General features: G+C 40.9%; 1 protein-coding gene, 1 long non-coding RNA gene, 15 other non-coding genes and 1 pseudogene across 18 annotated transcripts; 9 read left to right on the forward strand and 9 right to left on the reverse strand.

Annotated features, from left to right (window-relative positions):
• The first annotated feature begins 14,858 nt into the window (after positions 1 to 14,858).
• LOC134305831 (serine/threonine-protein kinase pim-1-like) lies at positions 14,859 to 17,438 on the forward strand. The gene is made up of 8 exons (XM_062990195.1): positions 14,859 to 14,969; positions 15,410 to 15,782; positions 15,880 to 16,056; positions 16,168 to 16,278; positions 16,515 to 16,548; positions 16,848 to 16,945; positions 17,117 to 17,228; positions 17,336 to 17,438. Exons 1-5 carry the CDS (start codon positions 14,859 to 14,861, stop codon positions 16,532 to 16,534), a joined length of 792 nt encoding a protein of 263 aa, XP_062846265.1. The 3' UTR covers positions 16,535 to 16,548; positions 16,848 to 16,945; positions 17,117 to 17,228; positions 17,336 to 17,438.
• A 12,209-nt stretch (positions 17,439 to 29,647) lies between these two features.
• On the forward strand, positions 29,648 to 29,719 carry trnah-gug (transfer RNA histidin (anticodon GUG)). Its single transcript has one exon. It is a non-coding gene; the product is annotated as a tRNA-His (tRNA).
• Positions 29,720 to 44,533: 14,814 nt separating this feature from the next.
• trnaa-agc (transfer RNA alanine (anticodon AGC)) lies at positions 44,534 to 44,606 on the forward strand. Its single transcript has one exon. It is a non-coding gene; the product is annotated as a tRNA-Ala (tRNA).
• A 2,544-nt stretch (positions 44,607 to 47,150) lies between these two features.
• Positions 47,151 to 47,233, reverse strand: trnal-cag (transfer RNA leucine (anticodon CAG)). The gene has a single exon. It is a non-coding gene; the product is annotated as a tRNA-Leu (tRNA).
• A 12,194-nt stretch (positions 47,234 to 59,427) lies between these two features.
• Positions 59,428 to 60,889, forward strand: LOC134305833 (uncharacterized). 2 transcript variants are annotated; one of them, XR_010008850.1, is made up of 6 exons: positions 59,428 to 59,581; positions 59,693 to 59,805; positions 60,045 to 60,078; positions 60,371 to 60,468; positions 60,574 to 60,693; positions 60,801 to 60,889. It is a non-coding gene; the product is annotated as an uncharacterized LOC134305833 (long non-coding RNA). The 2 variants fall into 2 exon arrangements; XR_010008849.1 differs by lacking the exons at positions 59,428 to 59,581; positions 59,693 to 59,805; positions 60,045 to 60,078 and having other exon boundaries at positions 60,101 to 60,468.
• A 1,086-nt stretch (positions 60,890 to 61,975) lies between these two features.
• On the forward strand, positions 61,976 to 66,553 carry LOC134305832 (serine/threonine-protein kinase pim-1-like; annotated as a pseudogene).
• A 5,994-nt stretch (positions 66,554 to 72,547) lies between these two features.
• On the forward strand, positions 72,548 to 72,620 carry trnaa-agc (transfer RNA alanine (anticodon AGC)). The gene has a single exon. It is a non-coding gene; the product is annotated as a tRNA-Ala (tRNA).
• A 3,716-nt stretch (positions 72,621 to 76,336) lies between these two features.
• Positions 76,337 to 76,409, reverse strand: trnak-uuu (transfer RNA lysine (anticodon UUU)). Its single transcript has one exon. It is a non-coding gene; the product is annotated as a tRNA-Lys (tRNA).
• Positions 76,410 to 81,657: 5,248 nt separating this feature from the next.
• On the forward strand, positions 81,658 to 81,730 carry trnaa-ugc (transfer RNA alanine (anticodon UGC)). The gene has a single exon. It is a non-coding gene; the product is annotated as a tRNA-Ala (tRNA).
• A 1,468-nt stretch (positions 81,731 to 83,198) lies between these two features.
• trnak-uuu (transfer RNA lysine (anticodon UUU)) lies at positions 83,199 to 83,271 on the reverse strand. The gene has a single exon. It is a non-coding gene; the product is annotated as a tRNA-Lys (tRNA).
• Positions 83,272 to 94,908: 11,637 nt separating this feature from the next.
• On the reverse strand, positions 94,909 to 94,981 carry trnaa-agc (transfer RNA alanine (anticodon AGC)). Its single transcript has one exon. It is a non-coding gene; the product is annotated as a tRNA-Ala (tRNA).
• A 3,941-nt stretch (positions 94,982 to 98,922) lies between these two features.
• Positions 98,923 to 98,995, forward strand: trnaa-agc (transfer RNA alanine (anticodon AGC)). The gene has a single exon. It is a non-coding gene; the product is annotated as a tRNA-Ala (tRNA).
• A 4,991-nt stretch (positions 98,996 to 103,986) lies between these two features.
• On the forward strand, positions 103,987 to 104,068 carry trnaf-aaa (transfer RNA phenylalanine (anticodon AAA)). Its single transcript has one exon. It is a non-coding gene; the product is annotated as a tRNA-Phe (tRNA).
• Positions 104,069 to 105,682: 1,614 nt separating this feature from the next.
• trnar-acg (transfer RNA arginine (anticodon ACG)) lies at positions 105,683 to 105,755 on the reverse strand. The gene has a single exon. It is a non-coding gene; the product is annotated as a tRNA-Arg (tRNA).
• An 11,196-nt stretch (positions 105,756 to 116,951) lies between these two features.
• On the reverse strand, positions 116,952 to 117,024 carry trnaa-agc (transfer RNA alanine (anticodon AGC)). Its single transcript has one exon. It is a non-coding gene; the product is annotated as a tRNA-Ala (tRNA).
• Positions 117,025 to 125,859: 8,835 nt separating this feature from the next.
• trnah-gug (transfer RNA histidin (anticodon GUG)) lies at positions 125,860 to 125,931 on the reverse strand. Its single transcript has one exon. It is a non-coding gene; the product is annotated as a tRNA-His (tRNA).
• Positions 125,932 to 126,124: 193 nt separating this feature from the next.
• trnar-acg (transfer RNA arginine (anticodon ACG)) lies at positions 126,125 to 126,197 on the reverse strand. The gene has a single exon. It is a non-coding gene; the product is annotated as a tRNA-Arg (tRNA).
• A 5,421-nt stretch (positions 126,198 to 131,618) lies between these two features.
• Positions 131,619 to 131,690, reverse strand: trnah-gug (transfer RNA histidin (anticodon GUG)). Its single transcript has one exon. It is a non-coding gene; the product is annotated as a tRNA-His (tRNA).
• Positions 131,691 to 137,258: the final 5,568 nt, after the last annotated feature.

The following is a 137,258-nucleotide window of genomic DNA, read 5'->3' on the forward strand; positions in this document are numbered from 1 at the left end:
CCCTGGCAGAAAGGCACCAGTTTCTCATGGCACATCACCTTTACATGTGCAGCTTGCCTAAATCCCCCCTGCAGGTAGAAAATGTTTCTACCCTGACTTGGATTGTTTGTGCTTGGCTAAAAGTGCAACTTACAACAGCCTAACATACCGGACTGGAATGATCCTTTCACATGGCTCATTGGCAGGGCTGCCTGAATTTACTGAAATCATCCAGATGATTGTTGTCAAGGATATGCTTCTTTTCATTGTTAGAAAGCTGAGTACCTGGTACAGGGAACATTACAGAGCCTATGAACTGAAAACATGTCCTACAGAGGAGGTGGTACTTCTTGAACCAAACGAGCTGACTGATCCATACCCACTGGCTGACTATAGGGTTGGAGAAATGAGACTGATTACTCTTAAAAGATACATACATGTTTAAGGTCTGTTTTAACAAGACAGTGGAAGGACTTTATATAGTTACAGGTTAGAGATCTGTCAAAAGGGCTGCTGAGAAAAGGATCTCATACAGTGAGTTCACTAAGTATAAAGTATGAATTGACAATTCTAAAAAGTGTTGTAAAACTTTCCTTTATCATCTCATTTCATGTCTTTGAAACACACTGTTTCTCTCAGGGCACCATGGCAAATATCGCACCTGTTAGATTGCTGGTCATCTTAAACGAAGACAACAGCATAAGAATGGAGCTACACAATGGTATTCCACAATCAGTGGATGAGCTCATCGAGGAGATCAAGAGATCTCTAGACCTCTACAGCTGTAATAAAGGATCTTTCAATTATTAAAGTTGTCAAATTACACAGCGATGATGCAACTGTTGTCCTGTACCCAGTTGATCCCACAGTGAGTAGCTCTCCTTTACTTGGATTGGACAATGAAGAAGACTCCTTAAGCTCTGCACACACAGATGACAGAGTTCTTCTTAGCAGCTCTTCTTCAGACATTAAGAAAACAGCAGTGGCCAAAAGTGTTCCCAATCCCATTATTCTCATATGACACAGAATCTCAACTCCAGAGGGGAAATGCTGAGTACATGAAAAGCCAATATAGACTGACACCTAGCTCAAAAATGCTGTCAGACATACTGGAGAAACTGGCTGAAAAAATTTATACACACAAAGCATACCCTACAGATGCGGACTTCAGCGATGTTGCTGAGGCATTGACAAGAAAGCACCCCTGCCTGAGAGAACCAGGGTCTTTTAATGTGAGTTATGGATGGAAACAAAGGCTCAAGGTAAAAATGGCAAACTACAGGACCCTACTTAAGGCCCATGGCACATCAGCTGAGCTCACTGTGAATTCTTTGAAATCCAAGTCTCAAGAGGAGGCCTACCCAGCAAAGTATCTGAAGAGACCTAGACGAGCTGAGGTCAATCATTTTCCATCCTTACCAAGTGGCGAGACTCCAGAAAGCCTTGAACAAGAAAGGGTTTCACTTTTGGCAGAACTGCAGAAAAGAAACAATCGACAAACAGTAAAAGAAAAGATGGCAAAGACGTTTGGATACCGGAGACAAGAAATTGTGCACAAGGAGCCAAGAATTGAAGACATCTTGGAGAGATGGGCTGCACTTTTTCAGACAGAAGAGGTAAACACCTCGAGACTGCAGTGCCAACATACGGGTGCTCACACACACAAACTAACACACGTAAACGTACACACATACACTCACACACTTAACTGTACACATACTTACACTGAAACAAATTACTCACATTATATATGCACACACACTCATACACAAACTTACATTCACATACACTATGTGACGCTAACATCACGCACACACGAGAACCACACACATAAACACACACTCGCACGCATGCATACTCATATACACACACACACATACATACACACACTTAGACTGTGACAAGTAACTACTCGCATACACACACACACACACACACACACACACACACACACACACACACATACATACACACACTTAGACTGTGACATACGGTGGCCGAGAAGTGCAAAACAAATTTACATTTCAGAAAACAAAATTACAAAAAAACAAAAACAAATTTACAACAAAAGCAAAAACAAATTTACAAGTGCTCGGGTACCCAGTGTTTGTAAATTTGTTTTGGCATATGTAAAAGTGTTTCAGCACTTGTAAATTTATTTTCGGCATATGTAATTTTGTTTTCTAAAATGTATATTTGTTTTGCACTTCCCGGCCGCACATTTCTGACGGAAAAGGCAGGGACAATAAACCGGAAGTGCGTGTTGCTTACCTGCTGTCAATCAAACTGTTTCTCAGCGATAAAGTGAACGGAGTTTGTGATGGTGACGATAAACAAGGTTTTGTCTAGTTTGTGGAAATCATTTTATCCAGTTGACCCGCTATTGTTTTTCTTGTGGAAAGTTTTGTGCAGATGTTTAGACGTGGCGTGTGCATCTCTATTTACCGTCCGCTCTTCTAAACATCTAAGGAATTCCCACAAGAACAACAAAAGCGAAATAATGAAAATAATTAACACAAAATGGACAAAACATTGTTTATTAGGGACGGAACATTTGATACCGAGGCTTTAAAACTTGTTTCACTTTTGTAACACTGGACTCAGTGTATCGGAGCTTATATTAAAGCAGCATGTGCGGGACTGATGAAGCTTTGTGCTGAGTTTTATCTCACTCACTATATAAGAGACAATCAAACCAGGGTTACCCACCGTCCTGTAACATACACAATCCTTCTATATCTGGAGACTAAACGCCGCGTTCAGTACTGAACTGATACAGGACGCTTTGTTCTGTATTTTTATCAATGGGAGACTGAGGGAATTATATTAAGTAGTGTTCACTTTTATTCTTAGTAACGGTGTGTGTGTGCTGGTTATAGCAGCAGGGGGGGACCTTACACAGTCATGAGAACAAAGGTTTTATTTATGGTGTTTAAAATTTATTATTTTCATTCTTTATAATAAGTCAGAACCATATTTTAGGCAAAACAACGCACTCCGCCCACTGTGCTACACATACAGTGGTTTATTAAACAGGTTATGTCACGTTACTAAGAATAAAAGTGAACACTACTTAATATAATGAATTAAGCAGCAGTTTCCTTCTGTTTTATACACCACACCGTCTCCCATTGATAAAAATACAGAACAAAGCGTCCTGTATCAGTTCAGTACTGAACGCGGCGTTTAGTCTCCAGATATAGAAGGATTGTGTATGTTACAGGACGGTGGGTAACCCTGGTTTGATTGTCTCTTATATAGTGAGTGAGATCAAACACAGCACAAAGCTTCATCAGTCCCGCACATGCTGCTTTAATATAAGCTCCGATACACTGAGTCCAGTGTTACAAAAGTGAAACAAGCTTTAAAGCCTCGGTATCAAATGTTCCGTCCCTAATAAACAATGTTTTGTCCATTTTGTGTTAATTATTTTCATTATTTCGCTTTTGTTGTTCTTGTGGGAATTCCTTAGATGTTTAGAAGAGCGGACGGTAAATAGAGATGCACACGCCACGTCTAAACATCTGCACAAAACTTTCCACAAGAAAAACAATAGCGGGTCAACTGGATAAAATGATTTCCACAAACTAGACAAAACCTTGTTTATCGTCACCATCACAAACTCCGTTCACTTTATCGCTGAGAAACAGTTTGATTGACAGCAGGTAAGCAACACGCACTTCCGGTTTATTGTCCCTGCCTTTTCCGTCAGAAATGTGCGGCCGGGAAGTGCAAAACAAATATACATTTTAGAAAACAAAATTACATATGCCGAAAATAAATTTACAAGTGCTGAAACACTTTTACATATGCCAAAACAAATTTACAAACACTGGGTACCCGAGCACTTGTAAATTTGTTTTTGCTTTTGTTGTAAATTTGTTTTTGTTTTTTTGTAATTTTGTTTTCTGAAATGTAAATTTGTTTTGCACTTCTCGGCCACCGTAGTGACAAGTAACTACTCGCATACACACACAAACACACACAGGTGCATACATACGCATGCTCACACAGTCAAACTAACACACATTAACACATACACTCACACACTTAACTGTACACATACTTACACTGGAACAAATTACTCACATTATATATGCACACACACACACAGCGTACGACTGTATTGCTTGCATCTTTGCACAATATTGCAATCTGCACAAGTTTGTGCACGTTTAGAAACTTGAAAAGAATACAAATTATTTTACAAAGCTTTGTAATGTTTCTAAAGTGATAATGCCCGTTTCAAACCAATTATTATTATTATTAGTTGTTATTAATTTTATTATTAAATATCTACTTTTTAGATGTAATGAAATTTCTAAAATGAAATAAGACACGTTTCTCATTTTCTGAAATGATTCGGTGATGAGCACGTGACCCATTCTCAGGTTGTTAAAGGCAGAGCCCTTAGTAACCAGCCTCATAAGTGTTTCCGCATCTCTGTTATACAGGCGTGTTTTTCAGCACTCCACAAATTTCTCTTTTAACAGCTCATCTACTGTGCAAAAACTCATAAACCTTGGCAAATTCCTGCCTAAAACCATTGAGGGAATTCTCAGGAAGGTGGCGTGCGCCGCTGGCTTGGTACTTTTGGGTTCAGCCAGCTTGATTTATTACCGGCGTTGGCGAAGAACCAACCCGCCACCTGAGCTCTCTCAGCCGACCACGAATGGTAAACAACACACACCCCCCCCCTCCCCGGTCAGTTAGCTATTAGCCATTAGCTAATAAGCTTTGTGCACTTTGGTTGACTAAAGTCAGTTCTGTACCGGACACTGATAAATAATTGTATTCATTAATTAATGAATAAATGAGTCATTTGCCGTAAAAAGCAACATTATATCCAGACTGTAACATAAACACGATTTTTTTCAAAACACACCCAGTGTCACACACTGTACGATTTCTAAACACGCCCTATTTCAGAACACGCAGTTCTTTTAGATCATACATCATTAATCTACAGACAGTGTATGAATTATCCACTTGCTTTAACAATGTGCACTTACCACAAATAAATTAATACAATAACAATGTGAATTATTTTATTACTTTATTCTATTATAGACTACGAAGAAAGACTGGATGACAGAGGAACCCGTGATTCTGGTAGTGTTTCTTGTATTTTAGATTAGGGATGGGAGAGTATTAGTGAATGAAATGGTTGTGGTTTAATGGGAGGCCCTAAATGGCCATGAATTCAAATCCCAGTCGAGGCCCAGTGATGGATCAGGGTCCCTCTCGTCTCAGATTTTTATTGTGTAGATTGTTTGATGTGTGCTATGAGACTGTTTTGAAAAGAAAGATTTCTGATCTTTGTGCTGTCATTTTACAGCATTCTGGCAATTGTGAACTGCAGAGCACATCCAGAATCATCCGGTTCCTCTCGAGCGAATGTCACCGTTCTCAGTCTGAGGTATTCAAATATGTTGCAGTGATGCAACTGTAACACAAACGTATCATCCAGTTTATGACGACTAATCTATGCTTTTGTGTTTGTTTAATAGTCAGTGCAGCTCAGACGATACTTTGTATGTGTGGTACAAGGGTCAGAGATCCAGCAGTGGTGGTTCACCATTGCTGACACCTGCCGTGTAAATCATCTCGTAAGAGCAGATCATTCACATCCAGCTTCGTTTTAATTAGACGAGGATTTGTGTGCAGTTGTATGTTTTGAGTTTAAATTGAAATGGTCTTTTGCAGAGTTCCCTTACTACACCACCAGTGAGGTTTCTTTCACCGGCATACAGGTGAGAGCTCGTCTATTGTGTCCTTAAACGTTGTGAAAAGTGCACATTTGTCTAAATGTGTCTGATGCAATTTCTTCCTTTCAGAGTATTTCTGGAACGGTGACTGCATTTGTGTCCTGTCGCCGCTCGGAGACCTTCGCTAACGTCTTGCTGGCTGACCGTGTGGTAAATTCATTACGCTGCCCAGATGTGATAACAGTACAGTGCTTCATTTTGTCCAACATCTTGATATTTGTTTTATTCTCAGCAAACCTTCCACGAGGTGACCAGGGACTGCAGGCAGCTGTGGGCTGATGGACAGGACGACGCCGCTCACTGCGTGGAGAACTCCACCTTTTATACACCGGACATGGATTCCGAGACCGACTCTGAGAGCAGCGACGACAGTGCCTTTCATCAGGTGGGGTCATCATCTTCAGGTCATTTTAGTAGTATTTTACACATGGCTGACTAAGTTTCACAGAGAGATTCATTCTAACCTTGTTCTTAGCTGCCACCTCAAAGACTGCGGCATCGCAGACGTCGCCCTGAAGCTGCCTGCACTCCGTGAGGTGTTCTCTGTGAGTACACCCTGAACGTCTCCCGTCTCTCTGATCACCAGACGTTACCACACTTACAGATTTCATTGTGTTCTGACATTGTGCTTCATCTCCTGTTCAGACCCTGTTAACCAGCGTTCACCTCCAGAACTTGTTATTTGTAAGCGGAAAAGAGCTGGTGATGCACCTAGCAGCTCTAAACAAGCGGGTGACTGATTTCACCAGGTTACCTGAAGCAGTTACCTAAAGAAACAAAGCAGTGTGTATTAAGAATGTGATTCTTTTTTGGCCAGGATGTGCTCGAGGTGCAGCTTTCTTACGAGGCTCTGATTCGCTTCCTAAGAGGAGCAGCCAATCAGAGCTCAATCGAGCTGGAGATGTTCGAGGTACAGGTAAAAAAAGGTTTCTCTGTATAGAGGTGCCTAATTCTTCCCAAAGTTCCACAGCTGGATTTATATTGGATTGTTCTAATGTTTTTTAACATTTCTCATTTTAGCTGCACTTGAACCTTCTTGATGTGCTGTACGAACTCGTCCTCTTCGGGTGGTTCACTTACGACTCTGCACCTGAGTTTGTAAGCGACTTATCAGCAGCTTTTCTCCATTCAAGTGGCCATGAAGTAAAAGTTTCTTATTCTTCTTTCCCAAAGATGGATGGAGGATTCCTGGATAAACTGTTTAAGCACATCATAAGTTAGGACCCTGAGATCTGGGAACCTGCAGCTCAGCAGTGCTTCACGGTTCATCAGGTAAGTGTCCAACATTTCATTTCACCCCACATTACACATCGTGAAGGAGAGTTTTTATTCTCGGTGATATCATGTTGGAAATGTGTGTTTTTCGTTAATAGGATCAGCTGACTGAATTCCTCCGAGTGGTTTTCTCGCAGCCACTAGAGCTTTATGAAGATCCTGAAGGCTTGGCTCATGTGACGCTGGACCTCCTAAAGTTGCACGTCAAGCAGATGCTGAAGACCACGAAGAAATACTGAGCAACCCTTTAATCTCTTCCTTTCTTCATTTTTACACATTGATATAATGTTTACATTTAACAGGTCACTTTGTTAGGAACACTCTCTTATCAGGTTCTTGTTGCTCGATTTCTCGAGAGGTAAGTATGCCGTTTCTATCATTTTTATAATGAACAAACACTAACATTATTCGTGCTTCTCTTTTACAGGTTTATCAGAGTATTTAAGAGCTCTTTTGTCAGTATCATTACCACTGATAAATAATAATACTTTTTATGATACTTAGTGTGATTAATATTATATTGTTTATGAATGATAGTATTTCCACAATAGAAATGAATTATTTAGAGATGTGTTTTGGGTTTAAAGCATTTTAGTACGTACGGTACATTTTATTTTTTCTTCTTTTATTGCTACCTTGTATATTGTTTGTTTGCTTATTAGGGTTTTAACGTCATGTTTTACACTTTTGGTTACATTCCTGACAGGAACGGTTGTTACTCATTACACAAGGTTCATTACTTCACACAAGTTCATGTCACACACAGTCTTGGACAACTGAGTGTCTCCAATTCACCTCACTTGCATGTCTTTGGACTGTGGGAGGAAACGGGAGCACCCGGAGGAAACCCACATGGACACGGGGAGAACATGCAAATTCCACACACAGAAAGGACCCGGACCGCCCCACCTGGGGATCGAACCCAGGACGTTCTTGCTGTGAGGAGACAGTGCTACCCACTTAGCCACCGTGCCGCCCACTTGTGTATTGTGTTTTTAATTCCTAGTTAAATAAACTGCCTTTAAATCAATGTTTGTTGTCTCATTTTTATTGACAAAATGTACAGTTACATTTTATATCATATTCTGGTCTGATTCTATGTCTGATTCTACAACCCCAAAATCAGAAAGAGTTGGGACAGTATGGAAAATGCATATAAAATAAAAACACAGAATTCCTCACATTTATTTTGACTTGTATTTCATTGCAGACAGGAAGATCCTGAGATATTTCATGTTTTGTCTTTTCATTTATTAATAAACATTTCAGGCCTGCAACACATTCCACATTTTGTACTGTTGAGAATGTACGGATATAAAAAAATTATCAAAATTACCCTTTAAAATGGACACATTTTGCCAACACCCACCAAATATCAGCCCATCCCACAGTTTGGCGATTGAACCAATCTGCCAAGAAGCCACCAGTGTCTTTGCCAACATTCATAGTGTCTCCACACCATGGAAGTCAACTCACTTCTGTCTCCCCTGGGGTTCTGGTGAAACACGTATAGTTACCTTTGTATGGGGTGTATACAGGTGGGATGGCCTTTCCCCAACACCACTGGGAACATGTAATGCTCACTGGTGGAGTCGCCCTCTGGTGCTGCAGTTCTACTGAATGGGGAAACAACACATTTTAAACCCTCAGGGTCATTAAATCTATTAAACGAGAGAGGCACGGTTCCAAGATGGGGTCTGGCAGAGGAGCATGAGTAGCAATTTCTCAGGTTCGCCTGCTTAGTGGTATATATTATCCAATTTAGTCACTCATTGCGATCCTGTAACCTAGTTTCTATAGCAAAGGTTACTGTTAAAGTAGTTACGCTAAATACCTTAATACTTTTTGGGCCAGATTCAGTAGTAATGGCTGGCACACTGTTACCAAATGATTCGGTGGGCCCCATCTTAGGTGTAGATATTACATTTAATCGGAAAACCCAGATATTGTCAGAGCCTGATTGGTGGCTGAAAATATGATGGCCAGTATAATTCCTGCTAATATGGAAAGCACACACAGAGTAATTCCATTGAGGCAAAACCCAGGGGCCTACAAGCCTGTTCAGTTACGTCACTATGGGGATTAAAAGGCATTTCTAAGGTTCACCTTTATTCAGTGGGATTAACTTCCACCTCTTCACCAGCAGCCTGATCACAATTTTCAGAATTATCCTTGTTTTGGTTTAGGCTGCTGGTGGCCAAATCATTTCTAACCTCCTGGAGTGTCCTGGAGGGTGCAGGTGAGGGTACACAATCGGTTAGGTGGTGCCAATTGCCCCGTTTTTACCTTTTCGGCATGGTTCATGACCTCTATCACTTCCCACGGTCCCATCCACCTAGGCTCTTGATCCTTACCCAATCACCTGCTTTGATGGAACCAAATGGGGTCTCTTCCTCCTTCCCGACCTCTGGCTCACAGTTCCGGACCTGTGTGAACAAAACTCGGGCAAGGTCAGTCAGTACCCCAAGTCGTCAATCCAGTTAAGTTCCGTGCCATTGCATGCTTTTGTAATTTTACGTTTCAGGGTCTGGTTGCTTCTTTCAACCAGGCCCTGGAAAGCAGGATGGATAAGAATGATTAACAAAGTAAAGCCAGAGCCTCACTGTTTATTATTATTATTAGCATTAACATTGATCAGATATCTAGCTACCATTTTTGTTTACATTTGAATTCCACTAAATTTGTTTAATTAATTCAGTGCAGACGTGAAGACGTGTCCATAATTTTTATAAACTCACCTCGGACAAATATTTTCCAGATAACTTCTGTACACCGGCATAGGAGAGATTCATGGTGCTGAGGAAAATGCACGTCTTTAACCCTTTAATGGTCTCAACATGAACTCAACTTATACAACTTTTTATGGATGATTTTTCAGATGCTGACTTCAAGTTAACATATAAGTTAGAAATGGTTTTTTTTTTTCTTTTAGAGTAAGAATACCAATATTTTTTTGTTTAACACATGCCAATAGGGGAGTAGATACGGCCCAAAGAAAGATTATTTAATACAGCTTATTTTTACCCAAATATTTACCCAGATCATTAAAGGCTAAAAATGCCACATGTTTGTTAAACTTTGTTGAGTTTTGCTTCAAATTAATTCTGCCAAACTTCAGTTGTTTTTTGTTATTGGGATATATACAGTATCTATGACTTGAATGTAACACCCAAATAAAAATAAGACATAGAAAATGCAAATAAAATAGATTCAGTGTTTCTTACATTTACAAATAAAATGTAAACTGGAAAATGTAGGGCTAATCATAAGGGCTAAATCAAATAAATATGTAAACAGCTGATTATAATCATGAATTGGCACAAATCATGTTCAGATGGAAGAAAGAAATCAGGTTAATTGTTAAGGTGGTTTACAGGCTTAAAAGAACAATTTTTATATTCAAAATGACCGAATCTGTTTATACTAATAGCATTTACTTTTACTTCTATTTTTAATACTTAAGTACATTAAACAACAGATACTTCTAAAAGGTGCAAAGGTGGGGGCCAGATGCGCTCTGCTCTCTCTCTTCCTCTTTATCTTGAGGTCAGAGCAGTAGGAGAAGCGAGGGTGGGGGTCACCCCTCCCTCCTGCTCTCCGGCTCTGTCCCATCTTATGTTTGGTGTCAGGGATTTTAACTCTTACTGCGATTTCAAGATGCATTAACAGGAGCAATCGCTCAGTCCAATCGAGATTTACAGCTTCCAATTCTCTTTCTCCTGTTTTCTCCCATTCGGTTTTAGCCAGAGCAAGCTGCCCTTGTTCAAAACCGAAACCTGTCCATGAGCTTCCATGGAAGCTTGCTCCGTCAAAGGTGGCATTAAATCACGCACCTGCCCTTCCTCAAATAATTTTCGGAGCTTCAGTATAACTACCATGTAAGCTGGTCCTATCGACCCAGTTGTTCCGTGATTGCTTTAGTTAGCACCACTTCCACAAGTTACTGAACAAAGACACCAATAAAGGGTACAATTATTCTAATTCATTCAAACAAAACAACAAACACAATGAAAAATATAATGTAACACGTTATTATAAGGGATCAATTATACATATCAACGGGAAAATTACAATACTAAATACTAAGACTATCCCACAGACTGACAGCAGACAAAGTAACTTATACTACCGGTCGTCACCAATAGTACAGTGTTCCAGTTCCACTGCCACACGATGATGCTCATAGACAGGCGTCCCAGATGTCTTTACTGTTAATCCTTAAACTACGGGTCAGGTGGAACACACAGCATCACCTAGTACTGATTCATTAAACTACACACACAGCATAACACAGGCCACACAGACCTTCCATGAATAATAATGAAAATATATTGATAAACCAAACAGGTTTAAAATCACACAGATCTTGGCCACACAGGCTCTCCGTAAATAATAAAAATATATTGATAAACCAAACAGGTTTCAAATCACACAGATCTTGGCCACACAGGCTTGCCGTAAATAATCACACAGCATCACCTTTTCTAGTACTATGGGTCAGACGGTATCACACAGCATCATCTGATTCCCACCGGCATAGAACACACAGCATCACCTAGTACTGATACAACACACTAGTTGACCTTCTCACCTGCCTATTCTATGTAAGTAAGAAGAAAATTTTAGCAGACTTACCGCGGTACTTATCATCAAACACTCACACCCTACTCTAATTGTTTTCACCTATTCTAGCAGAAATTCGAAAAAACAGGCTTCTGCTTACCTTTTTCAGTTTGGGAGCCCGGTGTGAGTGTCTGAGAATTACCCCCGCGGTTGTCACGTCCGGGGTCAAAAAAGATTTAGATCACCAACTAACAGTTACTTATTTAATCAATATGATGAGAAGATCAAAAGTGTGTTCCCAGCTGGGGGCTCTCTATCTACAACCACCATTGACACACAAGTGTCAGGGAAAGTTGAGAAGAGCCGCCCCGAATGCCTCCAGGTGGGGGCTTAAATATTCTTAACCACACCCATAGTCCATTTGTCCATTTCTTTGTTTCAGTCCATTTCTTCTCGTCACCTCTTCCATGGGCCCGCTGCCAGTTCCAGAATTGTTGTGTCCTTGTTTACACCATATATGGACTTCCTCTGGTACATTATTTTACACAATGTTATCCGACTCCGCTTATCCTATACTGTACATTCTGACCTAGCAAATCAAGTGCCTCTCAGCTGAGAATGGTTTATCATAACAACTTTACGATTTATCATAACAACTTTCGTGTCATAATAACTTTAATGAACACACACACCCTTGTGAAGAAGTTAAATTGCCACGGTTGATAGTGGCCTTTTAGGGTGATGGTAGCCTTTTAAAACCCCAACATGTGTAAGGTTACAGTAATTATTACTTACAGCACAAATAAAAAAAATTAACACTAAAATCAAAGAGGGACATTTTTAATAAATTAGGTGTGTGTGTGTGTGGGGGGTGTTTAAAATCATTTGAAAAATAAACAAATGGTGAAATTTAAATGTACACCATCACCTGCAGCGCTGCAGCACTGAGACCTTCTGCCTTTGTGACATCATTGTGATGACACTGAGTGTTCTATTAGAGCTCAGTTTAGTTGAACCTTCAGTGTTTGTACATCATTTCTCATGATGGCTGGACAGGAGAGACGTGCTACCGACCGTCCTTCTCTAATGCGACGCTTTTTGAGTAGTCTATGTCTGTGCTGGCCGTTCGGTCGAGTTCGTTCTCAGACGTCTTTTCAGGACGTCTGTGGTGGCGAGACTGAACCGGAGGGCAGTGTGGACGCAGAGAACCAGACAGTTATGGAGGGATACTTGTTCAAGAGGGCCAGTAATGTCTTTAAAACATGGAACAGGTTTGTAGAGAGCTAGAACACACGATGAGCAATCATTTAGGTAGAAATGAATGGCTAATTAAACACCTCTAATCATCATAGCAATCGTTTCCTAAATATTGTACATTTAACTGACTCTGACTGATCAACGGCATGTCAAATCAGAATACACAACGATTCAACACGATGATTTAATATGAAGCTCATTTATATCACTGTATTAGTTACAAGTGAAACCCTGCAGAATTTCAGTACTATGCAGTTGTTTTATTTCTATGATTCCTTTTGTTTCTGTTTCTTTCCTTCAGGCGCTGGTTCCTGATTCAGAACAACCACCTTATGTACAAGAAGAAATCCGGGGTTAGTCACGTGTCCTTTGTCTAAAGTAAAATCAGTAGCAATAGTGGCCTACTGCAAAATCAACATAAAAAGGAGAAACTGTTCCTGAACAATCACTTTTAAAGACTCGTTTGCTAAAGTTTGAGTTGCTTTGCTTGTGCTTTGATTTAAAACTGAAATATTAGAGGTAAAGAAATGTTTGAGAAACCTTTTGTGCCCCCAGCAGAATATCATGGTGGTCATAGCTGATTTACGCCTGTGCACGGCCAAACACTACAAGAGCATTGGACGCCGTTGCTGCTTCCAGGTGGTTTCACCTACAAAGTAAGTCCAGTGTACCATCAGGCCTGAAAATTAATTTGATTTCTTTATTTATGACACTCTGAAGGGCGTGGCTGTGCAACTGTTCTGCTAAAGAAAGATGAGGAATATAAAAAGGAACATTTTACTCTCTTTATAATAGAAATGACATGAAAACCGGAGTGGAATAAGCACTTTGTTGTGCTATAGATTCGTGCCATGTTCAGGGTGTGTGTGTGTGTGTGTTTGTGTGTGTGTGTGTAGGATCTGGGTATTGCAGGCCGATTCAGAGGAGAATAGAGAGGCTTGGATCAGAACCATTCAGAACATGGTTGCTAACACCGATGGTGACAGAACAGACGACTCCATCACTTCCCAATCAGATGAGGTGGTGGATTTGAGCCCAAAACAGGAAGGAACCAGTAGCTCCTCTGAATCACGAGGATCACAACACACAGAGAGAGACTCACTACGTCCACGATCCGCTTCTGGAACCTCAGGTGGGTTTGAAACTCCAGTCTAACAAGAACACTCGATTCCATCAAGTATAAAGCAAACCAGTTTAAAATGGCCAAAATCAACATTTGAATGGATGCAGACACATTCCATTTCCACTCTCCTACTCTTTGTGATTGATAACTGCTCCATTCCAAACCTCGTACCCTTGAGCATCCACTTCTGACCTTGCCTCTGTACAGCTGAGCTGAGTCTTGGTGAAATTGTGCTGGAATCAGCTGCTGTGTTGGATTCCCTCTCTGATGCTTCTCTAGCGAGCAGTGGTAAGTACACACTACAGCAAGTCGACTAGAAAACCATTTTTTTATTCAGAGCTAAATTTACTAGGTGAAAGGTTTTGAGTGAATGAGTGCAGTGATTTAGAAAAGAATCCAGTTGATGTAAAACGCTGATACTAACACAAAACACGTCTTTTAAGTCGAGAGCATTGACGGTACAGTTGGAGGGACCTCACACATCGAAGAAAGCCCGGTGGAACTGAGCACCAGCACTTCCTCCAGCAACTTCATCCACACAGGTCAGCCAGAGCTTTACTGAACCATTCAATTATATTGTGAACTGGTAAGATTTAATGATAAAACATTTGTAACGTATGACTCTGTAAAGCTCTGTACACTTGTTGTACTTCTGATGTGTTAGAGATCATTTACTGACAGCGATTAAATGACATTTGTGTGAACAACAGCTGGTGAGAAGAGCACGACTACAGGAAAGCACTCGGTCCAGAGAGGCAGCGCTCCTTCCAAAGGTCTGTCCAGCCTCACACCTTTCATAGAACAAATATTTTCTAGAGCTTAAATCATGCTGCTCGTGAGTTTTTTTATTGAGTTTTTTACTTTTACTGAGAAGTTTCTATCAGATTAACAACATGTCCTGTTTTACAGAGTGCTTCGATAGCCTGTACGGAGTCGGAAAGCTTCTGGGGAAAGGAGGCTGCGGTTCTGTGTTTGCAGGACTTCGTAAGGCCGATGGAAAACAGGTGAGATATTTACTCGGCTCTGCTCAGAGTGACACGAGAATTGTCGATCATTACAAAGCTGCTTGATTTTAAGATCCACAATGACTACGCATGTCATCAAACTTGTAGTTAAAAAGCGAACGGCCCTTTTGGTTACTGTTGGCCAAAAGTACGTTCCCGTAATATTCGTTCCTGATTTTAATCGTTTTGTTTTGCATGTTTTAATAGGTTGCTATTAAGATTGTGCTGAAGAGTGGCTGTGACAGATTCATCACCATTGTGAGTTACATTTGTTTCACTTGTGAAATATTGCAAAGATGCAACAGCCATTTAAAAAAAAAAACCGTATCTTATAAATGACATGATGCATTAAAATGCAAAATAGCATCGAATGTAACCGCCACTCTGCCTATTGACTATCGATTCCAACCCCATGCTAACCATATCTGCTCAAATGTTAGCCTGGTGAGAAGAACGGTCTCCCTGTAGAGGTGGCATTGATGCTGATGGTGTCCGAGCCACCTCGCTGCGAACACGTCCTGGAGCTCCTGGAATGGTTCGACATGCCCGAGTGCTACGTCTTGATCCTGGAGCGACCCGCACGCTGCATGGACCTCTTCGAATACCGCAGGAACGGCTCACTTCCCGAACGTCTGGCTCAGGTCATCATGTGGCAGGTGGTTCTCGCCACCCGTCACTGCCGTGATCGCGGCGTTCTCCATCGGGATATCAAGGAGCAGAACCTTCTGGTCAGTTTCGACACGTTAGAGGTCAAGCTCATAGACTTTGGCTGTGGGGACTTGCTCAAGTCGACACCCTACAGACGTTTTGCAGGTAATTGTACCTCGGAGGTCAGTAGTTATAAAAAACAGATGACAGCGATCGCATAGGAAAGCCGTGTGTGTGAACCGTTTCTCTCACTTTTATTCAGGCACCATACTATACGCCCCACCTGAATGGATCGAGGAAGGTAAGTATCATGGTTGCGCTGCAACGGTGTGGAGCCTGGGCGTCCTTTTGTTCGTTCTAGTGTGTGGAGAGCTGCCATTCTGGAATGAGAGGGAGATCGCTGCTGGACATCTGATCTTCAAAGCTGGTGTGTCTATGGGTAAGAAAATGCAGAAACATAAGAAGCATGTCTCTTTTAGTTTTTTTTTTTTAAGTGATGTTAAATAGTTTCTATTACAATATTGTAACGACCCGATCACTGCACGCACAGCCTGCCGTCATCTGATAAGACGCTGCCTGGCCAAGGATCCGAATAAGCGACCCAGCCTCGAGATGATCCTGGAGCACAACTGGTTTTCAGAGATCCTTAGGAACTATCCAGGTCAGTCAGAACACATAAGGATAGACCTAAATTGATTTTGCTAAGAGTCTATGTTAGCATATAGGCCAGATCACATGTTGCAATGAATCATCGTTACATTTTGCTAATAACATTTAAAACACTAGGTTAGTAATTGGTGTGTAAAGAACTTTAAACCAAATAAAATTAAACATTTTTATAGCTATAACAACAATTCCTCATGTCAAACTGTTTTTTTCCTTTTCTTTACTCTACAGGCACCTGTATGGGTTTGTAGCAGACAAATCATGGGTGAGCATATTGGAGACTAAGCAATGACTAAATGTGAATGTAAATATGAACAAAACCGTCCACTGTTTGCTTTCATGTAATGTCAAAGTAATCTGAGAGCATGAACACCAGAAAACACAACAGGAGTGATTTGGAGATCAGCATCATTTTGTGGATCAGCTTGACGAGTCAGTCGACTGAATAATACTGAAGTTTTTCAAGCTGCTTTTCATCCGTTTCCCCCCTTAGATAATTATTAGCTTAACATCCCCTTAACACATGATGGAAATCAATCTCACATTATGTTTTCACCACCACAGCACAGGTCTGCTACAAGAACACATCCAGAAATTTTTAGCTGAGGTTCAGATCATCTCCGTTCCTCAGCACCGTGTACATACCACGCCAGATCAGAAAGGTGAGTGCTGGAGAAAGTGGTTTAGGCATTTAGGAGTTCTTCTCAAAATGATCAGCGTCATCTTATTGTAAACATGCTTTCAATCTGGAGATGAAGCTGCTCTTCCTAAAACATGAATTTAAACATCAATGATTGATATGGGTGTGTGTGTTCTGGGTAATTGTCTTATAGAAAGCCCCATCAATGAACAAGTCTAACCTACTGGAAGATGCAACCAGATCAGATTTGGGCATAAGCATCTGGCAGAAGATGAAACGTCTTTGAGTCACCACAACAATCTACGGTGGGTGTCTGGTAACGGATTCTGCAGACTTGTAACACATGTGTATTGTGCCTTGATTCCAGTCGATGGTAATTTAAAGGTCATTACATTGTTTTGTGTCCCTACAGATCAACGACCACGTCTGTCGTCCTGAAAGCACTTTGACCTTCTCTGTGATGGTGTATGAGACAAGAGAGGAAACAAAACCAATAAAATATTGAATAAAACTGTGTTTGTACTGGCATGTGTATTTTCTTTACCTACTTTATGACCTGCACAACACAGGAGAGCACATTTTATGAGTAATTGATGCAGAAATGTAGATGAATCCTAAACAAGTTTGGAATGACCTTTTCCTGCAGCTGTAGTTTTGTACAGCTGAGAACGTATGGATATAAAAAATGATCAAACTGACCCTCTACAGTTGGCACATTTTGCCCAGCAACATTTCAGGAAACCAGACTTCACTCAGTAAATCACTAAAGTACTTTATTTAAACCAGAGGGTCTAATGTCATGTAACAAAAAGCTTTTTCAAAAGTGATTTCGTTCAGTAAAACATGTTACATGACATGTTCTGACATTTCAACAACAAATGTTTAAAACACAACATAAAGGCACTGATCCCATAAACTGTAGCCCAGTGGTCATCAACAGGAACACTTCCATGTTTTTAATAGAAGACTGTGCAACATCACTGTTGTTTAGAACTGGCACTACTTATGTCTGTCCAAAGATCTCTCATGGTTCTGTACAGGCTAAACAACAGAAACAGAAATGAACAAGCAACTCGTCACATAAGTGATAAAATATTATAAACTGAAATCTTTATCAATGAATAATGAAAATAATGAAAAAAAATAATTCAAGTTAAATCAAGCAAAGTAAGGTGTGACTCATTTGAGAGTCGTTGCCAGGTGTGAATTGGGGTTAAACTGACTAGGAGGGACATGCTTTATAGGTGGCTGACCAATTGGTGTGAAGTCCCTGGGATAAAGCAGGTTGTATCTAAAGGTGTTGCTGGGTCTGAAAAAGTCATTTTGATGCTCGTACTGGCTGCACGCTTTCTGTCTGCTCTCCGCTTGCTTTTAGTTTTTAGTTATTTTAGTCATTTTTTATCTTTTATTTCTAAAATATAGAGCTCAATCAGCAGACACCGACAATAGATCGGCTGGAAAGGCACAGAATTACAGAAATCCATTACAGAAATACATTAAACTAGACATTTAGTTAACTGAGTTTTCCACTAGCCGTCAGACTAAACTCGGGCACAGTTATCAGGACTACCATGGCTCCTATCACTACAGCGGGTTCTTCGTGCTGCTCCAACTGCTACAGACTCCTACGGAAAATCGCTGTGCTGGAGACAAAAATGCTCACAATCCTACCTGGAACGGATAGGAGTAATGGTTCCAGATCACTCGAGGGTGAGTCAAAATCTAACACAGAACAACCAGCTAAACTAAGGCTAGACAGCTTAACAGACTTCCCGAAGCTTGACAGAAGTCAATCAAAACGGGAACAGAAACGAGCCATGTGAGAGAATAAGTCGGTGGCACAAACTTGGAGCAAAACCAAAAGCACAAATGCAGCAGGTGGTTGTCTTAATGTCTTCCACGCCAGACTGTTCATCATGGGCTCGGAAAGCTAAAACTATTCCAAAACCGCTCAGAAATCTGATCGAGGTTATCCCCAGTGGTAATGGTAACAAAACAAAACCAGCAAAGCTGACTATAAAAGGGGTCTCAAAGCGGGCTAGCAAAAACACGAGGCTGATTAACCAGAGGCCCTCGCCTGGCTCAGAGACCGCTCCAAAAACTCTGATCGTCGGTGACTCTGCCATCAAGAATATAGGCAGCAGATCAATGCTAACATGCTGTCTCCCGAACATGACTCTCTCAGACTTCCCAACATTCTCTCCCAGCATGAAGCGATCGACCGAATTATTCTGCATGTGGGCAAAAGTGACATTCACAGAGAGGAGTCAGAAATCTTAAAGAACAACTTCACTGAACTGTTTAATACACTTGAGAAGCTGACTGCTCAGAAGTTCATCAGTGGGCCTCTCCCAGCCCGAAGATCTAATATGTTTTCACGGCTACTCAACCTCAACACGTGGCTAAGCAGAACCTGCAGTTTGAAAGGTATGGATTATATTGACAATTTTAATCTATTCTGGGGGTGCAGAGAATTTTTTTACCCAGATGGCACCCACCTAAGCAAGACTGGAGTGAAGGCACTAAAGGACAACCTCCATTTTGCTCTTCACCACCCATCTGCTTCTTGGACTGACTAGACACAATACGTGCATCCTCAACCTCCCTCACCTGCCTTCAACCATGAAGGACCATCAAACATACAATCCCCATCACTGGAGAACACAGCTCAGGCTGAGTTTCTGACTCTTGAAGAAAGCTATTACGACCTTCATCATCAGGTAGTGATACAGCAGTCAACAGCAGAGACATCACAGTCATCCTCCAACTTGTCTCTCTCAACAACATCACCTCCACATATGGATTTCACAGAGAAAATGGAGAAACTGGTGTGTGTTGGGACTAAATTCTCACACTCCATCTCAGCCAGTCCACAGGTTTCACCCAAAAAGCCCAGGGCACCAACCAGTCTAACCTCTTACCTGTACCATGACAACCTCGGGCTGCCCCAGGGGCTCCTGTGGTTCCTTTAAAGCTAGCTCTGCTTAATATTAGATCTCTAGCCAACAAATCATTTTTAGTGAATGACATAATTCTATCCTACAGTTTAGATTTTCTGTTTCTAACTGAAACATGGTTAGCAGAAGGCAGCAGTGCCACTGTTCTTAACGAAACAGCACCAGCAAACTTCAGTTCTATGAATGTGTGTCGAAGTGGTAGGAAAGGTGAAGGAGTAGCTGCCTTATTTAAAGATGTATTCCAGTGCAAAGAGACTGTGCTTGGCAATTTTATGTCTTTTGAATACCTGTTTTATTTTGAAGGGTACTCCCAAAATTTTTTTTTTAACCATTTATAAACCTCCAAGATACTCTGCACATTTTATAGATGAATTTACTGAACTACTGTCAGTTATCTCCACTGAGTACAGCTTTTTCATCATAACTGGGGATTTTAACATCCACTTAGATAATAACAAGGACAATAACACCAAAGAACTTTTTGGACTTTTTGACACGTTTGGTCTATTGCAACATGTGAAAGGGCCTACACATACTCGAGGGCACACTCTGGATCTAGTTATTACTAAAGGTCTTAACATTTCTTCTGTTATGGTCAAGGACTTAGCCCTCTCTGATCATTTTTGTGTCTTCTTTGAAATGCTGATCACCCCAGATGCTCAAACTAGCTCTGTTTCTGTTAAGAAAAGGTGCATAAATGAAAGTACTAGTTCTCAGTTTATGGAGGCCATAGCTATATCACCTTTAACTTTAATTGCAGAGTCAGTTGATGAACTCCTGGATAACTTTAACGTGAAAATATTGACTGTCATGGATGTGGTTGCCCCGGTAAAAGTCATGAAAACGTTGAGCAAACAGAAAGCACCATGGCGTAACACAATGATGGTAATAGCTCTGAAAAGAGAATGCAGGAGAGCTGAACGTAAGTGGAGGAAAACTAAACTTCAAATACACTATGATCTCTATAAGCAAAGCCTTTGTAGTTTTAACTTAAGCGTTAGGCAGGGCTAGACAGCTGCACTTCTCTAAGATCATTAACAGGAACATCAACAACACCCGCACTCTATTCAACGTGGTCGACAAGCTTACAAATCCTCCAAAACAGATTACGCCAGAACTTCTGTCCACAGAGAAATGTAATGAATTTGCTAATTTCTTCTGTGAAAAAATCAAAACTATTAGACTGACCATCAACGCCACTCAGTCAAACGATGAAACCATGCTGCCCCTACAGACACCTAGAAATAACATGACTATTATGTCACAATTTAATACAATAGACCAAAAAACTCTAGAGAAAACAGTTCAGCTGTTCGGTTACCTTATGCCTTTTTTTTTGTCTCTCTAACTCCTTGTGTATGGTTCTCTGAACCCCAGATCCAACAATGCAGGTCTTGTCAAGGTGACAAAGACTTGTCAGAGCGGAAAGAAGTGGCTGATGCTGGCACCAGCCGACACTGAGCCTTGCAGTTTCCCATATGGTTTATCGGTCAGTGTTCCTGGTTTTTACCCAGGAGACCTGGGTTCGACTCCCGGTATGGGAATTGGACTTGAGAGAGTTGGGAGTTGGTGATATAGCTATGGCCTCCATAAACTACAGCCTTGTTGCTGTAGCTCAAGCGCATTGTTCTGTTGGAACTATGACTGCAGTCTATCAGGGGGCAGCCGACGTGAGCCACCAGTGGCAGACTGCTGGTAAGCCGTGATCGTATAGTGGTTAGTACGCCGCATTGTGGCCGCAGCAACCCTGGTTCGGATCTGGATCATGGCACTGTCCTTTTGTATGCCGTGCTTCGAAGGTTTCTATTCTCTCCTCAGTCAAGAGACAGAAATGGGGCTGGAGCTTCAGGAAAGCCACGACCGCATACTCACAGGGGCCAGTAGTTCCCATATGGTCTAGCGGTCAGGATTCATGGTTTTCACCCAGGCGGCCTGGGTTTTACTCCTGCTATGGGAATTGGTCTTTATGATTGGACTGGAGCAAAACTTTGCCTGTTAGTTTCTTGGCACCTTGTTGCTGTGGCTCAAGCAGCTTGTCCTGTTGGAAGTATGACTGCAGTCTATCAGGAAGCAATTGACGTGAGCCACCAGTGGCAGACCGCTGGGAAGCCGTGATCGTATAGTGGTTAGTACTCTGCGTTGTGGCCACAGCAACCCCGGTTCGAATCCGGGTCACGGCACTGTCTTTTTGTATGCCGTGCTTCGAAGGTTTCTATTCTCTCTCTTTTTTTGTCTCTCTAACTCCTTGTGTATGGTTCTCTGTACCCCAGATCCAACAATGCAGGTCTTGTCAAGGTGACAAAGACTTGGCAGAGTGGAATGAAGTGGCTGATGCTGGCGTCAGCCGGTGCTGAGCCTTGCAGTTTCCCATATGGTCTAGCGATCAGGATTCCTAGTTTGATGGCTGCTATTGATATAACTGAAATGATATTATTGTTATCTTTTTTATTTACTTTTTGAAAGTTTTTAAAAAAAAAAAGGTTCACAGTGATCATTACCAGGATAAAACAGGCAGTGAATGAATGAATGTATTTCATAATAAGAAACAATAAAAACATCATACCACCAGGTGGTGGCAGTGTGATTGTGTGGGGATGCTTTGATATTTGAATGACTTCATGGGAGTCTTAATGGACTGAACCAGGAATAATCTGTTGATGCATGCTCAATAATCCAGGTACACAAATCCACAAAGTTGAATCAGTTCATCTGGACACAAGTTTGTTGTAGAGATACGTTTCGCCACTCAATCCGAGTGACTTCTTCAGTCTGAGCTGGTGATTTAACATCAGATGCAGACAGAGCAGGATCACACCTAAGAGCCTGCAACTCAGATCTTCTGTCAAGGGTCACCGAGCTAGCAAGATCATTCAGAAGGCACAGAACCAGCTACTGAATGAACGGGTGAGACAAACTAACTTCACAATCGATGTCTTGAAAACTAGAGAGGAGCAGATCGTACAAAGACTTACATCAGGTCTAGATGAGTCCACTCTCCAACAGGTGATTAACTTCACGCAGAAGGCTCGTCTAGAACAACATGAAAAGTCAAAAACCAGGCAGCGAAAAAAGTTTGACTTGCTTGCTGCAGGACAGAAACACCAACATACCACGGATGGCCGAAAGAGGAATGAAGGGCGAACACACACTGATGATGTGGACAAGCGGGTGAAGAACTTCTCAGACAGACAACTCACACAAGCGGAGAAAGACATTTTGGCTAAGAGGTTGAATTTCGCTGTTACACCGAAGCAAGTCCCACTAGTGGAACTGATCACCGCCACAGAATCAGCAATCCGCAACAACAACATCTCCGATCTGGAAGCGGAACAGTTGCGGATGAAAGTGTCAGCTTGCCTTAGTAATGCAAAGCCACCTACATCCAACATCAGCAGAGACGAGAGGTATGCACTTACTACACATAGTAAGGACAATAACATCATCATACTTCCTGCTGACAAGGGTAGATGTACTGTTCTGTTAAACCAGATAGACTATCATGAGAAAGTGATGTTGTTACTTAGTGACACTAACACTTATGAACTGCTAAAACGAGATCCAGGTAGTAGCTACAAGAAAAAGGTGATAGATTGTCTGAAAGTTTTAGAACAGAACAATGCTATTGACAGGGCTTTGTACTAAAAATTATATCCGGGAGAGGCTACACCTAGTCTGTATGGGTTACCTAAGATACACAAACAGGTTGTGCCTTTACGACCCATTGTTTGTATGATTAACTCTGTGACATAACATTTCTAAGTATCTAGCATCAATTCTCAACCCGTTGGTTGGATTTTGTGGACAAGGTGAAGGGCGTCTTCATGGAGACGGAGGAAACAATGGTCTCGTATGATGTTACATCCCTTTTCACGTGCATTCCGGTTGCTGAGGCAGTGGAGGTGGTCCGTAGGAAACTACAAGTCGACCCCACCCTGAGCAAGAGGACCACCCTTACCACGGACCAGGTGTGCACACTTTTAGAACTGTGTCTTCAGTCCACCTACTTCTCGTACAGAGGACAGTTCTACAAACAGAAACATGGATGTGCTATGGGGTCCCCCGTCTCACCTATTGTTGCAAACCTGTACATGGAGGAAGTGGAAAAGAAGGCACTAAGGTCCTACTCAGGGACACCACCGAGTCATTGGGTCAGATATGTGGACGACACCTGGGTTAAAATAAAATCCGAGGAAGTACCACATTTCACGGACCACATCAACTCGGTGGACAAACACATCAAGTTCACAAGGGAGGATGCAAGCAACAACAGTTTAGCCTTCTTAGACTGTGAAATTGCTATTCAAGATGGGGGATGTTTGAAAGTAGATGTGTATCGCAAACCAACACACACGGACCAGTACTTAAGGTTTGACTCCCATGATCCATTGGAGCACAAACTAGGAGTCATCAGGACGCTGCACCACCGAGCGAACAGCATCCCCACAGACACTACGGCCAAGGATAGAGAGAAATCTCATGTCAAGAAGGCCCTGGGTGAATGTGTTTATCCCAACTGGGCATTCGTAAAAGCGGGAAAAATGCCCAAACACAGCTCCAGTGGATCGAAGGGAGGAGAAGGACAACCGGGGTCTAAGCGCAAACCAGTGGTGATTCCGTATGTGGCGGGAGTATCGGAACAATTGAGACGGATATTCTCCAAACACCGTGTTTCAGTTGCTTCCAAACCCCAGAACACGGTACGCCAGAAATTAGTTCACCCTAAGGACCGGGTTCCTTGACACAAACAGAGTAAAGTAATGTATGCTGTTAGGAACTGTTGTTGCCGGGAACTGTACATCGGGGAAACTAAACAGCCACTGGCTACACGGATGGCCCAACATAGAAGATCAACCTCTTCTGGCCAGGACTCCGCAATTTACACCCACCTGCAAGCCAGCGGCCACTCATTTAATGATGACGATGTGCAGATCCTTGACAAGGAGGAAGGCTGGTTTGAACGGGGAGTCAAAGAGGCCATCTATGTGAAGAGGGAACGACCATCTCTGAACCGGGGAGGGAGCCTGAGAGTACATCTCTCACCATCTTACAACGCCGTAATAGGAGCTATACCTCAATCATAGTGAAAGACACACTTGACCATTGTAATTAATGGTCATTGTGATTTGCATATGGACCTGATCACCGGTTCCATTGTTATGCAATGGGCGGTGATCGGTCGTTATGCAAATCGGCTGCATATAAGGTTGGGGTATTCACCACCAGCTCAGACTGAAGAAGTCACTCGGATTGAGTGGCGAAACGTATCTCTACAACAAACTTGTGTCCAGATGAACTGATTCAACTTTGTGGAACCAGGAATAATGAACCACTGCCTTGATTCTCAGTGCTGAGAATCATCCACTATCTAAATAATACCTGCTCTGTGGTGGTTCTGTGGGGGTCCTGACCATTGAAGAACAGAGTGAGCAGTCTAGAGTCAGTAATTGTAGAACTACAAAGTGCTCCTATATGGTAAGTGGAGCTGATAAAATGGACAGTGAGTGTAGAAACAAGGAGGTGGTTTTAATGTTATGGCTGATTAGTGTAAACTCACACACTGTTGTATGTGCTTGCATGACTGTAGGACGAGTTCTCAGTGCATTACCGTAATATCCATAAAATGTGTCCTTGAGATTTCAGTGCAGAAAAGTTTGTGTAGAGACTGCAGCAGCGGATACTGTGTTTGTTTAGAAATTGTGGTCATACTTTTTTCAACAAGGTAAGTTTATTAAAATAAACGTTTTTTGTATATTAGCTTCTGGATATCTTCGGATACTACGGACGAAACTGTGTTGTACTGCTATGATGATACGACTATGTTCCAAACCCTTTTAGACTCTTCCACCACCGTTAGCGCTTCTTTCAGTTAGTTTAGCGCTTTAAATATATTATCCACAGTATCGCTTACTTTTACAAACCCAATTTCAAGGTTTAGACAGAAGGGAAATTGTCAATGTAAATAGACAGCAGTTTGTAAAAGATGTTATTTATATTCTAGCATACAAACATACATCGCTCCAAAATATGAATGAACGCTTCAACCAGGGTTGCCAGATTTCGCATCTCAAAGTCCGCCAAAATGCATGGAAAACCGCCCAACATACTCAGGAAAAACAGCCGATAATCAGCGCTTAAACAATATTAAACCAGTTAAACATGATCTACTACTGCTGATATCTCACAAATCAGTGATTATAAATGATGAATGGCATTTGAAATAATAAAAAACTAAGACTAAGAAGTCTTAAGAAGTGTTTCTTTAGGGTTTTTTGTGTTCTTGCTAGAACTGTTTCTACTTGAAGAACTATTTAGTATAATTCAAGGTTCTTTGTTAACTCAATTTGATTTTTATGGATTTTTGCCACATATAAATGCACATAACATAAAATTCTCCTCCAGAGATGTTTTTCTTTGTGTGTGTAAGCAGCAACATACTTCACCTAAAACTTGATATAATCGCCTTCAAGAGAGCCGAAACAGAAATAAAAACATTTTATATTAATTGAAGTTTTACAGGACAACGTATGTTAAAGTTTGTAATTGAAGTCACATGTTTGTGAGGATTAAAGCTGGTTGCAGAGCCTGGATAGCTCAGTCGGTTGAACGTCAGACTTTTAATCTGAGAGTCCAGGGTTCAAGTCCCTGTTCGGGCGAGTTGCTTCTTACTGCATTAGGTGAGCGGTAATGTCCCGTACTACATGGTTTATTTAGAATGATGAAGAATTTGTACTTTGTGAGATATTTCTAAGTAAAATAGCATGTACTTGATAAGCTTGAAATAATAGCACACTGCATGCAACATGTTCTCCACAACAACTAGTTATTTTAAACAGACTGTAGTAAATAGAGGACAGTTTAAATCTATATTTATGTGCAGCGTAATAATGCACTGAGTTTTAGATATTAATACCCACATATTTTATGCTGAATTACATGCATTATAATTTCAGTTGTTGCTTCACAGAGCCGCTTTGTTATTGCACTGCACTAAACAGTTGGTATATCCTGCACTATTTTGGCCCCTAATGCAGCATCAACCCTTAAGTCAGTCTGTCAGTGGTACAATCTGGTTCAGTTCGTCCTAAAGGCTGCGATAAACGTGAGTACGTGAACTTAAACACGATGAACACCCACTTTATAATGCAGCATCAATGATCTGTTAGTACATTACAATTTACAAAGGGTAAAGGAGAACTCTTTATAAGGGGAATTAGCTCAAATGGTAGAGTGCTGGCTTCGCGTGCGAGAGGTAGTGGGATTGATGCCCGCATTCTCCAATGCAGAAACCTTATGATCATTTAAAGGCATCACGTAATATAAGACTCGTTTCTCGTTTGCTCACTGAAACGCTGCGTCAAAAATGAGGTCAGTTTTTGCTCTATTTTCATTATCAGTCTTCTCAGTAGGTGGAGGCGACTTTGGCCCTTTCTATATAGGGCATCCGAGTTGCTAGACCAGTCAAGTTTGTTATTGAGGTGAACAAGTATCAAAAGAGATTGGCTAATCTATAGTGAAAGTGCAGAGGCTCTGTATTGCATCCCATGCCTTCTGTTTTCTCACGAGCTGAAAAAGCCATCTAAAAGTTGGTGTTTCGCACTTTGTTGCATTTCAGTGTTTAGCACTTTGTTGAAGTCTGTTTTCTTTTTGCCCGTTTTTAATGAGAAATGACTAGTGAGTCAAGTTTTGTTTATCTTTTTTTATAAATAAAGACTTTTTTTCTTAATATGGAAATCTGAAATGGCATTTTTATTTTATGTAATAAATAGGCTACTTGATAAAAAGCTGTTCTCTTCAGTTATAGCTTTTAATCATTCTGCAAATAAAACAGAATGTGAAGTCTTGTGTGATTAGGCTATTTTAGATTAATGTGTGGTTAGATGACTAGACTGATAGATACTGGGGTAGTGACTGGGTATGGGCACCGCTTTTGCACAGGGCCCAGAATTTGGTGCTACACCCCTGGTCCAGGGTTCAACTCCCTGTTCGGGCGAGTTGTTTATCACTGCATTAGGTAAGCGGTAATGTCCCGTACTACATGGTTTAATTAGAAAGTTGAAGAATTTGTACTTTGGGAGATATTATTAAGTGAAATATCATGTACTTCATAAGCTTGAAATAATAGCACACTGTATGTGTAACATGTTCTCCACACCAACTAGTTGTACGCCCAGCTGTTTCAAACTGACTGTAGTAAATAGAGGACAGTTTAAATCTATATTTATGTGTAGCCTAATAATGCGCTGAGTTTTACATATTAATACCCACATATTTTATGTTGCCTTAAAGACTCACTTAAATCCTGATCTAATTTTTGATGCTGCTTTTCATTAAGCAATGCCGCAACAAGTTTCATATTACCCTTAAATAATCATAATGTTTCTGGAGAATGTGGGCATCGATCCCACTACCTCTCACATGCTAAGCGAGCGCTCTACCATTTGAGCTAACCCCCCTTACAAAGGACCCACCTATCTGTATAATGTACTAACAGAGCGTTGATGCTGCATTATAAAGTGAGGGTGCAATGTGTTTAAACTCACGTACTCTTGTTTATATTATGCGTTGCTTTTAAATGATCTAAGACTCACTTTATTTAAATGTTGATCTTAGCCTTTAGAACGAAAAATGTGAGGTCTTTTATGAAGTGCATTTTCTCTTTGATTTTGTTGGACTTGTGGTGGTGGTGGTTAGGGGAAGGGGGTTGTGATTATATGTAACTTTACTACCTTATGTGCATTTGCGTCTTTGTTCCCATTTTGATGGTTGTGATATTGCTTTAAGCTTAACTTTTCTTTTTCATGTAATTACTGATATTTTACTGGATCTCTGCTGATATCTTGTGGACCATATTGACTAATCAGTGAAAATTAATGTTTCCTTGTATAATAAAACCATTATGTTTATTTAACTTTAATTAGCTTTAATTAGTAAAGAGTTAATAAGATAGTGATGGTGAAACTAAAAAAGTGTCTTTACCATCACAACAAGTTATGTGCTGGTAATGACATGTTGAGGTAATGACAGTTTTTACTTAGGGAAAAAAGTAAACAGCTAGTATACAATGTACTTTACATACATTTAAATAATGTGAACATTTCAATTGTAAAATACTGCTGTATCAATGTAAATAGACGCTGAATAAACATACTTTATGATCAGTATAAATACATGATTAAATTTCTCACATTTTCAGTGATCAAAAGCCTGGGTCCTGGCATCCATGTGGATGTTACTTTGACACATACCACCTACCTCAGCATTGTTGCAGACCATGTTCACCCTTTCATGAAGACTGTATTCCCTGATGGCTGTGTCCTCTAAAGAAGTAGATTTGTATAAAGCATGAGCTGTCAGAAGTGGGATTCGAACCCACGCCTCCAGGGGAGACTGCGACCTGAACGCAGCGCCTCAGACCGCTCGGCCATCCTGACCTGAATGTGCATTACCAAAGCCAATTTTCCTCAATACCCCCACATGGCCAAAGATTTGTACGAACTGCTGAATCTTTTCACATTATTATGTATGTTAGAGGGTTAAAGACATACATTTGTATAAAGCATTAGCAGTCAGAAGTGGGATTTAGATGCCTTTTTTTGTCTCTCTAACTCCTTGTGTATGGAGCACCAACAATGCCTCCAACAATGGAGTTCTTGTCAAAGTGAAAAAGACTTGTCAGAGCGGAAAGAAGTGGCTGATGCTGTTGGAACTATGACTGCAGTCTATCAGGGAGCAGCGGACATGAGCCACCAGTGGCAGACTGCTGGGAAGCCATGATCGTATAGTGGTTAGTACTCTGCGTTGTGGCCGCAGCAACCCCGGTTCGAATCCGGGTCACGGCACTGTCTTTTTGTATGCCGTGCTTCGAAGGTTTCTATTATCTCTCTTTTTTTGTCTCTCTAACTCCTTGTGTATGGTTCTCTGTACCCCAGATCCAACAATGCAGGTCTTGTCAAGGTGACGAAGACTTGGCAGAGCGGAATGAAGTGGCTGATTCTGGCGTCAGCCGGTACTGAGCCTTGCAGTTTCCCATATGGTCTAGCGGTCAGGATTCCTGATTTTTACCCAGGTTTTCGACTTCCTGTATGGGAATTGGCCTTTATGATTGGACTCGAGCAAAACTCTGTGTATTAGTTCCTCGGCGCCTTGTTGCTGTAGCTCAAGCAGCTTGCAGTTCAAATCTTAAGCCATGTGGGGGTGTTGAGGAAAATTGGCATTGTTAACGTGCAAGCAAGTCAGGATGGCCAAGCAGTCGTTCAGCTCGCAGTCTCCCCTGGAGCCGTGGGTTCGAATTCCCCTTCTGACAGCTCATGCTTTATACCTTCAAAATGGGAACAAAGATCAGAGTTAGAGAGGTTTTATTGTCATTTCAGCTACATACAAGTACATATTGAAACGAAACAGCGTTCCTCTAGGATCACGGTGTAACACGGTACAAAAAATGCAAGACAATACAAAAACAGTGTAAATACAACAATAAATACAAAAAATCCTATAATAAATAACTACAAAAGATATTCCTAATCATCCCTAATATAAACAAGTAATTAGAAGACAGGACTAAAGACAAGTGTTAGTACATGATGGTGAATAGATGGTACAATGGTTCATGAGGTAGTGACATGTTGTACATTAGCAGCGTAAAATTGGCAATGCCGATAAGGTGCCTAAAAAGTAAATAAGGTGCAAAAATACAAGTAAGGTGCAGAAATTACTTGTTCAGTTCCAGGAGGTGTGCAAAAAATGCAAGTAACATAGTCAATACAGTTCAGTGTGTGGCAGCAGAAAATTTCCGGAGGAAATTGTTACAGTACTGAGTTGAGGAGTCTGATTGCTTGTGGGATAAAACTGTTACACAGTCTGGTTGTGTTAGTCCGGATGCTGCGGTATCGTCTCCCAGACGGGAGCAGAGTAAAAAGTCCATGTGATGGATGGGTTGGATCGTCCACAATGCTGAGAGCTTTGCGGATGCAGCGGGTGTTAAAAATGTCCGTGAGAGATGGAAGAGCGACCCCGATGATCTTTTCAGCTGTCCTCACTACTCGTTGGAGAGTCCTGCGGTCCGACGCAGTACAATTTCCGAACCAGACAGTGATGCAGCCGCTCAGGATGCTCTCGATTGTTCCTCTGTAGAACGTGGTGAGAATGGGGGGTGGCAGATGAGCTTTCCTCAGTCTTCTCAAAAAGTAGAGACGCTGCTGGGCTTTCTTGGTTATAGAACTGGTGTTGAGGGTCCAGGTGAGATTCTCCTCCAGATGAACACCGAGAAATTTGGTGCTCTTGACGATCTCAACAGATGAGCCGTCGATGTGCAGTGGGGAGTGGTCCCTTAGTGTCTTTCTAAAGTCAATGACCATCTCTTTGGTTTTATCCACGTTCAGAGACAGGTTGTTGACTTGGCACCAGTCCGTTAGATGTTGTATCTCCTCTCTGTATGCTGACTCATCGTTGTTGCTGATGAGTCCCACCACAGTTGTGTCGTCTGCAAACTTAACGATGGAATTCGAGCTGTGCATTGCTGTACAGTCGTGCGTAGGCAGAGTAAACAGCAGTGGACTGAGCACACAGCCTTGGGGAGCGCCGGTGCTCAGTGTGGTGGTGCTGGAGGTGTTCTTACCGATCCGGACGGACTGAGGTCTCTCAGTCAAGAAATCCAGGATCCAGTTGCAGAGAGAGGTGTTCAGGCCCAGCGTGCTCAGCTTTCCAATTAGATGCTGAGGAATGATGGTGTTGAATGCTGAGCTAAAGTCTATGAACAGCATCCTGACGTAAGTGTTCTTTCTGTCCAGGTGTGTAGAAGCCAGGTGAAGTGTAGTGGATATGGCGTCGTCCGTTGAGCGGTTAGGACGGTACGCAAACTGCAGTGGGTCCATGGTGGGAGGCAGTAGTGTCTTAATATGCCTCATGACTAGTTTCTCGAAGCACTTCATGATGATAGGCGTGAGTGCTACGGGACGATAGTCATTGAAGCATGACACAGATTACTTCTTTGGCACGGGTACGATGGTGGTCGTCTTGAGGCACGTTGGAACGATGGCGCTGCTCAGGGAGATGTTGAAGATGTCAGTGAATACATCTGCCAGCTGGTCTGCACATCCTTTGAGCACTCGGCCAGGAATGTTGTCTGGTCCAGAAGCTTTCCGTGGGTTGACTCTGTGCAGAGTTCTCCTCACGTCCGCTGTGGTGAGACGAAGCACCTGGTCATCACAAGGTGGGATCATCTTTCTCGCCAACATGTTGTTCTGCGCCTCGAACCGAGCGTAGAAGTCATTCAGCGCATCTGGAAGGGAGGCATCACTGTCACAGACGGGTGGAGTCGTCCTGTAGTTGGTGATGGCCTGGATGCCCTGCCACAAGCGCCGTGTGTCACCGCTGTTCTGGAAGTGGCTGTGGATGTTCTGGCCGTGTGCGCGCTTTGCTTCTCGGATTGCCCGGGACAGTCTGGCTCTCGCTGTTCTCAGAGCCGGCTGGTCACCTGCTTTAAAAGCGGAGTCTCGGGCCCTCAGCAGTGCACGCACCTCTGGAGTCATCCACGGCTTCTGGTTGGGTCTGGAAGTGATGGTTCTAGTGGTAGTGACGTCCTCAATGCATTTGCTGATGTAGCAGGTCACTGAAGTCGTGTACTCCTCTAGATCAGTGTAATCGCCGTATGTTGCAGCCTCCCTAAACATGTCCCAGTCAGTGCACTCAAAACAGTCCTGAAGAGCAGAGATGGATCCTTCTGGCCAGGTTTTCACCTGTTTCTGTACAGGTCTGGAGCGCCTGATGAGTGCTCTGTATGCTGGAATTAGCATTACAGAGATGTGGTCTGAGTATCCGAGGTGGGGGCGGGGCTCCGCCCGGTACGCACCGGCAATGTTCGTGTAAACATTATCCAGCGTGTTCGCCCCTCTCGTAGCAAAGTCCACATGCTGATGGAATTTAGGGAGAACAGACTTGAGATTTGCATGATTAAAATCCCCAGCGATAATAAACAGTCCGTCTGGATGAATGTTCTGCAGTTCGCTGATGGCTCTGTAAAGTTCGCCCAATGCTTCCTTCGCGTTCGCGCTGGGCGGAAGATACACCGCGACAATAAGCACGCTGGTGAATTCCCGTGGTAAATAAAAAGGTCTGCATCTAACAATAGCAAATTCCACCATCGGAGAACAGTACGCCACAACAAGCACAGAGTCCTTTCACCATTCGGTGTTAATGTAAACACAAACGCCTCCTCCTCGTGTTTTACCGGACTGAGCTGCATTTCTATCGGCGCGATACGATGCTAGCCCGTCTAGCTGAATGGCACTGTCTGGAATGTTGTCGCTAAGCCATGTTTCAGTGAAAATTAAAACACAATAGTCCCTGTACTCACATTGGGTAGTTCGCTGAAGTCTGATACAGTCCAGTTTATTCTCCAGAGAGCATGCATTTGCGAGGAATAACGATGGTAGAGCCGGCCGGCTTGGGTTAGCTTTTAGCCTAGCACGGACCCCGGCTCGCTTTCCACGCTTCTGCTTCCTCGAGCACCGCTTGCGGCGCCCCCTCCCCCGGTCACCTGCTTCAGGTAACACCGAGGACTGCAGGCCTGGTTCGCGAAGTAGGCAGAGTTCATGCAGAGTTCGCTGCAGATCATCTTGCAGGTTGGTTTCTGACTGTTTTCTCAATTGTAGCAGTGTCTGGCGGTTGTAAACTAAGTCAAAAGTGGTTTCCATACGTTTATAAACAAAACTGTCCTAAACAAACTTACAAACTTTTCCTGAAAACAACAAAAAAACACAGTTTTTCGACCCCAGAGCGGCCGCTGCGCCGCCATCTTGGATCAAGATGCAAATGATGCAAATGCACATAAGGTGCACATAAGGTGCACATAAGGTGCACATAATGCACATAAGATGCAAATGCACATAAGGTATTACAGTTACATATAATCACAAACACCCCACCACCACCATTAAAAAGAAAACCCTCCAGCAGCACTGCAACAAGAACAGAACAATCTCCTACAAGTCCAACAAAATCAAAGAGAATGCACTTCATAAAAGATCTCATCCCCGAATATGGCTGCATGTTGGCACTGTTGGCTGACTGAGACTTTTTGAACTTCACTATTTTGGCCCTTACATAAAGCAGCATCAACCCTTAAGTCCGTCTGTCAGTGGTACAAAGACAGTTATGCAGCATTATACAACAGGTAGTTCCGACCTTACAATCTGATTGGTTGAGAAGCGTTCTAACTGTGCTGATATTCGTGATAACAGCACGGGCTTTTCACACAATAACTGTATTACTCCGCTCACGCGTTGCCATAACGACAAGCTTCACGCACACAAGCCACCGGTTGTTTTGTAGGTCTATTAGTGCTCATACTATTATGATAGTCTATTAGATACTCATCTATTAGTGCTCATTAGTGCGCATCCAGAAATTGATACAATGGATGACTTTCAGATTACATTCGACCTGAAGCCTGTTTGGTCAGACTCTGAAGAAGAGTGTGAAAGCAAACGCACATCAAATTCTGTTTCGGTAAACGCTGTTAGGTCGGCTGCAGTGACAGAAGAACAGCTGATTACGCTGGAATTGACGAGAAACGAACAGAATACAATTCGGCAAACAAGATGGGCTACTAAGTGCTTTACAGACTGGCTGTTACAAAATTACATTCAGGTTAATTTGGCGACAATTGAAAAGGCTGAGCTGAACTTAATACTTCGACACTTCTATGGCTCTATCCGTGCCGCAAAAGGTGAGCCCTATAGTATCAGCAGTTATCTCGGACTGCGCACGGGGCTCAACAGGTACCTTAACGAACCTCCACTTAGTCGTTCCTGGTGTTTAAAGAATGACCCTTTTAAGCCTGCAAACAACGTCTTCCTCGGAACAATTAAAACAATCAGACGCGCAGGCAGAGATAAAACGACCCATCATCCATCGATTTCACCCGCAGATGAGAAAATGATCAGGGAATCTAACGCATGTAATCCCAACCATCCAAGAGGACTCCTGAACAAAGTTTGGTTCGATATCCAACTTCATTTTGGGCGGCGAGGTAAGGAGGGCAACAGATCACTTACAAAAGAGTCATTTGTTATCAAAACAGATGAAATCGGCACAAAATACTGCACGCTGTCATTTAATGAAGAAACAAAAAACCACAAAGACGTTATGGAGCGAGACCGTGAAAACTATAGGGGATTCATGTTTGCCAAACCCGTAGACAGCCTATGCCCAGTTGCAACATTAGAAAAATATCTGAGCAAAATGCATGAATGCGCCAGCCTTTTATTTACATCCCAAAAAGTCAGCGTGTGCAGCAGATGCAGTGTGGTACATCGCCAGTCCTCTGGGAGTGAATCAGCTTGCAACTATGCTTCCACGGATATGCAGAGAGGCTGGTACGAGCCGCATGTACACCAACCACTGCTTGCGAGCCACAGCAGTTCAGAGATTGTCCGATGCCGGTCTGGAGTCAAAGGAGATTATGTCTGTTACTGGACACCGGTAAGAAGAAATAAAAGAAATGTGCATGTCCAGTTATCAAATGACCTTAAACTAGCATATGTATTTTAGAACTCTAAATAGATTAACTAATTACAGGTCTGAGGGCTCGTTAAAAAGCTATTGGAGACCCACACTAGCTGACAGAAAAAGGTGGAGTGCAGTCCTCAGTGCAGAACATGACCCAGAAAACACAGTACAGAGGCCACCAGCGAAGCGAAAAAAAAGGCATAAGGTAACCGAGCCAGCCGGACTGTTTGATGCCGATGCACATCCTACAGAGCAGCCTTTTTTTTCTAACTGCACAATGAACGGAAGTGTGCAGATTAACATATACAAATAACACAATAACTCTAATAAATAAATAAATTCTATATTTTAATTAAGCAACAGAACACGAGAGGGAGGGTGTTATAGCGAATAAGCGAAGATGAAAGGAAAATGAGAAAAAGCTAAAAATAAAATTAATTAAGAATTAAAATAGTTATTGCGTTATTTATATATGTTAATCTGCACACTTCCCTTATTTATATTCGATTATTATTTTTATTCCAAACTAGCGTAACTTTGTAATGTTAAACTATATGCCTTTTTTTTTTAGCCTACTGTACTGGTAGGGAATGTTTACCGTTGCATAGCAACTCATTTGCTGTGGAACTACTTTTTGGCGGAAGGTATTGTCAATATTAAAGCATAATTAATATGAAATTCAGGGCTTCGTTGATTTATTTTCTTTCTTTATTTTGTAAAAACTGTTGTATAAAAGCAATAGAACACTCGAGGTCGTGTGCCTTCGGCTCGTGCCTGCGACCAAATCACAGCCGTGATGTTATTCGCGATAACACACGACCTCGAGTGTTCTATTGCTTAATTAACGCTCTGCTCTGTCAGTACATTACAATTTGCAAAGGGTAAAGGAGGTTCATAGTAGGGGGAATTAGCTGAAATGGTAGAGCTAAGCATGTGAGAGGTAGCGGTATCGATGCCCGCATTCTCCAGTGAAGAAACATTATGATCATTTAAGGCATCACGTAATATGAAACTTGTTGCGTCAATGCTCACTGAAACGCAGCATCAAAATTTACAATGTTACAATAACATTTATGCTCTATTTTCACTCAAATCATTTTTTAAGTCAGTCTGTCAGTGGTACAAAGACAGTTATTATTTTTTTCAGTTCGTCCTAAAAGCTGGGATGAACGTTTTAAATAAACTGAGTCTGTGATGGTATAAAAGCACCACATAATATAGAAAAGAGTACGTGAGATTAAACACGTTGCACTCCTACTTAATGCAGCATCAACACTCTGTTAATCCATTAAAATTTACAAAGAGTAAAGGATAGTTTTTGTAATAGAAAACTAAGACTAACTAGGACTAAGATTTGTATGAACCGTTATATCTTTGCACATTATTATGTATGGTAGAGGTAGGGCTGGACGATATGGCTAAAATTTATATCACAATATAACTCCTAATTTCGGTCGATACGATATAATTCCGATATCGATATGAATAACAGAAATGTCAGAAAAACTGCCAAGAACACCAAAATTGGATGGCTGTACCTGCAAACCTCTTTTCTGGTTTCTGGTAAGAAATACAAGCTGAATACACCACTGAATTAGTCCTTCATCTCTTATCAGCTATTTCGTCTGCTTCTTTTTCAACTGTAGACAGTGGCAAAGCCAGACAATTTCCATAGGGGTGGCCAGACTGGACCATTGCTCACACAGGGGTGGCACAGAAACTGTCTGATACCTTATTTTTGTATGTGGCTAGTAGCTGTTGATCTAGTAGTGTTTTGGTCACTCACTCGTTTACCTATACAGGCAGTGAGTACCATGCAGAATTACATTAAGCCTAGCATAATAAGCTTTTTATTTTTTCTCATATTTCCTGTGAAAAACCAAAATATAATCTATAACCTTAACAGAATTTCAAAGATATTCATTTGCAATACTTGATCATTTGATTGCAAAGTTGTGTGTACTGATGAGACTCATTTGAACCCCAGAACAGGCCAGTGTGAATGCATGGAAAACTATTTTTAATTTTCTTTCAAGAATATACATTCTGACCAACACTATTAAGCCAAATCAGCATTGAAAATTAACTTTACTTTTAATAGCCTTCTACAACGCTGGAGCCCAATCTGGCAACAGTGGAACGCGAATATCCCGTTGGTGCCTTTATTCGTAGCGCGGCACAACTAATAAGAAGTAGTAGTAATAACTGGTATTGGTACTCAGTAGTATTAGTACTCAGTAGTACTACTTCTTCTGTAATTGTGTTGGTGGTTGACATTTATGTTGAGTGTGTAACTGCACTGTTTTGATGGAGAACTACTCGCTTGAGGTGCGCTGTTGAATTGCGTCCCTGTGGGAACACCTGCGAGCAGAAATGCTTCCGCAAAAAAGTAACACCGGCAAAGCGCGCTGCCGTAATGCATATCGATCGAATTTGTTTAAAAATCATATCACCGTTATTGAAACATTTTCTATCGCGATATATATCTATATCGAATTATTGTCCAGCACTAGGTAGAGAGTTAATGACATAAATTTGTATCAAGTATGTGCTGTCAGAAGTGGGATTCGAACCCACACCTCCAGGGGAGACTGCGACCTGATCGCAGTGCCTTAGACTGCTCGACCATCCCGACTAGCCAGGATATGATTAATACCACCCTCACCCCACACGGACTAAGATTTGTACAAACTCCTTAATCTGTAACCCATTTGCTGCACTGTACACTTTGTCACTAGGCTGTAAATCATATATCAATAGAAAGGGAGCCCCATATGAGCACTCCAACTGACCAAATAATGTTTTTTGGGTGGACCATTCTTAGCACTGTAACGGCACTAGCGTGTTAGAGTGTGTTTTCTCTGGTATGAGTGTAGTAGGTACAGCCTTCTTGTTGGCTTTTTAACTGGCTGGATTATTTGTTACGAACTCAAACCCGGTTTGTGCTTGTTGTAGGCTATTCAATCGTCCACAAGATTGAATAATATGAATACAGTTAATATTGTATTATATAATAGAATTACTATAAAGCTGAGTCTGAGCTTAAACACTTGCACCCTGACTTTATAATGCAGCATCAACGCTCTGTTAGTACATTAGTAAAGGTGGGGTCTTCGTAAGGGGAATTAACTCAAATTGTAGAGCGCTCGCTTAGCATGCGAGAGGTAGTGGGATCGATGCCCGCATTCTCCAGTGCAGAAACATTATGATCATTTGGCAGCAACTCGGAATCTGAAATGATAAAATTAAGGCGAAATTCGTTGCAGCATTAATCTTTAGGCCAGTCTGTCAGTGTTACAATGTCATTAACGCCCTATTTACTCTTAAACAGTTTTATTTACATACCTTTTTTGTTTTGTTTTGACAGAAACGCATGAACTTATAATGCTACAATATTAAAATGCATCAGAGTTTTATTTTTTAGTTTGATCGCTGCTATTGATATAACTGAAATGATTTTATTGTTATCTTTTTTATTTACTTTTTGAAGTTTTTTTGAAAAAAAGACTCACAGTGATCATTACCAGGATAAAACAGGCAGTGAATGAATGAATGTATTTCATAATAAGAAACAATAAGAACATCCATCATACCACCAGGTGGTGGAAGTTTGATTGTGTGGGGATGCTTTGACATTTGGGTGACTTCATGGGAGTCTTAATCGATTGAACCAGGAATAATGAACCACTGCCTTGATTCTCAGTGCTGAGAATCATCCACTATCTAAACAATACCTGCTCTGTGGTGGTCCTGTGGGGGTCCTGACCATTGAAGAACAGAGTGAGCAGTCTAGAGTCAGTAATTGTAGAACTACAAAGTGCTTCTATATGGTAAGTGGAGCTGATAAAATGGACAGTGAGTGTAGAAACAAGGAGGTGGTTTTAATGTTATGGTTGATTAGTGTAAACTCACACACTGTTGTATGTGCTTGCATGACTTTGACGAGTTTTCAGTGCATTACCGTAATATCCATAAAATGTGTCCTTGAGATTTCAGTGCAGAAAAGTTTGTGTAGAGACTGCAGCAGCGGATACTGTGTTTGTTTAGAAATTGTGGTCATACTTTTTTCAACAAGGTAAGTTTATTAAAATAAACGTTTTTTTGTATATTAGCTTCTGGATATTTTCGGATGCTACGAACAAAACTGTGTTGTACTGCTATGATGATACGACTATGTTCCAAACCCTTTTAGACTCTTCCACCACCGTTAGCGCTTCTCTCAGTTAGTTCAGCTCATTAAATATATTATCCACAGTATCGCTTACTTTTACAAACCCAATTTCAAGGTTTAGACAGAAGGGAAAATGTCAATGTAAATATACAGCAGTTTGTAAAAGATGTTATTTATATTCTAGCATACAAACATACATCGCTCCAAAATATGAATGAACGCTTCAACCAGGGTTGCCAGATTGCACATTTAAAAGTCCGTCAAAATGCATGGAAAACCGCCCAACATACTCACGAAAAACAGCCGATAATCAGCGCTTAAACAATATTAAACCAGTTAAACATGATCTACTACTGCTGATATCTCACAAATCAGTGATTATAAATTATTAATGGCATTTGAAATAATGAATGGCATTTGAAATAATAAAAAACTAAGACTAAGAAGTCTTAAGAAGTGTTTCTTTAGGGTTTTTTGTGTTCTTGCTAGAACTGTTTCTACTTGAAGAACCCTTTAGTATAATTCAAGGTTCTTTGCTGGTCATTCCTAGCATTCGGTGCCATTTGAGTCCCCATGATGTAATATGGTATATTTTGTGTAAAAATAGGCTAATACTTATTTCTATAAGCTTGTCTTACATGATTAACCCCCCTCCACCATGGAAAACAATGAAGTGTTCCCAGGATTATTTAATAAAAAAAAAACCCACTCTGATTTTAGTGCAAGTAGGCTTAACTGCCATGTCCCCAATCATGTTTTCTCAAATTCATTTACAAATATAAGTAATAAAAATCAAACAAATTCTAAATTTTTCATTGTTGTTGTATAGCCTTATTTATAATATCTCTCACCAAATGTTATATTTTGTTATTAATACATTTTTAATATTTAAAGTCTTTAAAATAAGTTGTGTCCCTGAGTCAACTGTCCCCCCTGTTACTGTGATGGAAAATTTGTCTGGACATGCCCCCTTACTCTTCCTCTAGTCACATGACTACCAGGAAGTAGCATACATTTTTGGAGGGAAATCATCCACAAAAAAACAGAGTAGGTATCATACTTTATTCATTCTTTTTTCAATGTTTTAGAAAGGTTTACTGATGCGGTAAAGCATAACATGTCCACTCTGTTATGCTAATTTATAATGGAAAGTTATAAATTTTTGTAATTTTAAAATATGGTTAATAAACAGGTTAAAAATCTTTGTCTGTGGTCGCCATGAACTAGCCTGCTGTATATCACATGAGCAGTAATGCTAACTTTAGCATAAAATGTCCCTCCTTTTACTGTCCACCCTGTTACTGTTTTGCACAGTAACAGGGTGGACACATAGTAATAGGGTGGAAGTAAGATGAAGTATTGGTATTTATTATTAATTTAATATGAATTTATTTGTTATATATGTTGAAAAAGATTAGTTAAATGGGATGCATATATTTGTCAGGGAATGGCACCATTGTCTGCTGCAGAAAAGCAGAGGCGCTACAGGGCACATCGTGATGCAGACCCTGAAAAAAGGCAGAGATACCTTAGTAAAGAGAAGGAGAGGTGGAGAAAGGACAGAGATGTATAACGAGGTCTGTAGTAGCTGGTGAACGTGCCCCGGGTTCCCGGCGAAACAGACCTTACAGAGCTCAGAAAACAAAGGGCTCTTATACTAGACCTTCCCATTAGTGCTGATCACCCGCAGCTGTGGAACGGCCTGTTTAAGCCAGCTCCGCGCAGCTGAGGGTGTTGCACCTTTGGTTGTTTATTTTTGGTCCTTTGTGGTCGCTCGTCCACATTTTGTAGCCTTAGCTGGTAGCCCTGGTGGCGTATGCCATTCGGGTAGGTAAAACCGCAAGGTTTGAGGTAATCGGGATTTTTCTTTCCCTTTCTTAGATTTAGGGTGGTGCAACGTCACGCAGTCCTCTAACTGCTGTCCTTGTGCGCTAGCATTTAGCCTTAGCGGCTTTATTCAGTGCTGCTTAGCGCTGATGGTAATTCTGGCCTCAGTGCCTTTAGTTAAACTGAACAGTGGATTCTCCAACCGCTGGGTGGCGATCCCGCTGAGCAAGCGGTTGTCGCGCTCGAAAGCCCCGGTTCGAATCCGCAGTCTACCCCTGTCTAACTGTGCCCTTTTGTCTCTTTCTTGTTTCAGATCGGTGTGTTTTCAGCTTCGCGAACCTGAGCGCGCCGACTGTTCCTTGTTATGGTTAATCGTGGGTTGGGACCAGCGCTCCTCGGAGTTTCCCTCCTAACCCCTCGCTCCTAAGCGTGTTAGGGGCTCTCACGCTTCCGGTTCCCAGTGTCACTACAGTGCGGTGGTATCGCTGGGACGTCAGGGACAAGATTGTAGACCTGCACAAGACTGAAATGGGCTACAATACCATCAGCAAGAAGCTTGGTGAGAAAGAGACCACTGTTGGTGCGATAATTCGAAAATGGAAGAAATACAAGATCATAGTTAATTGCCCTTGCTCTGGAGCTCCATGCAAGATCTCACCTCGTGGGATAAGAATGATTCTGATAAAGGTGAGGTCAGCCCAGAATTACACGGGAGGAGCTTGTCAATGATTTCAATGGAGCTGGGAGCAGAGAAATGCTGGATATGACCCCAAGAACACCATCCCCACTGGGCATTCTCTGCCTCCAAACACGGCGAGTGGAGTTGATGCCAAAGAGCTCAATTTTGGTCTCATCTGACCATATCACATTCTCCCAAGCTTTCTCTGAATCATTTAGGTGTTCATTGGCAAACTTCAGATGGACCTGTACATGAGCCTTCTTCAGCAAAGGGACTTTGCGGGCACTGCAGGATCTCAATCCATTACGGCGAAGTGTGTTACTAATGGTTTTCTTGGTGACTGTGCTTCCAGCTCCCTTGAGATCATTGACAAGCTCCTCCTGTGTAATTCTGGGCTGACCTCACCTTTATCAGAATCATTCTTACCCCACCAGGTGAGATCTTGCATGGAGCTCCAGAGTGAGGGCGATTGACTGTGATCTTGTATTTCTTCCATTTTCAAATTATCGCGCCAACAGTGGTCTCTTTCTCACCAAGCTTCTTGCTGATGGTCTTGTAGCCCATTCCAGCCTTGTGCAGGTCTACAATCTTGTCCCTGACATCCTTTGATAGCTCTTTGGTCTTGCCCATGGTGGTCGAGAGATTTGAATGGAAGAAACTGATTCTGTGACAGGTGTCTTTTATACAGGGACAGGAATAATTTGTGTGCCTCATGGGCACATAACCGGTCTGTGGGGGTCAGAATTCTTGCTGGTTGGTAGGGGATCAAATACTTATTTCCCTTAATTAAATACAAATTAATTTATAACCTTTATTTAATGTTTTTTTTCTGGATTATTTTTTAGATTCTGTCTCTCACAGTTGAAGTGTACCTACGATAAAAATTACAGACTGTTCAAGTCTTTGTAAGGGGGTAAACGTACAAAATCAGCAGGGGATTAAATACTTATTTTCCCCACTGTATATGAGAGCACTAGACTGAAAAATTTTCCTGATAATTACTTTAGGTGTTCAGTACATTTGATAGTTGAAGGTGGGGGATGAGGGTGGGGGACACAAGTTGCTTCTTTTTAATGAAATTTACTGTTGGTAACTGTATGATGTCCACCCCGTTACGTCCTGTCCACCCTGTTTCTCGTCTGTCCACCCTGTTACCTGTGTTTTTTTTATATTAATTAAATAAAATCAACAATTATTATGCATATCTTTGTGGTTACCTGGAGGGAATGAATCTGTAAAATGAAATAATTTAAAAATGGAGCCAAATTCCATTGAAATTCCTTTTTATGCTAAAAGAAATGTATTCAAATTACATTGTGCCTTTAAAAACAACGTATCTTTTTTTAGATAAAGCTTGTTTATAAAAACGTTCTTTAAAAAAAATTGCAGGATAAATTGAGGGACATTTAAGCTTTTAGAAAATATAAATATTAAAATAACTGCATTTAAAACACTTATTAATAGAGAAGAGAATGTCCTGTAACAGGGGGCACATTTGTCCTACGTCACATGCAAAAAATTTGGTCAAAATTATTAAAGTATAATATCCTGAGCTGGACCAACATATATTTCTTATACTTTAACAAGCCCTCCTTCAGATAAAATGATAAAACCATGAAAGGTTTTGCACTTTTTTATAGAAAGTTACCAACCTGAAATGGCACCGAATAGTAGGAATTACCCTGCTATCTCAATTTGATTTTTATGGATTTTTTTTATTTTGCCACATATAAATACACATAACATAAAATTCTCCTCCTGATATGTTTTTCTTTGTGTGTGTAAGCAGCAACATACTTCACCTAAAACTTTATATAATCGCCTTCAAGAGAGCCGAAACAGAAATAAAAACATTTTATTTTATTTGAAGTTCTACAGGACAACGTATGTTAAAGTTTGTAATTTAAGTCACATTCTTGTGAGGATTAAAACAGGTTCCAGATCCTGGATAGCTCAGTCGGTAGAGCATCAGACTTTTAATCTGAGGGTCCAGGGTTCAAGTCCCTGTTTGGGCGAGTTGCTTCTTACTGCATTAGGTAAGCGGTAATGTCCTGTACTACATGGTTTATTTAGAATGATGAAGAATTTGTACTTTGTGAGATGTTTGTAAGTGAAATAGCATGTACTTGATCAGCTTGAAATAATAGCACACTGTATGTGTAACATGTTCTCCACACCATCTAGTTGTACGTCCAGCTGTTTCAAACAGATTGTAGTACAAAGAGGACAGTTTAAATCTATATGTATGTGCAGCCTAATAATGCACTGAGTTTTAGATATTAATACCCACATATTTTATGTTGAATTACATGCATCATAATTTTAGTTCTTGCTTCACGGAGCCGCTTTGTTATTGCACTGCACTAAACAGTTGGCATATCCTGCACTATTTTGGCCCTTTCATAATGACGCATCAATGCTCTGTTAGTACATTACAATTTACAAAGGTTAAAGGAGGGTCCTTCATCAGGGGAATTAGCTCAAATGGTAGAGCGCTCGCTTAGCATGCGAGAGGTAGCGGGATCGATGCCCGCATTCTCCAGGTTTTAAATTTATGTAGAGAAACAGATGGACTACAGTCAGTAATTGTAGAACTACAAAGTGCTTCTATATGGTAAGTGGAGCTGATAAAATGGACAGTGAGTTTAGAAACAAAGAGGTTTTTTTTATGTTATGTTCTAACCTGTAATAAATTAGGTGGAGGTGGAGGCAAACCGCAAATTAGAAAAACAGTGGCCACATTTCATGTAAATCACGCTGACCTGTTAGAATGAGGTGCGATCTACCAGTATGCACTGTGCGAACAACTGGTAGATCGCGATCGACGTAATGGGCACACCTGATGTATAACAACTGTACTTTTGGTAACCCTTTTGGTGGCCTTCTAAGGAATTGCTCCTGATAACTTTTATTGTTTATTGAAACACAACATTTCCATCACAGATCTGCTTCAAAATTTGTAAGGTCAGTTATCAGATCTTGTATTTCTAAATTAAACTGTAATGAGTGACATTATGAGCTTTAATTAACATATCCTTCTGAGACAGAGCAATTCATTTTTGTCCCCTGTGGGAACATGTGTCCGAGATCTCTAACACAAGCACCATTGATGCAATCCATTTGAGTACTACTGTACTTTATAGAGTACACCCTGGGCTTTTTAGTAATGTCACATTTGTGGGTGTGTGGCAGCTCATGATCTTTCTTGTAATCTTTTCCTAATAATCAAATTGTTTCAAAAGATTTAAAAATGTACAGCAATTTCATTCAATGTCCTTTGCAGTGGACAGCAGGACTTTCTACCCCCTGTTTTTAGCCTATTTCTATACAAGGAAGCAGAAGGCTAAGTAAGACAGAAGATTTTATTACGAATTTATGCAGGAGAGTCAGATTTAAGGGGAGGCATGGTGGCTTGGTGGGTAGCACTGTCACCTCACAGCAAGAAGGTCCTGGGTTCAATCCCCAGGCAGGCCGCTCGCGTCCTTTCTGTGTGGAGTTTGCATGTTCTTCCAGTGTCTGTGTGGGTTTCCTGGGGTTAATTGGAGACACTGAATTGCCCTATGGGTGTGTGTGTGTGTGTCTTCCCTGCAATAAGACACACACAGCAGTGCTTCTGGAGTTTTTAAACACTGTTACTGCTGGACTGAGAATAGTCCACCAACCAAAAACATCCAGCAAACAGCACCCTGTGGGAAGCGTCCTATGACCACTGATGAAGGTCTAGAAGATGACCAACTCAGCAATAGATGAGCGATCGTTTCTGAATTTACATCTACAAGGTGGACCAACTAGGTAGGAGTGTCTAATAGAGTGGACAGTGAGTGGACACTGTATTTAAAAACTCCAGCAGTGCTGCTGTGTCTGATCCACTTATACCAGCACAGCACACACTAACACACCACCACAGTGGTAGCCTAGTGGGTAGAGCTTTGGGCTATTACCCAGAATTGGCGGTTCAAATCCAGGCTCTGCTATGCAGCCACTGTTGGGTCCTTGAGCAAGGCCCCTGTCTGCTCCAGGGGTGCTGTACGATGGTTGACCCTGCACTCTGACCCCAGCTTCCAAACAAGCTGGGATATGCAAAGAAATAATTTCTTTGTACTATGTATATATGACAAATAAAGTATGTCTATATCTTTATATCTACCATGTCACTGCAGTGCTGAGAATCATCCACCACCTAAATAATACCTGCTCTGTGGTGCTCATGTCAATAATTGTAGAACTACAAAGTGCTTCTATATGGTAAGTGGAGCTGATAAAATAGACAGTGAGTGTAGAAACAAGGAGGTGGTTTTAATGTTATGGTTGATTAGTGTAAACTCACACACTGTTGTATGTGCTTGCATTACTGTAGGACGCGTTTTCAGTGCATTACCGTAATATCCGTAAAATGTGTTCTTGCAAAGTTTGTGTAGAGACTGCAGCAGCGGATACTGTGTTTGTTTAGAAATTGTGGTCATACTTTTTTCAACAAGGTAAGTTTATTAAAATAAATGTTTTTTGTATATTAGCTTCTGGATATTTTCGGATGCTACGGACAAAACTGTGTTGTACTGCTATGATGATACGACTATGTTCCAAACCCTTTTAGACTCTTCCACCACCGTTAGCGATTCTCTCAGTTAGTTCAGCTCATTAAATATATTATCCACAGTATCGCTTACTTTTACAAACTTAATTCCAAAAATGTTTAGACAGAAGAGAAAATGTAAATAGACAGCAGTTTGTAAAAGATGTTATTTATATTCTAGCATACAAACATACATCGCTCCAAAATGTGAATAAACGCTTCAGCCAGGGTTGCCAGATTGCGCATTTCAATGTCAGTCAAAATGGATGGAAAACCGCCCAACATACTCACGAAAAACAGCCGATAATCAGCGCTTAAACAATAATAAACCAGTTAAACATGACCTACTACTGCTGATATCTCACAAATCAGTGATTATAAATTATTAATGGCATTTGAAACAATAATAAAAAAAAGACTAACTAGGACTAAGATTTGTACGAACTTTTGTATCTTTTCACATTATTATGTATGGTAGAGGGTTAAAGATGTAAATTTGTATAAAGCAGGAATTGTCAGAAGTGGGATTCGAACCCACGCCTCCAGGGGAGACTGCGACCTGAACGCAGCGCCTTAGACCGCTCGGCCATCCTGACTATCTGGGATGTCAGTGATACCACTTTCGCCCACACCGACTAAGATTTGTGCAAATCTTTTCACATTATTATGTATGGTAGAGGGTTAAAGACGTAAATTTGTATAAAGCATGAGCTATCAGAAGTGGGATTTGAACCCACCCCTCCAGCGAATACTGCATACTGAATACAGTGCCTTAGACTGCTAAACCATTCTGTCAAACTTGGACACTGTTGACACCACTCCCGCACCACACAAACTAATATTTGTACGAACTCCTGAATCTTTTCACATTATTATGTATGATAAATTTACTGACTCTAACCCATCTGCTGCACTGTACACTTTGTCACTAGGCTGTAAATCAAATATTTGAAAGGGAGCCCCATATGAGATCTCCAACTGACCAAATAATGTTTTGTGGGTGGACCATTGTTAGCACTGTAACAGCACTAGCATGTTAGGGTGTGTTTTCTCTGGTATGAGTGTATTAGGTACAACCTTCTTGTTGGGTTTTAAACTGACTGCATTATTTATTAAGAACTCAAACCCTGTTTGTGCTTGTTGTAGGCTATTCAATCGTCCACTAGATGGCATAATATGAATCCAGTTAATATTGCGTTGGAAAGTTTCATTGCATGCTGATCTGTGTGGAATACAACTGATGTACGTATGTAGCACTAAGAAGTGGAACGCCTTTTCAGAAGAGTTGAAGCTGTTATAGCTGCAAAGGGTGGGCCGACATCATATTAAAGCCTTTGGATTAAGAATGGGAGTCACTCAAGTTCATATGCAAGTCAAAGTTCAAATACAAGCTGGAGAAAGGTATCCGATCATCAAAAAAGGAATATTCAGAAAAGCTGAAAAGCCAGATTGCTGCTAACGACCCAACTTCAGTCTGGAGGGGCCTTGAAGAGATCACTAACTACAAGGTGCGAAAGACCCCCCTTCTCCTGAATGACCGTCAACTCACCAACGACCTGAACGAGTTCTACTGCAGATTCGAATACAATAAAGACAATTCTCAGCCTTTCTCAGCTAATTCTTCATCCTCCTCCTCCTCCACCCTGGCTCTCTCACCTCTGTCCCCGGCTCCTTTAACCATCAACGAGCGGGACGTTAACAGACTCTTTAAGAAACAAAAGGTGAGAAAAGCTCCTGGGCCAGACGGAATCTCTCCATCCACCCTTATGCACTGCAGCAATCAACTGGCGCCTACCTTCACTCACATTTTTAACAGATCATTAGAACTTTGCTCTGTTCCTTCATGCTTCAAAACATCGACCATCATACCAGTCCCCAAAAAAATGAACATTTCTGGACTGAATGATTACAGACCTGTAGCCCTGACATCTGTAGTCATGAAGGTCTTCGAACGCTTGATCCTAGCCTACCTAAAGACCATCACAAATTCTTTACTGGATCCCATGCAGTTTGCATACAGAGCAAATAGATCTGTCGATGATGCAGTCAACGTAGCCCTGCACTTCATGCTACAGCATCTCGACAGTCCTGGAACCTACGTTCGAGTTCTGTTTGTGGACTTCAGCTCGGCTTTTAACACCATAGTGCCAGAGCTGCTGCAGGTTAAACTGTCCCAGCTGTCAGTGCCGGATGCCATCTGCCGGTGGATCATGGACTTTCTGACTAATAGGACACAGCAGGTACGGCTAGGAAAACACACTTCAGACCAGCGGAACCTAAGTACTGGTGTACCACAAGGCTGTGTGCTTTCACCCCTTCTCTTCAGTCTTTATACCAATGACTGTGTTTCTAAGGAACCAGCTGTAAAGATCCTTAAGTTTGCTGATGACACCACTGTGGTGGGCCTCATAACCGATGGTGACGAGTCTGCCTACAGAAAGGAAGTCGAGCAGTTGGTCTCCTGGTGCAGCGACAACCACCTGCTGATCAACACACAAAAGACTGTAGAGATGGTGGTGGATTTCAGGCGCAACGCACCCTCCTTACACCCCCTCACAATTAATGGCTCTATGGCCTTAGTGGTGGAGTCACTTAAGTTCCTGGGCACCACCTTATCCAGGGACCTAAAGTGGGAAAAGAACACGCTCTCCATCGCCAAGAGGGCTCAGCAGAGAATGTTCTTCCTGAGACAGCTGAAGAAATTCAACCTGCCCCAGAGTCTGCTGATCCAGTTCTACACAGCAATAATAGAGTCCATCCTCACATCGTCTATCACCATCTGGTTTGGTTCCTCAACATCACACGAACGAGCCAAACTCCAGCGTATAATCAGGACAGCGGAGAGGATCATTGGATGCAGTCTGCCAACGCTTCAGGACATTTACAACAGCAGAGTGCTGAAGCGTGCCGGCAAAATTACAGTAGACCCCTCTCATCCTGGACATCACCTTTTTCAAACTCTTCCATCTGGCAGAAGACTCAGGACAATAAAAACAAACACATCAAGACACACATTTCCCCAGAGCTGTAACACTTTTTAACCAAAGTTGTTCTCTTGGGCAAATGTTGGTAAATACTGGTTAACAGTCCGTGTGCTGTCGGGTCTGTTAAATATGTTCTATGTTACATGTCATACATGTGTAATTGTCTGTACTATTATGTGTATTGTTTGTACTACTATGTGGACTGTTGTGTGTATCATTGAGTTTATCACCAAAGCAAATTCCTCGTATGTGTAACATACCTGGCGAAATAAAGTGATTCTGATTCTGATTCTGATATGCGTGTGAAGGCAGACGAGTGAATACTTTTGGCAATAAAACCTTTTTATATTAATTGAAGTTTTACAGGACAACGTACAGTATGTTAAAGTTTGTAATTTATGTCACATCCTTGTGAGGATTAAAGCAGGTTGCAGGAGTCCGGATAGCTCAGTCGGTAGAGCATCAGGGTCCAGGGTTCAAGTCCCTGTTCGGGCGAGTCATTTATTACTGCGTTGGGTAAGCGGTAATGTCCCGTACTACATGGTTTATTTAGAAAGTTGAAGAATTTGTACTTTGTGAGATATTTCTAAGTGAAATAGCATGTACTTGATCAGCTTGAAATAATAGCACACTACATGTGTAACATGTTCTCCACACCAACTAGTTGTACGCCCAGCTGTTGCAAACAGACTGTAGTAAATAGAGGACAGTTTAAATCTATATTTATGTGCAGCCTAATAATGCGCTGAGTTTTAGATATTAATAGCCACATATTTTATGTTGAATTACATGCTTTATAGTTTCAGTTCTTGCTTCACAGAGCTGCTTTGTTATTGCACTGCACTAAACAGTTGGTTTATCCTGCACTATTTTGTCTACATAATGCAGCATCAACGCTCTGCTCTGTTAGTACATTACAAAGGGTAAAGGTGGTTTCTTCGTCAGGGGAATTAGCTCAAATGGTAGAGCGCTCCCTTAGCATGCGAGAGGTAACGGGAGTGATGCCCGCATTCTCCAGGGCAGAAACATTATGATCATTTAAGGGCATCACGTAATATGAAACTCGTTGCGTCATTGCTCACTGAAACACAGCATCAAAAATCAGGTCAGTCTGTAAGTGTTACAAAGACATTTAGGCTCTGTAATTAATCGTTTTGTTTGATTTTTTACATTGACAAACATTCAAGATTCAAGATTCAAGATTTACTTTATTGTCATTTTACTGTACACCGAAGTGTACAGAAAAAACGAGATTACGTGCATTGGTTCACGTTAAAAACACCACAGGTTTAAAAAATAAGAAATATATATAGAATAGTAATAGAATAGTAAAGTTAAATAATACTACTAATAATAATACTGACATTACGAAAATTGCACATTGTAGTTAAAGTATTGCACATGCAGAAAAATTCACAGTGGTTATACATAATGATAATTATTGCACATTTTGTTATTGCACATTTTGTTACTGCTTGTTAAGATTTAAGGATATTGCACATGTTATATCCATAGATGAAAATATTTATCAGATTTGGGTTAATTTGAGAAGTCTGATGGCAGTTGGGTAGAAACTTCTTCTGAACCGGTCCGTGTTGCAGCGTAGACTACTGTACCTTTTACCCGAGGGCAGAAGGGTGAACAGTCTGTGACAGGGGTGAGTGGAGTCACTAATGATGCTCCTGGCTTTTGACAAGAGGTGCTTTTGAGCCAGATCCTCAATAGGTGGAAGTCTGACCCCTATGGTCTTTTCTGCTGTCCTAACCACTCTCCTGAGGGCCTTTTTTTCTGAGATGTTACAACTCTCATACCAGAGAGAGATGCTGCTGGTTAAAACACTCTCTATTGTGCCTCTGTAGAAAGTGGTGAGGATTGGTGGACTGAGATGGGCCCTCCTCAATCGGCGTAAGAAATGCAATCGCTGGTGAGCCTTTTTGACCAGAGAGGAGGTGTGCAAGGACCAGGTCAGGTTGTCCGTAACGTGAACCCCTAAGAACTTCGTGTTCTGGACAATTTCAACCGGCGTGCCATTGATGTAGGTCGGGGTGTGAATGGGCTGTTTTTTCCTGAAGTCAATCACCATCTCTTTGGTTTTATCAACATTCAGGACCAGGTTGTTATTGCTGCACCATTCCACAAAGAGTCTCACCTCCTTTCTGTATGCAGTCTCGTTGTTGTCCAGAATGAGTCCCACAACTGTTGTGTCATCTGCATACTTTATTATGTGATTTGTGTTGGACTTAGCACAACAGTCATGGGTCATCAGAGTAAACAGTAGAGGGCTCAGCACACATCCTTGTGGAGATCCTGTAGACAGTGAGACCGTGGTTGATGTGTTGTTGCCTACATGCACAAACTGATGTCTGTCTGTGAGAAAATCCAGAATCCAATTGCACAGTGTGGTGTTTAGTCCCAGTGTGACCAGTTTGCTGGACAGATGCTGGGGGATTATTGTGTTAAAAGCCGAACTGAAGTCGACAAACAGCATCCGTACATGTGAGTTCCTTTTCTCCAGGTGCTCCAGGCTTAGATGAAGAGCAGTTGAAATTGCGTCATCAGTAGACCGGCAAGGGCGGTAGGCAAACTGAAAAGGATCAAGTGATGGAGGTAGGACAGATGTTATATGGTTCTTGACTAGTCTTTCAAAACACTTCATTATTATGGGGGTGAGTGCTACTGGTCGAAAGTCATTTAGACTAGTTACTGTGGATTTTTTGGAACTGGGATAATAGCTGAGGTTTTGAAACATGATGGAACAACAGCTTGACTCAGGGAGATGTTAAATATGTCTGTTAGGACAAGAGTCAGTTGATCCGCACATCTCTTGAGCATACCACCAGGTATCTTGTCAGGACCTGCAGCTTTTCGAGGATTTATATTCCTTAGTGTTCGACGGACGTCCGATGGGTCCAGAATTAACACTGGGTCGTCAGGATGCGGTGTGACTTTTACTGCAGGTGTATTGTTAAGAGCTTCGAACCTACTGAAAAAGTTATTGAGGTTGTTTAGAAAGTCAGTGCTGTCATCCCAGGTTTGAGGAGTAGACTTGTAGTCTGTGACAGACTGGATTCCCCGCCACAAGCTCTTTGTGTCTCTGTGGTCCTGAAAGTGTCCTTGAATTCTTTGCCCATGGGCTCTTTTTGCCGTTCTGATAGCCTTGTTCAGATTGGCCCTGGTAGACCTGAGGGCAGTAGTGTTGCCAGATTTAAAAGCTGAGTTTCTTTCTTTCAGCAAAGCCCGAACCTCAGTAGTCATCCATGGTTTTTCGTTTGCCCGGACAGTGATGTTTTTTGTGACACTGACGTCGTCCATGCATTTTTGTATGTAATCTGAGACTACTTCAGCATACTCACTGACATCTGTGATTTGGTCCTTGGTGGCAGCATCTTTAAAAACAGACCAGTCAGTGCAGTCAAAGCAGTCCTGCAAAGCTGTTGTGGCTCCCTCAGGCCAGATCCTCACCTGTCTTGTGGAAGGTTTAGTTCTGGTGAGCATGGGTCTGTATGCGGGTGTTAACATCACAGTTATGTGATCAGAAGAGCCAAGGTGGGGGCGGGGGGATGCTTTGAATGCTCCCTTGATGTTAGTGTACACATGGTCCAATAGATTGTCGCCTCTTGTCCCAAAGTCCACATGTTGGTAAAAGTGAGGGAGAACTTTCCGCATGTTTGCTTGGTTAAAATCTCCAGCAACAATAAATACTGCCTCAGGATAGGTGGTTTGCCAGTCATTCATTAAAACATAGAGGGTGTTTAGGGCTGCCTTTACGTCTGCGTCGGGGGGTATGTAAACAGCGCTGATGACTATGGTGGAAAATTCCCTTGGGAGATAAAAGGGACGGCATTTAACTGACAAAAGTTCAATGTCCGGAGAGCAATAAGAATAGATCCTGTCAGCGTTTCTGCACCATCTTTTATTTATATAAATGCACACTCCACCGCCACGGGTTTTACCACTCAGAGCTCCAGATCTGTCTGCTCGGAAGATGGTTAGCCCCTCCATGCTAATCGCGTCATCCGTAACCGCGTCGTTAAGCCAGGTCTCGGTAAAGATTAAAGCACAACAGTCCCTCACCTCCCGTTTTCTTGTTAAATCCAGTCTGAGGTAGTCCAGTTTATTCTCCAAGGAGCGGACGTTGGCCAGCAATATAGACGGCATCGGTGTTCTGCATGGGTTAGCTCTTAGCCTAGCGCTAGCTCCTCCGCGGGTACCCCGCTTGCGCCTCCGCGTACACCGTCTGCGTCTCCTCCGAAAACGGGCAGCGTTGGTAGGAGTTGTCGGTGTTGTACAGGCCTCTCCAGGTGAGCGTAGCAAGCCGAGCTCTTTTAACGTATCCAAAGTATTTGAATCAACAGGACTCGTTTGTATCGTTTTATGCAGTAACAACAAGCTGTTACGATCATAGATCAGTCTTTCTGCGCGATTTCGGACAATGCCAGATTCCCTAACGGTGTTTTTACCGGTGTTTTTATCGTGAGCCGATGCAGCCGCTGCCGACATGGGCGCCGCCATCTATCAAGTGTGATTGTGTGGGGATGCTTTGACATTTGGGTGACTTCATGGGAGTCTTAATCGATTGAACCAGGAATAATGAACCACTGCCCTGATTCTCAGTGCTGAGAATCATCCACTTACTAAATAATACCTGCTCTGTGGTGGTCCTGACCATTGAAGAACAGAGTGAGCAGTCTAGAGTCAGTAATTGTAGAACTACAAAGTGCTTCTATATGGTAAGTGGAGCTGATAAAATAGACAGTGAGTGTAGAAACAAGGAGGTGGTTTTAATGTTATGGTTGATTAGTGTAAACTCACACACTGCTGTATGTGCTTGCATGACTGTAGGACGAGTTTTCAGTGCATTACCGTAATATCCATAAAATGTGTCCTTGCGATTTCAGTGCAGAAAAGTTTGTGTAGAGACTGCAGCAGCGGATACTGTGTTTGTTTAGAAATTGTGGTCATACTTTTTTCAACAAGGTAAGTTTATTAAAATAAAAGTTTTTTTGTATATTAGCTTCTGGATATTTTCGGATACTACGGACAAAACTGTGTTGTACTGCTATGATGATACGACTTTGTTCCAAACCCTTTTAGACTCTTCCACCACCGTTAGCGCTTCTCTCGGTTAGTTCAGCTCATTAAATATATTATCCACAGTATCGCTTACTTTTACAAATCCAATTTTAAGGTTTAGACAGAAGGGAAAATGTCAATGTAAATATACAGCAGTTTGTAAAAGATGTTATTTATATTCTAGCATACAAACATACATCGCTCCAAAATATGAATGAACGCTTCAGTCAGGGTTCCCAGATTGCGCATTTAAAACTCCGCCAAAATACATGGAAAACCGCCCAACATACTCACGAAAAACAGCCGATAATCAGCGCTTAAACAATATTAAACCAGTTAAACATGATCTACTACTGCTGATATCTCACAAATCAGTGATTGATTATAAATTATGAATGGCATTTGAAATAATGAATGGCATTTGAAATAATAAAAAACTAAGACTAAGAAGTCTTAAGAAGTGTTTATTTAGGTTTTTTGTGTTCTTGCTAGAACTGTTTCTACTTGAAGAACTATTTAGTATAATTCAAGGTTCTTTGCTAACTCAATTAGATTTTTATGGACTTTTTTATTTTGCCACAAATAAATGCACATAACATTTAAGGACTGGAAAACAATCGTGCAATTGATACAGGAAAAAGGTGAAAGAAAGGAATCTGTTTGTAATCTACCTGCTAAATTTTCCTCCAGAGATGTTTTTCTTTGTGTGTGTAAGCAGCAACATACTTCACCTAAAACTTTATATAATCACCTTCAAGAGAGCCGAAACAGAAATAAAACGTTTTATATTAATTCTACACGACAACGTATGTTAAAGTTTGTAATTTAAGTCACATGCTTGTGAGGATTAAAGTTGTTTGCAGAGCTCGGGTAGCTCAGTCGGTAGAGCTTCAGACTTTTAATCTGAGGGTCCAGGGTTCAAGTCCCTGTTTGAATTATCCACAAAGTTGAATCAGTTCATCTGGACACAATTTTGTTGTAGAGATACGTTTCGTCACTCAATCCGAATGACTTCTTCAGTCTGAGCTGGTGTTGAATACCCTAACCTTATATGCAGTATATCCATCTCCTCTCTACCGCTTTCATAACATTGATTGGGGCATTTAAAAAAGTTAAAAAGTGTTTCTTCAGCAGCTGTTTTCTACCATTCATTATTTATTCTTTGACTAAAAATGATTTATGTAAATGTATTTGATACACATGTTGTGTAAGGTTACAGTAATTATCACTAAAAGCACAAATAAAAGAAATAATTAACACAGTAAAATCAAAGAAAGACATTTTTCATAAATTAGGTGTGGGGGGGGGGGGGGGGGGGTGTTAAAATCATTTGAGTAAAATAATGAAAAATAAACAAATGGTGAAATTTAAATGTACACCATCACCTGCAGCGCTGCAGCACTGAGACCTTCTGCCTTTGTGACATCATTGTGATGACACTGAGTGTTCTATGAGAGCTCAGTTTAGTTGAACCTTCAGTGTTTGTACATCATTTCTCATGATGGCTGCTGAACAGGAGAGACGTGCTACCGACCATCCTTCTCTAATGCGACGCTTTTGGCGTAGTCTGTGCTGGCCGTTCGGTCGAGTTCGTTCTCAGACGTCTTTTCAGGACGTCTGTGGTGTCGAGACCGAACCGGAGGGCAGTGTGGACGCAGAGAACCAGACAGTTATGGAGGGATACTTGTTCAAGAGGGCCAGTAATGTCTTTAAAACATGGAACAGGTCTGTAGAGAGCTAGAACACACGATGAGTAATCATTTAGGTAGAAATGAATGGCAAATTAAACCCCTCTAATCATCATAGCAATCGTTTCCTAAATATTGTACATTTTACTGACTCTGACTGATCAACGGCATGTTAAATCAGAATACACGACGATTCAACATGATTTAATATAAAGTTCATTTACAAGTGAAACCCTGCAGAATTTCAGTGCTATGCAGTTGTTTTATTTCTATGATTCCTTTTGTTTCTGTTTCTTTCCTTCAGGCGCTGGTTCCTGATTCAGAACAACCACCTTATGTACAAGAAGAAATCCGGGGTTAGTCACGTGTCCTTTGTCTAAAGTAAAATCAGTAGCAATAGTGGCCTACTGCAAAATCAACATAAAAAGGAGCAACTGTTCCTAAACAATCACTTTTAAGGACTTGTTTGCTAAAGTTTGAGTTGTTTTTGCTGGAACATTAGAGGTAAAGAAATGTTTGAGAAACCTTTTGTGCCCCCAGCAGAATATCATGGTGGTCATAGCTGATTTACGCCTGTGCACGGCCAAACACTACAAGAGCATCGGACGCCGTTGCTGCTTCCAGGTGGTTTCACCTACAAAGTAAGTCCAGTGTATCATCAGGCATGAAAATTCATTTGATTTCTTTATTTATGACACTCTGAAGGGCGTGGACGTGCAACAGTTCTGCTATACAAAGATGAAGAATTAAAAAAGGAAAATTTTACTCTCTTTCTAATAGAAATGACATGAAAACCGGAGTGGAATAAGCACTTTGTTGTGCTGTAGATTCATGCCATGTTTAGGGTGTGTGTATGTGTGTGTGTGTGTGTGTGTGTGTGTAGGATCTGGGTATTGCAGGCCGATTCAGAGGAGAATAGAGAGGCTTGGATCAGAACCATTCAGAACATGGTTGCTAACACCGATGGTGACAGAACAGGCGACTCCATCACTTCCCAATCAAATGAGGTGGTGGATTTGAGCCCAAAACAGGAAGGATCCAGTAGCTCCTCTGAATCACGAGGATCCCAACACACAGAGAGAGACTCGCTACGTCCACCATCCACTTCTGGAACCTCAGGTGAGTTTGAAACTCCAGTCTAACAAGAACACTCGATTCCATCAAGTATAAAGCAAACCAGTTTAAAATGGCCAAAATCAACATTTGAATGGATGCAGACACATTCCATTTCCACTCTCCTACTCTTTATGATTGATAACTGCTCCATTCCAAACCTCGTACCCTTGACCATCCACTTCTGACCTTGCCTCTGTATAGCTGAGCTGAGTCTTGGTGAAATTGTGCTGGAATCGGCTGCTGTGTTGGATTCCCTCTCTGATGCTTCTCTAGCGAGCAGTGGTAAGTACACACTACAGCAAGTCGACTAGAAAACCATTTTTTTATTCAGAGCTAAATTTACTAGGTGAAAGGTTTTGAGTGAATGAGTGCAGTGATTTAGAAAAGAATCCAGTTGATGTAAAACGCTGATACTAACACAAAACACGTCTTTTAAGTCGAGAGCATTTACGGTACAGTTGGAGGGACCTCACACATCGAAGAGAGCCCGGTGGAACTGAGCACCAGCACTTCCTCCAGCAACTTCATCCACACAGGTCAGCCAGAGCTTTACTGAACCATTCAATGATATTGTGAACTGGTAAGATTTAATGATAAAACATTTGTAACGTATGACTCTGTAAAGCTCTGTACACTTGTTGTACATCTGATGTGTTAGAGATCATTTACTGACAGCGATTAAATTACATTTGTGTGAACAACAGCTGGTGAGAAGAGCACGACTACAGGAAAGCACTCGGTCCAGAGAGGCAGCGCTCCTTCCAAAGGTCTGTCCAGCCTCACACCTTTCATAGAACAAATATTTTCTAGAGCTTAAATCATGCTGCTCGTGAGTTTTTTTTATTGAGTTTTTTACTTTTACTGAGGAGTTTCTATCAGATTAACAACACGTCCTGTTTTACAGAGTGCTTCGATAGCCTGTACGGAGTCGGAAAGCTTCTGGGCAAAGGAGGCTGCGGTTCTGTGTTTGCAGGACTTCGTAAGGCCGATGGAAAACAGGTGAGATATTTACTCGGCTCGGCTCAGAGTGACACGAGAATTGTCGATCATTACAAAGCTGCTTTGATCTTAAGATCCACATTGACTACGCATGTCATCAAACTTGTAGTTAAAAAGCGAACGGCCCTTTTGGTTACTGTTGGTCCGTAATATTCGTTCCTGATTTTAATAGTTTTGTTTTGCATGTTTTAATAGGTTGCTATTAAGATTGTGCTGAAGAGTGGCTGTGACAGATTCATCACCATTGTAAGTAACATTTGTTTCACTTGTGAAATATTGCAAAGATGCAACAGCCATATAAAATATAATATAATAATAAATCAATCTTATAAATGACATGATGCATTAAAATGCAAAATAGCATCGAATGTAACCGCCACTCTGCCTATTGACTATCGATTCCAACCCCATGTTAACCATGTCTGCTCAAATATTAGCCTGGTGAGAAGAACGGTCTCCCTGTAGAGGTGGCGTTGATGCTGATGGTGTCTGAGCCACCTCGCTGCGAACACGTCCTGGAGCTCCTGGAATGGTTCGACATGCCCGAGTGCTACGTCTTGATCCTGGAGCAACCCGCCCGCTGCATGGACCTCTTCGAATACCGCAGGAACGGCTCACTTCCCGAACGTCTGGCTCAGGTCATCATGTGGCAGGTGGTTCTCGCCGCCCGTCACTGCCGTGATCGCGGCGTTCTCCATCGGGATATCAAGGAGCAGAACCTTCTGGTCAGTTTCGACACGTTAGAGGTCAAGCTCATAGACTTTGGCTGTGGGGACTTGCTCAAGTCGACACCCTACAGACGTTTTGCAGGTAATTGTACCTCGGAGGTCAGTAGCTATGAAACACAGATGACAGCGATCGCATAGGAAAGCCGTGTGTGTGAACCGTTTCTCGCACTTTTATTCAGGCACCATACTATACGCCCCACCTGAATGGATCGAGGAAGGTAAGTATCATGGTTGTGCTGCAACGGTGTGGAGCCTGGGCGTCCTTTTGTTTGTTTTAGTGTGTGGAGAGCTGCCATTCTGGAATGAGAGGGAGATCGCTGCTGGACACTTGATCTTCAAAGCTGGTGTGTCTAAGGGTAAGAAAATGCAGAAACATAAGAAGCATGTCTCTTATCGTTTTTTTTTTTTAAGTGATGTTAAATAGTTTCTATTACAATATTGTAACGACCCGATCACTGCACGCACAGCCTGCCGTCATCTGATAAGACGCTGCCTGGCCAAGGATCCGAATGAGCGACCCAGCCTCGAGATGATCCTGGAGCACAACTGGTTTTCAGAGATCCTTGGGAACTAAGTCCAGGTCAGTCAGAACACATAAGGATAGACCTAAATGGATTTAGCTAAGAGTCTGTATTAGCATATAGGCCAGATCACATGTTGCAATGAATCATCGTTGCATTTTGCTAATAACATCAAAGACACTAGGTTAGTAATTGGTGTGTAAAGAACTTTTAACCAAATACAATCATAATTTTTTTATAGCTATAACAACAATTCCTCATGTCAAACTGTTTTTTTTCCCTTTTCTTTACTCTACAGGCACCTGTATGGGTTTGTAGCAGACGGATCATGGGTGAGCATATCGGAGACTAAGCAATGACTAAATGTGTATGAACAAAACCGTCCACTGTTTGCTTTCATGTAATGTCAAAGTAATCTGAGAGCATGAACACCAGAAAACACAACAGGAGTGATTTGGAGATCAGCAAAATTTTGTGGATCAGCTTGACGAGTCAGTCGACTGAATAATACTGAAGTTTTTCAAGCTGCTTTTCATCCGTTTCCCCCCCTTAGATAATTATTAGCTTAACATCCCCTTAACACATGATGGAAATCAATCTCACATTATGTTTTCACCACCACAGCACAGGTCTGCTACAAGAACACATCCAGAGGTTTTTAGCTGAGGTTCAGATCACCTCCATTCCTCAGCACCGTGTACATACCACGCCAGATCAGAAAGGTGAGTGCTGGGAGAAAGTGGTTTAGCCAGTTAGGAGTTTAACATAATTTAAACATCAATGATTGATATGGGTGTGTGTGTGTGTTCTGGGTAATTGCCTTATAGAAAGCCCCATCAATGAACAAGTCTAACCTACTGGAAGAAGCAACCAGATCAGATTTGGGCCTAAGCACCTTGATACCTGGCAGAAGATGAAATGACTTTGAGTCACCACAACAATCTACGGTGGGTGTCTGGGAATGGATCCTGCAGACTTTTAACACATGTGTATTGGGCCTTGATTGAAGTTGATGGTAATTTAACGGTCAGTACATTGTTTTGCGTCTTTACAGATCAACGACCACGTCTGTCGTCCAGAAAGCACTTTGACCTTCTCTGTGGTGGTGTATGAGACAAGAGATAATTGAATAAAATATTGAATAAAACTGTGTTTGTACTGGCGTGTGTATTTTCTTTACCCACTTTATGACCTGCACAACACAGGAGAGCACATTTTATAAAGAATTGATGCAGAAATGTAGATGAATCCTAAACAAGTTTGGAATGACCTTTTCCTGCAGCTGTAGTTTTGTACAGCTGAGAACGTATGGATATAAAAAATGATCAAAATGACCCTTTACAATTAGACACATTTTGCCCAGCAACATTCCAGAAAACCAGACTTCACTCACTAAATCACTAAAGTACTTTATTTAAACCAGAGGGTCTAATGTCATGTAACAAAAAGCTTTTTCAAAACTGATTTCGTTCATTAAAACATGTTACATGACATGTTCTGACATTTCAACAACAAATGTTTAAAACACAACATAAAGGCACTGATCCCATAAACTGTAGTCCAGTGGTCATCAACAGGAACACTTCCATGTTTTTAATAGAAGACTGTGCAACTCCCCAGCACATCACTGTTGTTTAGAACTGGCACTACTTATGTCTGTCCAAAGATCTCTCATGGTTCTGTACAGGCTAAACAACAGAAAAAGAAATGAACAAGCAACTCGTCACATAAGTGATAAAATATTATAAACTGAAATCTTTATCAATGAATAATGAAAATATTGAAAAAAAAATAATTCAAGTTAAATCAAGGAAAGTAAGGTGTGACTCATTTGAGAGTCGTTGCCCCACCCTGCCAGGTGTGAATTGGGGTTAAACTGACTACGAGGGACATGCTTTATAGGTGGCTGACCAATTGGTGTGAAGTCCTTGGGATAAAGCAGGTTGTGTCTAAAGGTGTTGCTGGGTCTGAAAAAGTCATTTTGACGCTCGCTCTGGCTGCACGCTTTCTGTCTGCTCTCTGCTTGCTTTTAGTTTTTAGTTATTTTAGTCATTTTTTATCTTTTATTTCTAAAATATAGAGCTCAATCAGCAGACACCGACAATAGATCGGCTGGAAAGGCACAGAATTACAGAAATACAATACAGAAATACATTAAACTAGACATTTAGTTAACGGAGTTTTCCACTAGCCGTCAGACTAAACTCGGGCACAGTTATCAGGACTACCATGGCTCCTATCACTACAGCGGGTTCTTCGTGCTGCTCCAACTGCTACAGACTCCTATGGAAAATTGCTGTGCTGGAGACAAAAATGCTCACAATCCTACCTGGAACGGGTAGGAGAAATGGTTTCAGATCACTCGAGGGTGAGTCAAAATCTAACACAGAACAACCAGCTAAACTAAGGCTAGACAGCTTAACAGACTTCCCGAAGCTTGACAGAAGTCAATCAAAACAGGGGAACAGAAACGAGCCATGTGAGAGAATAAGTCGGTGGCACAAACTTGGAGCAAAACCAAAAGCACAAAAGCAGCAGGTGGCTGTCTTAATGTCTTCCATGCCAGACTGTTCATCATGGGCTCGGAAAGCTAAAACTATTCCAAAAGCTAGCACAATTGCACCCCGTGGGAAAATAGCAGGGTCGCAACAAAAACCGATCCCTTTGCTGAATCGTTTTGAACCGCTCAGAAATCTGATCGAGGTTATCCCCAGTGGTAATGGTAACGAATCAAAACCAGCGAAGCTGACTATAAAAGGGGTCTCAAAGCGGGCTAGCTAAAACACGAGGCTAATTAAGCAGAGGCCCTCGCCTGACGCAGAGAACGCTCCGAAAACTCTGATCGTCTGTGACTCTGCCATCAAGAATATAGGCAGCAGATCAATGCTGTCTCCCGAACGTGCTGTCTCCCGAACGTGACTGTCACGGAATTAAATGAGGAACTTCCCAACATTCTCTCCCAGCATGGAGCGATCGACCGAATTATTCTGCACGTGGGCAGAAGTGACATCCGCAGAGAGGAGTCAGAAATCTTAAAGAACAACTTCACTGAACTGTTTAATACACTTGAGAAGCTGACTGCTCAGAAGTTCATCAGTGGGCCTCTCCCAGCCCGAGGATCTAATATGTTTTCACGGCTACTCAACCTCAACACGTGGCTAAGCAGAACCTGCAGTTTGAAAGGTATGGATTATATTGACAATTTTAATCTATTCTGGGGGCGCAGAGAATTTTTTTACCCAGATGGCACCCACCTAAGAAAGACTGGAGTGAAGGCACTAAAGGACAACCTCCATTTTGCTCTTCGCCACCCATCTGCTTCTTGGACTGACTCGACACAATACGTGCATCCTCAACCTCCCTCACCTGCCTTCAACCAAGAAGGACCATCAAACATACAATCCCCATCACTGGAGAACACAGCTCAGGCTGAGTTTCTGACTCTTGACGAAAGCTACAGTGGGGCCAAAAAGTATTTAGTCAGCCACTGATCGTGCAAGTTCTCCTACTTAGAAAGATGAGAGAGGTCTGTAATTTTCATCATAGCTACACTTCAACTATGAGAGACAAAATGAGAAAAAAAAATCCAGGAAATCACATGGTAGGATTTTTAAATAATTTATTTGTAAATTATGGTGGAAAATAAGTATTTGGTCAATAACAAAAGTTCAACTCAATACCTTGTAACATAACCTTTGTTGGCAATGACAGAGGTCAAACGTTTCCTGTAAGTCTTCACCAGGTTTGCACACACTGTAGCTGGTATTTTGGCCCATTCCTCCATGCAGATCTCCTCTAGAGCAGTGATATTTTGGGGCTGTCGCTGGGCAACACGGACTTTCAACTCCCTCCACAAATTTTCTATGGGGTTGAGGTCTGGAGACTGGCTAGGCCACTCCAGGACCTTGAAATGCTTTTTACGGAGCCACTCCTTCGTTTCCCGAGCGGTGTGTTTGGGATAATTGTCATGCTGGAAGACCCAGCCACGTTCCATCTTCAATGCTCTCACTGATGGAAGGAGGTTTTGGCTTAAAATCTCACAATACATGGCCCCGTTCATTCTTCCCTTAACATGGATCAGTCGTCCTGTCCCCTTTGCAGAAAAACAGCCCCAAAGCATGATGTTTCCACCCCCATGCTTCACAGTAGGTATGGTGTTCTTGGGTTTTTCTTCTTCCTCCAAACACGGCGAGTTGAGTTTTTACCAAAAAGTTCCATTTTGGTTTCATCTGACCACATGATATTCTCCCAATCCTCTTCTGGATCATCCATTTGCTCTCTGGCAAACTTCAGACGGGCCTGGACATGTACTGGCTTAAGCAGGGGGACACGCCTGGCACTGCAGGATTTGAGTCCCTCTCGGCGTAGTGTGTTACTGATGGTAGCCTTTGTTACTTTGGTCCCAGCTCTCTGCAGGTCATTCATCAGGTCCCTCCGTGTAGTTCTGGGATTTTTGCTCACCGTTCTCATGATCATTTTGACCCCACGGGATGAGATCTTGACCCCAAGGGAGATTATCAATGGTCTTGTATGTCTTCCATTTTCTTACAATTGTTCCCACAGTTGATTTATTCACACCAACCTGCTTGCCTATTGTAGATTTACTCTTCCCAGCCTGGTGCAGGTCTACAATTTTCTTCCTGGTGTCCTTCGACAGCTCTTTGGTCTTGGCCATGGTTGAGTTTGGAGTCTGACTGTTTAAGGCTGTGGACAGGTGTCTTTTATACAGATAACGAGCAGTGGTAAGTACACACTACAGCAAGTCGACTAGAAAACTATTTTTTTAGTCAGAGCTAAATTTACTAGGTGAAAGGTTTTGAGTGAATGATTGCAGTGATTTAGAAAATAATCCAGTTCAGGTTTGATTTAGAACAATTTTCTAGGAAAGACTCACTCTGTGATTGTTTGAAAGTCGATGTAAAACGCTGATACTAACACAAAACACGTCTTTTAAGTCGAGAGCGTTGAAGGTACAGTTGGAGGGACCTCACACATCGAAGAGAGCCCGGTGGAACTGAGCACCAGCACTTCCTCCAGCGACTCCATTTACACAGGTCAGCCAGAGCTTTACTGAACCATTCAATGATATTGTGAACTGGTATGATTTCATGATAAAACATTTGTAACGTATGACTCTGTAAAGCTCTGTACACTTGTTGTACATCTGATGTGTTAGAGATCATTTAATAACAGCGATTAAATGACATTTGTGTGAACAACAGCTGGTGAGAAGAGCACGACTACAGGAAAGCACTCGGTCCAGAGAGGCAGCGCTCCTTCCAAAGGTCTGTCCAGCCTCACACCTTTCATAGAACAAATATTTTCTAGAGCTTAAATCATGCTGCTCGTGAGTTTTTTATTGAGTTTTTTACTTTTACTGAAAAGTTTCTATCAGATTAACAACACGTCCTGTTTTACAGAGTGCTTCGATAGCCTGTACGGAGTCGGAAAGCTTCTGGGGAAAGGAGGCTGCGGTTCTGTGTTTGCAGGACTTCGTAAGGCCGATGGAAAACAGGTGAGATATTTACTCGGCTCTGCTCAGAGTGACACGAGAATTGTCGATCATTACAAAGCTGCTTTGATCTTAAGATCCACAATGACTACGCATGTCATCAAACTTGGAGTTAAAAAGCGAACGGCCCTTTTGGTTACTGTTTGCCAAAAGTACGTTCCCTTAATATTCGTTCCTGATTTTAATAGTTTTGTTTTGCATGTTTTAATAGGTTGCTATTAAGATTGTGCTGAAGAGTGGCTGTGACAGATTCATCACCATTGTGAGTTACATTTGTTTCACTTGTGAAATATTGCAAAGATGCAACAGCCATTAAAAAAAAAACCTTATTTTATAAATGACATGATGCATTAAAATGCAAAATAGCATCGAATGTAACCGCCACTCTGCCTATTGACTATCGATTCCAACCCCATGCTAACCATGTCTGCTCAAATGTTAGCCTGGTGAGAAGAACGGTCTCCCTGTAGAGGTGGCGTTGATGCGAGCCACCTCGCTGCGAACACGTCCTGGAGCTCCTGGAATGGTTCGACATGCCCGAGTGCTACGTCTTGATCCTGGAGCGACCCGCCCGCTGCATGGACCTCTTCGAATACCGCAGGAACGGCTCACTTCCCGAACGTCTGGCTCAGGTCATCATGTGGCAGGTGGTTCTCGCCGCCCGTCATTGCCGTGATCGCGGGGTTCTCCATCGGGATATCAAGGAGCAGAACCTTCTGGTCAGTTTCGACACGTTAGAGGTCAAGCTCATAGACTTTGGCTGTGGGGACTTGCTCAAGTCGACCCCCTACAGACGTTTTGCAGGTAATTGTACCTCGGAGGTCAGTAGCTATGAAACACAGATGACAGCGATCGCATAGGAAAGCCGTGTGTGTGAACCGTTTCTCGCACTTTTATTCAGGCACCATACTATACGCCCCACCTGAATGGATCGAGGAAGGTAGGTATCATGGTTGCGCTGCAACGGTGTGGAGCCTGGGCGTCCTTTTGTTTGTTTTAGTGTGTGGAGAGCTGCCATTCTGGAATGAGAGGGAGATCGCTGCTGGACATCTGATCTTCAAAGCTGGTGTGTCTAAGGGTAAGAAAATGCAGAAACATAAGAAGCATGTCTCTTATCGTTTTTTTTTTAAAGTGATGTTAAATAGTTTCTATTACAATATTGTAACGACCCGATCACTGCACGCACAGCCTGCTGTCATCTGATAAGACGCTGCCTGGCCAAGGATCCGAATAAGCGACCCAGCCTCGAGATGATCCTGGAGCACAACTGGTTTTCAGAGATCCTTAGGAACTAAGTCCAGGTCAGTCAGAACACATAAGGATAGACCTAAATGGACCTAAGAGTCTGTGTTAGCATATAGGCCAGATCACATGTTGCAATGAATCATCGTTGCATTTTGCTAATAACATCAAAGACACTAGGTTAGTAATTGGTGTGTAAAGAACTTTTAACCAAATACAATCATAAATTTTTTATAGCTATAACAACAATTCCTCATGTCAAACTGTTTTTTTTCCCTTTTCTTTACTCTACAGGCACCTGTATGGGTTTGTAGCAGACGGATCATGGGTGAGCATATCGGAGACTAAGCAATGACTAAATGTGTATGAACAAAACCGTCCACTGTTTGCTTTCATGTAATGTCAAAGTAATCTGAGAGCATGAACACCAGAAAACACAACAGGAGTGATTTGGAGATCAGAAACATTTTGTGGACATTAAGAATATAGGCAGCAGATCAATGCTAACATGCTGTCTCCCGAATGTGACTGTCTCGGAATTAAATGAGGAACTTCCCAACATTCTCTCCCAGCATGGAGCGATCGACCGAATTATTCTGCACGTGGGCAGAAGTGACATCCGCAGAGAGGAGTCAGAAATCTTAAAGAACAACTTCACTGAACTGTTCAATACACTTGAGAAGCTGACTGCTCAGAAGTTCATCAGTGGACCTCTCCCAGCCCGAGGATCTAATATGTTTTCACGGCTACTCAACCTCAACACGTGGCTAAGCAGAACCTGCAGTTTGAAAGGTATGGATTATATTGACAATTTTAATCTATTCTGGGGGCGCAGAGAATTTTTTTACACAGATGGCACCCACCTAAGCAAGACTGGAGTGAAGGCACTAAAGGACAACCTCCATTTTGCTCTTCGCCACCCATCTGCTTCTTGGACTGACTCGACACAATACGTGCATCCTCAACCTCCCTCACCTGCCTTTAACCATGAAGGACCATCAAACATACAATCCCCATCACTGGAGAACACAGCTCAGGCTGAGTTTCTGACTCTTGACGAAAGCTATTACGACCTTCATCATCAGGCAGTGACACAGCAGTCAACAGCAGAGACATCACAGTCATCCTCCAACTTCTCTCTCTCAACAACATCACCTCCACATATGGATTTCACAGAGAAAATGGAGAAACTGGTGTGTGTTGGGACTAAATTCTCACACTCCATCTCAGCCAGTCCACAGGTTTCACCCAAAAAGCCCAGGGCACCAACCAGTCTAACCTCTTACCTGTACCACGACAACCTTGGGCTGCCTCAGGGGCTCCTGTGGTTCCTTTAAAGCTAGCTCTGCTTAATATTAGATATCTAGCCAACAAATCATTTTTAGTGAATGACATAATTCTATCTTACAGTTTAGATTTTCTGTTTCTAACTGAAACATGGTTAGCAGAAGGCAGCAGTGCCACTGTTCTTAACGAAACAGCACCAGCAAACTTCAGTTCTATGAATGTGTGTCGAAGTGGTAGGAAAGGTGAAGGAGTAGCTGCCTTATTTAAAGATGTATTCCAGTGCAAAGAGACTGTGCTTGGCAATTTTATGTATTTTTTATTTTGAAGGGTACTCCCAAAATTTTATTTTTAACCATTTATAAAACTCCAAGGTACTCTGCACATTTTATAGATGAATTTACTGAACTACTGTCAGTTATCTCCACTGAGTACAGCTTTTTCATCATAACTGGGGATTGTAACATCCACTTAGATACTAACAAGGACAATAACACCAAAGAACTTCTTGGACTTTTTGACACGTTTGGTCTATTGCAACATGAGAAAGGGCCTACACATACTCGAGGGCACACTCTGGATCTAGTTATTACTAAAGGTCTAATCATTTCTTCTGTTATGGTCAATGACTTAGCCCTCTCTGATCATTTTTGTGTCTTCTTTGAAATGCTGATCACTTCAGATGCTCAAACTAGCACTGTTTCTGTTAAGAAAAGGTGCATAAATGAAAGTACTAGTTCTCAGTTTATGGAGGCCATAGCTATATCACCAACTTTAATTGCAGAGTCAGTTGATGAACTCCTGGATAACTTTAACGTGAAAATATTGACTGTCATGGATGTGGTTGCCCCGGTAAAAGTCATGAAAACGTTGAGCAAACAGAAAGCACCATGGCGTAACACAATGATGGTAATAGCTCTGAAAAGAGAATGCAGGAGAGCTGAACGTAAGTGGAGGAAAACTAAACTTCAAATCCACTATGATCTCTATAAGCAAAGCCTTTGTAGTTTTAACTCGGAGTTAGGCAGGGCTAGACAGCTGCACTTCTCTAAGATCATTAACAGGAACATCAACAACACCCGCACTCTATTCAACGTGGTCGACAAGCTTACAAATCCTCCCAGATCACGCCAGAACTTCTGTCCACAGAGAAATGTAATGAATTTGCTCATTTCTTCTGTGAAAAAATAAAAACTATTAGACTGACCATCAACGCCACTCAGTCAAACGATGAAACCATGCCGCCCCTACAGACACCTAGAAATAACATGACTATTATGTCACAATTTAATACAATAGACCAAAAAACTCTGGAGAAAACAGTTCAGCTGTTCGGTTACCTTATGCCTTTTTTTTTGTCTCTCTAACTCCTTACTTACGTTGCACATTCTCTGTACCCCAGGTCCAACAATGCAGGTCTTGTCAAGGTGACAAAGACTTGTCAGAGCGGAAAGAAGTGGCTGATGCTGGCACCAGCCGACACTGAGCCTTGCAGTTTCCCATATGGTCTATCAGTCAGTATTCCTGTTTTTTACCCAGGCGGCCTGGGTTCGACTCCCGGTATGGGAATTGGACTTGAGCAAAACTTTGCCTATTACTTCTTCGGCGCCTTGTTGCTGCAGCTCAAGCACATTGTTCTGTTGGAACTATGACTGCAGTCTATCGGGGGCAGCCAATGTGAGCCACCAGTGGCAGACTGCTGGTAAGCCGTGATCGTATAGTGGTTAGTACTCCGCGTTGTGGCCGCAGCAACCCCGGTTCGGATCTGGATCACGGCACTGTCCTTTTGTATGCCGTGCTTCGAAGGTTTCTATTCTCTCCTCAGTCAAGAGACAGAAATGGGGCTGGAGCTTCAGGAAAGTCACGACCGCATACTCACAACTTACGCAATACTGTTATTTAATCCACACAGACAATTATTGCAACATATCAAATTCTTTATTTAAATCACTGCAAATGCTTAAAAAACTTTCAACAAAAACGTGTACAAGTACAGAATTTCCTTAAAAACATTCTTACTTTAATCCATGCAACTTTCAACATACATTTAAAACAACACATTTAAAATAACACAATGTGCATTAACTTAACATGTACAAAATTCATGTTAATTCATATTACAGAAAAACACTTTTACTGTTAAATTATTCAGTATTGAATGCATAGTACAACAATAAACAATGAATCTAGATAAAGTTACATTAGAAATAACACAAGAGCTTCAGAAATGCAGGGTTACAGAAACACAGTAGTTTTGGTATAAAACTCCACTCAACACTGTCGACTCACATACCCGACTGAACATGAAATGAAGCGTGTTCCTAGGTAGATCCTGGGTAGCAAACGCAGCGAGGTAAACCACTTCTTAACCTGCAACCTGCTTTGTTCTTTCCCCTTAACAATCCATTCAGCATTGTTCACCTGTAATCACAGAAAGATCATCTTTAACACTTCTATGCAATTCAATACAGTATCCTCAAAATAAATCTAATCTTTCTAAAAAATACAATGTTTTGTAAGGATCCTGTGGCGACTGTTAAACGATGTCACAGTTTACAGCGTCGCAGGAGATTAGCTACTATGCTAGCGCTGTCGTGTCATAAATTTCACCTAACCTGACTAACTTAGCTTTTAAACATAAAACTCAGACATTTGTAAAATGGAACGTTTACTTGTTTTACTTTGGAAAAAAGTTGCCGACAACTAATGCTAACGCTCCTATAGTGCACAACAGACCCGATAACCGTGACTAGTGTTAATTTATTGTCCTAACTGTCGTAGACTCTTTACCTTTATTTATTGCTGGTTCCCAGTTTTGGTGTAAAAAATCCTCTTCGAGGGTCAGCACCTCTGCTGCTCCACTGCGGCTCCATCCATCATAGCCAAACTGTTTCTGTGTGCGCGCCTCTCCTAAACTCCTTCCCGCAAAACCTGAGATAATGTGGTGGTTCCGAAGCTGAACCGTTAGGCAAACAATGTCAGTTTAAAACTCTCACAGCTGAAAATTAGGTTGAATCTTGTCAATAAAATTGTTTGGCGCCAAAGGTAATTACAGTAATTTACCTCAATGTAAAAAATACAGTAAATCTCTGTATTCAGTATTTGGCATCAGGCAAAATTGTCATGATGCAGTGGAAAATACTGTTATGTACTGTAAAAACTATTTACAGTATTTTACTGTGTGGTATGTGGTTAATAACTGTAGAAATTACAGAAATGTCTAAGCGAGCGCTCTACCATTTGAGCTAATTCCCCTTACACAAAACTTTCCTTTACCCTTTGTAAATTGTAATGTACTAACAGAGTGTTAATGCTGCATTATAAAGTGAGTGCAACATGTTTAAGCTCACGTACTCTTTTCTATATTATGCGTTGCTTTTCATTAAAATGTTATGTGCATTTATATGTGGCAAAATAAAAAAAATCTATAAAAATCAAATTGAGTTAGCAAAGAACCTTAAATTATCCTAAATGGTTCTTCAAGTAGAAACAGTTCTACCAAGAACACCTAAAAGAACCCTTAAGAAACACTTCTTAGTGCTACATACATCAGTTGTATTCCACACAGGTCAGCATGCGATGAAACTTTGCTCGAAACAGACATCGTTTTACTTTCTAACTGTATTCATATTATGTCATCTAGTGGACAATTGAATAGCCTACAACGAGCACAAACAGGGTTTGAGTTCTTAATGAATAATTATTAATCTTAATAAATAATCCAGTCAGTTAAAAACCCAACAAGAAGGCTGTACCTAATACACTCAGACTAGAGAAAAGAGCACTTAACAATGATCCACCCAAAATCATTATTTGGTCAGTTGGAGATCTCATATGGGGCTCCCTTTCTACTGATTTTTGGTTTACAGCCTAGTGACAAAGTGTACAGTGCAGCAAATGGGTTACAGTCAGTACATTTACAATACATGATAATGTGAAAAGATTAAGCAGTTTATGGGTTCGAATCCCACTTCTGACAGCTCATGATTTAAACAAACCTACTTCTTTAGAGGACACAACCATCAGGGAATACAGTTTTCATCAAAGGGTGTACATGGTCTGCAACAATGCTGAGGTAGGTGGTACGTGTCAAAGTAACATCCACGTGGATGCCAGGACCCAGGCTTTTGATCACTGAAAATCTGAGAAACTGAATCATGTATTCATCCTGATCTTGCTCTGTTTATTGTTGCAGCTCTGCTGGAGGGTTATTTTGTTGGTGTTTGTGGTGGTGGTGGTGGTGGGGTCTTTGTTCCCATTTTGGTTTATTTAGTATATGATGTACTTTACATCCTTTTAAATATGTACTTAAATACTTAAATATCCATTTAAGTATGTTTATTCAGCGTCCATTTACATTGTTACAGCAGTATTTTATGACAAAAATGGAAATGTTCACATTATTTAAATGGATGTAAAGTACATCATATACTAAATAAACCAAAATGGGAACAAAGACCACCACCACCACCACAAACACCAAGAAAATAACCCTCCAGCAGAGCTGCAACAAGAACAGGACAATCTCCTACAGGTCCAACAAAATCAAAGAAAAATGCACTTCAAAAAAGACCTCACATTGTTCGTCCTAAAGGCTAAGATCAACGTTTTAAATAAACTGAGTCTGTGATGGTTTAAAAACAACGCGTAATACAGAAAAGAGTACGTGAGCTTAAACACGTTGCACCCTCACTTTATAATGCAGCATCAACACTCTGTTAGTATATTTCAATTTACAAATCCTAAAGGATGGTTCTGTGTAAGGGGAATTAGCTCAAATGGTAGAGCGCTCGCTTAGCATGCGAGAGGTAGTGGGATCGATGCCCACATTCTCCAATGCCGAAACATTATGATCACTTAAAGGCAACACATAACATGAAAGTCGTTGCTCACTGAAATGCTGCATCAAACATTAGGTCAGTCTGTAAGTTCTACAGTGACAGTTATGCTCTATTTTTACTCAAATCGTTTGGTTTAAAACCTTTTTTGACTTGTTTAAATTGACATTTAAAATGTAGCGCCCCCTAGCAACCCTGGCTGTATTTGGAAAGCGCTCCCTGACTTCTTTTATTTGTTTAAGAAATCTCTTTCTTTGTGGTAATGTAAGGATTTAAAAGGGACACTACTTATCAGAACTTACGGTTATTTTATATTTAAGCTATACTCTTATTTAAACTGAAAAAACTTCAATTACCCTATATATACAGTGGGGTCAAAAAGTATTTAGTCAGCCACTGATTGTGCAGGTTCTCCTACTTAGAAAGATGAGAGAGGTCTGTAATTTTCATTATAGGTACACTTCAACTATGAGAGACAAAATGAGAAAAAAAATCCAGGAAATCACATTGTAGGATTTTTAAAGAATTTATTTGTAAATTATGGTGGAAAATAAGTATTTGGTCAATAACAAAAGTTCAACTCAATACTTTGTAACATAACCTTTGTTGGCAATGACAGAGGTCAAACGTTTCCTGTAAGTCTTCACCAGGTTTGCACACACTGTAGCTGGTATTTTGGCCCATTCCTCCATGCAGATCTCCTCTAGAGCAGTGATGTTTTGGGGCTGTCGCTGGGCAACACGGGCTCCACAAATTTTCTATGGGGTTGAGGTCTGGAGACTGGCTAGGCCACTCCAGGACCTTGAAATGCTTTTTACGGAGCCACTCCTTCGTTGCCCGAGCGGTGTGTTTGGGATCATTGTCATGCTGGAAGACCCAGCCACGTTCCATCTTCAATGCTCTCACTGATGGAAGGAGGTTTTGGCTTAAAATCTCACGATACATGGCCCCGTTCATTCTTCCCTTAACACGGATCAGTCGTCCTGTCCCCTTTGCAGAAAAACAGCCCCAAAGCATGATGTTTCCACCCCCATGCTTCACAGTAGGTATGGTGTTCTTGGGTTCTTCTTCTTCCTCCAAACATGACGAGTTGAGTTTTTACCAAAAAGTTCCATTTTGGTTTCATCTGACCACATGATATTCTCCCAATCCTCTTCTGGATCATCCATATGCTCTCTGGCAAACTTCAGACGGGTCTGGACATGTACTGGCTTAAGCAGGGGGACATGCCTGGCACTGCAGGATTTGAGTCCCTCTCGGCGTAGTGTGTTACTGATGGTAGCCTTTTTACTTTGGTCCCAGCTCTCTGCAGGTCATTCATCAGGTCCCTCCGTGTAGTTCTGGGATTTTTGCTCACCGTTCTCATGATCATTTTGACCCCACGGGATGAGATCTTGACCCCAAGGGAGATTATCAATGGTCTTGTATGTCTTCCATTTTCTTACAATTGCTCCCACAGTTTATTTATTCACACCAACCTGCTTGCCTATTGTAGATTCACTCTTCCCAGCCTGGTGCAGGTCTACAATTTTCTTCCTGGTGTCCTTCGACAGCTCTTTGGTCTTGGCCATGGTTGAGTTTGGAGTCTGACTGTTTGAGGCTGTGGACAGGTGTCTTTTATACAGATAACGAGGTCAAACAGGTGCCATTAATACAGGTAATGAGTGGAGGACAGAAGAGCTTCTTAAAGAAAAAGTTACAGGTCTGTGAGAGCCAGAAATCTTGCTTGTTTGTTATTGACCAAATACTTATTTTCCACCATAATTTACAAATAAATTCTTTAAAAATCCTACAATGTGATTTCCTGGATTTTCTCATTTTGTCAGGCATACAGCATAAACAATGTCACTAATCGACTGCAAGATGTTAATATAAAACTCACTGTCCGTTTGTCTTTACGCATCAAGAGAGATAAATCCTAAACAGGTGTTTTACCCGCTTACATGACACTTGTTTCACATCACGCTATTTTCTCCACTTTTTTCTTCTTTTTCCACCCACTTTCTCCCGCTCTTTTCCCGACCTGTGACAGTTCATGCTGATTGGCTTAAAAATAAATCAAGGGAGGGCTATACATACACTATACTTTAAACAGCATAAAACAACCAGAACATTATTTACAGAACAAATAAGAACAACTTATTTACTAGTTATAAATTAACATAAACAAAATATTAGTAATCTCCAATTTTTAATTGGGCTACACAAACACACAATAACTTATAATTCTCCAATTTTGAAATGTCTCTGAGTTTTATCTAAAACGACTTTTTGTTAAAGCAGCGGTTTTTCATTTGGTGAAACTGCTTCATAAAAGATGAACAGCTGAAACTCACGACATCCCCTTAAGTCAGTCTATCAGTTGTACAAAGACAGTTTTGATTGGGTTTAGTTTGTCCTTAAGGCTGCGATAAACGGAGTCTGTGATGGTTTAAAAGCAAGGCATAATACAGAAAAGAGTATGTGAGCTTAAACACGTTGCACCCTCACTTTATGATGCAGCATCAACGCTCTGTTAGTACATTACAATTTACAAAAGACTAAAGGGGGTTCATCGTAAGGGGAATTAGCTCGAATGGTATCGCACTCGCTTAGCATGCGAGAGGTAACTGGATCGATGCTCGTATTCTCCGAGTTTGCTGGCCAATTAAGAACAGGGATACCATGGTCCTTAAACCAGGTACTGGTAGCTTTGTCACTGTGTGCAGGTGCCAAGTCCTGTTGGAAAATGAAATCTGCATTTCCATAAAGTTGGTCAGCAGCAGGAAGCATGAAGTGCTCTAAAACTTCCTGGTAGACGGCTGCGTTGACCTTGGACCTCAGAAAACACAGTGGACCAACACCAGCAGTGCCTCTCCTCTCTTCCTCCAGACTCTGGGACCTTGATTTCCAAAGGTAATGCAAAATTTACTTTCATCAGAGAACATAAATTTGGACCACTCAGCAGTCCTTTTTGTCTTTAGCCCAGGCGAGACGCTTCTGACGCTGTCTCTTGTTCAAGAGTGGCTTGACACAAGGAATGCAACAGCTGAAACCCATGTCTTGCATACATCTGTGCGTGGTGGTTCTTGAAGTACTGACTCCAGCTGTAGTCCACTCTTTGTGAATCTGCCCCACATTTTTGAATGGGATTTGTTTCACAATCCTCTCCAGGGTGCGGTTATCCCTATTGCTTGTACACTTTTTTCTACCACATATTTTCCTTCCCTTCGCCTCTCTATTACTGTGCTTGGACACAGATCTCTGTGAACAGCCAGCCTCTTTAGCAATGACCTTTTGTGTCTTGCCCTCCTTGTTCAAGGTGTCAATGGTCGTCTTTTGGACAACTGTCAAGTCAGCAGTCTTCCCCATGATTGTGTAGCCTACAGAACTAGACTGAGAGACCATTTAAAGACTATTGCATGTGTTTTGAGTTAATTAGCTGATTAGAGTGTGGCACCAGGTGTCTTCAATATTGTACCTTGTCACAATATTCTAATTTTCTGAGATACTGAATTTGGGGTTTTCATTAGTTGTCAGTTATAATCATCAACATTAAAAGAAATAAACATTTGAAATATATCAGTCTGTGTGTAATGAATGAATATAATATACCAGTTTCACTTTTTGAATGGAATTACTGAAATAAATCAACTTTTTCATGTTATTCTAATTTTATGACCAGCACCAGTAGTACGGGACATTACCGCTTACCCAACACAGTAAGAAATAACTCGCCCGAACAGGGACTTGAACCCTGGACCCTCAGATTAAAAGTCTGATGCTCTACCGACTGAGCTATCCAGGCTGTAAAGAGCTAGACTGTCTCTCTTGAACGCGATTGTATAAAGTTTTAGGTGAAGTATGTTGCTGCTTACACACACAAAGAAAAACATCTCGGGAGGAGAATTTTGCAGGTAGATTACAAACAGATTCCTTTCTTTCACCTTCTTCTTTTTTTCCTGTATCAACTGCACGATTGTTTTACAGTCATTAAAATGTTATGTGCATTTATATGTGGCAAGAGAAAAAAAATCCATAAAAATCAAATTGAGTTAGCAAAGAACCTTAAATTATATTAAATAGTTCAAGTATAAACAGTTCTAGCAAGAACACAAAAAGAACCCTTTCAAAAAACATTATTTGGTCAGTTGGAGATCTCATGATTCGATTGATATATGGTTTACAGCCTAGTGACAAAGTGTACAGTGCAGCAAATGGGTTACAGTCAGTAAATTTACCATACATAATAATGTGAAAAGCAGTTTGTACAATCAGTTCGCCCGTGTGGGGCGAGGGTGATGGCGATGGTACCCAAGCTAGTCAGGATGAGGTCTAAAACGCTGAGTTCAGGTCACGGTGTCCCACTGAAGCGTGGGTTAGAATCCCACTTCTGACTGCTAGTGCTTCATACAAATTTATGTCTTTAACCCTCTAACATACATAATAATGTGAAAAGATTCAGCAGTTCGTACAAATCTTTGGCCATGTGGGGGTGTTGTTGGTAAGTGTCAGGATGGCCAAGCGGTCTAAGGCGCTGTGTTCAGGTCGCAGTCTCCCCTGGAGGCGTGAGTTCGAATCCCACTTCTGACATCTCAAGCTTTATACAAATTTACATCTTTAGAGTCAACAGCCATCAGGGAATACAGTTTTCATTAAAGGGTGTACATGGTCTGCAACAATGCTGAGGTAGGTGGTACGTGTCAAAGTAACATCCACATGGATGCCAGGACCCAGGCTTTTGATCTCTAAAAATGTGACAAATTTTCACTGATTAGTCAATATGGCCCACAAGATATCAGCAGAGATCCAGTAAAATATCAGTAATTACATGAAAAAGAAAGTTAAGCTTAAAGCAATATCACAACATTCAAAATGGGAACAAAAACACAAATGTACATGAGGTAGTAAAGTTACATATAATCACAACCCCCTTCCCCTAACCACCACCACCACAAGTCCAACAAAATCAAAGAGAAAATGCACTTCATAAAAGACCTCACATTGTTCGTTTAAGTGAGTCTTTAAAGCATCATAAAATATGTGGGTATTAATACACATAAATATAGATTTAAACGGTCCTCTATTTACTACAGTCTGTTTGAAACAGCTGGGCATTCAACTAGGGGTGGAGAACATGTTACACATCCAGTGTGCTATTATTTCAAGCTTATCAAGTACATGCTATTTCAATTTGAAATATCTCACAAAGTATGAATTTTTCATCATTCTAAATAAACCATGTAGTACGGGACATTACCGCTTACCTAATGCAGAAACAACTCGCCCGAACAGGGACTTGAACCCTGGACCCTCAGATTAAAAGTCTGATGCTCTACAAGAATGTGACATAAATTACAAACTTTAACATACGTTGTTCTGTAAAACTTCAATTAATATAAAAAGGTTTTTTGCCAAAAGTATTTACTCATCTGCCTTCACACGCATATGAACTTGAGTGACTCCCATTCTTAATCCAAAGGGTTTAATATGATGTCGGCCCACCCTTTGCAGCTATAACAGCTATAACTCTTCTGAGAAGGCGTTCCACAAAAACCGGGTTTGAGTTCTTAGGAAATAATCCAGTAAGTTAAAAACCCAACAAGGAGGCTGTACCTAATACACTCATACCAGAGAAAACACACCCTAACACGCTAGTGCTGTTACAATGCTAAGAATGGTCCACCCAAAAACATTATTTGGTCAGTTGGAGATCTCATATGGGGCTCCCTTTCTATTGATATATGGTTTACAGCCTAGTGACAAAGTGTACAGTGCAGCAAATGGGTTAGAGTCAGTAAATTTATCATACATAATAATGTGAAAAGATTCAGGAGTTTGTACAAATATTAGTTCGTGTGGGGCGGGAGTGGCGTCAACAGTGTCCAAGTTAGACAGAATAGTTTAGCAGTCTAAGGCACAGTATGCAGTCTTCCCTGGAGGGATGGATTCAAATCCCACTTCTGATAGCTCATGCTTTATACAAATTTACATCTTTAACCCTCTACCATACATAATAATGTGAAAAGATTTAGCAGTTTGTACAAATCTTAGTTGGTGTGAGGCGAAAGTGGTATCAATGATAGCCCAGCTAATCAGGATGGCCGAGTGGTCTAAGGCACTGCGTTCAGGTCGCAGTCTTCCCTGGAGGTGTGAGTTCAAATCCCACTTCTGACAGCACATGCTTCATACAAATTTACATCTTTAACCCTCTACCATACATAATAATGTGAAAAAAATGATACAACAGTGTGTACAAATCTTAGTACTAGTTAGTCTTAGTTTTTTATTATTTCAAATGCCATTAATAATTTATAATCACTGATTTGTGAGATATCAGCAGTAGTAGGTCATGTTTAACTGGTTTAATATTGTTTAAGCGCTGATTATCGGCTGTTTTTCGTGAGTATGTTGGGCGGTTTTCCATGCATTTTGACAGACTTTGAAATGCGCAATCTGGCAACTCTGGCTGAAGCGTTCATTCATATTTTGGAGCGATGTATGTTTGTATGCTAGAATATAAATAACATCTTTTACAAACCGCTGTCTATTTACATTGACATTTTCCCTTTTGTCTAAACATTTTTGGAATTGGGTTTGTAAAAGTAAGCGATATTGTGGATAATATATTTAATGAGCTGAACTAACTGAGAGAAGCGCTAACGGTGGTGGAAGAGTCTAAAAGAGTTTGGAACATAGTCGTATCATCATAGCAGTACAACACAGTTTTGTCCGTAGCATCCGAAAATATCCAGAAGCTAATATACAAAAAAAACGTTTATTTTAATAAACTTACCTTGTTAATAAAGTATGACCTCAAAATCAAAACAAACACAGTATCCGCTGCTGCAGTCTCTACACAAACTTTTCTGCACTGAAATCTCAAGGACACATTTTTTGGATATTACGGTAATGCACTGAGAACTCGTCCTACAGTCATGCAAGCACATACAACAGTGTGTGAGTTTACACTAATCAGCCATAACATTAAAACCACCTCCTTGTTTCTACACTCACTGTCTATTTTATCAGCTCCACTTACCATATAGAAGCACTTTGTAGTTCTACAATTATTGACATGACCACCACAGAGCAGGTATTATCTAGGTGATGGATCATTCTCAGCACTGCAGTGACACTGACATGGTGCTTGTGTGTTAGTGTGTGTTGTGCTGGTATGAGTGGATCAGACACAGCAGCGCTGCTGGAGTTTTTAAATACCGTGTCCACTCACTGCCCACTCTATTAGACACTCCTACCTAGTTGGTCCACCTTGTAAATGTAAAGTCAGAAACGTTCGCTCATCTATTGCTGCTGTTTGAGTTGGTCATCTTCTAGACCTTCATCAGTGGTCATAGGACGCTTCCCACTGGGTGCTGATGGCTGGATGTTTTTGGTTGGTGGACTATTCTCAGTCTAGCAGCGCTGCTGTGTCTTATCCAGTAATACCAGCACAACACACACTAACACAGCATCACCTGACTTTCCTGCATAAATTTGTAATAAAATATTTTCTGCCTTACTCAGCCCTCTGCTTCCTTGTATAGAAATAGGCTAAAAACAGGGGGTAGTAAGTCCTGCTGTCCACAACAAAGGACATTGGATAAATGTTTTGTTTAGAAAGGGTTCAAATTGCTGTACATTTCTGTAATCTTTATAAACTGAAGTTACGACTCACATTGAACGAAACTGATCTCTTACTTTGCTTATTTCCATGAAATGTAAAATATGACATGGCAGCCATTTTTAAAAGAAAGTTCATGAGCTGCTTGCCGCACACCCACAAATGTGACATTAATAAAAAGCTCAGGATGTACTCTATAAAATACAGTAGTACTCAAATGGATTGCATAAACGGTGCTTGAGTTAGAGATCTCGGACACATGTCAAGCAAAATTTATTTATATAGCGCTTTTTACAATGAACATTGTCTCAAAGCAACTTTACAGAATCCAGGCCGAAGGGCGAGAGTGGCAAGGAAAAACTCAGGAAGAAACCTTAAGAGGAACCAGACTCAGCAGGGACCCATCCTTCTTGGGTGGCCTGGAGGATACTTTAAATTAAAAGGATTTACACAAATCATACAAACACAAAATTAAATTGAACTGAAAGCTGTAACTAGCAAAAAAAAATAATGTGAGTTCTTCATTGTTCAGTCCAGTCTGTGATAAAGTCTGTTGTAAGTTCTGGACATTTTTGGTGCAAACACGCCAGGTCACTGTCACATCTAGTAGGAGCAGCATTGTTGGCACTGCAGTCTCGACTTTCAGTCTTTAACCTCGAGAGGGTGAACAGGTTTCCGTCAGAGCCACCTCGGATTAATACAACAGAAGATGTTGTTACAATGTGAAATCGTTAAGAGTAAAATATCAGAGAGTTTTACAGGTTTAGACTCCAGCACCCCTAACTATTACAGCATAACTAGGTTTGCTTGTTTAGTTTGAAAAGACCAATCAAAAGCCTGAGTAAATAAACATGTTTTCAATCTAGACTTGAACATAGAGACTGTGTCCGAGTTCTGACAGCGGATCTCCCTAAGTTTGAAGCAGATCTGTGATGGAAATGTTGTGTTTCAATAAGCAATAAAAGTTATCAGGAGCAATTTATTGGAAAGACTCCAAAAGGGGTTACCAAAAGTACAGTTGTTTTACATCAGGGGTGCCCAATACGTCGATCACGATCTACCAGTCGATCTCACAGTGCATACAGGTAGATCGCCCCTCATTTTTTCCCTAAGTAAAAACTGTCATTACCTCAACATGTCATTACCAACACATAACTTGTTGTGATGGTAAAAACACTTAGTGATGGTAATAACAGGTTATTAGTTTCACCATCACTATCTTATTAACTGTTTAATATTTAAAGCTAATTAAAGCTAAATAAGCATAATGGTTTTATTATACAAGGCAGCGCATTAATTTTCACTGATTAGTCAATATGGCCCACAAGATATCAGCAGAGATCCAGTAAAATATCAGTAATTACATGAAAAAGAAAAGTTAAGCTTAAAGCAATATCACAACCTTCAAAATGGGAACAAAGATGTGTCGTAAGGGGAATTAGCTCAAATGGTAGAGCGCTCGCTTTGCATGCGAGAGGTAGCGGGATCGATGCCCGCATTCTCCAGTGCAGATACATTATGATTATTTAAGGGTATCATGTAAAATGAAACTCGTTGCGGCATCGCTTAATGAAACGCAGCATCAAAAATTAGATCAGGATTTAAGTGAGTCTTTAAGGCAACAAAAAATATGTGGGTATTAATATGTAAAACTCAGCGCATTATTAGGCTACACATAAATATAGATTTAAACGGTCCTCTATTTACTACAGTCTGTTTGAAACAGCTGGACGTACAACTAGTCGGTGTGGAGAACATGTTACACATACAGTGTGCTATTATTTCAAGCTGACCAAGTACATGATATTTCACTTAATAACATCTCACAAAGTACAAATTCTTCAACTGTAAATACAGCATGTAGTACAGGACATTACCACTTACTTAATGCAGTAATAAACAACTTCTAGATTAAAAGTCTGCAAGCTGCTTTAATCCTCACAAGGATGTGACTTGAATTACAAACTTTAACATACGTTGTCCTGTAGAACAGTTCCAGCAAGAACACCAAAAAAACCCTTAAGAAACACTTCTTAGTACTACATACATTAGTTGTATTCCACACAGGTCAGCATGCGACATCGTTTTACTTTCTAACTGTATTCATATTATGCCATCTAGTGATCGATTGAATAGCCTACAACCAGCACAAACAGGGTTTGAGTTCTTAACACATAATCCAGTCAGTTAAAAATCCAACAAGAAGGCTGTACCTAATACACTCATACCAGATAAAACACACCCTAACATGCTAGTGCCGTTACAGTGCTAAGAATGGTTCACAAATGGTCCAAAATCATTATTTGGTCAGTTGGAGTGCTCATATGGGGCTCCCTTTCTATTGATATATGGTGTGGTGTCAATGGTACCCAAGCTAGTCAGGATGCGGTCTAAGGTGCTGCGTTCAGGTCACAGTCTCCCCTGGAGCTGTGGGTTCAAATCCCACTTCTGACAGCGCATGCTATATACAAATTTACATCTTTAACCCTCTACCATACATAACAATCTGAAAAGATATAGTTTCAGTGAGCAATGAGGCATTGACTTTCGTATTACATGATGCCATTAAATTATCACAATGTTTGTACACTGGAGAATGCGGGCATAGATCTCGCTACCTCTCGCATGCTAAGCAAGCGCTCTACCATATAAGCTTATTCCCCTTACAAAGGACTCTTTGTAAATTGTAATGTACTAACAGAGTGTTGATGCTGCATTATGTAAGGTCCAAAATAGTGCAGGATATACCAGCTGTTTAATGTAGTGCAATTACTACAGTCTGTTTGAAACAGCTTGGCGTACAACAAGATGGGGTGGAGAACATGTTGCACATACAGTGTGCTATTATTTCAAGCTGATCAAGTACATGCTATTTCACTTAGAAATATCTCACAAAGTACAAATTCTTCAACTTTCTGAATAAACCATGTAGTACGGGAAATTACCTCTTACCTAATGCAGTAAGAAACAACTCGCCCGAACAGGGACTTGAACCCTGGACCCTCAGATTAAAAGTCTGATGCTCTACCGACTGAGCTATTCAGGCTGTAAAGATCTGTGCTGTCTCTCTTGAAGGCGATTGTATAAAGTTTTAGGTGAAGTATGTTGCTGCTTACACACACAAAGAAAAACATCTCAGGAGGAGAATTTAGCAGGTAGATTACAAACAGATTCCTTTCTTTCACCTTTTTCCTTTTTTCCTGTACCAATTGCACGATTGTTTTCCAGTCATTAAAATGTTATGTGCATTTATGTGGCAAGAGAGAAAAAAATCCATAAAACTCAAATTGAGTTAGCAAAGAACCTTAAATTATACTAAAGGGTTCTTCAAGTAGAAACAGTTCTACCAAGAACACAAAAAGAACCCTTAAGAAACACTTCTTAGTGCTACATACATCAGTTGTATTCTAGAGGCAGGGATGGACTGGCCATCGGGAGGGTCGGGAGTTTTCCCGGTGGGCCGCTCTGTATGTGGGCCGCTGAGAGAGTGAAAAATAAATTCTGTTTTAAATATTCCTGAATAATAATCCTGAAGTGTGCATTGGCCCACCACAGTATCCTCGCTGCATGTCCATTGGCCAATCACAGAAATGTCCCTCCCCCAGGATAAACCGTAATCACAACCACCAGTACAAGAACTATGAATGAGTGCGAGATGGAGAAAGGGTCGAAAAAGCGTAAAGGAAGTGCAGAAAAAGCCCGTGATAAAAACAGAAAAAGTGGTTTTAAGGACGATTTTTGTAAAAGTTCTATGATGTCATGTCCAACATAGTGCACTACATAGGGCGGTGGATATAATTTGAGATGGTACCATTAGTCTCTGCTCTTCAGAAAAAGTAAACACTATCTTGTCATCTATAATACAGAAAGGAAAAATGCAGCTGTTCAGGAATTTTTTTAGAGTGATTATGTGCATAGCCCACATGGTTAATTTCCCTTGTCAACATATAAAGTATTTATTTCTTTGCTCATCAGAGCAATGCACTAATTTGGAACAAACGTGAATCACGTGTCATTAAAAGTGCGAAAAAAGCATATTTACCAGTGTTAAAGGTTTAATGAAAGAAAGGTTTAATTTTATTTCTTGCGGTTTAATGAGACAGGATGGGGAAATCCAATAGAACCATTTAAGAAATTGTTAATTTTATGTGTGTGATAGATGGATAGAACTATTAATCCCAAAGAAAAGTGTTGGAAATATATATATTTGTTTGTAGTTATTTTTTTATTATTTTAATTTTTATTATAGTGAGTTATTAACTTTAGTGGTACGATAGATGAAAACTATTAATATCAATCATCTAACATTTGATTAGGGGGTGATATGTGTGGCGCGATGTGCTTGTAGTGGGCTGGTCAAGAAAAAAGTCCAGGGCTGAATTTTGTTCCCTGTCCAGCCCTGTCTAGAGGTCAGCATGTGATGAAACTGTGATAGAAACAGACATCGTTTTACTTTATACCACAGTTAGTTCCGACCTTACAATCTGATTGGTTGAGAAGCGTTCTAACCGTGCTGATATTCGTGATAACAGCACAGCCTTTTCACACCACAACTGTATTACTCCGCTGACACGTTGCCAGTAACGACAAGCTTCATGCACACAAACGCGCACGCAGGCAACACAGACCTTTTTTCCCGATCGCGTTTTAAATCCGATATCTGATATACTGTACTTGTACTCGGTTGGGAAAAAATGGTATCGATGCATCCCTAATCTCAAGTACAAATTCTTCAACTCTCTAAATAAACCATGTAGTACGGGACATTACCGCTTACCTAATGCAGTAAGGAAGAACTCGCCCGAACAGGGACTTGAACTCTTGAACCTCAGATTAAAAGTCTGATGCTCTACCGAATGAGCTATCTGGGCCCTACAATCTGTTCTTTTCCTCACAAGGATGTGAGTTAAATTACAAACTTTAACATACGTTGTCCTGTAAAACTTTAATTAATATAATATGTTTTTATTTCTGTTTCGGCTCTCTTGAACGCGATTGTATAAAGTTTTAGGTGAAGTATGTTGCTGCTTACACACACAAAGAAAAACATCTCTGGAGGAGAATTTTGCAGGTAGATTACAAACAGATTCCTTTCTTCCACCTTTTTACCTTTTTTCCTGTATCAATTGCACGATGGTTTTAAAGTCATTAAAATGTTATGTGGCAAAATAAAAAAATCCATAAAAATCAAATTGAGTTAGCAGAGAACCTTAAATTATACTAAATGGTTCTTCAAGTAGAAACAGTTCTACCAAGAACACCTAAAAGAATCCTTAAGAAACACTTCTTAGTGCTACATACATCAGTTGTATTCCACACAGGTCAGCATGCGATGAAACTTTGCTTGAAACAGACATCGTTTTACTTTCTAACTGTATTCAAATTGTCATCTAGTGGACAATTGAATAGCCTACAACCAGCACAAACAGGGTTTGAGTTCTTAATGAATAATTATTAATCCTAATAAATAATCCAGTCAGTTAAAAACCCAACAAGAAGGCTGTACCTAATACACTCAGACTAGAGAAAACACACCCTAACATGCTAGTGCTGTTACAGTGCTAACAATGGTCCACCCAAAAACATTATTTGGTCAGTTGGAGATCTCATATGAGGCTCCCTTTCTATTGATATATGGTTTACAGCCTAGTGACAAAGTGTACAGTGCAGCAGATGGGTTACAGTCAGTACATTTACAATACATAATGATGTGAAAAGATTAAGCAGTTCATGCAAATATTATTCCATGTGTGGCGAGGTCAGGATGGCCGAGTGGTCTAAGGCGCTGCGTTCAGGTCGCAGTCTCCCCTGGAGGCGAGGGTTCGAATCCCACTTCTGACAGTTCATGATTTATACAAATCTACTTCTTTAGAGGACACAGCCATCAGGGAATACAGTTTTCATCAAAGGGTGTACATGGTCTGCAACAATGCTGAGGTAGGTGGTACGTGTCAAAGTAACATCGCCAGGACCCAGGCTTTTGATCACTGAAAATGTGAGACATTGAATCATGTATTCTTCCTGATCTTGTTCTGTTTATTGTTGCAGCTCTGCTGGAGGGTTATTTTTTTGGTGTTTGTGGTGGTGGTGGTGGTGGTGGGGTCTTTGTTCCCATTTTGGTTTATTTAGTATATGATGTACTTTACATCCATTGAAATATGTACTTAAATACTTAAATATCCATTTAATCCACAAGTATGGATATTCAGCGTCCATTTACATTGTTACAGCAGTATTTTACGACAAAAATTGAAATGTTCACATTATTTAAGTGGATGTAAAGTACATCATATACTAAACAAACCAAAATGGGAACAAAGACCCCACCACCACCACCACCACAAACACCAAGAAAATAACCCTCCAGCAGAGCTGCAACAAGAACAGGACAATCTCCTACAGGTCCAACAAAATCAAAGAAAAAATGCACTTCATAAAAGACCTCACATTGTTCGTCCTAAAGGCTAAGATCAACCTTTTAAATAAACTGAGTCTGTGATGGTTTAAAAACAACGCGTAATACAGAAAACAGTACGTGAGCTTAAACACGTTGCACTCTCACTTTATAATGCAGCATCAACACTCTGTTAGTACATTACAATTTACAAATCCTAAAGGAAGGTTCTGTATAAGGGAAATTAGCTCAAATGGTAGAGCACTCGCTTAGCATGCGAGAGGTAGTGGGATCGATGCCCACAATCTCCAATGCCGAAACATTATGATCATTTAAAGGCAACACATAATATAAAAGTCGTTACTCACTGAAACGCTGCATCAAACATTAGGTCAGTCTGTAAGTTCTACAGTGACAGTGACAGTTATGCTCTATTTTTACTCAAATCGTTTGGTTTAAAGACCTTTTTTGACTTGTTTAAACTGACAAATATAGCGTCCCCTAGCACCCCTGGCTGTATTTGGAAAGCACTCCCTGACTTCTTTTATTTGTTTAAGAAATATCTTTCTTTGTGGTAATGTAAGGATTTAAAAGGGCCACTACTTATCAGTACTTACGATTATTTTATATTTAAGCTATACTCTTATTTAAACCGAAAAAACTACTTCAATTACCCTATATATATGTGGTACTAACCTTGCACAAAAAAACCTGCGACTAACACCATTTACAGTAGCTGTATTAACATTATCTCTGACTCACATACCAAACTTGTATACGTTAATAATAATACTTAAACAAATTAACTATTTACTCATTTACACAATCATTAATATGCATTTCAAACCCCAATATATTTTACAAAAATGTTATAATACAATAAAAAAAGGGTATCCAAAATTACCGTTGCAGGCCTGATCCAACCTAATAGTCCCAATCAGCACAGATCACGAAGTATATTTGGTCGGTTGTGGTGGAGCTGTCCACGTTCTTTGTTTACATGGATGAAACAGAAAAAATCCACCAGTCTTTTTCCTTTTGATCTTGGATGAAACGATCAGAGTTTATCCGATGCTTTTAATCCACTGTAATCGTCACAGTTGCTGAGGAAGCGTACTGCCTTCAATGTCCATGCGCGTAAACTCAAGAGACGAAGTTCACGGCTGATGCAGCATAAACAATGTCACTAATTGACTGCAAGATGTTAATATAAGACTCACTGTCCGTGTGTCTTTACGCATCAAGAGAGATAAATCCTAAACAGGTGTTTTACCCGCTTACATGACACTTGTTTCACATCACGCAATTTTTCAATTTTTTCTTCTTTTCCACCCACTTTCTCCCGCTCTTTTCCCGACCTGTGAAAGTTCATGCTGATTGGCTTAAAAATAAATCAAGGGAGGGCTATACATACACTTTACTTTAAACAGCATAAAACAACCAGAACATTATTTACAGAACAAATAAGAACAACTTATTTACGAGTTAAAAATTAACATAAACAAAAATATTAGTAATCCCCAAATTTTAATTGGGTTACACAAACACACAATAATTTATAATTCTCCAATTTTGGAATGTCTCGGAGTTTTATCTGAAACGACTTTTTGTTAAAGTAGCTGTACGTGACTTTTGAATGGTTTTTCATCTGGTGAAACTGCTTCATAAAAGATGAACAGCTGAAACTCACGACATCCCCTTTAAAATGCTGAAAAATGACATCCCCTTTAAAAAGCACGAATGCTGTTTTTTGACTTCAGCTCAGCATTTAATACTGTAATCCCTTCCAAGTTAGTCACTAAACTTGGAGATCTGGGTATTAACACCTCCCTTTGTCACTGGATTATGGACTTTCTTACCAACAGACCTCAGCATGTTAGGTCAGGCCACACCTACTCCATCACCATCTCACTCAATACAGGCGTACCACAGGGCTGTGTGCTGAGCCCATTCCTCTACTCCCTTTTCACCCACGACTGCAGGCCTGTGCATGGATACAACTCCATCATTAAGTTTGCTGACGACACCACGGTGATTGGACTCATCAGTAACAACGATGAGACAGCCTACAGGGAGGAGGTACAGCATCTGGCCACATGGTGTGAGGACAACAATCTGCTCCTCAACAACAACAAAACTAAAGAGCTCATCGTGGACTTCAGGAGGGAAGGAGGAGGCACGCATGACCCCATCCACATAGACGGAATAGCTGTTGAACGTGTCTCCAGCTTCAAGTTTTTGGGGACCCACATTTCGGAGGACCTGTCCTGGACCACCAACACCTCCAGCTTGGCCAAGAAGGCTCACCAGTGCCTCTTCTTCCTGAGGACACTCAGGAAACACCATCTGTCTTCGGCCATCCTGGTGAACTTTTACCAGTGTGCAATAGAAAGTATCCTGACCAGCAGTATCACAGTCTGGTATGGAAACTGCACTGTTGCAAACCGCAAGGCACTGCAACGAGTGGTGAAAACGGCCCAGCGCATCACAGGGACTTCACTTCCACCCATTGAGGACGTCCAGAGGAAACGCTGTCTGCGTCGAGCTCGCAGCATTCTTAAGGACTCCTCCCACCCTGCACACAGACTATTTGCCCTTCTGCCCTCTGGCAGGCGCTTTAGGAGCCTCCGGACAAGGACTACTAGACTGAGGAACAGCTCCCCCCCCCCCCCCCTCCCCACACACACACTACAAACATGATAATTTTTATCCTTTTTCCGCTTTGTATTTCACTGGTACATACCTCATTTGTACATAAATCTCATAAATACTGTATATATCTGTTTATTATGTTTTTACGTACTCATTCCTTGATCGTGTCCATAGCACCTTAATCACTTTAACCTGCATAGCACCTTAATATTAATATGCACCTTAATATATATAGTTTTCAGCTACATATCTTGTTTATAGTATAGTTTATAGATCCTGTTAATACCACTGCTATTTACCCACTGTAAATAATGTATATCATAAATACTGTTTATTCTGCACTTTCTGCTTATTGCACTTCTGGTTAGATGCTAAACTGCATTTCGTTGCATTGTACTTGTACATGTGTAATGACAATAAAGTTGAGTCTATCAGTGGTACAAAGACAGTTTTGATTGGGTTTCGATCGTCCTAAAGGCTGCGATAAACAGAGTCTGTGATGGTTTAAAAGCAAGGCATAATACAGAAAAGAGTATGTGAGCTTAAACACGTTGCACCCTCACTTTATAATGCAGCATCAACGCTCTGATAGTACATTACAATTTACAAAAGGCTAAAGGGGGTTCATCGTAAGGGGAATTAGCTCGAATGGTAGAGTGCTCGCATAGCATGCGAGAGGTAGCTGGATCGATGCTCGCATTCTCCAATGCAGAAGCATTGCAAACTTTTAAGCACATTTTCCCGTGAGCTAAGTAGGGACTTGTAAATAACATTTAGACTTGTAACGCACTGTAGTTAAAAACATGGTCTTCATACTATTTATTTTGTTCTTCTGTCTGTGTAGGGTTTTTACCATGAAGTAAAATCGAGGGAATCTAAATGCATTTATCCATCCAACAATCCATTCATTAGCTTTTAACTATTCATGCAAACGAATGACTTTTTATATTTATATATTGCTCATTGTAGTACTTGTGTCTGCATGGACTTGAACATCACATGACTAAACATTAGGTAGAACTATAGAGACTTATTTACTGTCTTGCCCAAAAACAAACTGGCATAAAGTATTCGACGAGTACAACACACTGAACAATAAAATATAGATGACATACTATAGGCCAGTGAGGTGGCTGCTGCTTCTGGGTGTGTAGTTTCTAAATGATCAAGTCAGCACAGGCACAAGCACTACAAGTATTTATAATAAAGTTTATGTTTAATATTGTGTATATACTGTATACTTTCCCTCCGCCCAGAAATTCCCAGTAAAAAATGACCCACCACAACCCCGTCCAAGATAAAAATGTTTGATGAAAATTAAATTAAATAAAAGAATATGCTGCACTTACACGCACCTGAGATAAATCTACTTTTGGTTTAAAATAGACTGTGCTGGTGTTATGTTGGGTTAGTCTGTAACTGAGCAACAGTGTATGCTACAATGACAACTATAACAATGGTTATCACTGCACACTAAGCTATTCAGTTTTTTGTGATTGTCATTTTAAGATAATACTGAATCAGTCATCAATAAGGTCAGTCAGAACACAGAAAGAACTCATTATGTAAGGGCCAAAATAGTGCAGGATATACCTACTGTTTAGTGCAGTAACAAAACGGCTTTGTAAGGCAAGAACTGAACAAAAAAAAAAAAGCATTTAATTTGACATAAAATATGTGGGTATTAATATGTACAACTCAGTGCATTATTAGGCTGCACATAATTATAGTTTCAAACGGTCCTCTTTTTACTACAGTGTGTTTGAAACGGCTGGGGGTACAATTTGTTGCTGTTGCTGTTTACACACACAAAGAAAAACATCTCAGGAGGAGAATTTTGCAGGTAGATTACAAACAGATTCCTTTCTTTCACCTTTTTCCATTTTTTTTTATATCAACTGCACGATTGTTTTCCAGTCCTTAAATGTTATGTGCATTTATATGTGGCAAGAGAAAAACAAAACCAAAAAAATCAAATTGAGTTAGCAAAGAACCTTGAATTATACTAAAGGGTTCTTCAAGTAGAAACAGTTCTACCAAGAACACAAAAAGAACCCTTTCAAAAAAACATGATTTGGTCAGTTGGAGATCTCATATGGGGCTCCCTTTCGATTGACATATGGTTTACAGCCTAGTGACAAAGTGTACAGTGCAGCAAATGGGTTACAGTCAGTAAATTTATCATACATAATAATGTGAAAAGATTAAGCAGTTTGTACAAATCTTAGTCCGTGTAGGGTGAGGGTGGTGTTGATAATAACTCAGGTAGTTAGGATGGCCGAGCGGTCTAAGGCACTACGATCAGGTCGCAGTCTCCCCTGGAGGCGTGGGTTTAAATACCACTTCTGACAGCTCATGCTTAATACAAATTTACATCTTTAACCCAATAAGATACATAACAAACTGAAAATATATAGTTTCAGTGAGCAATGACGCATTGACTTTGGTATTACGTGATGCCATTAAATGATCACAATGTTTGTACACTGGAGAATGTGGGAATTAATCCCGCTACCTCTCGCATGCTAAGCAAACGCGATACCATTTGAGCTAATTCCCCTTACAAAGGACGCTTTGTAAATTGTAATGTACTAACAGAGTGTTGATGCTGCATTATGTAAGGTCCAAAATAGTGCAGGATACACCAACTGTTTAATGTAGTGCAATTACTACAATTTGTTTGAAACAGCTGGGCATACAACTAGTTGGTGTGGAGAACATGTTACACATGCAGTGTGCTATTATTTCAAGCTGATCAAGTACATGCTATTTCACTTAGAAACATCTCACAAAGTACAAATTCTTTAACTTTCTAAATAAACCATGTAGTACGGGACATTACTGCTCTACCGACTGAGCTATTCGGGCTCTGCAACCTGCTTTAATCCCACAAGGATGTAACATAAATTACAAACTTTAACATACGTTGTCCTGTAAAACTTTCAAGAATTTTAACAATTAATATAAAAAGGTTTTATTGCCAAAAGTATTCACTCGTCTGCCTTCACACGCATATGAACTTGAGTTCACCCTAACACGCTAGTGACGTTACAGTGCTAAGAATGGTCCACCCAAAAAACATGATTTGGTCAGTTGGAGTGCTTATATGGGGCTTTCTTTCCATTGATATATGATTTACAGCCTAGTGACAAAGTGTAGAGTGCAGCAGATGGGTTACAGTCAGTAAATTTACCATACATAAAAATGTGAAAAGATTCAGGAGTTTGTACAAATAGTAGTCCGTGTGGGGTGAGGGTGGTATCCGGGGTACTCCAGATAGTCAGGATGGCCGAGCGGTCTAAGGTGCTGCGTTCAGGTCGCAGTCTCTCCTGGAGGCGTGGGTTCGAATCCCACTTCTGACAGCTCATGCTTTATACAAATTTACATCTTTAACCCTCTACCATACATAATAATGTGAAAAGATATAACAGTTAGTACAAATCTTAGTACTAGTTAGTCTTAGTTTTTTATTATTTCAAATGCCATTAATAATTTATAATCACTGATTTGTGAGATATCAGCAGTAGTAGATCATGTTTAACTGGTTTAATATTGTTTAAGCGCTGATTATCGGCTGTTTTTCGTGAGTATGTTTGGGCGGTTTTCCATGCATTTTGGCGGACTTTGAGATGCGCAATCTGGCAACTCTGACTGAAGCGTTCATTCATATTTTGGAGCGATGTATGTTTGTATGCTAGAATATAAATAACATCTTTTACAAACTGCTGTCTATTTACATTGACATTTTCTCTTCTGTCTAAACATTTTTGGAATTGGGTTTGTAAAGATAAGGGATACAGTAGATAATATATTTAATGAGCTGAACTAACTGAGAGAAGCGCTAACGGTGTTGGAAGAGTCTAAAAGGGTTTGGAACATAGTCGTATCATCATAGCAGTACAACACAGTTTTGTCCGTAGCATCCGAAAATATCCAGAAGCTAATATACAAAAAACGTTTATTTTAATAAACTTACCTTGTTGAAAAAAGTATGACCTCAATTTCTAAACAAACACAGTATCCGCTGCTGCAGTCTCTACACAAACTTTTCTGCACTGAAATCGCAAGAACACATTTTATGGATATTACGGTAATGCACTGAAAACTCGTCCTACAGTCATGCAAGCACATACAACAGTGTGTGAGTTTACACTAATCAGCCATAACATTAAAACCACCTCCTTGTTTCTACACTCACTGTCTATTTTATCAGCTCCATTTACCATATAGAAGCACTTTGTAGTTCTACAATTATTGACATGACCACTACAGAGCAGGTATTATTTAGGTGGTGGATCATTCTCAGCACTGCAGTGACACTGACATGGTGTTGGTGTGTTAGTGTGTGTTGTGCTGGTATGAGTGGATCAGACACAGCAGCGCTGCTGGAGTTTTTAAATACCGTGCCCACTCACTGTCCACTCTATTAGACACTCCTACCTAGTTGGTCCACCTTGTAGAGATAGTCAGAGACGATCGTTCATCTATTGCTGCTGTTTGAGTTGGTCATCTTCTAGACCTTCATCAGTGGTCATAGGACACTGCCCACAGGGTGCTGTTGGCTGGATGTTTTTGGTTGGTGGACTGTTCTCAGTCCAGCAGTGACAGTGAGGTGTTTAAAAACCTGCAGCGCTGCTATGTCTTATCCACTCATACCAGCACAACACACTAAGACACCACCACCATGTCAGTGTCACTGCAGTGCTGAGAATGATCCACCACCCAAATAATAGCTGCTCTGTAGTGGTCCTGGGAGAGTCCTGACCATTAAAGAACAGCATAAAAGGGGGATAAAAAAGCATGTAGAGAAACAGGTGGATTACAGTCAGTAATTGTAGAACTACAAAGTGCTTCTATATGGTGGAGCTGATAAAATGGACAGTGAGTGTAGAAACAAGGAGGTGGTTTTAATGTTATGGCTGATCGGTGTATACTCACCATGTATGCGTGGCTTTCCTCCGGGTATGAAAACGTGCCAGTAGGTGTAATTGCTGCTCTAAATTGCACCTGTATGTGTGAGTGAGTGGATAAATTAGTGTGTGATGCTTTGCGGTGGTTTGACGCGCCCTGTCCAGGGTGTATTTTTGTCTTGAGCCCCGTGTTCGTGACACTGGACCCACGCTTGCCCTGTAATGCTGAATATCAATACAGGCAAATGAAGCGCATTTAAAAAAGCTTTAAAGCATTCTTGAAAAATGATGAGGCCAACCTTTTTAAAAAGTAGATCCCGATGACCTGTTGACTGAAATAGTAGATCCCAAGCCACATAAGTGTGGGCACCAGTTTTCCATTGGCTACGTTTTAACAAGACGTACCAAGAATGGCCTGTAGATGGCGCCCTGTAGTCGTTTTTAAAAGCAAGCTATGGCCAATTATGCCACCGAACTTAAATATGTACAATACTTTATATTGTATCAATTGTAACAGTATCAAATAATAAAACATTATAAAAAATTATAAGTTTATGCGTTTCTGTCAAAACAAAACAAAAAAGGTATGTAAACAAAACTGTTTGAGCGTAAATAGGGCGTTACTGACATTGTAACACGGACAGACTAGCCTTATGGTTAATGCTGCAACGAATTTTACCCTAATTTCATCTTTTCAGATTGCAAAATGATCATAATGTTTGTGTACTGGAGAATGTGGGCATCGATCCCACAACCTCTCGCATGCTAAGCGAGCACTCTACCATTGGAGCTAATTCCCCTTACACAAAACTTTCCTTTACCCTTTGTAAATTGTAATGTACTAACAGAGTGTTAATGCTGCATTATAAAGTGAGAGTGCAACATGTTTAAGCTCACGTACTCTTTTCTATATTATGCGTTGCTTTTCATTAAAATGTTATGTGCATTTATATATATAAAATAAAAAAATCCATAAAAATCAAATTGAGTTAGCAAAGAACCTTAAATTATACTAAATGGTTCTTCAAGTAGAAACAGTTCTACCAAGAACACCTAAAAGAACCCTTAAGAAACACTTCTTAGTGCTACATACATCAGTTGTATTCCACACAGGTCAGCATGCGATGAAACTTTGCTCGAAACAGACATCGTTTTACTTTCTAACTGTATTCATATTATGTCATCTAGTGGACAATTGAATAGCCTACAACGAGCACAAACAGGGTTTGAGTTCTTAATGAATAATTATTAATCTTAATAAATAATCCAGTCAGTTAAAAACCCAACAAGAAGGCTGTACCTAATACACTCATAGTAGAGAAAACACACCCTAACATGCTAGTGCCGTTACAGTGCTAAGAATGATCCACCCAAAAACATTATTTGGTCAGTTGGAGATCTCATATGGGGCTCCCTTTCTATTGATTTTTGGTTTACAGCCTAGTGACAAAGTGTACAGTGCAGCAGATGGGTTACAGTCAGTACATTTACAATACATGATAATGTGAAAAGATTAAGCAGTTTATGGGTTCGAATCCCACTTCTGACAGCTCATGATTTAAACAAATCTACTTCTTTAGAGGACACAGCCATCAGGGAATACAGTTTTCATCAAAGGGTGAACATGGTCTGCAACAATGCTGAGGTAGGTGGTACGTGTCAAAGTAACATCCACATGGATGCCAGGACCCAGGCTTTTGATCACTGAGAAACTGAATCATGTATTCATCCTGATCTTGCTCTGTTTATTGTTGCAGCTCTGCTGGAGGGTTATTTTTTTGGTGTTTGTGGTGGTGGTGGTGGTGGGGTCTTTGTTCCCATTTTGGTTTATTTGATGTACTTTACATCCATTTAAATATGTACTTAAATACTTAAATATCCATTTAAGTATGTTTATTCAGCGTCCATTTACATTGTTACAGCAGTATTTTACGACAAAAATGGAAATGTTCACATTAATGAAATTAGGGCTGCACGATATTTCGTTTCAGCATCGTCATCGCGATGTGTGCATGCGCGATAGTCACATCGCAGGACGTGCGATGTTTCTTAATGCAAATGATATCAAATACGTCATGCTACAACTTTTTTGCTGCTTGACACAAAACAAAAATTCACACCGTTCTCATTTTCAATGACGGCTCACACCCGCCTTGTGTACTGAGCAGCAGCCAGTCAGAGGACTCATAAGATCCGGGTTCATTGAGATTTCGGACTCGTGATTCCTGATTCAGTACAAAGATTCGAATCATTAACCCGGTTGATTCAGGAACCGCCCAGCTCTAGTATTGAACAGTCTAAGCTGCAGCATTTCTCTCCCATTGATAAAAATACGGAACAAAGCGCATCCCGTATCAGTTCAATACGGAACGCGACATTCAGTTTTCAAATACGGAACGATTCCGTATTTTACGGGACGGTTGGCAACCCTAGCGCTAACATGTCAATATAACATCTCGATTCGTGTACAGAAAACGGTTACATTTGCTGACAAGCCCATACTTGCTAATAAAAACACTTGTTTAAAATCAATAATTATTTATTTACGTTTGAAAATAACTTTGTCCGCTCCGTCAGCCATGTTTATTTTTCTGTGAGAGAAGAGATATTGAAGCTTTCTTAGTTTAATGCTCAGTTTCAACCAAGTACAAAGATGTAGCTGGTCATAATCTTTTGTAACCCTTGTAGGCACCACCCTTTTTCACAGATGAGCCCCTTATTTAGAGTAAGATACATGCATTATTAATATTATTAGCAATGTGGTGAAAATTCCTGCATTTTTTTAATATCGCAATATACAGTATATCGCAGGGGGAAAAAAAATCGCAATGTCAGTTTTTTCCAATATCGTGCAGCCCTAATTGAAATGGATGTAAAGTACATCATTTACTAAATAAACCAAAATGGGAACAAAGACCCCACCACCACCACCACCACCACCACCACAAACACCAAGAAAATAACCCTCCAGCAGAGCTGCAACAAGAACAGGACAATCTCCTACAGGTCCAACGAAATAAAATAGAAAAATGCACTTCAAAAAAGACCTCACATTGTTCGTCCTAAAGGCTAAGATTAACGTTTTAAATAAACTGAGTCTGTGATGGTTTAAAAACAACGCATAATATAGAAAAGAGTACGTGAGTTTAAACACGTTGCACCCTCACTTTATAATGCAGCATCAACACTCTGTTAGTCAGTGGTGTATAGTAACGAAGTAATAATACTTCGTTACAGTACTTAAGTAGTTTTTTGAAGTACTTGTACTTTACTGGAGTATAAAAACTTTCACTTTTACTCCACTACATCTTCTAAAGAAATTGTGTACTTTTACTCCGTTACATTCGCTGTATGTAAATTCGTTACTCGTTACTACAAAATGAAAGTTAAATGATGTGAGATGTGTGACAGACTGCACGCTGGTTTGGTGAATCTGCGCTTGTGAGTTAAACACATTAATGCGCATGTGCAAACGTTCTCTAAAAGCTATCAGAGTTTTCTAGATGTGCGTCGTTCACCCAAAGACCCGCAAATATGGAGATTTCAGAAGCTCCAACACACTGATGTAAGTTAACAATGATTAACAAAGTAAAGCTGAAGCATCAGCGTTTTTTTTTTCATATTATTAGCATTAACATTGTTCAGATATCTACCTACCACTTTCACCGATTACATTCGAACCACAAATAAAACGTTTCATAAATCATTACATTTGTTTGGAATTCATTGACTGCAAAACTCATGAAGACACGTCCATTATTTTTAAAAACTCACCTACGGACAAATATTTCCTCAGATAATTTCTGTATTAGACAGGCGGAGGAGAGATTCATGGTGCTGAGGAACATGCAGCACGTCTTTAACCTTTAATGCTCTCAACAAGAACTCAACTTATCCAACTTATTATTCATGATTTTTCAGCTGTTGGCTTCAAGTTAGAAATGGTGTTTTCTTAAAGTAAGAATACCAATATTTTTTTTGTTCAACACATGCCATTCAGTGAGTAGATACAGCCCAAAAAAGATGATTTAAATACAGCTTATTTTACTCAAATATTTTGATTTAAAATAATGGTTGAACAGATCATTAAAGGGATAAAAGTGCCACACGTTGTTAAACTCTCTTGAGTTTTGCTTTAAATTAATTATGCCAAAATTATTTTTTTGTTATTGAAATATACTACCCAAATAAAAAAATGGGACAGTATAGAAAATGCAAATAAAATAGATGCAGTGTTTCTTATATTTACATCGACTCACATTCTAAAAACGTTGGAACAGGAACATTTAGGGCTAGTAATAAGTTAAAAAACAACTAAATAATGTCATGATTTCAAACAGGTGATGTCAACAGTTGATTATGATCATGAATTGGCACAAATCATGTTCAGATGAAAGGAAGAAAACAGGTTAATTGTTAAGGTGGTTTACAGGCTTAAAAGAACAATCTTTATATTTAAAATGAGCGCTTCAGTTTATACTAACAGCATTTACTTTTACTTCTACTTTTAATACTTAAGTACATTTAATATCAAATTACTTTTGATACTTAAGTACATTAAACATCAGATACTTTTAGACTTTTACTTAAGTAATATTCTAAAAGGTGACTTTTACTTCTATCAAAGTAAATTTCTGGTAAGATACTTGAACTTTTACTCAAGTATGGCCTTCTAGTACTTTATACACCACTGCTGTTAGTACATTACAATTTACAAATCATGAAGGAAGGTTCTGTGTAAGGGGAATTAGCTCCAATGGTAGAGCGCTCGCTTAGCATGCGAGAGGTAGTGGGATCGATGCCCACATTCTCCAATGCTGAAACATTATGATCACTTAAAGGCAACACATAATATGAAAGTCGTTGCTCACTGAAACGCTGCATCAAACATTAGGTCAGTCTGTAAGTTTTACAGTGACAGTTATGCTCTATTTTTACTCAAATCGTTTGGTTTAAAGACCTTTTTTGACTTGTTTAAATTGACAAATATAGCGCCCCCTAGCACACCTGGCTGTATTTGGAAAGCGCTCCCCGACTTCTTTTATTTAAGAAATCTCTTTCTTTGTGGTAATGTAAGGATTTAAAAGGGCCACTACTTATCAGTACTTACGATTATTTTATATTTAAGCTATACTCTTATTTAAACCGAAAAAACTACTTCAATTACCCTATATATATGTGGTACTAACCTGTCACAAAAAAACCTGCGACTAACACCATTTACAGTAGCTGTATTAACATTATCCCTGACTCACATACCAAACTTGTATACGTTAATAATACTTAAACAAATTAACTATTTACTCATTTACACAATCATTAATATGCATTTCAAACCCCAATATATTTTACAAAAATGTCATAATACAGATTCACTCAAATTACCATCAGTAATATTCAAAATATCATCAATCTCTCTTAAGTTAGGTAAATAACTAACTAAAAAATTTTTTAATTACCATTGCAGGCCTGATCCAACCTAATAGTCCCAATCAGCACAGATCACGAAGTATATTTAGTCGGTTGTGGTGGAGCTGTCCACGTTCTTTGTTTACATGGATGAAACAGAAAAAATCCACCAGTCTTTTTCCTTTTGATCTTGGATGAAACAATCAGAGTTAATCCGATGCTTTTAATCCACTGTAATCATCACAGTTGCTGAGGAAGCGTACTGCCTTCAATGTCCATGCGCGTAAACTCAAGAGACGAAGTTCACGGCTGATACAGCATAAACAATGTCACTAATCGACTGCAAGATGTTAATATAAGACTCACTGTCCGTTTGTCTTGACGCATCAAGAGAGATAAATCCTAAACAGGTGTTTTACCTGCTTACATGACACTTGTTTCACATCACGCTATTTTCTCCACTTTTTTCTTCTTTTCCACCCACTTTCTCCCGCTCTTTTCCCGACCTGTGACAGTTCATGCTGATTGGCTTAAAAATAAATCAAGGGAGGGCTATACATACACTTTACTTTAAACAGCATAAAACAACCAGAACATTATTTACAGAACAAATAAGAACAACTTATTTACTAGTTATAAATTAACATAAAATATTAGTAATCCCCAAATTTTAATTGGGCTACACAAACACACAATAACTTATAATTCTCCAATTTTGAAATGTATCGGAGTTTTATCTAAAACGACTTTTTGTTAAAGTAGCGGTACGTGACTTTTTAATGATTTTTCATCTGGTTAACTGTTTTGTAAAAGATGAAAAGCTTAAACTCACGACATTCCCTTTAAAATGCAGCATCAACCCTTAAGTCAGTCTATCAGTGGTACAAAGACAGTTTTGATTGGGTTTCGATCGTCCTAAAGTCTGCGATAAACGGAGTCTGTGATGGTTTAAAAGCAAGGCATAATACAGAAAAGAGTATGTGAGCTTAAACACGTTGCACCCTCACTTTTTAATGCAGCATCAACGCTCTGATAGTACATTACAATTTACAAAAGGCTAAAGGGGGTTCATCGTAAGGGGAATTAGCTCGAATGGTAGAGCGCTCGTTTAGCATGCGAGAGGTAGCTGGATCGATGCTCGCATTCTCCAATGCAGAATCGTTGCAAACTTTTAAGCACATTTTCCCATGAGCTAAGTAGGGACTTGTAAATAACATTTAGACTTGTAACGCACTGTAGTTAAAAACATGGTCTTCATAATATTTATTTTGTTCTTCTGTCTGTGTAGGGTTTTTACCATAAAGTAAAATCGAGGGAATCTAAATGCATTTATCCATCCAACAATCCATTCATTAGCTTTTAACTATTCATGCAAATGAATGACTTTTTATATTTATATATTGCTCATTGTAGTACTTGTGTCTACATGGACTTGAACATCACATGACTAAACATTAGGTAGAACTATAGAGACTTATTTACTGTCTTTACAAATTGGCATAAAGTACTCGACGAGTACAACACACTGAACAATAAAATATAGATGACATACTATAGGCCAGTGAGGTGGCTGCTGCTTCTGGGTGTGTAGTTTCTAAATGATCAAGTCAGCACAGGCACAAACACTACAAGTATTTATAATAAAGATCATTTTATGTTCAATATTGTGTATATACTGTATCCTTTCCCTCCGCCCAGTAAAAAATGACCCACCACGACCCCGTCCAAGATAAAATGTTTGATGAAAATAAAATAAAATAAAAGAATATGCTGCACTTACAAGCACCTGAGATAAATCTACTTTTGGTTTAAACTAGACTGTGCTGGTGTTATGTTGGGTTAGTCTGTAACTGAGCAACAGTGTATGCTACAATGACAACTATAACAATGGTTATCACTGCACACTAAGCTATTCAGTTTTTTGTGATTGTCATTTTAAGATAATACTGAATCAGTCATCAATAAGAGGTCAGTCAGGACACAGAAAGAACTCATTATGTAAGGGCCAAAATAGTGCAGGATATACCTACTGTTTAGTGCAGTGCAGTAACAAAACAGCTTTGTAAGGCAAGAACTGAACAATTAAAAAAAGCATGTAATTCGACATAGAATATGTGGGTATTAATATGTACAACTCATTGCATTATTAGGCTGCACATAATTATAGTTTAAACGGTCCTCTTTTTACTATAGTGTGTTTGAAACGGCTGGGGGTACAATTAGTTGGTGTGGAGAACATGTTACACATTCACTATGCAATTGTTTCAAGCTGATCACTTAGAAATATCTCACCAAGTATAAATTCTTTAACTTTCTTAACAAACCATGTAGTACGGGACAATGCCGCTTACCCAACACAGTAAGAAACAACTCACCCGAACAGGGACTTGAACCCTGGACACAAAGAAAAACATCTCTGGAGGAGAATTTTGCAGGTAGATTACAAACAGATTCCTTTCTTTCACCTTTTTCCTTTTTTCCTGTATCAATTGCACGATTGTTTTCCAGTCATTAAAATGTTATGTGCATTTATATGTGGCAAGAGAAAAAAAATCCATAAAAATCAAATTGAGTTAGCAAAGAACCTTGAATTATACTAAAGAGTTCTTCAAGTAGAAACAGTTCTACCAAGAACACAAAAAGAACCCTTTCAAAAAACATTATTTGGTCAGTTGGAGTGCTCATATGGGGCTCCCTTTCGATTGATATATGGTTTACAGCCTAGTGACAAAGTGTACAGTGCAGCAAATGGGTTACAGTCAGTAAATTTACCATACATAATAATGTGAAAAGATTAAGCAGTTCATACAAATGGTGGTGTCGATGGTACCCAAGCTAGTCAGGATGAGGTCTAAAACGCTAAGTTCAGGTCACAGTGTCCCATGAGGCGTGGGTTTGAATCCCACTTCTGACTGCTAGTGCTTTATACACATTTATGTCTTTAACCCTCTAACATACAGTACATAATAATGTGAAAAGATTCAGCACTTTGTACAAATCTTTGGCCATGTGGGGGTGTTGTTGGTAATTGGCATTAGGACCTTGCAAGCATGTCAGGATGGCCGAGCAGTCTAAGGTCTAAGGTCTAAGTTCAGGTCGCAGTGTCCCCTGGAGGCGTGGGTTCAAATCCCACTTCTGACATCTCATGCTTTATGCAAGTTTACTTCTTCAGAGGACACAGCCATCAGGGAATACAGTTTGCATGAACTGGGTGTACATGGTCTGCAACAATGCTGAGGTAGGTGGTACGTGTCAAAGTAACATCCACATGGATACCAGGACCCAGGCTTTTGATCTCTAAAAGTGTGAGAAATTTAAACATGTATTCATCCTGATCATAAAGTATGTTTACTCAGCGTCTATTTACATTGTTACAGCAGTATTTTACAACTGAAATGTTCACATTATTTAAATGTATGTAAAGTACATTGTATACTAGCTGTTTACTTTTTTCCTAAGTAAAAACTGTCATTACCTCAACATGTCATTACCAACACATATCTTGTTGTGATGGTAAAAACACTTAGTGATGGTAATTACAGGTTTTTAGTTTCACCATCACTATCTTATTAACTATTTAATAATTAAAGCTAATTAAGGCTAAATAAGCATAATGGTTTTATTATACAAGGAAACATTAATTTTCACTGATTAGTCAATATGGCCCACAATTCTCCTTTACCCTTTGTAAATTGTAATGTACTAACAGATCATTGATGCTGCATTATAAAGTGGGGGTTCAACGTGTTTAAGCTCACGTACTCGCGTTTATCGCAGCCTTTAGGACGAACTGAACCAAATCGTAACTTTGTACCACTGACAGACTGTCTTAAGGGTTGATGCTGCATTATGTAGGGGCCAAAATAGTGCAGGATATACCAACTGTTTAGTGCAGTGCAATAACAAAGCAGCTCTGTGAAGCAAGAACTAAAATTATGATGCATGTAATTCAACATAAAATATGTGGGTATTAATATCTAAAACTCAGTGCATTATTAGGCTGCACATAAATATAGATTTAAATGGTCCTCTATTTACTACAGTCTGTTTAAAACAACTAGATGGTATGGAGAACATGTTACACACACAGAGTGCTATTATTTCAAGCTTATCAAGTACATGCTATTTTACTTAGAAATATCTCACAAAGTACAAATTCTTCATCATTCTAAACAAAGCACGTAGTACGGGACATTACCGCTCACCTAATGCAGTAAGAAACAACTCTCCCGAACGGGGACTTGAACCCTGGACCCTCAGATTAAAAGTCTGATGCTCTACCGACTGAGCTATCACAAGTGTGGCAACAGCACTTGCAACCTCTTTAACTTCTATTGGAAAACGCAGGTAGAAATTGCATACGTAGTTGCTCGTTTCGATCGGCACCTTAACCAGTGGTAGTGTGGCCGAGTGGTCTAAGGTGCTGGATTAAATTTCCAGTCTTTTCGGGGGCGTGGGTTCGAGTCCCACCGCTGCCAACTCATGCTTTTCGTTTTTAAAAGAAAGTTCATGAGCTGCAATCAAATGGATTGCATAAACGGTGCTTGAGTTAGAGATCTCAGACACATGTCAAGTCTTAATTTATTTATATAGCGCTTTTTACAATGAACATTGTCTCAAAGCAACTTCACAAAATCCAGGACCAACAGACTGTGGCAGGGAAAAACTCAGGAAGAAACCTTGAGAGAAACCAGACTCAGCAGGGACCCGTCCTTCTTGGGTGGCTTGAAGGATACTTTAAATTAATAGGATTTACACAAATCATACAAACACAAAATTAAATTGAACTGAAAGTTGTAACTAGCAAAAAAATAATGTAAGTTCTTCATTGTTCAGTCCAGTCTGTGATAAAGTCCGTTTTAAGTTCTGGACATTTTTGGTGCAAACACGCCAGGTGTCCGTCACATCTAGTAGGAGCAGCATTGTTGGCACTGCAGTCTCGACTTGCAGTCTTTAACCTCGAGAGGGTGAACAGGTTTCTGTCAGAGCCACCTCGGGTTAAAACAACAGAAGATGTTGTTACAATGTGAAATCGTTAAGAGTAAAATATCAGAGAGTTTTACAGGTTTAGACTCCAGCACTCTAACAGGTCAACGTGATTGACATGAAATGTGGCCACTGTTTTTGTAAATTTGCAGATTGCCTCCACCTAGCGGAAATTTTAAGAAATGCAATATATTACAGGTTAGAACAGGGGTGGGGAACCTCCGGCCCGTGGGCCGTATACGGCCCCCCCGCTCAATCAAATGTGGCCCGCCATATATTTCCTAGATTTTATTGTCTGGGCTTTATGCAATTAATTAAACTTTAGACGATACAACAGACATAACAAATACGAGTTATGTTGCCACATACCGGTTGCGTGTTGCCACGACATCATTGCCCCCAGATATTCCACAGCTGGTCAAGACCAAACATTCACAACCGTCACATGATAAGGTAAGTCTGAAATCAAATATAAACACTACATACCATCAGCATCATGTATTTATAAAGCCTATATTAATTTGGCTCTATGTTGCGTCATTGTAGTCTGTGGCCCGTGACCAGATATGTAATTATTAATCTGGCCCTCAGTGGGTAGAAGGTTCCCCACCCCTGGGTTAGAACATGACATTAAAACAACCTCTTTGTTTCTAAACTCACTGTCCATTTTATCAGCTCCACTTACCATATTGAAGCACTTTGTAGTTCTACAATTACTGACTGTAGTCCATCTGTTTCTCTACATAATTTTAAAACCTGGAGAACGCAGGCATTGATCTCACTACCTCTCGCATGCTAAGCGAGCACTCTACCATTTGAGCTAATTCCCCGTACAAAGAGCCGAGTAGGCAAATTTTTGCTCAAGTCCAATCATAAAGACCAATTCCAATACCAGGAGTCGAACTCCGCCGCCTGGGTGAAAACCAGGAATCCTGACCGCTAGACCATATGGGAAACTGCAAGGCTCTGCACCGGCTGACACCAGCATCAGCCACTTCTTTTCGCTCTGCCAAGCCTTTGTCACCTTAACAAGACCTGCATTGTTGGATCTGGGGTACAGAGAACCATACACAAGGAGTTAGAGAGAAAAAAAGGCATAAGGTAACCGAGCCAGCCAGGAGTCGAACCTAGAATCTTCTGATCCGTAGTCAGACGCGTTATCCATTGCGCCACTGGCCCCTGCATGAGTGTGGTCATGACCTCCCTGAAGCTCCAGCCCCATTTCTGTCTCTTGACCGAGGAGAGAAGCACGGCATACAAAAAGACAGTGCCATGACCTGGATTCGAAACGGGGTTGCTGCGGCCACAACGCAGAGTACTAACCACTATACAATCAAGCTTCCCAGTGGTCAGCCACTGGTGGCTCATGTTGACTGCTCCTTGATAGACTCCCTCATATACCGGGAGTCGAATGCAGGCCACCTGGCTAAAAGCAGTTTAGAGCCAAGTGTATTATGCTAGCAGGGGCCCCCAAGGGGGATAGGTCTCAACTGAGGTGCCAGACTAAACGTACAGCCCAATGTCGGCAGCAGGACGTTGCGTGATGGAAGCAAATTATCAATCTCTTATCAATCTCGTATTGACAATGGCTACAACACTGATCCAGTGTGGCTCCTCACAGGTACCACATTACTGCGCAGGAGAAAGGCCTGGCAATCTACTTCCGTACTATGCCAAGAAAACTTGATGTAGCGTACAACTAAAGGAATGCGATATAGTGCTGGAAGATGCGCCCCTAGGTCGAAAGGCACTCAACAAGCTACTGGGGAAGAGCCGATGGTCGTCTTGAGTAGGATCAATGCTTATGATGCGCCAGGATCAAAGCCGCAAGGTCGTCTTGGTGCTGATGTCGCTTGGTCGAAAGGGAAGATCAAATTAGATATATCATCAGACTAGGAACTTGGAATGTACGAACCATGAACCAAGGCAAACTCGACATTGTCAAAGCCAAAATGGACAGAACAGGACTTGATTTACTCAGAATTAGTGAACTAAAGTGGACTCAATCCGGACATTTCCAGTCAAACGAACATTGGGTCTACTATTCTGGAAATGATAACCAAAGACGAAATGGCGTTGCCTTTATTCTTAATCGAAGACTGGCCAATACTGTCCTGAAGTACAACACAGTCAGCGATAGAGTCATCTCGATACGACTACAAGGAGCACCAATCCATGTCACAGTCATACAAGTCTACTCACCAACAACAGATGCCAAGGAGGAGGACGTTGAACTATTCTATGAACAAGTTCAAGAGGAAATTGACAGGACGCCAAATCAAGACTTACTCATTATCATGGGAGATTTTAATGCCAAAGTGGGCCATGGCAAACAAGGAACTGTTGTTGGAAAGTTTGGACTTAGCAAACGAAATGAAGCTGGAGAAAGATTAATTGACTTTTGTACAAAAAATCAACTGTCCATCATGAACACTTTCTTTCAACATCACAAAAGGAGACTCTACACATGGACATCACCAAATGGGGCCTATAAGAATCAGATTGACTACATATGTGTTTGCCAAAGATGGAGGTCGTCTATCATTACCGTGAAAACACAGCCAGGAGCTGACTGTGGAACTGACCATGAACTTTTAACATCAAAAATTAGAGTCAAGCTGCACAAACGGACTAGACAACAGGCTGTTCCTAACTTTGACTTGACCAAAATACCTGAAGTTTTCTGGAATAGTCTGCACAACCGGTTCACATATAAAGACTATTGTTACCGAAGAAGCTAGCAAGTCAATAAACAAGAGACAGAAAAGACCCCAGCAGCCGTGGATAACAGAAGAGACTCTAAAGATCATTGAAGAAAGACGAAGGGCAAAGGCAAAAGGTAACAAGCAGGCCAGGGACAACATCAGTAAAAGACTAAAGAGAGCCATTCGAACAGACAAAGAGCTTTATTACCAAAAGATATGTACAGAGACAGAAAGTGAACATCTGAAGGGAAAGACCAGGAAGGTATACCTAAAGATCAAAGAGATACGACGAAAGTTTCAACCAAGAGTGGGCATGCTAAAAGACGCCAATGAGAACTGAGCCAGAACAGATCAAGAAAAGATGGAAAGAGTACACGGAGCACCTCTATAAGAACGACTCAGTGATATGGGAAGAAATGGAGACTGGCAATGATAGAGAGCCAAACATTCTGAAAGATGAAGTCATCGCTGCGATTACACTTCTGTCAAACAACAAAGCGCCTGGATGTGACAATATTCCACTAGAGCTAATAAAGTCTTCTGAAGCAGCAGTTGATGTAATCACATGCCTGTGTCAACAGATATGGACAACTGGTAAATGGCCCAAGGACTGGACAAGATCAGTGTTTATTCCTATTCCGAAGAAGGGAGATGTTACTGACTGTGGAAACTATCGTACTATTGCGCTCATACATCATGCCAGCAAAATACTACTGAAGATCTTACAAAGACGGTTGAAGCCTTTTCCTTTGACAGAGAGCTGCCGGAGGAACAAGCAGGATTCAGGAGGGGCAGAGGTACAAGAGATGTGATTGCTAACATTAGGTGGATAATGGAAAAGGCCAAAGAATACAACAAGGAGATTTATTTTTGCTTCATTGATTACAGTAAAGCCTTTGACTGTGTTGATCACCAGAAACTTTGGATTACCATGAAGGATATGGGTGTGCCGAGCCATCTGATCAGCCTCATTAGGAACCTTTATACCGACCAAGAAGCAACAGTCTGAACAGAACACGGCGACACGGCATGGTTCAAAGTAGACAAGGATGCATCCTGTCGCCATTTCTCTTCAATTTGTACGCAGAAGCCATTTTCAGGAAGGCTGGACTAACTGAAAAAGAAGAAGGAATTAAAATTGCTGGACGAATCATCAACAATCTTAGATATGCAGATGATACAACTCCGATAACAACAAGTGCAGATGGAATGAAGGACTTATTACGGAGCATCAAGCTGGAAAGCTCGAACATGGGGCTGTTACTCAACACAAAGAAGACAAAGACATTGACTACTGCCAGATACGACCGGGACACATTTGAGATGGATGGCGACGAACTGGAAGTTGTAAAGGACTACAACCTACTCGGAGCGTTGATCACTCAAGATGCGGAAATGACACCGGAAATCAGACGGAGAATAGGTATGGGGAAATCAACAATGAAGTCACTGGACAAGGTCTTCAAATCGAGGAACATTTCACAATTGACGAAAATACGCCTTGTACATAGTTTAGTCTTCTCTGTGGTAACGTACGGATGTGAAACCTGGACGATAAAGAAACAAGACAGAAGAAGAATCAACGCCTTCGAAATGTGGTGTTGGAGAAGGATGTTATCAATACCTTGGATCAGAAGAACAAACAAATCAATTTTGGAACAAATCAAGCCAGACATGTCACTTGAATCAAGGATCCCTAAGCTACGACTTGCCTACTTTGGACACATCATACGAAGAGAGCGATCACTGGAGAAGGACATCATGGTCGGAAAAATAGAAGGAACAAGGCGAAGAGGAAGACCAGCAACTCGATGGCTCGACACAATCACAGTAACAGATTCCTACAGATCGTTCATCCATCAAGTCGCCATGGATCGAGATCGAGCCGTAGGCCAATAAAAAAAAAAAAGACCATATGGGAAACAGCAAGGCTCAGCACCAGCTGACGCCATCATCAGCCACTTCTTTCCACTCTGACAAGCCTTTGTCACCTTGACCAGAGCTGCATTGTTGGATCTGGGGTACAGAGAACCATACACAAGGAGTTAGAGAGACAAAAAGGAGGAGAGCATAGAAACCTTCCAAGCATGGCATACAAAAGGACAGTGCCGTGACCCGGATTCGAACCGTGGTTGCTGCGGCCACAACGCAGAGTACTAACCACTATACGATCACGGCTTCCCAGCGGTCAGTCACTGGTGGCTCATGTCGGCTGCTCCCTGATAGACTGCAGTCATAGTTCCAACAGAACAAGACGCTTGAGCAACAGCAACAAGGCGCAGAGGAACTATTAGGCAAAAAATAGTCAAACCCGGGCTGCCTGGGTGAAAACCAGGAATCCTGACCGCTGGACCGTATGGGAAACTGCAAGCACAGCACTGGCAAAGACAAAGAAAGGGAAGCGATTCAGTCCGATTTGAACAACTTTAAACCAACGGTTGCTGTGTCGCGGAGCCTGGGATTAGTTCTGCTGGCAGACAAAGCCATTTGTTCATGAATCAGGGCCTGAACAGAGAAACCGACCGACGTTGAGGTGATTCGGCTCCGGACCCTCCCCTGCAGTTTTCCTTCAGCGGACAGGTACACGTTTTTCAGGTGCTCACAGTGAATTGTTGGCTTCGCTACCCTGTTTAATTTGTTTCTACTAATAATTGATAGTGTAGCACCTACACTTGCTAATAACAGTAACAAAAAGGCACTAACATTTAACTAGGTTCGAACAGCGGTATACTTTGAAATCAAGAGAGGAGTTAAGGTGAAGTTAAACAGCTAACACATTTATTGCCACACAAGCAATGAAATATCACATATAGCGCTGCAAAAAAAACCTTAGAAATAAAGAAATAAATAAGCTCTTACAAATAAGAATTATGTTAAGAGATCTTCAATTCAATACCACTCCTTATATTTAAAGAGGTATAGATTCAAAAATTAAGTTCTAGTCCTTGAATGTGTGTATTAAAGGTATTTTCCTATGGCTGTTTTACCCAGGTAGAGTAAATAGTGTGAGTAGGTTCTTATCTGGTCCTGGGCAAAAACTCTGATATATCCGGAGTCTTCTGTAAACGGTAGGCCACACCGCTTCTACGACCATCAACAGTTTCACAGGGCTGGGCTCGCCATCACAATTCTCCAAGTCTTTCTGTGCGTCTAAGAAAAACCAATCAACACAGATAGTGCAGAACAATGAATGCTCCTATTATTTTATGTTCCCTAAAATTAGATCTCATTAAGTTCTTTTCTTCATTTCAGAACATCTTATAACTGTACAAAAACTAAGGATGCACCTTGACTACAAATGATTAATTAACATTCATACATCACAGCAACATTGACATTTAACATGTAAGGAATTACCATACATCACTTCAGTATTGGTATTTTAGCACTGACTAATGAATTACTACTCTTTTCCAACTTTTTAGCTGTAACATGTGCAATTATCCCTTTAACATGAATTTGAATTGAACCATCACTAAACTCCATTAATATGTACATTATGATAACCAAAATATATTCAATCATAGCACAGTTGTGCTGTAAATAATTAAGATGTATCAATCTAACCAAACTGAATGACTTAACAGAATATGTGCACTGTGCCTTTAAGGCTCCACCACGCTATTAGTAATTCTACTTGCTAACTAGCCATTAGCGATTAGCATAGCTTTACTTTTAAATCATTTCGACAAGCATTAAAGAACATTCTCATAACTCCAATTGGTTTTTTATTCCTTCCATTTCTAATGAAAAGCGTATGAACTCAAAAGAAAGGTGTACTCTTCCTTTACAGTGGCTAGCTAGGCTATCAGAACAAACTCACGGAAGTTTCAAACATTTATTACTTGACAGAAAACCGCCTCCCTCACGTTCATAGCTGGAACTCTGAAAAAAAAACAAAAAAAAAACAGTTTATTAGCTCTAATATATGCTAAAAGTCAATATTTTAAACCATTATGTAGTATTTTGTACCGAATATTGCTCAGCTGGTCTGCAGCAATCTCTCAAGATCTATCAAGCCAAAAAGAGAAAAACTAACGAAGGTAAAGTCTTTTTCTACCACTGCGCCCTATTTTGGGGACGACAAGTAATTACACCTCTTAAATGACTTTTGAGGTTTTAGTAGCTCCATATTTCATATGGGTTACAATAGCATACGCTTCAATCAGGCTCTAAATCTCTTGAATCATACACTAATTTCATGTTATAGTTCGCCTACAGATTTATACTTCTATCATTACCACTTAGTTATGCCACTTACTTATTAACTGTCATTATATGTGTTATGTTTTGTTAATTTAATAAACATTACAACGATTCAAAACTTAGCGCTGTGGTTTTAATTACTTCGGTGAGAAAAATAATCGGCTTTATGTACTTACCCCAACAGAAGGGGACTGATATGTTATGAATTAGGTTTTTTGAAACAATTTAGCCTAACCAAACAACTAAATGTTGGTGGTGCCTCGTGAAGCTATTAATTATAAAACAATAATTAAATGCAAATCTCTCTTTTACGCTACAATAATGACCACTTCCCATACCCATAAAGAGACCAAAAAGCCATGAGGTAACCAAGTCAGCCAGTAGTCGAACCTAGACTGACCTGATTTTTGATGCTGCATTTCAGTGAGCAATGACGCAACGAGTTCATATTCCGTTTTGCCTTCAAGTGTTTCAGCTCATGTACTCTTTTCTATATTATGTGTTGCTTTTAAACCATCACAGACTCAGTTTATTTAAAACGTTCATCTCAGCCTTTAGGACGAACTTTAAAAAACTGTCTTTGTAACACTGACAGACTTAAGTGTTGATGCTGCATTTTAAAAGGGAATGTTGTGAATATCAGCGGTTCATCTTTTACCAAGCAGTTCACTTAATAAACAATCAAAAGGTCACGTAACGATACAAAAAAGTGGTGTTAAAAATACGAGACATTACAAATTTCGAAAATTAAAAGTTATTGCATGTTTGTCAATTTAAAAAAGTCAAACAAAACGATTAATTACAGAGCCTAAATGTCTTTGTAACACGTACAGACTGACCTGATTTTTGATGCTGCGTTTCAGTAAGCAATGATGCAACGAGTTTCATATTACGTGATGCCCTTAAATGATCATAATGTTTCTGCCCTGGAGAATGTGGGCATCGATCCCGCTACCTCTCGCATGCTAAGCGAGCGCCCTACCATTTGAGCTAATTCCCCTGACGAAGAAACCACCTTTACCCTTTGTAATGTACTAACAGAGCAGAGCGTTGATGCTGCATTATGTAAGAGCCAAAATAGTGCAGGATATACCAACTGTTTAGTGCGGTGCAATAACAAAGCAGCTCTGTGAAGCAAGGACTGAAATAATAATGCATGTAATTCAACATAAAATATGTGGGTATTAATATCTAAAACTCTTAGATATTGCATTATTAGCATTATTAGGCTGCACATGAATATAGATTTAAACTGTCCTCTATTTACTACAGTCTGTTTGCAACAGCTGGGCGTACAACTACTTGGGGTGGAGAACATGTTACACATATAGCGTGCTATTATTTCAAGCTGATCAAGTACATGCTATTTCACTTGAAAATATCTCACAAAGTACAAATTCTTCAACTTTCTAAATAAACCATGTAGTACAGAACATCCCTGTTTGGGCAAGTCATTTATTAATGCGTTGTGTAAGCGGTTACACAACGCATTAATAAATGACTTGCCCAAACAGGGACTTGAACCCTGGACCCTGATGCTCTACCGACTGAGCTATCCAGACTCTGCAACCTGCTTTAATCCTCACAAGGATGTGACATAAATTACAAACTTTAACATACGTTGTCCTGTAAAACTTCAATTAATATAAAAATATTTTATTGCCAAAAGTATTTACTCATCTGCCTTCACATGCATATGAACTTGAGTGACTCCCATTCTTAATCCAAAGGGTTTAATATGATGTCGGCCCACCCTTTGCAGCTATAACAGCTTCAACTCTTCTGAAAAGGCGTTCCACTTCTTAGTGCTACATACAGTACATCAGTTGTATTCCACACCGATCAGCATGCAATGAAACTTTCCAACGCAATATTAACTGGATTCATATTATGCCATCTAGTGGACGATTGAATAGCCTACAACAAGCACAAACAGGGTTTGAGTTCTTAATAAATAATGCAGTCAGTTTAAAACCCAACAAGGAGGCTGTACCTAATACACTCATACCAGAGAAAACACACCCTAACATGCTAGTGCTGTTACAGTGCTAAGAATGGTCCACCCAAAAAACATAATTTGATCAGTTGGATCTTAGTCGGTGTGGGCGAAAGTGGTATCTCTGACATCCCAGGAAGAGTCTAAAAGGGTTTGGAACATAGTCGTATCATCATAGCAGTACAACACAGTTTTGTCCGTAGCATCCGAAAATATCCAGAAGCTAATATACAAAAAACGTTTATTTTAATAAACTTACCTTGTTGAAAAAAGTATGACCACAATTTCTAAACAAACACAGTATCCGCTGCTGCAGTCTCTACACAAACTATTCTGCACTGAAATCGCAAGGACACATTTTATGGATATTACGGTAATGCACTGAAAACGCGTCCTACAGTCATGCAAGCACATACAACAGTGTGTGAGTTTACACTAATCAACCATAACATTAAAACCACCTTCTTGTTTCTACACTCACTGTCTATTTTATCAGCTCCACTTACCATATAGGAGCACTTTGTAGTTCTACAATTATTGACATGAGCACCACAGAGCAGGTATTATTTAGGTGGTGGATGATTCTCAGCACTGCAGTGACATGGTAGATATAAAGATATAGACATACTTTATTTGTTATAGACATAGTACAATAAAATTATTTCTTTGCATATCCCAGCTTGTTTGGAAGCTGGGGTCAGAGTGCAGGGTCAGCCATCGTACAGCACCCCTGGAGCAGACAGGGTTAAGGGCAAGGACCCAACAGTGGCTGCATAGCAGAGCCTGGATTTAAACCGCCAATTCTGGGTAATAGCCCAAAGCTCCACCCACTAGGCTACCACTGTGGTGGTGTGTTAGTGTGTGCTGTGCTGGTATAAGTGGATCAGACACAGCAGCGCTGCTGGAGTTTTTAAATACCGTGTCCACTCACTGTCCACTCTATTAGACACTCCTACCTAGTTGGTCCACCTTGTAGATGTAAATTCAGAAACGATCGCTCATCTATTGCTGCTGTTTGAGTTGGTCATCTTCTAGACGTTCATCAGTGGTCATAGGACGCTTCCCACAGGGCACTGTTGGCTGGATGTTTTTGGTTGGTGGACTATTGTCAGTCCAGCAGTAACAGTGTTTAAAAACTCCAGAAGCGCTGCTGTGTGTGTCTTATTGCAGGGGAGACACACACACACCCCACCCATTCACCTATAGGGCAATTCAGTGTCTCCAATTAACCCCAGGAAACCCACGCAGACACTGGAAAAACATGCAAACTCCACACAGAAAGGACACAGAGCGCCCCGCTTGGGGCTTGAACCCAGGACCTTCTTGCTGTGAGGTGACAGTGCGACCCACCAAGCCTCCCCTTAAATCTGACTCTCCTGCATAAATTTGTAATAAAATCTTCTCTGTCTTACTTAGCCTTCTGCTTCCTTGTATAGAAATAGGCTAAATACAGGGGGTAGAAAGTCCTGCTGTCCACTACAAAGGACATTGAATAAAATTGCTGTACATTTTTTAAATCTTTTAAAACTATTTGATTATTAGGAAAAGATTACAAGAAAGATCATGAGCTGCCACACACCCACAAATGTGACATTACTAAAAAGCCCAGGGTGTACTCTATAAAGTACAGTAGTACTCAAATGGATTGCATCAATGGTGCTTGTGTTAGAGATCTCGGACACATGTTCCCACAGGGGACAAAAATGAATTGCTCTGTCTCAGGAGGATATGTTAATTAAAACTCATAATGTCACTCATTACAGTTTAATTTAGAAATACAAGATCTGATAACTGACCTTACAAATTTTGAAGCAGATCTGTGATGGAAATGTTGTGTTTCAATAAACAATAAAAGTTATCAGTAGTGCTGGACAATAATTCGATATCGATATATATCGCGATAGAAAATGTTTCAATAACGGTGATATGATTTTTAAACAAATTCGATCGATATGCATAACGTCAGCGCGCTTTGCCCGTGTTACTTTTTTGCGGAAGCATTTCTGCTCGCAGGTGTTCCCACAGGGACGCAATTCAACAGCGCACCGCAAGCGAGTAGTTCTCCATCAAAACAGTGCAGTAATACACTCAACATAAATGTCAACCACCAACACAATTACAGAAGAAGTAGTACTACTGAGTACTAATAGTACTGAGTACTAATACTACTGAGTACTAATACCAGTTATTACTACTACTTCTTATTAGTTGTGGCGCGCTACGAATAAAAGCACCAACGGGATATTTGCGTTCCACTGTTGCCAGATTGGGCTGTTTTCCTCCTAATTGGGCGGTTTTTTTTCCCAAAAACTATTTAATAGCATTTAAATAACACTTCTATTGAAAAGAGAATATTCAGTTTTAAGAAGCCCCAGCATTGTAGAAGGCTACTAAAAGTAAAGTTAATTTTCAATGCTGATTTGGCTTAATAGTGTTGGTCAGAATGTATCATGTTCTTGAAAGAAAGAACATGATACATGTTTTCCATGCATTCACACTGGCCTGTTCTGGGGTTCAAATAAGTCTCATCAGTACACACAAGTTTGCAATCAAATGAAGTATTGCAAAGGAATATCTTTGAAATTCTGTTAAGGTTATAGGCTATATTTTAGTTTTTCACAGGGAAAATGAGAAAAAATTAAAAGCTTATTATGCTAGGCTTGATGTAATTCTACATGGTACTCACTGCCATAGGTAAACGAGTGAGTGACCAAAACACTACTAGATCAACAGCTACTAGCCACATACAAAAATAAGGTATCAGACAGTTTCTGTGCCACCCCTGTGTGAGCAATGGTCTCAGTTTGGCCACCCCTATGGAAATTGTCCGGCTCCGCCACTGTCCACAGTTGAAAAAGAAGCAGACGAAATAGCTGATAAGAGATGAAGGACTAATTCAGTGGTGTATTCAGCTTGTATTTCTTGCCAGAAACCAGAAAAGAGGTTTGCAGGTACCGCCATCCAATTTTGGTGTTTTTTGCAGTTTTTCTGACATTTGTGTTATTCATATCGATATCGGAATTATATCGTATCGACCGAAATTAGGAGTTATATCGTGATATAAATTTTAGCCATATCGTCCAGCCCTAGTTATCAGGAGCAATTCCTTAGAAGGACACCAAAGGGGTTACCAAAAGTACAGTTGTTATACATCAGGTGTGCCCAATACGTCGATCGCGATCTACCAGTTGTTCGCACAGTGCATACTGGTACATCTCCCCTCATTCTAACAGGTCAGCGTGATTTACATGAAATGTGGCCACTGTTTCTGTAATTTGCGGTTTGCCTCCACCTAGTGGACATTTTGAGAAATGCAATTTATTACAGGTTAGAACATAACATTAAAAAAACCTCTTTGTTTCTAAACTCACTGTTCATTTTATCAGCTCCACTTACCATATAGAAGCACTTTGTAGTTCTACAATTACTGACTGTAGTCCATCTGTTTCTCTACATAAATTTAAAACCTGGAGAATGCGGGCATCGATCCCGCTACCTCTCGCATGCTAAGCGAGCGCTCTACCATTTGAGCTAATTCCCCTGATGAAAGACCCTCCTTTAACCTTTGTAAATTGTAATGTACTAACAGAGCGTTGATGCTGCATTATGAAAGGGCCAAAATAGTGCAGGATATACCAACTGTTTAGTGCAGTGCAATAACAAAGCGGCTCCAAGAAGCAAAAACTAAAATTATGATGCATGTCATTCAACATAAAATATGTGGGTATTAATATCTAAAACTCAGTGCATTATTAGGCTGCACATAAATATAGATTTAAACTGTCTTCTATTTACTACAGTCTGTTTGAAACAGCTGGGCATACAACTATTTGGTGTGGAGAACATGTTACACATACAGTGTGCTATTATTTCAAGCTGATCAAGTACATGCTATTTGACTTACAAACATCTCACAAAGTACAAATTCTTCATCATTCTAAATAAACCATGTAGTACGGGACATTACCGCTTACCTAATGCAGTAAGAAGCAACTCGCCCAAACAGGGACTTGAACCCTGGACCCTCAGATTAAAAGTCTGATGCTCTACCGACTGAGCTATCCAGGATCTGGAACCTGCTTTAATCCTCACAAGAATGTGACTTAAATTACAAACTTTAACATACGTTGTCCTGTAAAACTTAAATTTATATAAAATGTTTTTATTTCTGTTTCGGCTCTCTTGAAAGCGATTATATCAAGTTTTAGGTGAAGTATGTTGCTGCTTACACGCACAACGAAAAACATCTCTGGAGTAAAATTTTATGTTATGTGCATTTATATGTCTTCTTCTTCTTACGCCTTACCACCCAACTTTGGGCATAGGCCACGAACAAGTGCTCTCCAGTCATCGCGATTCTGGGCCATCTTTTCCAGTTGTCCCCATGTGTACCCCGACCTCTTCACATCCGCATCTAGGTCACGGCGCCAGCTGTTTCTTGGCCTGCCCCTCTTCCTTTTCCCTTGTGGATTCTGTAGTGTTTTGTATTACTGCAATAAATATCCACACCACTGTAGCTATTTAGCCGACAGGCATCTTTACTCAGACTGAACTCTTTCCTCATGTACACACCGGGACACCCCCAATCCCCTGTATGGAACGCCAAAGGGACCATACTACATCTCCCCTTCCCCAAAGTAGAACTATAACAAAGTGGCATGAAATACAGTTATCAACTGAACAAGATAACATTTATAACCGTTCCCTATTCTTCTAGGTTATATAGTCTTTAAGCCACCCTGGGGCTTTAACTTCCCTCTTTAGGTGAGCTCTTTGACTCCTCTCCCCCGTCCTCTCTTCTGGTTCCGCTGTCTGCTGTTCCGTGTCCTCCACAACCTGTGGAGGGGTTTGTAAATCTGGTAAAAGTCTGAGGTGTGCTTTGTTTCTCCTCACTTCCTCTGAATCTGTCTCCACTACATAGGACCGAGGAGTGTCAGCTTCTCTCAGTACTGTAGCAGGCTCCTGCGTGTTTGTAATCCAGACTCTCTGACCTGCTTTTAGTTCTGGTCTGGCAGAAGCTCTATGTCTGTAGTTATAGGTAACTGTCTGAGCATGTTTCAAACGTTTGTCCTTCTCTGCAAAAGCTTTCCTGTTTGGCCACCGTGGTTTGAGTTGACCAGGTGAAACGGGCAAAGGTGAGCGCAGCCTCCTGCCCATTAGGAGTTCTGCAGGTGAAGGTCCTTGATGCAGCGGTGTAACCCGGTACGCCAGCAAGGCCCTGTATGGGTCTGCCTTCTTTTTCAAGATGCCTTTGACTGTTTTCACAGCCCTCTCTGCCTCCCCATTGCTCTGTGCAAAGTATGGGCTGCTGGTCACATGTCCGAAATCGTAATCTGTGGCAAAAGAGGAGAAGGAACTTGCAGAAAACTGAGGTCCATTATCAGTTATAAGTATTTCAGGCACACCATGCCTAGCAAAAATTGATTTCAGGGCATTGATGACCCCCGCTGATGTGGTTATTGGGGTCTTTATTATTTCAATGTATCGAGAATAGTAGTCTACTACCAGTAAATAAGAGTCATTGTCCCAGTAAAACATTTCTGCTCCAACTTTCTGCCAAGGCCGCTTAGGCAGCTCTGAAGGTATCATTGGTTCTGGTTGTAGGCGTTGATACTTAGCACAAATCTCACACTGGGCCACAATTTTAGTGATTTCAGCACTCAGTCCCAACCACCACACAGACTGTTGAGCCCTCAATCTGCATTTTGTTATGCCCATATGTCCTTCATGTATTCGGGCAAGCATTTCGCTTTGCAATGTCTCTGGTATGACAATGCGTTGCCCTTTCATCAAGATATTACCATTCATGTGTAACTCACTTTGGTGGACCCAATAGGGTTTTAGTAGCTGGGGCAGCTCCTCTTGTCGTGGCCACCCTCTCTTGCACTGTAGTATTAGTTGGCTGCAGATGACATCCTGCTGCTGGTGTTCTGCTATCTGTTGAAGCTTAGACGGGGATGCAGGTAAACTTTCACGTACTGTGTTAATGAAGACCTGCACCTCCCCCTCCAGCTGTGCTTCTTCCGATGTCAGTGGGCGCCTTATTGGAGCCCTGGACAGTGTGTCTGCTGTAATGAGGGCCTTTCCTGGTACGTGTACTATGCTGTATGTAAACCTGAGCAGTCTAAGGCGGAATCGCTGAATTCTGGGAGGCAAGTCATCCAATGCTTTTGTCCCTAACAGGACAATGAGGGGTTTATGGTCTGTCTCTATTGTGAATTGTAGTCCAATTAGGTATGAGCTCAACCTTTCACAGGCCCAGGTGACAGCCAGTGCCTCCTTTTCAACCTGGGCATAACGCTGCTCCGTTTCAGATAGGCTCCGGGAAATGTAGGCGACTGGACGCCACTCTATGTTATCCTGCCTCTGTACAAGGACAGCCCCGAGGCCAAAGGATGATGCATCAGCGGACACTTTTGTCTTGGCTTGTGGTCTGTATTGAGCCAACACTGTTGGTGATGCTAGCTCCTTTCTGAGTCTGTCGAAGGCTGTGTGCTGCATATGACCCCATGTCCAGTCATTGTCCTTTACCAGCAGATCCCGGAGTGGTTTGGTAGAATCGGCAAACTGAGGAATAAATTTTGCCACATAAGTGACCATCCTTAAGAAACGTCTAACATCTGCCGTGTTCTGTGGAATGGGCATGTCTGTGATGGCTCTGATTTTCTCGGGGTCAGGCTCAATGCCTGCTGCACTAACTTTATGTCCCACAAACAAAACCTCAGGCTGTGCAAAGGTGCATTTTTCGTTTAGCGTTAGACCTGCCTCCTGAAGTCGTGACAAAACAGCTGTGAGTCGCTTATCATGTTCTGCCCTATTCTCTCCGCACACCAGGACATCATCTGCATGACATATAACCCCTTGTAGTCCGTCTAAGAGCTGGGACATGCGTCTCTGAAAATGCTCTGGACCTGAGTTGATCCCAAAAGGTAAGACATTGAAACAGAAACGGCCAACAGGGGTGATAAATGTTGTGAGCTCTCTACTCTGTTGTGCTAAGGGTATCTGCCAAAACCCACTACGTGCATCAAGTTTTGTAAAAACTTGTGAGCCATCCAGCTGTGCTAATGACTGGTCCACTGATGGTAGTATATGCCTTTCTCTGCATACGCCCTCATTGAGCTTGGTGAGGTCAACACAAATTCTAATTGTACCATTGGGTTTTGGGACAACAACCATACCGGCACACCACTCAGTAGGTTTTTCTATCTTTGAGATTACCCACATTTCTTCCATTCTTTTCAGTTCCTCTTTTACTTTTTTTGTTAAGGGGATTGGCACACGACGAGGAGTGGTCAGAGCATAGGGGACAGCATTCTCTTTCAGGCGGATGTGATAATTACCCTTGAGTCTCCCTAATCCAGTAAACACCTTTGGGAATGTATTTTTGAAGATCATTCCTGAGTCCTCTTTCTCACCCAGCGTGTTAATTTCCTCAATTCGTTCGACAAGGTGTAATGCTGTGAGTGCTGGTAAGCCCAGTAGTGGCCTGGCCAAGTTATCAATGACAAATACCGGTTGAGTGGAATTTTTATCCTTACATTCAAGTCTGCTCTGAATCTGTCCTACCACGGGTATCCTGTTGTTATTGGGGCCAAACAGTCTTTTAGGGGTGTGCAGTAGAGGGCCGTCTCTGTTGTAACTATACAGTGTGGTGGGAATGGCTGTCACTGCTGCACCTGTGTCAAGTTTAAAATACACCACATCCCCATTCATTTTAATATCTGAGTACCAGCCTGTATTGTCTGACTTCACCTCACCCAGAAAAAGGCTGTCCTGAAAGAGTTCCTCTTCCTCTGCCATCTCGTGCACAGGCTGCTTAGATCTGCATACAGCCGCAAAGTGTCCTCTTCTGTGACATTTCCTGCATTCAGACTCCTTGGCAGGACAGTTCTTCCAAGTGTGTGGTGGCGATCTCCCACATTTATAGCACACAGACGAATTTCCAGGCGTGATCTGTTTAGATCTTTGTGGTGCGCGTCCTTCGTTCTTACGTGCAGGTGAAAGCGCGTGCACATCCTCACTAGGCTCTTTGTGTGCGTGGACGCTAGCGCAGCGCAGCAGCATTTGCTGCTGTTTCACAGTCTCACTTTGTCTTACTAAGTTTATAGCTTTAGTCAAGGTCAGTTTTGCATCCAACTGTAGCTTTTCGGAAAGGGAGACGTCTCTTATGCCTACTACGATGCGATCGCGGATCAGTTCATCTCTAAGAGTCCCGAACTTGCAGTATTCTGCCAATTTGTGGACTGCTGTGATAAAGCTTTCAGCTGTTTCCCCTGGCTCTTGTTTCCGCATGTTAAATCTGGCCCTTTCGAATATAACATTATGTTCGCCTATGAAATGTTTGTCAAAACACTCTTTAACTTTACTGTAGATTAATCGTTCGCCCTCCTGTAACTCTGACGCATTTAATATATCCTCCGCTTCATCTCCCATAGAATATATCAATGTGTTCACTTGGAACGCCTCATCCCTTTTATCCAAACTAGATGCAACTCTGTACCTTTCAAATCGTCTGATCCATTTGGTCCAGTTCTGAATATCTCTGCAGTCAAACTTTTCTGGCGGGCATATGCGAAATGTATCTCCAACGTGACTCGCAGCTGCGGAGCCTCCCGTGCTTATGTCCTCTGTGTCAGACATGACGGCTCACTGCTTTATTTTCTTTTAGAGATCCCACTTCTGACACCATGTAGTGTTTTGTATTACTGCAATAAATATCCACACCAATGTAGCTATTTAGCCGACAGGCATCTTTACTCAGACTGAACTCTTTCCTCATGTACACACCGGGACACCCCCAATCCCCTGTATGGAACGCAAAAGGGACCATACTACAGATTCCAGAAGAGGGCCAGCATTTATATGTGGCAAAATAAAAAAATCTATAAAAATCAAATTGAGTTAGCAAAGAACCTTGAATTATACTAAACGGTTCTTCAAGTAGAAACAGTTCTAGCAAGAACACAAAAAACCCTAAAGAAACACTTCTTAAGACTTCTTAGTCTTAGTTTTTTATTATTTCAAATGCCATTCATTGTTTCAAATGCCATTCATTATTTCAAATGCCATTAATAATTTATAATCACTGATTTGTGAGATATCAGCAGTAGTAGGTCATGTTTAACTGGTTTAATATTGTTTAAGCGCTGATTATCGGCTGTTTTTCGTGAGTATGTTGGGCGGTTTTCCAAGCATTTTGGCTTAATTTGAAATGCGCAATCTGGCAACCCTGGCTGAAGCGTTCATTCATATTTTGGAGCGATGTATGTTTGTATGCTAGAATATAAATAACATCTTTTACAAACTGCTGTCTATTTACATTGACATTTTCCCTTCTGTCTAAACCTTGAAATTGGGTTTGTAAAAGTAAGCGATACAGTAGATAATATATTTAATGAGCTGAACTAACTGAGAGAAGCGCTAACGGTGGTGGAAGAGTCTAAAAGAGTTTGGAACATAGTCGTATCATCATAGCAGTACAACACAGTTTTGTCCGTAGTATCCGAAAATATCCAGAAGCTAATATACAAAAAACTTTAATTTTAATAAACTTACCTTGTTGAAAAAAGTATGACCACATTTTCTAAACAAACACAGTATCCGCTGCTGCAGTCTTTACACAAACTTTTCTGCACTGAAATCGCAAGGACACATTTTATGGATATTACGGTAATGCACTGAAAACGCGTCCTACAGTCATGCAAGCACATACAACAGTGTGTGAGTTTACACTAATCAGCCATAACATTAAAACCACCTCCTTGTTTCTACACTCACTGTCCATTTTATCAGCTCCACTTACCATATAGAAGCACAAAAGTTCTACAATTACTGACTCTAGACTGCTCACTCTGTTCTTCAATGGTCAGGACCCCCACAGGACCACCACAGAGCAGGTATTATTTAGATAGTGGATGATTCTCAGCACTGAGAATCAAGGCAGTGGTTAATTTTTCCTGGTTCAATCGATTAAGACTCCCATGAAGTCACCCAAATGTCAAAGCATCCCCACACAATCACACTTCCACCACCTGGTGGTATGATGGATGTTCTTATTGTTTCTTATTATGGAATACATTCATTCATTCACTGCCTGTTTTATCCTGGTAATGATCACCGTGAGTCTTTTTTTCAAAAAAACTTCAAAAACTAAATAAAAAAAGATAACAATAATATCATTTCAGTTATATCAATAGCAGTGATCAAACTAAGAAATAAAACTCTGATGCATTTTAATATTGTAGCATTATAAGTTCATGTGTTTCTGTCAAAACAAAACAAAAAAGGTATGTAAATAAAACTGTTTAAGAGTAAATAGGGCGTTAATGACATGGTAACACTGACAGACTGGCCTAAAGATTGATGCTGCAACGAATTTCGCCTTAATTTGATCATTTCAGATTCCGAGTTGCTGCCAAATGATCATAATGTTTCTGCACTGGAGAATGCGGGCATCGATCCCACTACCTCTCGCATGCTAAGCGAGCGCTCTACAATTTGAGTTAATTCCCCTTACGAAGACCCCACCTTTACTAATGTACTAACAGAGCGTTATAAAGTCAGGGTGCAAGTGTTTAAGCTCAGACTCAGCTTTATAGTCATTCTATTATATAATACAATATTAACTGTATTCATATTATTCAATCTTGTGGACGATTGAATAGCCTACAAGAAGCACAAACCGGGTTTGAGTTCGTAACAAATAATCCAGTCAGTTAAAAAGCCAACAAGAAGGCTGTACCTAATATACTCATACCAGAGAAAACACACCCTAACACGCTAGTGCCGTTACAGTGCTAAGAATGGTCCACCCAAAACATTATTTGGTCAGTTGAAGTGCTCATATGGGGCTCCCTTTCTATTGATATATGATTTACAGCGTAGTGACGAAGTGTACAGTGCAGCAAATGTGTTACAGATTATTACAGACAAATCTTAGTCCAAGTGGGGTGAGGGTGGTATTAATCATATCCTGGCTTGTCAGGATGGCCGAGCGGTCTAAGGCGCTGCGTTCAGCTTGCTGTCTTCCCTGGAGGCGTGGGTTCGAATCCCACTTCTGACAGCACATACTTGATATAAATTTATGTCATTAACCCACTACCATACATAATAATATGAAAAGATATAACAGTTCATACAAATCTTAGTCCTAGTTAGTCTTAGTTTTCTATTACAAAAACTATCCTTTACCCTTTGTAAATTTTAATGGATTAACAGAGCATTGATGCTGCATTAAGTAGGAGTGCAACGTGTTTAATCTCACATACTCTTTTCTATATTATGTGGTGCTTTTATATCATCACAGACTCAGTTTATTTAAAATGTTCATCCCAGCTTTTAGGACGAACTGAAAAAAATAATAACTGTCTTTGTACCACTGACAGACTGACTTAAGGGTTGATGCTGCATTTAAACAGGATGTCGTGAGTTTCAGCTGTTCATCTTTTACAAAACAGTTCACCAGATGAAAAACCAACAAAATGTCACGTACCGCTGCTTTAACCAAAAACATTCATCAAAATTGAAAAATTACAAGTTATTGCGTTTGGCAATTTAAAAATCAAAAATGATTTGAGTGAAAACAGAGCATCATTGTAAGATGGTAAATTTTGATGCTGCGTTTCAGTGAGCATTGACGCTACAAGTTTCATATTACGTGATGCCTTAAATGATCACAATGTTTCTGCACTGGAGAATGCGGGCATCGATACCGCTACCTCTCACATGCTAAGCGAGCGCTCTACCATTTGAGCTAATTCCCCCTACTTTGAACCGCCTTTACCCTTTGCAAATTGTAATGTACTGACAGAGCAGAGTGTTAATGCTGCATAACTGTCTTTGTACCACTGACAGACGGACTTAAGGGTTGATGCTGCATCTTTGTTCCCGATTTGAAGGTATAAAGCATGAGCTGTCAGAAGGGGAATTTGAACCCACGGCTCCAGGGGAGACTGCGAGCTGAACGATTGCTTGGCCATCCTGACTTGCTTGCACGTTAACAATGCCAATTTTCCTCAACACCCCCACATGGCCTAAGATTTGAACTGCAAGCTGCTTGAGCTACAGCAACAAGGCGCCGAGGAACGAATATAGAGTTTTGCTCGAGTCCAAACATTAAGGCCAATTCCCAAACCGGAAGTCAAAAACCTGGGTAAAAATCAGGAATCCTGACCGCTAGACCATATGGGAAACTGCAAGGCTCAGTACCGGCTGACGCCAGAATCAGCCACTTCATTCCGCTCTGCCAAGTCTTTGTCACCTTGACAAGACCTGCATTGTTGGATCTGGGGTACAGAGAACCATACACAAGGAGTTAAAGAGACAAAAAAGAGAGAGAATAGAAACCTTCGAAGTACGGCATACAAAAAGACAGTGCCGTGACCCGGATTCGAACCGGGGTTGCTGCGGCCACAACGCAGAGTACTAACCACTATACGATCACGACTTCCCAGCAGTCTGCCACTGGTGGCTCATGTCGGCTGCTCCCTGATAGACTGCAGTCATAGTTCCAACAGCATCAGCCACTTCTTTCCGCTCTGACAAGTCTTTTTCACTTTGACAAGACCTCCATTGTTGGATGCATTGTTGGTGCTCCATACACAAGTAGTTAGAGAGACAAAAAAAAGGCATGAGGTAACCGAGCCAGCCAGGAGTCGAACCTAGAATCTTCTGATCCGTAGTCAGACGCGTTATCCATTGCGCCACTGGCCCATTTGACTACAGTTCGACTTTCCTGAAGCTCCAGCCTCATTTCGGTCTCTTGTCCGAGGAGAGAATAGAAACCTTCGAAGCACAGCATAGAAAAAGACAGTGCCGTGACTTGGATTCGAAACTGGGTTGCTGCGGCCACAATGCAGAGTACTAACCACTACTGTATATGAGCATTGCTTTCCAGCAGTCAGCCACTGCTCCCTGATAGACTGCAGTCACAGTTCCAACAGAACAAGCTGCTTGAGCTACAGCAACAAGGCAACGAGGAACTAATAGGCAAACAACGAGCACAACAGGGTTTGAGTTCTTAAAAAATAATAATAATCTTAATAAATAATCCAGTCAGTTAAAAACCCAACAAGAAGGCTGTACCTAATACACTCATACCAGAGAAAACACATGCTAACATGCAAGTGCCGTTACAGTGCTAACAATGGTCCACCCAAAAAACATTATTTGGTCAGTTGGAGATCTCATATGGGGCTCCCTTTCTATTGATATATGGTTTACAGCCTAGTGACAAAGTGTACAGTGCAGCAAATGGGTTACAGTCAGTACATTTACTATACATAATAATGTGAAAAGTTCGTACAAATATTAGTCTGTGTGGGGCGAGGGTGGTGTCGATGGTACCCAAGCTAGTCAGGATGCGGTCTAACGTGATGCATTCAGGTCACAGTCTCTCATTGAGGCGTGGGTTTAAATCCCACTTCTGACTGCTAATGCTTTATACAAATTTATGTCTTTAACCCTCTAACATACATAATAATGTGAAAAGATTCAGCAGTTCGTACAAACTGACTTAAGGGTTGATGCTGCATTAGGGGCCAAAATAGTGCAGGATATACCAACTGTTTAGTGCAGTGCAATAACAAAGCGGCTCTGTGAAGCAACAACTGAAATTATAATGCATGTAATTCAGCATAAAATATGTGGGTATTAATATCTAAAACTCAGTGCATTATTAGGCTGCACATAAATATAGATTTAAACTGTCCTCTAATTACTACAGTCTGTTTAAAATAACTAGTTGGTGTGGAGAACATGTTGCATGCAGTGTGCTATTATTTCAAGCTTATCAAGTACATGCTATTTTACTCAGAAATATCTCACAAAGTACAAATTCTTCATCATTCTAAATAAACCATGTAGTACGGGACATTACCGCTTACTTAATGCAGTAAGAAGCAACTCGCCCGAACAGGGACTTGAACCCTGGACCCTCAGATTAAAAGTCTGACGTTCAACCGACTGAGCTATCCGAGCTCTGCAACCAGCTTTAATCCTCACAAACATGTGACTTAAATTACAAACTTTAACATACGTTGTCCTGTAAAACTTCAATTAATATAAAATGTTTTTATTTCTGTTTCGGCTCTCTTGAAGGCGATTATATAAAGTTTTAGGTGAAGTATGTTGCTGCTTACACACACAAAGAAAAACATCTCAGGAGGAGAATTTTATGTTATGTGCATTTATATGTGGCAAAAATCCATAAAAATCTAATTGAGTTAGCAAAGAACCTTGAATTATACTAAATAGTTCTTCAAGTAGAAACAGTTCTAGCAAGAACACAAAAAACCCTAAAGAAACACTTCTTAAGACTTCTTAGTCTTAGTTTTTTATTATTTCAAATGCCATTCATCATTTATAATCACTGATTTGTGAGATATCAGCAGTAATAGATCATGTTTAACTGGTTTAATATTGTTTAAGCGCTGATTATCGGCTGTTTTTCCTGAGTATGTTGGGCGGTTTTCCATGCATTTTGGCGGACTTTGAGATGCGAAATCTGGCAACCCTGGTTGAAGCGTTCATTCATATTTTGGAGCGATGTATGTTTGTATGCTACAATATAAATAACATCTTTTACAAACTGCTGTCTATTTACATTGACATTTTCCCTTCTGTCTAAACCTTGAAATTGGGTTTGTAAAAGTAAGCGATACTGTGGATAATATATTTAAAGTGCTAAACTAACTGAAAGAAGCGCTAACGGTGGTGGAAGAGTCTAAAAGGGTTTGGAACATAGTCGTATCATCATAGCAGTACAACACAGTTTCGTCCGTAGTATCCGAAGATATCCAGAAGCTAATATACAAAAAACGTTTATTTTAATAAACTTACCTTGTTGAAAAAAGTATGACCACAATTTCTAAACAAACACAGTATCCGCTGCTGCAGTCTCTACACAAACTTTTCTGCACTAAAATCGCAAGGACACATTTTATGGATATTACGGTAATGCACTGAGAACTCGTCCTACAGTCATGCAAGCACATACAGCAGTGTGAGTTTACACTAATCAACCATAACATTAAAACCACCTCCTTGTTTCTACACTCACTGTCCATTTTATCAGCTCCACTCACCATATAGAAGCACTTTGTAGTTCTACAATTACTGACTCTAGACTGCTCACTCTGTTCTTCAATGGTCAGGACCCCCACAGGACCACCACAGAGCAGGTATTATTTAGATAGTGGATGATTCTCAGCACTGAGAATCAAGGCAGTGGTTCATTATTCCTGGTTCCACAAAGTTGAATCAGTTCATCTGGACACAAGTTTGTTGTAGAGATACGTTTCGCCACTTAATCCGAGTGACTTCTTCAGTCTGAGCTGGTGGTGAATACCCCAACCTTATATGCAGCCGATTTGCATAACGACCGATCACCGCCCATTGCATAACAATGGAACCGGTGATCAGGTCCATATGCAAATCACAATGACCATTAATTACAATGGTCATGTGTGTCTTTCACTATGATTGGGGTATAGCTCCTATTACGGCGTTGTAAGATGGTCAGAGATGTACTCTCAGGCCCCCTCCCCGGTTCAGAGATGGTCGTTCCCTCTTCACATAGATGGCCTCTTTGACTCCCCGTTCAAACCAGCGTTCCTCCTTGTCAAGGATCTGCACATCGTCATCATTAAATGAGTGGCCGCTGGCTTGCAGGTGGGTGTAAATCGCGGAGTCCTGGCCAGAAGAGGTTGATCTTCTATGTTGGGCCATCCGTGTAGCCAGTGGCTGTTTAGTTTCCCCGATGTACAGTTCCCGGCAACAACAGTTCCTAACAGCATACACTACTTTACTCTGTTTGTGTCAAGGAACCCGGTCCTTAGGGTGAACTAATTTCTGGCGTACCGTGTTCTGGGGTTTGAAAGCAACTGAAACACGGTGTTTGGAGAATATCCGTCTCAATTGTTCCGATACTCCCGCCACATACGGAATCACCACTGGTTTGCGCTTAGACCCCGGTTGTCCTTCTCCTCCCTTCGATCCACTGGAGCTGTGTTTGGGCATTTTTCCCGCTTTTACGAATGCCCAGTTGGGATAAACACATTCACCCAGGGCCTTCTTGACATGAGATTTCTCTCTATCCTTGGCCGTAGTGTCTGTGGGGATGCTGTTCGTTCGCTGGTGCAGCGTCCTGATGACTCCTAGTTTGTGCTCCAATGGATCATGGGAGTCAAACCTTAAGTACTGGTCCGTGTGTGTTGGTTTGCGATACACATCTACTTTCAAACATCCCCCATCTTGAATAGCAATTTCACAGTCTAAGAAGGCTAAACTGTTGTTGCTTGCATCCTCCCTTGTGAACTTGATGTGTTTGTCCACCAAGTTGATGTGGTCCGTGAAATTTGGTACTTCCTCGGATTTTATTTTAACCCAGGTGTCGTCCACATATCTGAACCAGTGACTCAGTGGTGTCCCTTAGTAGGACCTTAGTGCCTTCTTTTCCACTTCCTCCATGTACAGGTTTGCAACAATAGGTGAGACGAGGGACCCCATAGCACATCCATGTTTCTGTTTGTAGAACTGTCCTCTGTACGAGAAGTAGGTGGACTGAAGACACAGTTCTAAAAGTGTGCACACCTGGTCCGTGGTAAGGGTGGTCCTCTTGCTCAGGGTGGGGTCGACTTGTAGTTTCCTACGGACCACCTCCACTGCCTCAGCAACCGGAATGCACGTGAAAATGGATGTAACATCATACTTTCAGACAATCTATCACCTTTTTCTTGTAGCTACTACCTGGATCTCGTTTTAGCAGTTCATAAGTGTTAGTGTCACTAAGTAACAACATCACTTTCTCATGATAGTCTATCTGGTTTAACAGAACAGTACATCTACCCTTGTCAGCAGGAAGTATGATGATGTTATTGTCCTTACTATGTGTAGTAAGTGCATACCTCTCGTCTCTGCTGATGTTGGATGGAGGTGGCTTTGCATTACTAAGGCAAGCTGACACTTTCATCCGAAACTGTTCCGCTTCCAGATCGGAGATGTTGTTGTTGCGGATTGCTGATTCTGTGGCTGTGATCAGTTCCGCTAGTGGGACTTGCTTCAGTGTAACAGCGAAATTCAACCCCTTAGCCAAGATGTCTTTTTTCGCTTGTGTGAGTTGTCTGTCTGACAAGTTCTTCACCCGCTTGTCCACATCACCAGTGTGTGTTTGCCCTTCATTCCTCTTTCGGCCATCCATGGTCTGTTGGTGTTTCTGTCCTGCAGCAAGCAAGTCAAACTTTTTTCGCTGCCTGGTTTTTGACTTTTCATGTTGTTCTAGACGAGCCTTCTGCGTGAAGTTAATCACCTGTTGGAGAGTGGGCTCATCTAGACCTGATGTAAGTCTTTGTACGATCTGCTCCTCTCTAGTTTTCAAGACATCGATTGTGAAGTTAGTTTGTCTCACCCGTTCATTCAGTAGCTGGTTCTGTGCCTTCTGAATGATCTTGCTAGCTCGGTGACCCTTGACAGAAGATCTGAGTTGCAGGCTCTTAGGTGTGATCCTGCTCTGTCTGCATCTGATGTTAAATCACCAGCTCAGACTGAAGAAGTCACTCGGATTGAGTGGCGAAACGTATCTCTACAACAAACTTGTGTCCAGATGAACTGATTCAACTTTGTGGATTTGTGTACCTGGATTATTGAGCATGCATCAACAGATTATTCCTGGTTCAGTCCATTAAGACTCCCATGAAGTCATTCAAATATCAAATCACAATATCAATATCACAATCACACTGCCACCACTGGTGGTATGATGTTCTTATTGTTTCTTATTATGAAATACATTCATTCATTCACTGCCTGTTTTATCCTGGTAATGATCACTGTGAGCCTTTTTTTTTTTTTAAACTTCAAAAAGTAAATAAAAAAGATAACAATAATATCATTTCAGTTATATCAATAGCAGCCATCAAACTAGGAATCCTGACCGCTAGACCATATGGGAAACTGCAAGGCTCAGCACTGGCTGACGCCAGAATCAGCCACTTCATTCCGCTCTGCCAAGTCTTTGTCACCTTGACAAGACCTGCATTGTTGGATCTGGGGTACAGAGAACCATACACAAGGAGTTAGAGAGACAAAAAAAGAGAGAGAATAGAAACCTTCGAAGCACGGCATACAAAAAGACAGTGCCGTGACCCGGATTCGAACCGGGGTTGCTGCGGCCACAACGCAGAGTACTAACCACTATACGATCACGGCTTACCAGCAGTCTGCCACTGGTGGCTCACGTCGGCTGCCCCCTGATAGACTGCAGTCATAGTTCCAACAGAACAATGTGCTTGAGCTACAGCAACAAGGCGCCGAAGAAGTAATAGGCAAAGTTTTGCTCAAGTCCAATTCCCATACCAGGAGTCGAACCCAGGCCGCCTGGGTAAAAACCAGGAATACTGACCGATAGACCATATGGGAAACTGCAAGGCTCAGTGTCGGCTGGTGCCAGCATCAGCCACTTCTTTCCGCTCTGACAAGTCTTTGTCACCTTGACATAACCTGCATTGTTGGATCTGGGGTACAGAGAACTATACACAAGGAGTTAGAGAGACAAAAAAAAAGGCATAAGGTAACCGAACAGCTGAACTGTTTTCTCCAGAGTTTTTGGTCTATTGTATTAAATTGTGACATAATAGTCATGTTATTTCTAGGTGTCTGTAGGGGCGGCATGGTTTCATCGTTTGACTGAGTGGCGTTGATGGTCAGTCTAATAGTTTTGATTTTTTCACAGAAGAAATGAGCAAATTCATTACATTTCTCTGTGGACAGAAGTTCTGGTGTGATCTGTTTTGGAGGATTTGTAAGCTTGTCGACCACGTTGAATAGAGTGCGGGTGTTGTTGATGTTCCTGTTAATGATCTTAGAGAAGTGCAGCTGTCTAGCCCTGCCTAACTCCGAGTTAAAACTACAAAGGCTTTGCTTATAGAGATCATAGTGGATTTGAAGTTTAGTTTTCCTCCACTTACGTTCAGCTCTCCTGCATTCTCTTTTCAGAGCTATTACCATCATTGTGTTACGCCATGGTGCTTTCTGTTTGCTCAACGTTTTCATGACTTTTACCGGGGCAACCACATCCATGACAGTCAATATTTTCACGTTAAAGTTATCCAGGAGTTCATCAACTGACTCTGCAATTAAAGTTGGTGATATAGCTATGGCCTCCATAAACTGAGAACTAGTACTTTCATTTATGCACCTTTTCTTAACAGAAACAGAGCTAGTTTGAGCATCTGGAGTGATCAGCATTTCAAAGAAGACACAAAAATGATCAGAGAGGGCTAAGTCATTGACCATAACAGAAGAAATGTTAAGACCTTTAGTAATAACTAGATCCAGAGTGTGCCCTCGAGTATGTGTAGGCCCTTTCACATGTTGCAATAGACCAAACGTGTCAAAAAGTCCAAAAAGTTCTTTGGTGTTATTGTCCTTGTTATTATCTAAGTGGATGTTAAAATCCCCAGTTATGATGAAAAAGCTGTACTCAGTGGAGATAACTGACAGTAATTCAGTAAATTCATCTATAAAATGTGCAGAGTACCTTGGAGTTTTATAAATGGTTAAAAATAAAATTTTGGGAGTACCCTTCAAAATAAAACAGAGGTATTCAAAAGACATAAAATTGCCAAGCACAGTCTCTTTGCACTGGAATACATCTTTAAATAAGGCAGCTACTCCTTCACCTTTCCTAACACTTCGACACACATTCATAGAACTGAAGTTTGCTGGTGCTGTTTCGTTAAGAACAGTGGCACTGCTGCCTTCTGCTAACCATGTTTCAGTTAGAAACAGAAAATCTAAACTGTAGTATAGAATTATGTCATTCACTAAAAATGATTTGTTGGCTAGAGATCTAATATTAAGCAGAGCTAGCTTTAAAGGAACCACAGGAGCCCCTGGGGCAGCCCGAGGTTGTCGTGGTACAGGTAAGAGGTTAGACTGGTTGGTGCCCTGGGCTTTTTGGGTGAAACCTGTGGACTGGCTGAGATGGAGTGTGAGAATTTAGTCCCAACACACACCAGTTTCTCCATTTTCTCTGTGAAATCCATATGTGGAGGTGATGTTGTTGAGAGAGAGAAGTTGGAGGATGACTGTGATGTCTCTGCTGTTGACTGCTGTGTCACTGCCTGATGATGAAGGTCGTAATAGCTTTCATCAAGAGTCAGAAACTCAGCCTGAGCTGTGTTCTCCAGTGATGGGGATTGTATGTTTGATGGTCCTTCTTGGTTGAAGGCAGGTGAGGGAGGTTGAGGATGCACGTATTGTGTCGAGTCAGTCCAAGAAGCAGATGGGTGGCGAAGAGCAAAATGGAGGTTGTCCTTTAGTGCCTTCACTCCAGTCTTGCTTAGGTGGGTGCCATCTGGGTAAAAAAATTCTCTGCGCCCCCAGAATAGATTAAAATGGTCAATATAATCCATACCTTTCAAACTGCAGGTTCTGCTTAGCCACGTGTTGAGGTTGAATAGCCGTGAAAACATATTAGATCCTCGGGCTGGGAGAGGCCCACTGATGAACTTCTGAGCAGTCAGCTTCTAAAGTGTATTAAACAGTTCAGTGAAGTTGTTCTTTAAGATTTCTGACTCCTCTCTGCGGATGTCACTTCTGCCCACGTGCAGAATAATTCGGTCGATCGCTCCATGCTGGGAAGCAGCTTGAAAAACTTCAGTATTATTCAGTCGACTGACTCGTCAAGCTGATCTACAAAATGTTGCTGATCTCCAAATCACTCCTGTTTGTTTTCTGGTGTTCATGCTCTCAGATTACTTTGACATTACATGAAAGCGTGGACGGTTTTGTTCATACACATTTAGTCATTGCTTAGTCTCCGATATGCTCACCCATGATTTATCTGCTACAAACCCATACAGGTGCCTGTAGAGTAAAGAAAAGAGAAAAAAACAGTTTGACATGAGGAATTGTTGTTATAGCTATAAAAAATGTATGATTGTATTTGGTTAAAAGTTCTTTACACACCAATTACTAACCTAGTGTCTTTAATGTTATTAGCAAAATGCAACGATGATTCATTGCAACATGTGATCTGGCCTATATGCTAACACAGACTCTTAGCTAAATCCATTTAGGTCTATCCTTATGTGTTCTGACTGACCTGGACTTAGTTCCTAAGAATCTCTGAAAACCAGTTGTGCTCCTTGGCCAGGCAGCGTCTTATCAGATGACGGCAGGCTGTGCGTGCAGTGATCGGGTCGTTACAACATTGTAATAGAAACTATATAATATCACTTTAAAAAAAAAACGATAAGAGACATGCTTCTTATGTTTCTGCATTTTCTTACTTTTAGACACACCAGCTTTGAAGATCAGATGTCCAGCAGCGATCTCCCTCTCATTCCAGAATGGCAGCTCTCCACACACTAGAACAAACAAAAGGACGCCCAGGCTCCACAACGTTGCAGCGCAACCATGATACTTACCTTCCTCGATCCATTCAGGTGGGGCGTATAGTATGGTGCCTGAATAAAAGTGCGAGAAACGGTTCACACACACGGCTTTCCTATGCGATCGCTGTCATCTGTGTTTCATAGCTACTGACCTCCGAGGTACAATTACCTGCAAAACGTCTGTAGGGGGTCGACTTCAGCAAGTCCCCACAGCCAAAGTCTATGAGCTTGACCTCTAACGTGTCGAAACTGACCAGAAGGTTCTGCTCCTTGATATCCCGATGGAGAACGCCGCGATCACGGCAATGACGGGCGGCGAGAACCACCTGCCACATGATGACCTGAGCCAGACGTTCGGGAAGTGAGCCGTTCCTGCGGTATTCGAAGAGGTCCATGCAGCGGGCGGGTCGCTCCAGGATCAAGACGTAGCACTCGGGCATGTCGAACCATTCCAGGAGCTCCAGGACGTGTTCGCAGCGAGATGGCTCGGACACCATCAGCATCAATGCCACCTCTACAGGGAGACCGTTCTTCTCACCAGGCTAACATTTGATCAGACATGGTTAGCATGGGGTTGGAATCGATAGTCAATAGGCAGAGTGGCGGTTACATTCGATGCTATTTTGCATTTTAATGCATCATGTCATTTATAAGATAAGGTTTTTTTTTTTATATGGCTGTTGCATCTTTGCAATATTTCACAAGTGAAACAAATGTTACTTACAATGGTGATGAATCTGTCACAGCCACTCTTCAGCACAATCTTAATAGCAACCTATTAAAACATGCAAAACAAAACGATTAAAATCAGGAACGAATATTACGGGAACGTACTTTTGGCCAACAGTAACCAAAAGGGCCATTCGCTTTTTAACTACAAGTTTGATGACATGCGTAGTCATTGTGGATCTTAAGATCAAAGCAGCTTTGTAATGATCGGCAATTCTCGTGTCACTCTGAGCAGAGCCGAGTAAATATCTCACCTGTTTTCCATCTGTCTTACGAAGTCCTGCAAACACAGAACCGCAGCCTCCTTTCCCCAGAAGCTTTCCGACTCCGTACAGGCTATCGAAGCACTCTGTAAAACAGGACGTGTTGTTAATCTGATAGAAACTTCTCAGTAAAAGTAAAAAACTCAATAAAAAACTCACGAGCAGCATGATTTAAGCTCTAGAAAATATTTGTTCTATGAAAGGTGTGAGGCTGGACAGACCTTTGGAAGGAGCGCTGCCTCTCTGGACCGAGTGCTTTCCTGTAGTCGTGCTCTTCTCACCAGCTGTTGTTCACACAAATGTCATTTAATCACTGTTAGTAAATGATCTCTAACACATCAGATGTACAACAAGTGTACAGAGCTTTACAGAGTCATACGTTACAAATGTTTTATCATGAAATCATACCAGTTCACAATATCATTGAATGGTTCAGTAAAGCTCTGGCTGACCTGTGTGTATGGAGTCGCTGCAGGAAGTGCTGGTGCTCAGTTCCACCGGGCTCTCTTCGATGTGTGAGGTCCCTCCAACTGTACCTTCAACGCTCTCGACTTAAAAGACGTGTTTTGTGTTAGTATCAGCGTTTTACATCGACTTTCAAACAGTCACAGAGGGAATCTTTCCTAGAAAATTGTTCTAAATCAAACCTGAACTGGATTATTTTCTAAACCACTGCACTCATTCACTCAAAACCTTTCACCTAGTAAATTTAGCTCTGACTAAAAAAATAGTTCTTTAGTCGACTTGCTGTAGTGTGTACTTACCACTGCTCGCTAGAGAAGCATCAGAGAGGGAATCCAACACAGCAGCTGATTCCAGCACAATTTCACCAAGACTCAGCTCAGCTGTACAGAGGCAAGGTCAGAAGTGGATGGTCAAGGGTACGAGTTTGGGACGGAGCAGTTATCAATCAGAAAGAGTAGGAAAGTTGAAATGGAATGTGTCTGCATCCATTCAAATGTTAATTTTGGCCATTTGAAACTGGTTTGCTTTATACTTGATGGAATCGAGTGTTCTTGTTAGACTGGAGTTTCAAACCCACCTGAGGTTCCAGAAGTGGATGGTGGACGTAGCGAGTCTCTCTCTGTGTGTTGGGATCCTCGTGATTCAGAGGAGCTACTGGATCCTTCCTGTTTTGGGCTCAAATCCACCACCTCATCTGATTGGGAAGTGATGGAGTCGTCTGTTCTGTCACCATCGGTGTTAGCAACCATGTTCTGAATGGTTCTTATCCAAGCCTCTCTATTCTCCTCTGAATCGGCCTGCAATACCCAGATCCTACACACACACAAACACACATACACACACACACACACACACACACACACACCCTGAACATGGCACGAATCTACAGCACAACAAAGTGCTTATTCCACTCCGGTTTT

The sequence above is a fragment of the Trichomycterus rosablanca genome, unplaced genomic scaffold, assembly GCF_030014385.1.
Source record: "Trichomycterus rosablanca isolate fTriRos1 unplaced genomic scaffold, fTriRos1.hap1 scaffold_147, whole genome shotgun sequence".
In the NCBI taxonomy this organism is placed as follows: Eukaryota; Metazoa; Chordata; class Actinopteri; order Siluriformes; family Trichomycteridae; genus Trichomycterus; species Trichomycterus rosablanca.

Coding starts and splice junctions, on each gene's coding strand:
- LOC134305831 (XM_062990195.1), top strand. CDS start 14,859: ATGTCCTGTTTTACAGAGTGCTTCGATAGCCTGTACGGAGTCGGAAAG. Junction 15,783..15,879: donor ACCCTACAGACGTTTTGCAG/GTAATTGTACCT, acceptor ACTTTTATTCAG/GCACCATACTATACGCCCCA. Junction 16,279..16,514: donor GATCCTTAGGAACTATCCAG/GTCAGTCAGAAC, acceptor TTTACTCTACAG/GCACCTGTATGGGTTTGTAG.